At 46.0% G+C, this 121,896-nt stretch overlaps 2 protein-coding genes and 3 non-coding genes across 5 annotated transcripts in view; 1 reads left to right on the plus strand and 4 right to left on the minus strand.

Annotated features, from left to right (window-relative positions):
• Window positions 1-3,025, minus strand: part of mex3b (mex-3 RNA binding family member B) — a 5,651-nt gene extending 2,626 nt beyond the window's left edge. Inside the window, exons 1-2 of the mRNA XM_063480921.1 lie at window positions 1,617-3,025; window positions 1-76 (exon numbers count right to left, since the gene is read on the minus strand). The exon at window positions 1-76 is cut by the window's left edge and continues 2,626 nt beyond it. Coding sequence (XP_063336991.1) covers window positions 1-76; window positions 1,617-1,839 — 299 coding nt within the window. The 5' untranslated portion in view covers window positions 1,840-3,025. The remainder of the gene's footprint in view (window positions 77-1,616) is intronic.
• Window positions 3,026-46,789: 43,764 nt separating this feature from the next.
• On the minus strand, window positions 46,790-121,479 carry efl1 (elongation factor like GTPase 1). Its single transcript, XM_063480975.1, has 22 exons — window positions 121,042-121,479; window positions 120,507-120,574; window positions 120,341-120,425; window positions 119,641-119,774; window positions 118,359-118,496; window positions 118,051-118,259; window positions 117,049-117,172; window positions 113,371-113,450; window positions 112,998-113,134; window positions 112,777-112,899; window positions 111,865-111,964; window positions 104,121-104,224; window positions 103,122-103,285; window positions 102,337-102,472; window positions 67,612-67,743; window positions 65,765-65,912; window positions 54,624-54,753; window positions 54,295-54,421; window positions 53,103-53,307; window positions 52,297-52,817; window positions 51,229-51,413; window positions 46,790-47,270 (listed from the first exon to the last, which is right to left on the minus strand). The coding sequence occupies exons 1-22, from the start codon at window positions 121,130-121,132 to the stop codon at window positions 47,082-47,084; spliced, it is 3,330 nt and encodes a 1,109-aa protein (XP_063337045.1). The 5' UTR covers window positions 121,133-121,479; the 3' UTR covers window positions 46,790-47,081.
• On the minus strand, window positions 69,561-69,667 carry LOC134633270 (U6 spliceosomal RNA). Its single transcript, XR_010094697.1, has one exon. It is a non-coding gene; the product is annotated as a U6 spliceosomal RNA (small nuclear RNA).
• On the plus strand, window positions 70,480-70,586 carry LOC134633278 (U6 spliceosomal RNA). The gene has a single exon (XR_010094698.1). It is a non-coding gene; the product is annotated as a U6 spliceosomal RNA (small nuclear RNA).
• LOC134633285 (U6 spliceosomal RNA) lies at window positions 71,850-71,956 on the minus strand. The gene has a single exon (XR_010094699.1). It is a non-coding gene; the product is annotated as a U6 spliceosomal RNA (small nuclear RNA).
• Window positions 121,480-121,896: the final 417 nt, after the last annotated feature.

The following is a 121,896-nucleotide window of genomic DNA, read 5'->3' on the forward strand; positions in this document are numbered from 1 at the left end:
AAAACGGGCTCCTCGCCTCGCACCGGAGTCTTGATGTAGGTGTTGGTCTTTGCTCGCAGGGCTTTGATCTTGCAACCTGAGGCAAAGGAAGCAAAAGAAGAAAAGTGAGGACGTAGAACCTTGAAATGTGGCGCATGTTCTCAGAACAGATGTTGCGTGTTTGTTGTTGTCTCTCAAAAAGTGCGAGCAGCCTCAAAAAGCAGGTGAGGAACCCTTTTAGAGAAGAACAAATTCAAACCACATGCCACCGCCACGAACATACAGCAGGACAGAAAGAACAGCGAGACAGTCTCCTTCAGCAAAACACGAGGACGGCTGCTGCGAGACACTTTGTAGCGCTGGGGAAAGAGGGGCAAAGCTATGTAAAGACTTCATATCCTGGAAGCTGAGCTTTAACTCACATTCCAACGCCCTGAAGCACAGGCACACATCTTTATCATCAAAAAGACCAGCTGAGGAAACAGCCAGGGAAGAATGACATAATTAGCCAAGCGAAGCCAGCTGAGTGGGACAGGGTGATATAACCAGCAGAGGAAGGCGAGTCCAACTAAAGTCAGCCCATAAACCAGTTTAAATCCCGAGTTAGCGTCAAACTGGTGCAGGTTAAATGAGGATAGTCTCCCTGCATTAAAACAACACCCCCAGGTCACGGCTAATCCACCATTTTTCCTCTCCGTGCTTCTAGCCTGACTTAACCCGACGCAGGGGGCTGGGTGATGGTGTGGGATGTAAACAAGCCTACTGCACAAATGTCCCACTGTGGCTGCTGTAAAGTGTCCTTACAGTTCCTTTTGTTTTTGTGGGAGCAGCAGCAGCACAGGGAGGGGAAAAGATTCCGCATATGTAACCAAGCACCAGTCCCGCCCTGCAGCCCTACAGCTGGAAACACTGAGAGATCTGTGCAGCTATGGGCGTCTGCAGCCTGCGAGGCAAGGTAACATCGTGACCGCTGTCCTAATTCGATCCGATCACCATCACAGCCATTAAGCAAAGAATTTGTGAGGAAAACACACGCACACACACACACAGTGACCTACAAACACGTCCATCACATGATGATTGTAATAACCTCTGTCCTGTCAGCGGTCATCGCCAGGCTTCACCCAAAACAGCTCAGATTTCATTTTTAATTCTTCGAAACCAAACTCCGTTCATTTTGTCAAATACTTTAACAAACGCGTGCCTGCCTGCAGAGCACGCACGACAAACAGCACGACTTTGGTGTCTTTTCTGAGCTGCTTCCTGCTTCTCTTCAGTTCGGCAGCAGCAGCACGGGCTGTTATTAATCTCAATAAGCACTTATTCCAAATGTCAACTTCTTGAATCTGTGCGCGCTGCCGCCCACCGCCGTGTATTTATAGAGAAGGAACAATGTATGACTAACTGGCGAGACAGAAACTGAAGCCCGGAGGGGAACAGGGAAGCCGAATTCACCAGCAGAGCTGCAAATGTAGCCTGAAAGCAAGAAAAGTGACACATGCGCTGTGTGAGTGTGCTGGCATTCAGTCCTCCCACACGGGACACTGTGCTGTTTGGGTGCATGGCCGCGCTCAGCTGTGCTGCAAGACAAACACCAACCGTCTCACACACACACACACACACACACAAACACACACCTTGTCTGCCCACGATCTCAGCCACATGCTCGGAGCTGGGCACCGGGACGCACTCCGTCATGTTGACGCTCTTCTTCCGGGGCTCCTGGCCGTTGTCGTACAGCGGGTTCTCGTCGTTGTCCAAGCCGAGCAGAGAGAGCTGGTCCAGGGCGATCTGCAGCGCTCTCTGGTCGTCCAGCGCGTCTCCCTGGACGCTGCTGTCGGCGAACAGCGAGCTGGGCATGTTTGCGGCTTCGCAGGGTTGCGGGTGGAAGGCAGAAAATAATACAGGAAGGAGGGCGAAGAAAGGAGAAGGGAAGAAGAGGAGGAGGAGAGGGGAGAGGCACCGGAGCCGGTTCTCAAAGACAACTGGTCAGTGCAAAGAAACCAGTGCGGCTGAGGAGGGGAGGGAAAGCAGCGCAAAGGAGCCACAGTAAAACCATCCACCCCCTTTGGTTTCCAGGTCGAAGCTGGACGTCCAGGTTCGAGCCGAGCCGTGCCGTGCTGCTGCAGGAAAACGCGTGTTTATTCCACAGCGGTAATAATCCGTGCTGGCTTCCCCTCAGCTCCTCTGTTGCTTCTGTCTGAGTCTTTGCAGAGCCAGACAGAGAGATGTGCGGGTGACGTCACCGCCTGGGCAGGGGCGATGCGGTGCCGCGGCTCGTTTGCATATCCGGGATCCGATTGGCTGCCCGCAATGACTGGGCGGGCCCGCTCGTACAGGCACGCCCACCTCTTTGTTCCCAGTCTTGCTCTTTGTCTCTTTCCCGGTTCGCGCTGCTCAGGCCGGCTGGCAGGAAGTGGAGCTGTTCACGCGTTCATCACGCATCACATGTGTTCTTTCCCCGAGGATCTCTCCAACCTCGGCCGCTCTACCACTCCAGCCAACATTCTTTTTTTTCTCTTTACTTTGACCACGCAATAATAATAAACTGTAAATGAAAGATGGACAAACACAGCCACCTATGATGTCATCATTTACCTCAGTGTTAACAGAGCCAACATAATTCTCTCACCTCGTATACATATGTGTGTGCAGCGTATGTATACAGTGCCTGAGTACTGTGTGTGTGTGTGACAGTGTGTGTGTGACAGTGTGTTTGAGTGTGACAGCGTGTGTGTGAGTGTGACAGCGTGTGTGTGAGTGTGACAGCGTGTGTGTGTGAGTGTGTGTGAGACAGTGTGTGTGTGAGTGTGTGTGTGTGTGTTATCTGTTTGTTTGTGTGGTTGAAATACAATTTTCAGGTGTGCACAGCCAACATCGTCATGTTTTCTCTGTGATTCTGACCCGTTCCACTCACTGTTTATCCACATTGTACAGAAACTGGCTGCAGTTCTGCCTGGGCACAGCAGGGGGGAGGGGGCACTGCTAATCCTCATTGTTTTGGAGTGAATAGAGCTAAAGAGCTAAAATAATTATTTCCATCTGTTTCTTGACAAAAAAAATCCACATTTATTTTAGTTATTGCAAATCCATCGTCAATACTTAACTGAACTGAAATAAAATCGTCCTTGCAGTGAAGCTGATTTTGCCTCTGATGCCTCAAATAAAAATGGAGGATACTGTAAAAAGAAAGGTTTGTGGTCCATAATACTCACAGAAAGGTATTTTACTACATTAAAAACCTGAAATTAGGAAATGTGAAAATAGAACGATTGTTCTCTATCAAAAACACAATGACGATTTAGTTCTGAGAGCTGCGTGCGCTCGAGAGCGCCCCCTGTGGAAGTTCACTGGTGTGTTTGGTAATCGTAGCGTTTGAGCCACAGGTGACCTGATTATAACAGGAGTCTTTGGAACTCACCAGTTTCTGCCTGATTTTACTAGTGACGGTTAAAAATAACAAAACTGTTTGTTCTGCACATCACTACGACGACACAGTTCACAGCATTAGCATCTATTTGAGTTTCTATTGTTGCAGCTTGGACATAGAGTCGGTGCGTGCAGGTTTAGTATGAGCGCTGAGGGTCTTTGCGTCCTCTTCAGTGCTTCATCTTTGTAACAGAAAACACAAAAATGTGAATAAACTGGAGCGAGGCTCTCTGGCTTTCTCATTAATGTTTAACCCAAGAGAGTAAGAATGGAAACAGTTTGGAGGGAGTAACCTGATTAGATATGCACGTCTTACCTGATCACTAATCAATGACAGTGATAACAGCTCTGATGTGTTCAGCACAGTTCAAACTTTGTCAATCATGCACATATTTTTACTTTGGGATTCTAATAATTTACATGTGGGTGACGAGTCGGAGTGAAGGCGAGGACGGGCATCGTTATTTTAAAACACATAAGAGCTGCGTCACCAAGTAGGAAATAGAGTTATGTAGCCATAACGTACTTTTATACATTTTTCGAGGAGTTTGGTCACAACCATATTTCTACATAGCAGATGTGTCTGTGAGGGTCGGGAGGCTGCATTAGTCGCTCAGTCCTGTCACATCATCTGTGCTGCATCGTGTCAGCATGTGTCCCCAAACAGATACTGTAGCCTGACAGAGCCTATGAGCAGTCTGTCATACATCAGGTTCATCAGAGACTGAACTCGCCTGTGTCTCGGTAGCATTTTACAGCGCGGTGTTATACTGGTGTACGCTCATACTCAACTGTATTCTCTGAATTTTAAATATTTGTGTCCTTTTTCTACTTTTTGAATAAACTCCAGTATAAAAACTGTATTTGGTAACATGAGATCAGTGCAGTGCTGAGACGGACACACGGAGAGCTTTTTGACCCCTGCCTCTTTCTTCAGTTGAGCGCGGCATCATGAAGCTGAAAGGTTAAGAGCACTGCCGGGCGATGAGGTGGGAGAGGCTGGAGGATGGTGGAGGCGGTGGACCGGTGGGTGGGGGCTGTTCGGTCAGGGGGCCTTTGACCAACACAAAGGGGATTTCAAGCCGATTCAAAAACCGTTGAGACCAGAAGCATTTTGCTTTGTCACCTCACTCCAGGAGCACAATGCCAATGCTAATGAGGAGGAGCCGGAGGAGGAGATGCGATGGGATCCTCTTGTTGATATTTGACACCTCAGCTTCCCCCTCACCATTCATCTCGTCCCGATTTTCTTCTTTTCTGCATTCAATAAATGCGTTTCATACTTTCTTAAATCCTCGAGTACATCGGTGCATCTGCACGTTTCCGATTTCGAGTCGAGCGCACGTGCGCCGTGCGGGATTTATCAAATGTCTCTTACATCATCCCTTCCTTTCTGGATCTGCGTCGCTAACTCATCCACCGAGTGCAGAATCAAATATTTATCTGTTTGTGGCTAAGCTGAGCTGTTGTATTTGAGTAAAAGGCCTGCATTGCTGCTGGCTGCACCTAACCCTGATATGTGGAGAGCATTCCAGAAACATGAAACCCTCCCCGCTCTGCTCCGCTCTGAAGCCTCCACTCTGTTCGTTGTAGAGAAATGACCCAGAGCAGCACTTCTTGCAGCTGCGTTTATCTACATTTCCCTCTGTGCTCGTGTTCATTCTTCTGTAAAATTCTCCCTAAGCTTTGGAGGTCCGAGGAAATAAAGTGCCACCGCACGGGCCCTCAGTTTGCCCCGCTGCTCTTTCTTAAACCCAGACGGACAGCGATCGCAGCATCACAGCTGATCTTTGTTGTTGGGTATTAGGCGTTAGCCAGCTGCTGCTTAGGGGCGATTACCCGTATGCCTTTTAATGAGAGGAAGAAAAGCTTAGCCCACTTTAACCCGGAGAGCGACGGAGACAGACAGGGCTTAGCGATCGCTCTGCCAGTCACTGCACCGCGGCTGCAGGGCTGCAGACACAGACGCTGGGTCACAGTAAGCAGTAGGTCACAGGATACAGAGCAGCCTGTCGGCGCGCCGCTCCTCGCTCCGGCACCCTGACCTCATGTGTGCACGTACAGGACGTTAGCGAGGTAATGCAGATCACAGCGCTGTGCTAATAACAGACCCAGTGTGACTTCCAGCTACAGTGTTCAAAGGCCACTCCACGGCCCTGAAAGTAAAGTCTTCTTCACCAGTGGCACCTTCAAATCCACTCTCACACAGTGCTAACCACGCCTAAAACCTCCATGTTTTAACTTTTCAAGGTATTTACCACCATCAGAGGTCTACACACTTGTGACGAGCAGATATTTGAGCCTGGCGATATTTTATGCATGAATTTGTACTTTTATGGCACACAGACTGACATGTTTATGTATCAGAGTAAATTCTTCTGTCTGTCTGGTAGATATCAGCGGGGCCTGTGTTTGGGCAAGTCTTCAGATTAAAGCTGAAGAAGAAGAAGAACCTTCCAGCACCAAACTTCCATCTGTTTACTTTGGATGCCCTTCCCGACGGGGTCAAACCGGGGATCGCTCATTGTCAGGTGAATGTGTAAACCACTACACTGTGGAGCCTCCTGAAAGCTACGCCTTTGTAATCTTAGTCCTAATCTGTTTGGAGTGGATGACAATTGGCTGAGCCTGTCTGTGGGTGGAGGAGGTCACCTGCTGATGATATCAGTGACTCAGGTATTCACCTGAGCGTTCAAACTCCCAAATACCACAACAAGAGTTGAAGGATTACTTGGAGCATGCTGCGCATTCGTCTGATCCACACGTCGGTGTTCTGGTCCGGTCGTGGTGACATGTTGTGTGCTCGCTACTCGTTTTGAAGGCTGATGTGTGACTGTATGCAGCAGCTGTTTGTGAGCTGTGACGGGAGACGCTGTGGCTGAATCTGTGATGCTGCTGCTCTGCGTGTCCATCGCGCTGCCGTTTAAACCCGACACGCTCAAACCTGCTGCATGTCATCAGCATCATTAAAGCTCAGTGTGTCACAGCTAGAAACGGCTGAAGCCACAGCGACGGTCAGAGTCGCAGACGCAGCCCAGCCCGAAGGCAGCCAGTGAAAGAGCTGCTTTTTCTTAAGACGCTCTGTGGGAACCTGCAGACACCGAGCAGCTGTGCAGTACCTTATTTTAATTAATAAACTGTATTTGTCGTTGTGAGGAAGAGACGGGGAAACGTCAGGCTTTCCTAACTTTGTAAATTTAAATGAAACATCAAAAATATAAAGACACGCCCATTTTTACTTTCTCCTCACCTTCACAGTCACACTTTTACATTCTCAGCAGTACCGACAGAGGAGGACGGGTAAACACAGGCTTACAGAGAAAACAGAAGAAGAAGGTCTGACACACCCTGTGTGATTACAGACTTTAGCACAGAAGAGGAGGGATACAAGGAAAGGTGAAGACAAAGGTGGGAAAAAGAACAAGAACGCCCAGCGAGGATCTCATCTGTAAAATAAACACCACCTAAAAAACAATCCAAGAATCAATATTTAAAAAATATAAAAACACCAGAGAAGTGAAATATAATAACAGGAGCCAGAGATAACACAGAGCTGACAGGAGACGAGTGGAATCATCTTAATAAAGGTGACAGAAACACGTTCGGTAAGCAAGAAGAGCAAAGAGCTCATCGACAAGCGTTTCACTGACGTGTGTGAGAATCTACGGTGTGGCTGAAGCGGTGTGTAAGCCGCTGTAATCAAACACAGAGAGGAGGCCTGACGACGGGGAAGAGCGTTAATGTGGTGATGGCTGAATTTTAACCAAGCCAAGCTTTTCACAGACCTACCAGCTAACCTTAACCACAAACACACCCCAAACAGGACATGAACCGAGGTCTTCTCACACAGCTGCCACCCCTCCAGCCTCTTTATGCGCCTTTTATTTAGCACCATTACTTCTTGGCATCCAGTCCTGAGATTCGAGGCATCGGTGCCAAAGCCGACCTTGTACGGCTGCTGAAATCATACAATTAAAAGCATTTCAGCCCTTTTTCTTGGAACGTGGAATTTCTACTGAAGCCAAAGAGTCTGACCAGTAAATTTAAAAAGCCACGCAGGTGGAGCGTTACACAACTCACGGGTTGTGAGGTACAAAGTTAAACCCCGATGAGGGGTTTGCACAGCCGCTGCAGGATGTCAGGCTGGGCTGAAGGAGCCGGATTAACCCTCTCGTGGGTTCACCCGTAGAAGCTTTTGGAGCTTTGTTAAAACATGACATCTCATTTCATTGTTATGCAGACTGCGAGTCCTCTGAAGGGTTTACTTGATTGTTTGGAGGATGCTAAAGCATGGATGGCTTTAAACTTTCTTAATATAAATGAACAGAAAACAGAGGTCACTGGGTTTGGTCCCTGTGACCTTGTTAGAAATTGATATTTTATTTTATTTCGTCTCCGGCTGCTTGCAAAAGTGAAGCCGTTCCTCTGTTTGAGAGGCTTTGAGAGATCCGTTCATGCCTGCATTTCATCTCGCCTCGACTTTGGTCTTTATTCAGGAGCCAGAGTGTCATCGGTTAGCCGACTGCAGCACGGTTACCTCCATACAGGCATCCTTACACTGGCTGCCAGTTAGTTTTTGAATTGATTTTAAGATTTTATTATTCGCTTTTAAGGCGTTGCACGGGTTAGCATCCTCATACCTTTTTGAACAGGGACACTCCTGCAAGATCACTGAGGTCTGCGGATCAGATGCTGCTGACTTAATTGTCTTATTTCTTACTCAACATTTTCTGCTTCTGTTCTTAAATGTTGTCACGTCTTCCTATGTTTTGATTCTTTTTAGCTCTTTGCTCAACAGTTGTTGTTTTAAACGTGTTTGATAAATAAATTTGACTTTGACCACGACGGCTGGAGCTGAACTAAACAGTGATCGAGCTTTAAGGAAGTACGAGCGCGGCGCCACACAGGAGAAAGGTTTGCTGCGTTTTTTTGTTTTCATGATCGTTAGAAGTCAAAATTAAAGACTGACTGAAATCCAATAAATCTCAGTCCTGCCATGACGGGACTAAATCTGTGTTTTGATCTTCACCTCTAACACTAATTGCAATAGATTATAAAGAATAGATTCTGTGGTGTTTCGTGTCATTTATAGTCTCGCCGTCGGACATTAACATACAAGCAGGAAGCTTCCGCCGTGTTACAAACAAACTGCATCACCTGAAGCTATGTGGGGGGAAAAATAGAAAAGCAGAAACCTTCATTAAACCAAAGGTGGGTGGCAAACGGCGTGCTGTGTAACAGACAGAGAGGAGGAACAGCAGAAAGCAGACACAGATGGAGGTGGAAGGGTGCAGCGTGTTCATGTGGTGTAGAGAGGGGCCGGCACGTAGCGCTCGTGCACGCACGCACACAAACGACGTGCTTCTCAATTAGCACTGCAGACATGTTTTTCTCCTTTTGTGATGCTCTGAGAGGTGAGTTGTGCGTCTGTGGCAGGTTGCAGAGACTGTGTGTGTCTGTGTGTGTGCCACAGTCTGTAACCTGATCCACAGTCAAGGTTAGATTAAATGGGACAGACACATTTTTACAGTAGAAAGTCTCCTTCCTGTCTCTTCCTGTGCACACGGCGTCTCTGCTCTCATCATGTGGTATTAATCATCACCTTTAATCTCAACACAAACCAAAACACGCAGGAACCCCGTGAAGGCGCCGAGGCCTGCGAGGCAGGGGCTGGCTCGGACGTCGTCGCCGGGACAAAGTAGTTTTAAGTCGGCGTCATTTGTGAGCGTCACTCGGGGAAATGACAGGTGACAAAGGGAAATGCGAGATTGGTTTTCCCTCTCGCTGCTGACAGGTGGAGAGGTGACTGTGACTCATCAGCATGCAGGTATTCTCTTTGGTTTTTTCCCTGCACTCTGATGCAGCTGCAGGAATGCTTTGCCTCCACGCGCAGCTCTGAGGAAATGGTGCAGGCTGCTGCTGCTCGATCCGGAGGTGCGGATGCAGCGCCGTCTGCCTCTCCCTCCTTTTCTCCTTCTGCCTCCTCCCATTTCCATCTTCTCCTCCTCTCATCCCTCTCTCCCCGATCTGCTTCCCCCCACGCCTCCCTCCTCTCGTCTTCCTTACATCTCTGTATCTCCTCCCTCCCCTGTTCGTTCTGACACACTGAACTGAAGTGGCACTGCTTTCCTGCGCTGTGATTGGCCGCCTGCCAGACGCTGGGTGAGCCAAGCAGCACAGCGGCAGGGCAGCTGGAGCCGCCAGCACACAATGCAGCACAACACAGCGCTCCCCCTCCTCCTTCTCCTCCTCATCCTCAGCCTCCTCCTTCATCATCCCACCTCCCCCTCCTCAGCCAGCCACAGCCCAGCTCTTTGTCTCTTCCTCCCTGCCTCTCGCTCTCCTCTCAGTAGCTGACCAGCCCGTGAAAAAGCCCCACTTCCACATTCTGCCTGTTTATGTTTTTTGGGTAAAGAAGACATGTTTTCACTTTGAATGAACAATCGTGCCTCCAACCTCTCAAAATAAAACCTCTCAACGACCGTCGGTTACACTTTGATAAGCGGCTTCCTGCAGATACTCTTTCAGTCAGTTTGAGTTCCTAAAGTCTCCTAAATGTGAAATCAGAGCCCACAGCAGGAAGTGTTTTGTGTCATTTAATCGTGGTCGCTATCTTCTCTCCTTTCTTTTCCCATGCTAACCTGCCAAAGCACTTTTACGTCCGCTCACTTTTTCCACGCTCGGCCACGTCCCTCCGTTAAAATCTTGATCACGGGTTTTTCCCTTTTTAGCAAACATCAGCTTCTCTAAACGAAGTTTTCAACACTGACCATGAGTTTTCCGTAAACCTAACCGCAGAGTATCTTTAAACCATCTCTGTGATCTTTCCCTGACTCTGTGAGAATACTTTACCCCGACCTTAAAGGGGCCGTGTTCCCTGTTTCAACAACATATTTGGACTTACTGGATTATCCTAAGAAGGATTGTTTCAAACTCTAATAATCCTTCTTTGCATTATACCTGGCCTTCGTGACACCTCTCAGTTCATCTTCTGAAAAAAGGTGTTTTTTAGCCCCTCCCTCGCTGGTCAGGCAGCGCAGCAGGAAACCCCCTCCCTCTTCCTTCTGACCAATGAATATACCGGGCCGGTGTAAAAACGCTGATCTTTCTGAGAGGTGGTGCGTCTTCTCCTGGCTCAGCAGAATTTAGTGGCCAATACTTATGAATGGAAAAGATGGTTTAAAAAGCAGCCGTGCTGAAAAACAATATTTTCCTGGGCAGCTGGCCCTTTGAGATGACTTTTCTTCATGCAATTTTTAGCGTTTCATTTTCCTGCTCAGTGATGGATTAGTGTTTTTACAGCGAGACAGATAAATGGTTCTGCAAATGCATATAGTGCCTGATTGAAGCTCTGATCTGGCCACGGCTGTTTCATCCAATTCTGATATGATGGAGAGGTATAATGTCTTTCTGCTGGTTATAAACAAACCTGCAAGGATATTATTGAGCTGAGATATCAGCCTGTGTGTGCACACAACTGAAGACCTTTATATGGAAATAATGTAAGGTAAAAAGTGAAATTAGAAGTACAGATAGTCCCATGCATCTCAGATCTAACCGTGAGCAAACATCAGCATCCGTGTCAGCGTGAAGGATCGTGGATGCTGATGAGAGCCGTGGGATTTATCGGCCTGTGCTCTTCAGATCTGTCAGCATCACCTTCTGCTGTTCCATGTCAGCGAGGACATTCGGCACAAACCAGCTCTGTTACGGCGGGCTCCATCGTGGCACTGCGCACAGCTTTTTTTGGTCACACCAACACGGTAATACTGAACATTTTTACAACCTGAAACTTTGTCCTCTTCTCCAAAGTGAACTTCAGTTTGAAGGACGACCGTTTAAACACTCTGGAGGAGATCCAGCACACATCATATAGCAACATGTGCACAGAAAATGGGGCTTCGGGGATCGAGCCAAAATCAGCTGCACTGAAAAGAGTCCACAAGAGGAGCTTTGAGCTCCCCGTCTGACATTAAATGGTACCTTGGGAGAGGGGGGGATTATTTTCCCTGTCATTATCGTCACGTAGCATGAAGAATGCTGATGAATGCTGAGTGTCTATAGTCACATTTGACATGTAATTCCTTGTATTGGTTCTATAGCAGAATTCCCATAAATGTGACGGACAGCAGATGCATCTCACTCTGTGACTCCATCATGTGCGATGCGGTACCAATGCCACGTAACGCCGCACGACTAAATGTGGCCTCAGGCTGAAGACGAATGAGGGACGGGCGGCACGATGGAGATGAAACCTCACTAAGATTCAGCGGGTCGCTGAAGTCGTTAAGTTTCAAATTCCACGCTGTGGCTTTAAAGATCCTATCGGTACTAAAATACAGCTGCTGGCAGCCTGAGTGCAAGAATGTCTGTATTACTTCGAAAAAAGCACAACCCAGCTCGAGTGTTATTCTTAGAGAGCCAGAGCACATTATACACCAACTAAAGTAACACTGTTAGAACTGGTGCTGGCCTTAAAAACTCCACACGGGTCAAGGTCTGATCCTGAATCCCCCTTCCTCAGCCAGAGAGCTGCAGGCGTTCCTATATAAACATTAGATCATGGTTTGTGCCTCGCTCTGGGTGGGGCTGCCTGCCTGCCTGCTGCATGCAGAGATGAAGGGATGGTGGGATGGATGGATGATTGCTCCAGGCTAGCTGGCAGTGATGGTACATTACAGACACGGAGATGGAGAATGGCTTCTGAGTGATGTTTCCATGGCGGAAATCAGATCCTAATGGACTGGAGAATGGCACCACTGGGCAAGATCCAGTAGAGCTCAGAGACTGCTGTTAGTCTCAGAGAACAGAGCCTGCCTCCATTAGTCTGTGATGGAGATAACACGCAGTCAGCTGTAATGTCTCTTTGGCGACACCTTAAATCACAGTGGAAAGGTTACTTATGATTGTTTTCACTATTTAGACAGCGTTACTGCCCTGCATCAGACGTCTATGAGAGCGACAGCCGTCAGAGATTTGCACGACAGTAAAAAAGCTCGTAGTTTATCTTCTGCAGGAGTTGTGTAGTCACAGATATCAGTGTTATAAACAAACATGCGAAACAAAACGAGCTTTATTGGTCACATACACAATCATACAGAGTACAACATGCAGTGAAATGCGTCGTGTTCGAGCTGCGGACAGGCTGCAGACGTAGCCGCGCCATTCCAGGGCTCGGTGTTTTTGGCATGGGAGGCCTAACCAGTAGAGCAGGGCGATATGACCAAAAATATTTATCACAATATACATTTGAAAATTTGCGATAACAATATAACTGATGATATAATTGACACTAGAAAAAATACTTTACGACTCCACAACTTAACTTAACAGTGGAAACTGGCCGACATATCCTCAGCATAACCATGTATAATATCTACACAACTTAAAAAGAGGTTATACACACACAATACAGAAATATTATGTTGAAGTACAGTACGTATCACTCCGCGAGGCTCCTGCCTACGATAGCCGTAATGCTCCGACAATCCATCAAGCGGTGCGGCTTCGTAGCTTAGCAAAGTCGTACTGAAACATTTGACAGATTTTTGAGCGCCGTGTAGCACATAACATCGCTTCGAGGTCAGTAAACACAACCAGATTCATACATAAGGCACACGGGATTATAAGGGGCACTGTGGATTTTCAGAAAAATCAAAGGATTGATTTTAAGTGTGCCGTATTTTCCAAAAAACACGGTAATAACGACGGCCCCGCTAGCATGCTCTACCAAAAATAGTGCTTTGTTGTGTATCTGACGGACGAAAGCTAAACCAGTTCCACACCACTGAAGTTGCAGCATTTTTACAAACCAGTTCTGGTTCATCCGTTTCATTCAACGATCCACTTTCACTCTTCTCGTTCTCCGTCGCCGCCATGTGCATATGAAAACAAAGGCACTGCGCATGCGTATTTTACCCATATTCTATTGCGATATTTCATTTTCTTATTGTTGCCCAACATTATACCGGTATTACCGTGAACGGTATGATATGGCCCAGCCCTATACTGGATCCTGTCTGGATACTGGGAGAGAATCGAACTTGCGACTTCCGCTCCAAAGGTGTGTGGTCTTACCACTACACTATCCAGCTGCAGTTTGTTTTTCCTACTATGAAATTAAACTGTTCATAAGTTTTAAATGACAATTAATGAATTATAGAATCATTCATCATAAATTAATTATAGTTTTTACTGCAGCATCTACGTAGGTGTTCAAAGACGCAGTGTTAATGATCACAATGAGACTTTCCAACCATGTGAGCTGAATGCATGCAGCCAGCCAAGTGTCTGATGTGCTTCATCGCAGCCTCAACGTGGATGAAAAATAACTGTCTTCTTGCTTTTATGAAATGAAGAGTAATGTTTTATACAAAGGTGTGTACTGCTCCCTTCAAAGAACAGTAGAAAGTGGCTCAAATCTAATGAAAGAGAGGCGACGGATGCCTCACACGTCCTCCACCGGCATCTTTGTGTTTCTGAAGGCAGCAGTAAACTTGTGCCAAAGCCTGCATTCGTCAGGTTTTAGAAGATTTTTATGGTATTTTGAGACTAAACTAGCCAAACGTACAGCCTTTATCAGCATTAAAGCAGCGTGCCACTGAAATGCAGCAGTGATTGTTTCTTTGTACACCTACATGATAGTCTGTTCAAAATGATTTATGATTAGTGGTCCGTTGATCTTTATTTTCATGATTTTTAGCTCTGCGTCAGATGATCTACATGGATGGATAATCAATAACTGTCAGTGGACGAAAAATGCATATTGTTCTTTCAGTAACAGTCTGGCTCTGCGGTGGTACCCACTGTCAGCATCGTGTAATGTTGTGTGTATTGTCATCATATAGGAAGTACAATGTCACACTTGACCTCTGACCTCTCCTTTGGATGGTCAGAGTGATTCTTACTGCTGTTATTTGTACTGGTAAACGATGCTGGTATACAAGGATGCTAAATATCACATTATAGTTTGCATCCAGTATCGCATTTGACCTCTGACCTCACTTTAATGTCTTTTATCTTTAAAGAAAGTATTTTTATAAAAAAGAGAATGTTAGTTAGAAATACTGTAGCTGTAGTTCTTTACAAATCTATAACTATGACCTGTTACCTTCTCCTACATAATGTACGTGTTGCTCAGAGAGGAGCTGCTTTCTGGGAGTTTTGCCTCTGGAGGTGCGTCTTGTTCGGATTAGTGAACTCTGATGGGAATAACGACCTATCCAGAGCTTTTTGGAATTTTTTCTTTGCTGAAAGCGAGAACATTATTTCACACTTCATATTGAATGTCAGTCAGTTATCTTGTCTTCATAAGCGTGTTGCAGGGGCTTGTATTGCATGTTGATCACGTTCTAACACTCACAAAACACAGCGATATGCAGATGATGCAGTTTTGTGTGTTTGTGGAAGAAGAAAACAGGAAATCTCTCAGTGATGGACTCCAGACTTCCTGCTTTGTGTCATAGTTGGTGGAACTACCAAGAAACACTTTGTGTAGCCCTGTTACAAACAGCTTCATATGTTTGTCCATCTGATCCGATTAGCCCCTTTTCAGGAGGAGAATCTGACACATTCTTGCCCCGGTGTAATTACAGGGATCTCCAAGTGAACTGACTGTAGGCGACCTCGAGTGCCAAGCACGGAGAGGCCTCCACCCCTAACTCAGCAGCAGCCAGGCCTGCACACAAGCAGCTAATTCACAGACGTATTTTCTTCTAATGGGAAAGTGTGTGTGTGTGTGTGTGTGTGTGTGTGTGTGTGTGTGTGTGTGTGTGTGTGTGTGTGTGTGTGTGTGTGTGTGTGTGAGATAGATCATCAGTCGAGATGTAATCTCGTACTCGACACTTTGTTTTCAAATAGAAACAAAACCATACACAGTATATTTCAGTTTATTTATGATGAGAATTTAATTTATTCTAATTAGATACATTTTTAGTGCTCGAGATATTAATCACTCTTCACTCTAATTCATTTCACTTTCAAATATATTTCCTCTTTACCTTCGGAGTTGTCCACACGTCCATTTCATGGCCACGCTGCTACACTGTGAACGCTCCATCAGTCTGTGTATTGTGCTCTGAATTAGTCCTGATTGTCCAGACTCGTCTTATTCAAAGAAAGCTGTGCAGCATCACCATAAAGACTGCCTATCTGCTGTGGCATCTCCCCTCCCTGACAGAATAATTTAGTATTAAAAGGCTATTAAACAGGGAAGAGATGAAGGATAAAGGCAGAAAGGCTGCTTTTGCTGTTTCTGAGTCTCTGACTTGCACATTATAAAACGCTGAAACAAATTATGGAGCTTTGCCTTTATTTCAGTTTCATTCTATTCATAGAGCTCTAAACTGAGTCATCTTGTGGCACTTTCCACTGTAATGTCAAGAGCTTACAGCGCTACACAGAGAGACCTAACGATTTCCTCCAGAGGAACACTCGGGCGATCGATGCGTGTGCAGAGAGCAACAAAAGGTACAGGCAGAGAGGACAAAGCGCAGGCTACCTGAGAGAGTGGGCAAATGATATGTGATAGTGGCATGTAAACACAAGAGGAGTGAAAAGATGTGCTCAGTGCACCATGGGAAGTCCCCGAGCAGGCTGAGCCTATAGCAACACAAATAAGAGTGCTGAGGGTCAGCTGATCCAGCCCTAACTTTAAGATTGATCAAAAAGGAAGATTTGAATCTTAAAAGCAGAGAGGGCGTCTGTTTCCTGAATCTAAGCTGAAACCTGAAGGCTCGACTTTTAGGGACTCCAGCAAGCCTACAGTCTGAGAGTAAAGCGCTCTGTTAGGACATTATTGGTATTATGAAGTCTTTAAGATACGACGGGGATCATCCAGTGAAGGATTTTAAATCCTGTTCTGAATATAAAATCATTCTCTTTGTTGTTTCCTCACAGGAGAAACAACAAAGAGAAGCAATGCTGACCAGATACAACATGCGAGTCAAGAGATTTGAAGAGATGCGAGGAGCTGTAGGGTCAAAAATGAGATAACGCCCCTCACAATAATCTGGTTAGGCGCTCTGTTTCGGTAACTTCAGCTTTTTTTTCTAAATTTAGAAGTAAAAAAACAAACAGGTTGTTTAGTTTGACTAACTGGTTTTCCCTGATGTCACAGACGTGCGTGTGTGTTTGTATAAGGTGGTTGTCATCTGCATAGAAATGGAAATGCATGCAGTGATTCCTGGTTATGTTAACATGACATGTCAGATGGTTTGTTACACAGAACCATCTGGAAGCCATTCTTGGAAACACTTTTGAAAACGCAGACACTCTCAAAACCTCCTTGGCAGGTGGTTGGATGAGCCATCTGTCCGAGCGGCTACCAGAGCCGAACTTGAAGCCTTCCTGAATGAAACGCAGCCAGCTGGTAATCCAAATCCAGTCAAGAGAGCAAAATTATCTTCCAGACTTTCTTTTAATGGAGAAATACAATCATCAAGAAGCTGATGCCTCAGCAGAATCTACACCAGCGTTAGTTTCAGTCAACCAAATATCAGAAGATTGTAGTAAATCTGTAACATTTAATCTAAATTTCATTCAGTTGACTAAATACAAAGTTCAGAGGTTTGTTATTATTTTCAGTGCAACGTGTCCATGTGTCTCCTCTTCTCTTCCTCCAAACATCAACATTTTTATGAGAAACATGGAGCTCGTTGTACCATTTCCAAAAAGATTAAATGTGCATGTCTAACTTTACTGCACCAGGTAAGAACTTCTCACTTCCAAACTCGACCTGCCTTTCTACACTTATTTCAACAACTTTTAGGCAAAGCTTTCAGTACATTTATCATCGTTTTTGTCCTTGTGCATTAGTTTTTATTTATCGTTTTGTTTTTCTTTCTGTTTTTTTGTTTGTTTTTGATTAAAACTATAACAAAATGATTGGTCAGTGAAATTAAAGAGATTGGTGTAGATCAGTGTTAAGTCTTAATAACAGTAGTAGGAACCGCTGCAGTTTAGGTGCATAGCCAGCCGCCTGGCTTGATGGATGTGTTAAAGTGTCAGACTTTGCCAAAGTCCTTCCAGAAGCAGCTCAGCAAACCTGGTTCTGATCAAATTTCATTTATTTTTATTTTTATTAAGTTACTAAATGTTTGCAAACAGAAGCATCAGCAGCATGGTGGTGTTTCTTGATATGTCCCCGTCTGTCTGATCAGTGTTTGTGCTGAGCTGATGCAGGACAGGTGTGGAGGACAGAGACCGTCATGTGACCTGTTGTTAGGTTACCTAAAAGGTTCAGGGGGCGTGGGAAAGTAACAAAAGCTGTCTGGGTTAAAACAACATGAGACACGAAGGCAAAACTGTGAACTTCAAAGTTTTTATTATACAAATGAAACTGAAAGAGACAAACAAGCTGCTGTCACTTTAACAGAGTGGAAACACAACAAAACACACTCGTCTCCACAGAGCAGCAGTAATCAGCCACACGCTGCTCGCCTCTCTGGCAGCAGAGCTCTCCTTTCTCTGGCCTTACGCTGGTTAATTGCTGAGTCAGCTACTGTATAGGCAGGACACACCCTTACAGGGTCGATATCGCTGTTACCTTGATAACCAGTGCTGTTTTTTCCCATGATGCCTCCAAATCCTCACTGAAACTCAAGCAAATCATTCACGAGCAAGCTGAGAGATGCTTTGTATCCCCTGAAATCACTTAGCACGCTGCACGGTGACAAAGACAAAAAAAAGTGCTGCATTTTTTTTGCAGTGCTTCACAAGGCATTTATTTAAAAATATTATTTATTTTTTCAAAATATTATTTATTTTTTCAAAATATTATTTATTTTTTCAAAATATTATTTATTTTTTAAATAAGAGCCTCGGAGGTATTTGGATTTTTAAAAAATATAAAAACTGCTTACACAGTTTGGAAATGTTGGAATATCAGTAAGGAAAGAATACAGGAAATAATGTGTGCGAGAGAGAAAGTTCCTGAATGCACCGCTGCAGACATCCGGCCCGCTCCGGCGTTATTAACCAAGCAAACATTCATTTATGTCCAAGCAAAGCAAGACACGTTTTTCAATCCTGTCAAACGGATCGTGCAGAGGACATTTGGACATGAACACACGCTTTCACTGAACAGACGACACAGGATTCGATCTCGCTTCAGACCATCCAGAGTGTGCATAAAGAGATATCTGCTTATTTTCTTCAGTCCTGAACTAAAATGATCTCACTAGAAAACACATCAACAATCTGATTTGGAAAAATGAAGAGTAAAAAAAATAAGAGGAAGCTGATTTGTATTTGTTCAGAGAGGCGGGGGGAAAACAAGGGGAGGTCTGACAATAGAAGGTGAAATTAGGGAACAATGGTGAATAATTTCCAAGATGGGTGCTGCGTGTTGCTGCTTCGCAAAGAGAAAAAGGAGCTGTGAATTCTGTTTCCATCGACTCCGGCTGCATTGATTGGCTCCTTGGCAGACATCCAGGATGAGACGAGTCTCTGGCCTCTCAGCTCTCCCAGGAAGGAGCTGCGGCAGTGGGCTCACCGGCGCTCAATGCCGGGCTTGTTCTCCCCATGTGGGTCGGGCCACCATCTGATAACCTAACAGGTCTCGGCACACAGTGGACGGTCAGTTCTCTTGTTCCTCTCCTTGTCTCCCCCTTATCAGGAGTCCAGGGAGTATAGTGTGTAAAAGAATGGAAGACAGCAGTTCACACGAGGACATCCATTACTCCACCTGTTTAATAGGAGCAGCAGCCAAAACAACAGACATGTATTTTTTCAGTTTCTGGAGTCAAACAAGCATTTTGAATAGAAAAAACATCCTCAGTGATCAGACAAAGAGACACATGGGGACAAAAGCAAAACCTTTTTTTGATCCTTTGAATAAATAAAGTAAAATAACCGCAGTCAAAAATGTTCAGAAGTAGAATTTAATTATCAAAAAGAAATTAAATTGTATTTAAAGAAAACCAAATATTAAAGTTTTGCGTGCTTTAAAAAAACATTTCCTTTGACCCGTCGTCACTCCTGAGGAAACACTTCAGCAGTGCAACATCGTCACCTCGATCTGAACGTGTTTGATCGTAGCGTCACGACAGCATGAAGTTTATAATGAGTCAGATTCATTTGAATTTGCATGTCTGATGACTCTGGCAGTATCGTATTCTCCGCACTATAAGGGGCACTTAAAATCCTTTAATTTACTCAAAAATCAACAGTGCGCCTTATGTATGAATTCTGGTTGTGCTTACTGACCTCGAACCGATTTTATGTGCTACACGGCGCTCAGCAATCTGTCAAAAAATGGCATTAGCATTATGGCTGCCATAGTCAGGAGCCTCGCGGAGTAATCTGGGTCCTAAACTCCATCTGCTTCAGGTCCCAAAGTCAAACGAACACTGCAGCATCACTGAGAGTTAAAAACTGTCTAAATTCTTTCATCTTTAATAAAATAATCAGCGTTGCTGCTTTACCAGGTGTAACAATTAAGTTTAACATCCAAACATCCATGAAAACAGAATTTATGAAGTTTAACAGCGTTAGAAGTTAGCAGGAAGTTAGCTCGCTAGCTTCCACCTGAACATGATATAGCATGTTCTGACTGAGAGATTTCTGAAAGAATTGAAACGTACAGCTCTGCTATCACTTCCAACATAAACGAAGACAGAAAACTAAACAGCAGTGACATTTGTAGAGTCACTGAAGTTGGGCTAGCTGGTATATAATGATGTGCTACGTGATCGCTAGCAACACAGCTACGTTAGCATAACATAAACAGTGAAGCTGGAAGATAAACGCTAACTTTTTTCCACTCGATAAAAGTTAACATGAAGGTTCCTGATGGTTAGAGACAAATGCAATCGCATGGCAGGATGCTGTAAACGGACCAAACTTCAGTCAGGAGAACAACTGAGATAATCCATCCACAATACCAGGTTAGTCATTAATATACTGCAACAACATGGGAATAGAGCAGCTGTGATAGAATACAGCATTAATGAATCAATGGTACAGAAGTGGAGGAAGCAAGAAGAATGAGTTGAGTAAAGTTTGACTTATCTGACTGCTTTGTTTCACTTAATGAGCCTTATAATCCGGTGCGCCGTATGGTCCGAAAAATACAGTAAGTTTGTACATACACTTATATTTTGCACAGGGTAAGAATATTTCTAAGCACGTGTTGCTGAATAAGATCCAGTGTGTGGACAGTCAGGTTTGGAGATCTGCTCTTTCCTCACGGTATCGCGCTTCTTAAAGGAATGTTTGAAGGTTAAAACTTGTTTTTAAGCTTTGGCTAGGGTTGAGGTTTTTGTGCTTATTTGCCATGAATAACCTTTTCCAAAGTACCTAGTGTCACTATGAATGAGGTGAAAAAAAGCGAACTCTTCCTGCCCGCTCTTGCCGGCTACTGGCTCATAGGGGATCGACTGGTTTGTAGGAGTTGTAGGGTCTTTGACTTAATATGTAAAGTGGCTTGAGATGACCTGTAATATATAAAATGAATTTACAATAAAGGAGGTAGCAGCGTTGATTTTAGGCTCACAGTGTTGAAGTACCTCCTAACTAAACTTTGTTTCTTCAGTAGAAATGTCAAACACAGGCCTGGGGCTTAAACCTCTCAGCATCCAACAGGTCGTCAGATTACTAAATGTGGGTAGATTTGCATTTTAGCCATATGCTAAATGATATAGTTTCAGAAACTGGAAGATGATAGGTCATGTGGTTTGGCACACCAAACTGCAAGAAGAACTGTTAGAACAAAGAGGCGAAAATTCAACCTAAAGCAGTAAATGTAACTCTAACCGATCCTGAATCTGGTGGATGGTAACAGCTCAAGGTTGGAAAAGGGGCGAGGGAGTTATGTGAATGAAAGTGGCCGAGTTGTGTGAGTTGAGGTGTCACATGACCTAAGCAGCACAAGTGGGAGAGCAGAGAATAACGGCCATAGTTTCAAGTTTCTCAACCCAAAGGTTTCACACACTTCTCTTATAAAATCATGCTGACCGTGTTTGTATGTGTTTAAGTTATAAAGGAGAAAAGACCAATGTTCCCTCAGTCTTCTTGTGTGAAGTCTGTGAGAGTTTGTTCCACCGACAGTCTTCACACAGTTTATTTATAACTTGGACTGGCAAAGCTGGCAGTAAAAAGTACAAAAATGCTGGCAAAACCTTTCAAAATGCTACTTTCATGTCAGCAATGTGAAGAAATTTAAACTCAAGCGTTGCATTGATGCACACAGAGCATAAAGCGGAGCACGGCCTCAACATTGGGTGTAATATTTAACTCTTTTAACGTGCACTTGTTTCGTCTTCTGCAAGTGGCTTTGCAACCCACCTCTGCCTCTTTCCCTCCTAAACTAAACCACAGTCACTGATTCCTCCTTTATTCAGCATCAGGGTTTTCCAGCTTGCTGCCAACTGATATTAACTGTACATGGAAACGTAGTGCTATACTGAAGAATGACTGTATAGACTGCTCTGCTGTGTCCCTGTCACTCAGCTGTGTTGAAAATGGACTCCAGTCAGCTCCAACAAATGAAAACGGATTAAACAATACAAGACCTTCCTTAGGCTTTGATAAACTGCCAGAAACATGCTGCATGTCATTACTGTATCTATAGAGCAGCGCGAGCTGTTGGTTTTAAACGACTCTTGCAGAAAAGTTCACTAAAAAGTTCATTTGTAACTGAACTAACAGCTCCGTGTTTCCACTGAGCAGCGTCCTCTTCTTTAACATCAGTCTGTGACGGTCTGTGAGCTGAGGAGAGCAGCTGCAGAGGGACGATGTCCCGTTCTGGTCTGATGGAGGACTCTAGCTGCTCTGCTTCGTCCTGTTGTTGCTTTCATGATGCTCCAGATGTTCTCAGCTGGTGAAAGGTCTGGGCTGCAGGCGGGCCGGTTCAGCACCGCACTCTTCTCCTATGAAGCCGTGCTGCTGCAGTTTAGCATCATCCTGCTGAAACTTGAAGGCCTTCTCCAAAAATCTGGATAGGTCTGACCTCAGATCAGTTTCCACTTTGCTTCAGTCCATTTTAAAGGAGCGTCGGTCCGGAGGAGACGGCGCTGTTTCTGGATGGTGGTCACACGTGGCTTATTCTCTGCATGGTGGAGCTTTAACCTGCACATGTGGACGGCACGCTGAGCTGTAAGTGCTCCCGAGCCCGTGCACTGATTTCATCACAGAATCATGTCTGTCTGCAGCGCTGCCTGAAGATCACGGGCAGCTGATCTTCACAAATATTGACTAAAAAGTTCATTAACATCTGACTCAGTTCAGTTTTATACAACCTCAGTTCCAAAAAAGACTCAGAGAATCCTCCATGAGGTCTGAGCAGCTCAACTCAGACTTCATGAGCAATACTTGGCAACTGTAGAGAGGAAGAACTCCATTTCGACAGGAAGAGCCCTCCAGCAGAAAAAGGCTCAGGAAGGGGCGGCCACTGACTTCATCAATCTAATGGATGAATGGAAAGAACAATACAAAGTGAATATTAATAATCACCCACAGTATTGTGGAAGTGTGGTCCTGTGCTTTGTGACCGTACAGCATGTCAGTGGCCATCAGCTCTGTTTTCACCCATAAACCTAGAAACAAGCTCTGATGGAATAAACACAGCAGGTATGTGAAGCTGCTGTATGTCATCCTCAGGCCATTATTTCATCTCTGAGACACAAATTTAAAGGCTTCGACTCCCAAAGATGACCTATTTTGTTTTTTTCCCACCCATTTCCACAGGAATTGGATTTGGTGGGAGATGGTGACTGTACAGCTAAAATTAACTGCAGATCCTCCGCAGTACTGCTGTTGGTGTATTGATTGTGCATTGTTTCTTTAGAGCAGTGTGTGTGTGTGTGTGTGTGTTTAAGGTCTATCTGATAGTGTTTATTGGGCACAGCCTGAGACTGAAGCATTGCCACTCTGAACCCCGACTGTGTGTCAGCATGATGCTGTCATGGTGAGAGGAAACGCTGAGTGTGTGTCTGTGTGTGTCTGTGTGTGTCACAATCATGTAGATCTGTAGAAGCGGCTCTGAGTCGGTGAGCATGGAGGGAAGTTTGGATGACTCTGGCTGCTTTTTAGAGCCTCTTTTTCAGACTCTCGCCCTCGTTTGATTTGTCACGAGGCAGCGAAGTAACCGAAGAACTCTCGATATCTTTGAACAATTAAACATTTGATCCTCTTTGAAACGGTTTGTGAACAGATGGCACATAAAAATAGGATTTTGTTTCCTTTGCATAAATTTAAAAAAAAAGCGTATCAGATGAAACTCTGATGACAGGTTCAGCGTGAGGTGCCGGTGGTCGGAATATCCTGGGTGATCCTGGAGGATGTAGGAAGGTTTTTCTAGGCTGTTCTAGGCTTCGGCTGACTTCTTTTATCCTGTCTTCCTTCTCTCACTCCAACCAATCACAGCAGATGGCCCCGCCCCTCCCTGAGCCTGGTTCTGCCGGAGGTTTCTTCCTGTTAAAAGGGAGTTTTTCCTTCCCACTGTCGCCAAAGTGCTTGCTCATAGGGGTCATATGATTGTTGGGTTTTTCTCTGTGTGTATTATTGTAGGGTCTACCTTACAATATAAAGCACCTTGAGGTGACTGTTGTTGTGATTTGGCGCTGTGTAAATAAAATTGAATTGAACCTGCCAAGCCCCTGTTACAGACTCTGACTAATACAGGATTGCACCTGTATGGAAACAGTGCAGGTAGTCAAACACAGACCGTGAAAACTGCTGAGCAGCACGTGCACGAGAAGCACAAACAGCATCTGCAGTGAAAAGTTTTTCAGTTTCCCTCCAGTAAAAAGTATGACTTCTTCCTTCTCCACAGCAGCTAAAGTACAAACGATCGCACAAACCTGAAGAGGAGGAGCTGTGCGTGGTCACTAACAGCAGGCCCTGGTGCACAGCTACAGCATGCAGATGTCTGCAAAGCTCTGCGTGGCACCGTCAGCCAAAGTCCAGGTCAAACCCCCCGAAACGCAGCAAAGCCTTTGCTCTCTGTTATCTGTCTTGAAATTTTCAGCAGTAGAAAAAAATATTCCAACTTGTGTTTTTTTACTGAACAGCGGCATCATAACCAGAAGCCATGTTTTTACACATGCAAGCAATGGAGTCAAACCAGTGCTACCCCAACCTCTCTCTTACTCTATGTTCACTTTCATCCTACTCATCCACCCACACTCGCCCAGTAAGAGTTCCCAGCTCCACAGCAGCCTCTCTTACTGGGAGTCAAAGCTCCAAAGCTTTCTCTGAGGCTGGAAGTAATTATTCCCAGCAGTTTCCGGACAGCATTAACAGACTCCTAACAGCTCAGAGCTCTCTGACGATGGGGACTGCTATATAAATGAAAACCTATCAGTGTTTTGGAGTGGGACTAGACTAGATATGAAAAATAGATTGTGTACCTAAATTATATCATCAGCCACTTTACTAAATACTCAAGAACAGCCCAGTGTTTGCAGCAAATGAGGAGGTAATTAGAACAGGGAGGAGATGGATGGGTCAACATTACCCTGTAACATGGTTAAAGAGTATGTTGTTCCCTGCAGTGTCACTGGGTTATTACGAAGGGTCCATTATCTCAAAGAATTATTTATTTATAAAAAGAAGGACGACTTTTTCATCTGCAGATATGATATTCAATAAGTCAGAAACAGCTCGAAAACATGAGCTGGGGTAGAGTGGTGTTGCAAAGCAGCTTGCAGATGCACAGCAGCTACTCTAACACTCCTAATATGAGATCTCCGATCAGCTGACACAAGCTGGCATAGACTGACATCAGCAGGAAGTGCAGCTGAGCTTGGCTTCGTGACTTGCATGAACAGTTAACTCATAAACTCTAATATTTTTCTTTCCAGTGTTTTCCGGTATACTTTCCATGCACACCTTGATGGGTTGCTAACTGCAGCCCAACATGGCTGGATGTGCCCGAGGCACCTGGAAGCAGCTGACATAGTTTTCCCTGAGGTCTCTACATCCGAGCACCTCGCCACAAACTCCAGACGTGGGGTAAGAGTGGAGAGGTGTTCCTACTGTCTGGCAAACAAATATTAGAAGAGAAGGACTGTGAGGCCAAAATGCATAAAGGAGACTAGACTTAAAGGAAATATCTTCTATTTTCTATTCAATTCAGTTTTATTTACACAGCGCCAAATCACAACAACAGGTGCTTTATATTGTAAGGTAGACCCTACAATAATACATACAGAGACAAACCCAACAATCATATGACCCCCTATGAGCAAGCACTTTGGCGACAGTGGGAAGGAAAAACTCCCTTTTAACAGGAAGAAACCTCCGGCAGAACCAGGCTCAGGGAGGGGCGGGGCCATCTGCTGTGATTGGTTGGGGTGAGAGAAGGAAGACAGGATAAAGACATGCTGTGGAAGAGAGACAGAGATTAATAACAGGTATGATTCAATGCAGAGAGGTCTATTAACACATAGTAAAGTGGTTTGGTGATCTAGTGGAGAGACATGACTCTGAGCTCTGCTTCACACTGTCCTGAAGATTGCGACGTCTGGCGAGAGAGAGACTGAATGCTAGAATGTTCTCATCCTATCATTCCAAATGGATAGATGGTTGATGGATGGATTCATTGATAGGAGTTATGATTGGTTATGTTGTGAGGTATAAGTACTATGCAGTCACAAATACGTTTACATGTGATTTTATAAAGTGTTAACAACATAAATACTGAACGGGTGACTCCCAGAGCAGCGTTGCATCATTGATTGCGATCATCAGGTGCATTCCTCAAATGCATGCCCCTTTTAATTTATATGTAAAATGGACTCACCTGTGCTGCACCTGTGCTTTAAATGAATAGTGATAATGTGGGTTTGAACCCCCATCACTTCTTTAAAAAGGGTATTACTAATACCAGATGAAAATGTGGAGGCATAATGAGTTGGATGCAGTCCTCTCGACACTCTGCAGCACATCTTCCTTCTTTTATCAAAGCACAGCCAAAAGCCATCTTGACATATTCCAGTTTCCCATTCTTGCTCAGGCTCACAGCGTGTGGGCGGGAGGGTTGGAGTGGAGGATGGTGGTCATGGTGAGTGGTAGGTGGGGGGTCTTTTGCAACCTCGAAGTGGAGACAGGAGGAAAAGCTGGCTGGGGAGGGGGGGCGGTTGCTCACTAAAGACATAGAGATATGAAGCCAGACTGGGCTCACAGAGCCTGAGGACGCTGATCTGAGGTCAGTTCATCTTTATTTACCTTCTCTGCTTTTAGGTTTGGGATTTGAGCGTGTGCAGGCTGATTTGAGATCAGAGCCCGGGGGCAGGAGTGCAGCTGGAGGTTGAGTCATAGGGCTGAGACAGTTACATTCACCAGCAAACACACCCACGCAAAGCATCCAAATGTATCCACTAAACATCACCATATTATATCATATGACCTGTGAAAAAAACATATTTCAAATCAAATTATTTAGAAATTAAGAAAAGATTTTATTACACAGTGTTTCCCTTAGAAAAGTAGATCTGTGGATTTTTTTTAGTTTTCCAGTCACGATGACACAATTCCAACACTCTTATTTTGAAAGTTCGGCTACTGCTAACCAGGTTGTTGCAGTGTCACACACCTGTCCTGCAGTTGGAGAGACAGGCTCCGCCTTCTTGTGCCGCTGCTGTCAAAGGCAGCTCGAGGGGCTCGCTAACCAGAGCGTGCAGCAGGTGGGGAGCTGGTGGTGCCATCGTGGTGGTTAGTATAACAAGTAGGTACCAGGTTGGCCTTCCTAAATGATACAGTGCTGTATGAGTGAGTGATTAAATGTGTGCAAAAGGGGGAGGGGCCAATTTAGTTTGCATCAAAATAAAATCAAATATCTTCAAAGAAATTTGCTGCTCTGCAGTAATGCGACGCGTCAGTCATACATATGATTTGTGTCTGGTTGCAGTTTTACTTCTTGCTGCGAATCACAAACTCCTCCATCTGCTCTGTGTGTGCATCACTAAGCAGACTTTGCTGTGAAATTTGCCCACAGCGCTGTGTGCCACGGCAGCGTGACAGCATCTGCAGAAAGCCAGATTTGATTTGATTTGGACGAAAGTGTCAGCTCGAGAGTCCGGTGTGTGTGCAGAGTCCCCGCAGCGAGGATTTGTGAAGCGTTTGCACTGAGCTCTGAGTTTCTGTCAAAACAGCGCTCTCTGCAGAGATCTCGACAAACACTTCACAACCACTCTCAGGTTAGAGACAGTTAATGGGTGTTATTATTAGCGGCAGCAGCCAGAGCCAGAGAACGGTCTGATTTTTGGGCTACAGTCTTTCCAGAAATGCCAGCAGGCTTTGTAGCCGCCACAGGGACGAAGGATGGCACACCAAGCATCTGTAACCCATCGGACACATCATCCGCTCTGAAACCAGTGATCTGCTTCCATCCACAGTAACCCTGACTGGGCGTGTTGCATTCACCGAGTCAGCTAGCAGAGTGAACAGCTGCTTACCATGCACATCTCTGTTACTCCAGCTACTCACTTACACGTCTGCCTGGGGTGTTGAAATGAGCGAACGTACCTGTTAAATGTTTTACAGCTGTTTTGACTGAGAACACCTGGACAGATGTTTGAATCACTCAGCTTTTGAAAAATAAAATCTCTAGTTTGTCACCAAATTGTAAAGATATTGCTCACCATGGTTTTCATTATGTTGTCAAAAACCACCAGAAACACACAGGCAGTGTCTGTGTTCTCTGTGTTTTTACTGAACGGGTAACGGCTCAGTTTCCACTGAAAAGCCAGAGTGTTGTACACAAGTACCTTTAAATAAGTGTGCATACATGGACTTAAAATTATGCACTCGTAATGCCAACAACAGATTTGATTTATTTTTTTCTAGTTATCACACCCTTCTACAAATTAAATCGACCACAGACTGTATATAAAAGATGGCCCCTCCTGGAGCTAAGAAATAAAACACTAAAGCACCAAAACTGCAGTTCTGCTAACGTCCAGCAGGGGCTCCCGCAGTGAGTAAGTCCCCATAGACTCCTATGATAGAAAAAACATGTTTACAGCCTGGTAGCTGGTCTCTGTGGATCATTTCCTCCTTCATAACACCTGTACAGGGGAGGATGTTTCTATAACTCACCTGTTTAAATTGTATTAAGGCTTAAAGTTTGTATTAAAGTTTGCATTAGGGGCGTGGCCTCTTTGAATGACAGGCCTGACCTGGACCTCTGCACCGTGTTTGTGCTGCTGGAGCCTTTTTAATGACATCAATTATTGTGACCAATAATATGGCTGCTGTGTGGTCACTGTCCAAGGAGGCGGAGCTCCAGGTCTGGTGAAATGACTGAATGATTAGCGGGTATCTGTGTCTGGATCATTTTTTACTTTATGTATAAAACTTGCTAAAAACACTAGCTGGCATTAGCTTGTAGCGCCCCACCCTTTCATCCAATTAGGGTCAGTTTTGGTTTAAAGATGGCGAGGGCTTCGAATGTGACTTAACAAACCAGTGGGTGACACCGGCATCATTTGTATAGAGTATGTGGTTTATAGCAATATAAACAAGAATTTGGGGAGTAGAGCAGGGCGATATGACCAAAAATATTTATCACGATATACATTTGAAAATTTGCGATAACGATATAACTGACGATATAATTGACACGAGACAAAATACTTTACAACTCCTCAACTTAATTAGTGCAAAAAAAAAAAAAACATCAATGTATTTTCACTTAAACAAGCAGCTGTTTTTAATGTGCATTAAAGTTATATAAAAATGTAACAGTGCAAATGCAAATTCCTTGCTGACAGTTTAACCAAAAGGCATTTCCAGCGGATACTGGCCGACATATCCTCAGCATAACCATGTATAATATCCACAAAACTTAAAAAGAGGTTATACACACACAATACGGTAATATTACGTTGAAGCACAGTACGTATCACTCCGCGAGGCTCCTGCCTACGATAGACGTAATCAGTGGCGGTCCTAGCCTGTTTGGCGCCCTGGGCGAACACTTCCTCTGCTTACCTGTATCTTTTGCTCGTTTCTCCTCTTCTTTTCTCTTTTTTCTAAACTGAGCACCTGATGGCTTTGAACTTTTCTCGTCCATCTTCCATTGGTTTTAATTTTGCACTCCAGCATGAACACCCACCCCCCAACCCGAGGATCACCACAACATAACCTAACAGACCTACACCTTAGTTCACAGATTCGATTTGTCTAAGGTTTATTTCTGGGGTTTCGCACAACCCAGGATTCAAATCATGAATACATAATGGGCTTGGATTTACAACATTATGAATGAAATGTGCTCTATTTGGAAGCAGCCGCCCCCCCCCCCCCCCCCCCCTCCCCTGTCAACGGGTTGTGTGTGAGACTTTAAATCATCAAACTGTAAATTATAAATTGTAAATTGTTATTGATCCCTTTACCCCGAGTCCAAAAGTGTATATTTATTTTCTTACTCTTCTTATATTTATTGTTTGTTTACTTGCACTGCTGTAACTGGAGCCTCGTCGTCTCGTCTCTCTGGACTGTCTGTAGCGGAGATGACAAAGTTTACTTTGACTTCAGCAGCGCGCAGGCGCACCGAGGGCTCTCGCGCTCACTTTATAGAATTTCGAAAAAACATCGGTGCAAATTATAAGTCTGTATCATGATGTCTGGTGTTTTCATGTTTGTTGGTTTGATTTGATTTTGGTTTTTTTGCGAGTTGGTTATTAGATGCTGCTCCAGCCAGCCAGAGAATCCCCCGCCGCCCCGCCCTCTCCTCCCTGTGCCGCAAGCAGCAGGCGCACCTCGCAAACAGAGGACGCCCTTACTCCCAGCAAATGGGCGATAGAAAACCGATCGGTGCCTATGCCATTCCCAATATGTGCTGGCATGACGTCGGGGCAGCATGAGTACAAGCAATTGTTTTTTGTTTTTGTTTTTTCCGATGCCCGTGATGCCGCCCCGGGCAACCGCCCGTGTCGCCTGTATCAAAAACCGCTACTGGACGTAATGTTCTGACAATCCATGCGGCTTCGTAGCTTAGCAAAGTCGTACTGAAACACTTGACAGATTTTCGAGCGCCGTGTAGCACATAAAATCGTTTCGAGGTCAGTAAACACAACCAGATTCATACATAAGGCACACGGGATTATAAGGGGCACTGTGGATTTTCAGAAAAATCAAAGGATTGATTTTAAGTGTGCCGTATTTTCCAAAAAACACGGTAATAACGACGGCCCGCTAGCATGCTCTACCAAAAATAGTGCTTTGTTGTGTATCTGACGGACGAAAGCCAAACCAGTTCCACACCACTGAAGTTGCAGCATTTTTACAAACCAGTTCTGGGTCATTTTCAACGATCCACTTTCGCTCTTCTCGTTCTGCGTCGCCGCCATGTGCGTATGAAAACAAAGGCACTGCGCATGCGTGTTTTACCCATATTCTATCGCGATATTTCATTTTCTTATCGTTGCCCAACATTATACTGGTATTACCGTGGACGGTATGATATAGCCCAGCCCTATTGGGGAGTGCTTTTTCCCCAAAGTGGACAAATACCGTATATATTTTATTAGATTTTTATTTATTTTGTCCATTTTACATCAAAGTTTGTTTGGATCCTCTGAAAATGGGGGACGGGGTATAAAAATGTCTTTAATTCTTAAGTCAATGACATTTTTTGAATTAAAACTTTGATCTCACATTGATTGTGCGACCCGCATTGCTGCTGTACAGAGGCAAAAACACAAAACAGTTATGGAGCTTCCAGACTTTGTAAATGAAGACGAGACTTCAATCAAACAAATGTGTCAGAAATCAGAGACAGCTGGTTTCAAAAAATCAACAGTTGGGTTTATGGTTAAAAAAAACATGCACACATGCTCATTGTTGTGTTTTCAGCGTCTGTGTGAACGTAGTATCGGTCTGCGCCCATCCTCCACCTGCTCTGCTTGTCTCATACAAATTACATTCTGAAGCCATCCGTTACACCAGATTTAGCATTTTAAGAGCTACAGGCAGAGTGGTGCGCACTGCAAACTCATTTTAAAAGACCTCAGAGCTCCTGTAATCAAGTTGTTTGGCATGCACCGAGCGCACAGAGGCGATTGTGCGACCGAGGCTGCCTTTGAGCCAATATGAATGCCTTGTAGAGTCGAATAAATGAGCTCCACTGACCCTGGTTAATTACTTGATTTGAAAAAAATTGGAGAACATTTTTCATCTTACTGGTGCTCTGTGTTTTTTTCCTGTCTCCTTATTGAGCCCGATCCCTTCAGCTTGCTTGTTGGGATTCGGATAGGCCGTATATTTGTCTCCTCGAATGGCTTAATCTCTCCCCGAGCTCTCTCCGCCCACGCAGCTACGTCTATGCGAGCGTTGGCCCTCATTGTCGAGTAAAAAGAATGCGTTATTGAAATGACCAAGTATTATCTTTTTTAGCATGCAAAGCAGAAGCAGTATTTGCATTTTAAAGAGCTTGAAATTATCCAGAGCACCCTTGAGCTTCCGATTCATTTGTTCGTAAACCATATTTCTCTCAAGTGCTTAACTAACTGACATTTGAATAATTGCATTTGATATGTTAACACATTTCATTTGCATATGCAGACTTTCAGTGAGAAATTGTGCCAGTGTGTACACCGAGAGAATAAAATAGCAGCCAATAGAAAACTGTTTCTGGGCAGTTCTCGTCAGGTTTCCTTAACCGCTGGCTGCTGCTGTGGGTCCTTGATGTCGACGAGCGTCTCTCATCCTGCTGAGTTCCGAAATATGCAGTTCCTGTGACGTCCAGCAGAGGCAGCAGTGAGTCAGTCCCCATAGACTCCCATGTTAACACTTTCCACCAGAAATAAACATGTTTACAACCTGATACACAAACTGATTGGTCTGTGGGTCATGTCCCCCTCGTAACACCTGTTCTGTTTTAATAACTCACCTGTTTAAACTGTATTAAGGCTTAAAGTTTGCATTATTATGACTGCGTTTATGATGTTATGAACATAAACTTAATCCTCCAACTTGACCACCTGTTGGATGTTAAGAGGTTAACACCCAGACTGATGCCCACTCTCTGCTCTACTTTCAGCCACATTCACAAAACCAAAGGAGAAAGCAGGCTCTCTGATTTTTTTCCTCAGGTTTTACAGACGTCACGCAGCAGCAGGATCGATGTTGGTCTCCAAAGAGAGGGGAGTGTGTGCCAGCAGCTGTGACATCATTAATTATTTAAATCTCTTTACAGAGTTTAACCTTTTCTCTCTTTGAATGTTAGACACTTCCTCCTGCGAAATTCCTCAAAACACAATAAATGAAATAAAAATCAGAATCCCTTCAATTTAGGCGCCATTTAGAAAGTTCACTCTGATGTCGGCCCATCGCTTTATGGAGTTTATTTTTAATTTAAAATGCATAAATAATTAGAAAATGAAACAGCAAATTCCTTTTCCAGAACAGTGCCATTGTTTATCAGGACTGCAGTTTTCAGTGTAGGTGCTTTCCTACGCCCACAACCTCACCCAGCCAGCCTCATTTGACAAGAGCTCCCTCAACCTCCTCACCAATCTGAATTTAACACCTGAAGTTATCATAATGTTTCCAACCAACAAAATGACTCGGATGCTGAGTGCTTTAACCCGCTGTGACTGCTGGTGATGAGTAGATGCTTTTTAATGTGGAGCTGCAGCAATAAAAACAGCTTTTAAGTGGAGTGCGGAGGTGCAGACAGCTGTACGTTCAGATGAAACAAGGCAAATACAACAGGAAGTCGGCTGATTTTAAAGCAGCGGACGATTTCAGACGCGGCTGATCTGGCGATACCTGTGGTTACAGGTGGTTGCAGAGCCTTCCATTCATGCTGTGAGCAGCTGTGATCCTGCACACGTGTTTTTGACAGATGCTAGGCTGTTTAGCCCCAAAGGGCTTTCTGAGCTTCCTGCTCGAAGTATTTCTCTGCAGTTACAAACTCTGTAAACAAGCTTGGGGTCAAAATAAAGCTAACACTTGTGAGGTGTAAATGTTTCGGCAGATGTTACTGTGGCAACAGCGACTATCAGCTACCGGTGGAGGAAACCGGTCCGCTAAGCCAGCGGTCCCCAACCTTTTTTGCGCCATGGACCCGTTTATGTCTGACAATATTTTCACAGACCGGCCTTCAAGGTGTCGCGGATAAATACAACAAAATAAAACCAGTACTGGTACCAAAAAAAAAGAATTATTCATAACACGCAGGAAAAGACCCAGGGAAACCGAGTAAAGGATAAAAACCCTGAAAACCATCAATTTCACACCCGAGCCTCAACTCTCGCAGCCTGGTACCAAACGACTCACGGACCAGTACCGGTCCATGGCCCGGGGGTTGGGACTGCTGCGCTTAGCAAATTTCTGTCTCAGCGCATTTGCACCACTTTGCATGTTTGTGGTCTTCTTTTGCAGCTGGTTCAGTGAATTTTGGTCGGAGCGTGGTGAAACTTGGTGTTTTGGAATCGGTGAGAGCTAAGCTAGCTAACTAGCCATTGTTTACATTGTTAGACGAAGTCTGGAGACTTTTTGGCTCGGCTGTGTGTGTTTAGCAGACTTTTACACATTTACGTTAATTCTCTTTTAATCATTGGTGGTTGTAGAAATGGTTTATATGAGCATTTAGGTGAGATTCTAAGATTTTTGTGGATAACACACATGTTGATATTTGCATAAAAAGCTTGACGTCATGGAGGGTTACATACCTCCTGAGGCTAGTCATAAGTGCCAATCTCACAGACACTGTAATCCTGTGGATACTGAAAAATAAAACTTGTGCTTTGCCAGCTAAACACTTTTGATTTCAGGCTGCATCAACTTCATTCACCTTTTTTCCCACCACAGTCTTCCAGTTCAAAAATATAGAAATACTGCAAAGCTCAGCCACAGGCTCAGTCAGCACTGTTACCTCATCCAGGGACAGACACTGATGTAGGAGAACGCCAGTTTACTGTGTGGCTGTAATGAGAGTTCACAGTGTGGAGAAAGGGAGGCTTTGCTGAGGCTGAACGTCACACAGCGAGACACAACCCCCCCTCTCCACACACTCACTCACACCCCCACACAGAGTCATGTTTCTATCACTTCAGAGGACTTTGCATCACTCACCTGCCACTGCTCATTCACAGCGCTGTCAAAGCTGTCCTTTGGCATCAGTACTGTGACAAACCGGGTGTATTGTGGTTGTGAGATGAGGCGCCCTCCCATACTGTCAGATATGTATGCTTCTTAGGGATCTCTAGGCATCTTACTTAAAAGCACTGGGTAGCTGTAAGTACATTTTTCATAAATTGCAACCCTTTGATGAATTATCTGCAGGTGAAAACAAGCAACACAAAGCTCCCAAATGGGACTCGCAAACTTTATTCATGCCACTGCCACTCAGAGCCCAGTGTAGCTGTGATTGATGCATCAAAGCCACACTTTCCTGGACACCATCCATCCATCCATCCATCCATCCATCGTCTTACCTACTTATCCAATAAAGGCTAAAAACTGACAGCACAACACGCTGCTGTTGCCCAATCAGCATCCTGATAAACATTAAGCTAACCGATTCCTGCACAGTCTGAGACGGAGCTCTTGGGTTTGTTGCACAGTCCGACCTCAGGGGTGACTTTTCTGGGACATCCACTCCTGAGAAAATCGGGAGCTGTCTTGATTTTTTTACCCCTTGTGAATAATTGTTCCCACTGTAGAATGAGGGACTTCGTGTTATTTTGAAATGGACTTGTGACCCTTCCCAGATTGATGGGCAGGGTCTTTGACACACCTAAAATCTTCATTTTATAGCTTTTATAGAGCTGCTCACACGTGGCTGATTCTCACTTAATCAGTGCTTTAGGTTATCAGCACCTGGCTGCCAGAGGGTGGGCTTCAATCAGTCCACAATCAAATGCCTTGCTGATGTGGACTACAGTTTTCCATCTACCTTCTTCCACTTATCCAGTTCCAGTCACAGTGGGGCTGGGTGAGAGGACAGGCTATCGCAGGGTGAACACAGACAACATTCAGACCTGCTGCAAAGCCAGACCATCACCTGCTTACCCAGCATGCATGTCTTTGGATTGGAGACCGGAGAGAAGCCGTGCAGAGAAGTGGATTCAAACCCAGGACCTCTTGCTGCATGGTGCTAACCACTACACCACCGTGCCAACCTGTAGTTTTTGTCTCATGGCCAAATTCTGTGGTATATAAAAATAAAGGTTTTTCTCCCCAGGAGACTGAAAACAGATCAACATTATGACCCCACAACAAAGTAAAAAAAACGCGCACACACACAAACACACACACTGGGCAGCTTGAGTCTACTTGGCTCAGGATGACATTCCTACTGTATGACAGTCTTGTGGATTCTGTATCAGTTTTCAGCAGTTTGTGTGTTTATAGTATGCAAGCAGGACAGACTCGTACCACTGCATGCATGAAAACACACGCACACGCAGAGGTCACAGCTCTTCAGCCTTCAATAATAGGACATCACATTTACAGTCCATTACCTCTGAGCTGTGCAGCTCATCGTGTGTGCTGCCGCACGGTGGAAACGGTTCCCGCTGCCCGGGCTGGTTGTGCCTTCTCATTTCCGAGTTTTGTGTGTGGGAACAGAGCACTATTTTCAGAAGAACAGAGAACAACACGGTGTTTCATGGAGCAGAAACACAGTGTCAGGAGGGCTGTTTTAGTGGAAACTGATCCATGTGCAGTTCAGGCTGTTTGGAAAGACAGCAATCCACCGGCAGGCTGGGGTCTTCAGAGAGCGTGGGCGAGCTGGATTGCAGAGTTTGGCACAGTCAGTACCGGTTCAGTCCTCACAGAGCTTTTGTGAGAAAAAGTGTGTGTGCAAGCATGTGAGAATGTGCTCCAGAACCCAGAAAGCTTCTATCACTCACCTACACAGGATTTTACCTTTTGAACCCACCAGATTTTTAGTGGGGGTACCTGCAGGTCTTATTTTTTCAGAGATGAGCTCCATTTTTGTGCATTAAATAAGACTGCAGAGTTAGAAATGTTTCACTAACTGAATTTACTGTGGGACTGCTGTCCACTGTCTTAATATAATTTTTAAGTGGTAAAATAAACGCTTACACAATTCAATACACTGTAGGCTGCTTGGTTTGACCACGAGCTCATGGCAGCTAATGCTGGCCTAAGAAAATAGCAGTGACTGATGAGTCTTTGCTTTTCTCCTTTTAGCATGTCACATGGTTGTGAAATGTTCTAATCAAATGAGTAGAAAGAGAAGTAAACAGACCGTGACCCCGTTTCACACAGTCGTCTTTTCACAGCAGACACAGGAACCACCCGAGTAGCTTTTACCAACATGAGCTTTTAAACAGAAATACTAATAAAACTGATACATGTGTATGTGTATGTAACTGTGCAAAAAACATCGTCTGACTTTTGGCAACGCTGTTGATTTGTTTTATTTTGAAAACTCAGCAACTGCTGTTTTAGTCCACCTGTCAGTCAAAGAGGCCACGCCCCTAATAATGCAAACTTTATACAATTTAACCAGGTGACTCATTCGGTGCTGAAGCCTCTGCTGGACATTAGAGGAACTACTCGCTTCATTTGTTTGTGCTAGCAGCCGCAGTGTAGTTAAATGCTGCACTTTATGCTACTAGTGTCCACATGGATGGTCACATGAAATGTGCCTAAAGATGTGTGTGAGATGTGTTAGTTATTGTGTTATTCATTTGGATGGAGATTATTTTTGTTTTGTTTTTTCAGTGTGGTTTTAGCTCACATCCTGACATCTCACACTGTCTTGTGTGTGAAATCCTTATTTTGATGCCTTTAAAACACAGGACTCGATAAAATGTCAAATTTAGGGTTTCCTGATAAATGTAAACACCAGACTAATTGATGCTAAAATCATCTCCAGATGTTTAGCCGTGTGAGCAGCTCTAACCCCATGCATGTGATTTTTGTCGCAGAAATCTAACAGGCACATCAGGAATACATGTTTCCATCATTTATGATGAGTGAGATCTTACAGAGATTTTGGAATTGTGGGAAATTCTGTTGATGTTGTAATCCGTGCATCAAACTAAATAGTGCATTTGCTACCATATATTTGCAGTTATTATTTATGGTATAGAATATGTGATTGTCTGCTCCTGATGAGAGTGCTACACCCACTGCACACATGGTGTCACAGCTGTGCTAACATGAAGGTGAATAAAACATAACTGATATCGTCCATCTTATGATATCTATCTCACCCCAACCAATCACAGCAGATGGCCCCGCCCCTCCCTCAGCCTGGTTCTGCCAGAGGTTTCTTCCTGTTAAAAGGGAGTTTTTCCTTCCCACTGTCGCCAAAGTGCTTGCTCATAGGGGGTCATATGATTGTTGGTTTTTTCTCTGTATGTATTATTGTAGGGTCGACCTTACAATATAAAGCGCCTGTTGTTGTGATTTGGCGCTGTATAAATAAAACTGAATTGAATCGAGTTGAATCTTTCCCACCACTCCTGATGTTGTAACAGTGCAGACCACAGGAACTGTGTAAAACAGACTCTAAATTATACTTGTAAACTGGATCTAGCATGTAATCTAGGGGCGATCGTGGCTCGAGAGTTGGGAGTTTGCCTTGCAATCAGAAAGTTGCCAGTTCGAGCCCCGGCTCCGACAGTCTCGGTCGTTGTGTCATTGGGCAAGACACTTCACCCGTTGCCTACTGGTGGTGGTCAGAGGGCCCGGTGGCGCCAGTGTCCGGCAGCCTTGCCTCTGTCAGCGCGCCAGGGCAGCTGTGGCTACAATGTAGCTGCCATCACCAATGTGTGAATGACTGGATGTGTAAAGCCCTTTGGGGTCCTTAGGAAGCGCTATACAAATACAGGCCAGTTACCATCTACCAATTAGTTCAATATATGAGTAAAAAAAAGGTCAGAGGAACTGAAAATGTTGAAGTAGAATTAAAGGATAATTATTAAACGACTTTATTGCTCTGAGCGTTTGACTTCACTGAGCATGACTGTTCAGAGCTGCAGTAACTGGGCCTTCCAGTTACTTGGAAACATGTCCAGACATGTTAGGGACATGCCGGCAGCCTGGATAAGGGAGTGATGAGGAGAGCAGGAAAAGAAATGATGAGGATAAACTACTTGGTGGTGTTTCATTTCTCTAGGTGACCAAACTCAAACCAAATCTGCTAAAATGTACAGAAAAGCAGCAACAGTGTGGCTGCTGCTGCTTTTCTCATCACTGCCTATTAGAGTGACTTTTATACCTTCTGTCAGTTTCAGTCTCTCTGCTGTGTCTCCACTTTCAGACTAAAGCAGTCAGCGTGCAGCGAGCAGTCTCCCACATCATGCAGCAGTGTGGTCTAATGGGCTTTTAGAGTCAAACACAGTCAAACAATCATCAGTCGGCCTGACTGTTTCAGCGTCCTGAGCTGATCCCAGCGCACCACTACGCACCCCGGCGCTGATTTAAGGCCATAGCTGCACTTTTAGTACGAGTGTATAACTTTTACTGCGCTTTTGCTCAGCAGCTGCACTGTTACGGCACTTTAGGACCCCCGTAACCCCTTTTTTTTGGAATATCTGCCAGCTCTCTTTGAGTTTGAACATCCCAGTCTGGATGGGCAAGAACTTTTTTACAGTGATGCAAACAGCCATGCTCGTTTCCTGACGGCCAAAATATTACATTTTTTGTGAGGTCAACGTGGTTACACGCCGGTCACGCAGGCCTGGAGAACAGGTGGTGATTCCGTGGCAACCACTGGTCACCACGGAGATATGTGTGTTCCCCAGCTGGTTGAAATCAGTTGACTCCAAGGTAAGTTGTTGCTCAGCTGTTGTCGAGTGGTTGATGGAGGCTGCTGGTGGAGGTATACAGTGCAGCGCCGTATGGCTTCCTCTGGTGATGGGTAACAGTCTTGGTACCACTTGGTGAAGCACTCCATCAGTTTTCTGCTGCACCTAACACTCCTGTCAGGAGAACCTGAAGCAAATCCAGCTCTGGCTTAGTTTTTTGTTTTTTCCATTGTTACTTTTGTTTTGTAGTAAATTTTCTGCGAGTGACTCTGCTTCCTGTTTACACCAGTGACCCCCGCCATCGTACCTGAACTACAGGTGTGTTAGCAAAGGCAGAGATTGTTTCACTCCTCAGCTCTCGTGCTCTGGGGGCCTCTGGATGTCTGCGCCCCGGGTCTCCTCCATCATGACCTGGGGGGCGGGGCTATGGCTCCCCACACCCACTATTAGACACTTACATGGAGAAATCTTATAAACATAAGTGCACTGACACCCACAGGTGTGCACACAGGTGTACAAACAGGTAGTCACAGACACATATCTTGGTTGGCTGCTGCCTGGAAACATATCACGCATTATTAGTAGGTCTTTTTATTTTCTCTCTCTGTCCGTCGTCTCCTCTGTTTTTCTTCCCCTCTCCTTCTATTAACTCTCTTGCCAACTGTTCTTTCTTTCTCAGACAATAATTGTGATTCCTACAGTGCCGGGCGGGACATTTGGGAAAAAAAGAAAAAAAACACCAGTTATCAACCTTCAGATATATTTGAATAATGTGAAGTAGAGGTTCAAATGATCAAGTAAAGAATGCAAACCCACATAGTAAAACTGGTATGGCCCGGATCTGGCCCACACAATGTGCTTGCATATGGCCCACATACCGCAAAGAATGACGGCCCTTTGGGGGCCCAGATCTGGTTTGCCAGAGGTGGCCCACACATGGGCCAGCACAAGGCCAGTTGCAGACACACTGCTGGCCCTGTGCTGGCCCAGAACAGTTTCAGCTCTGGCCCCAGATGTCAGCCTAATGTGTACCTTAATCAAGCCATGTAATAACAACATGTGCTGGAACATAATAGTGCAAAACTAACATGACGAAACTCTGTTCAGACAGACTGATTCTTGAATAGCGCTTTCCTACTCTCCCAGATTACTCAAATAATAATGGATTGCATTTATATAGCGCTTTTTTAGACACTCAAAGCACTTTACAATTCCATTATTCATTTTCACACTGGTGGAGGGAAACCACAGTTTCCAACACCAGTAGGGTGAAGTGTCTTGCCCAAGGACACAACAACCAGGACAGACAGAGCTGGGATCAAACCAGCAACCTTCCCAAGCCCCTGAACCACGGTCGCCACATTCACCCACTTCTAAACTGAGTGCTTCCTAACTATACATTCATACTCTTCACATGCAGACTGGAGGAGCCAGGGATCGAACCCCTAACCTTCTGATCAGTAGATGACCTGCTCTACCTCCTGAGCTACAGCCACCCAGTGGTAAACATGAGTAAACCCTCACTAGGTTTTGGATGAAGTGTACACTCACAAACCTGTCAAACTTGCATTTGAAACATTGGCTACCATAGCAGTATAGTATTGCAACATGGCATTTGGGTTTTCTAACTAAAATAAGAAAATAGGAACATAAACAGAGCCATCATTGCCAGACCTGGCCCACATCAGGTTGACATACACCCTGCCATGACACCACTCAGTCAGAAGTGCCAGCTTGATGCCGGATCCGGTCCCGACCTGTTTTCTATGGGCCTGGGCCACAGAAACCAAACCACAATGGAGCCAGATATGGCATGCCATCACATAGACAGTGTGGATGGAGCCAAACTCTCATCTCCAACTTCTAACTTGATTCTCAGGTTTCTGGGATTTTTTTTTCCATTTCTAATCTCTTCAGGTTTGTGATGAGAAAATGTTTGCAGTCATTTCAACAGAGCAGATATCATCACTCATGCTGAGGCACAGTTCAGCCGGAGAAGACGATTGGGGTGAAGCAGGGTTGGGACACAAATATCAGTGTGTGTGACTGTCGGCTGGTTTTTGAGTCATTTTTGTTGTTTTATTTTCCAGATTCAGGGAGAATTCAACCCCGCTGCCGTGCTGTGGCGCCGTCTTTCTGCTGCTGCTCTGAACACCGTCACTAATATTTTGGATTCTGGTGGAAACCAGGCATAGAGATGACCCCCACTTTAAAACTGATGGTAGGTGTTTTTCAATTTTTTCAGGTCAGCCTGCACTTAAGTCAGACTGCCAACAAAACCAGAGCAAACACACACACTCTTTAACACTGGCCCGGCACACGGTCGGGGTAATTGGCCTCTCCAGTGCTGCGCTCCTTTACAGCTCGAGCGAATCGAGACGATGAACGATGGCAGTGATCTGAAAGGAGAAGCAGCTGAGGGTCTGAACCGCAGACAGTTCGGTACATCGCGAGCTTGACGGAGCGTTCACCTCGCCACGTCACCATCCAGGCGTTGGGGTGAGTCTGCAGCTTTACTGTGTCAGAGGATGGATATCAGTGAGAGTGTGATCCAAAGATTTCTCCCATTTTGTTTCGTTTTCCTGTGCTTCTGTCACTCTGACACTGGGAGGTGTAAGGTGGAGGTTATACCTGCTCACACACACTTGTTCTTTCATTCAGGCCCAGCTGTAGTCCGCCTGTAGGATTCATGCAAACTTTTAATCTCTGTTGGTGCAGTCACAAAAGCAGAGGCCATGCAGACCTTATATATTCACAGCTACTGAGACTATGAAACTTAACCCTTCAGAGCCTGAACCGTCAAATAAATATTAGTGTTAATTTGTATCTTATTTGATGCATCTGGATTTTGTTACATTTATTGCCTACAAATGTATGATTTTGTTTTTTTGGGGAGGATAAAGTCTCAAAAACAAAAGCTCATTAACACCTGAACCGCTAACATCACGCGTTCAGAGTATGTGCTTCTTGTGCTTCGTGTTCTCGTAGAGCGGCGTTTCACGTCCGAAGGGTGGAACGTTTGCGTTTCTCACACAGCTCCTGGTTTCAGGGCTGCATGTGTGAAAACGGCTCATGTTGTGTCTATAGGGACTTGCTAGAAAGCTCCTTCAGGGCATTTCTCCAGAAAACAGACTCAGCTTCGCTCTGCAGAACGCATTAGCAGAGAGTATTGTCTCAGCGGGGAAGGGGGGTGGAGAGGAACACAAACCTCTGGCTGACTGATGAATGAGCAGATACATAGACAGAAAGGTCATTCCCTCATGGCAGCAGACAAAACAGGCCATATGGAGAGCGGGGGCGGGGGGCTCGTGAAGGTACCCGGGGGTCTGCGGGAGGAAACTACACAACAATGACTTCTTCAACAAAGGACGGTGCAGACTGCTCTTCCTTCCTTTGGCATTTGCAACACGATGTAGAGGATGTGTTACCCGCGTGTAGCTGCCGGTGCAGGAATCGCGGCTGCTGATCCCAGAAGGCTCGACGCTCCGTCAGGAAGATGTGTTTCCAGGATGTAACTGCACACTCAGGAGTCAGACCTGAAACTTTATTCTTTTAAGTCGCCACAGTACGAGCAGCCAGTGTCCACCGGCTCCTCAGATCCACATTTCAAAAGCCCAGGATGGTGAGAACAAACGGGGATGCCTGGAGAGGGCAGGAAATGAGCACGATGGCTTCAGCCATCTTTTATATACAGTCTGGGACAGGGCTGCTCAAACCACATCGCTCTCACTGGAATCTCTGTCATTTAAAATGTTTGTTTTTAACTTTAAATATGACCCAGTCCAAAAGAAAAAATGATGAATAAATAGGGAAAAAACGGTGGAGGTGGTGGGGAGTCGCCCTGGATTAGTGGTGCTGTTGATTGTAGAGCCCATCAGCTTCCACAGTGGGCCCAGGACACAGTGGGGTCTTTATATATATACCAGTAAGTTTTGATTTAATCATCACTGGAAGCCTAAATCCCTCTGAAATGAAGCCAGTCGCTCCACCATGGTTTGTGTTCAGCTCTTTGCTTTGTGCCACATTCTCCGATGATCCTGTCGCCTCTGTGTCCACAACAAAAACTTTGATTTTCATCTCGCTCTGAAGGAGCAGACGCAGAGGTGAGGAAATCTGCTTAATAATTTGTTTCAAGTGACCCTTTAAGTCTTAGATCTCCACAAACGCTCACTAGCTCTAATAACTCCACGCTCCCTCGGTGCCCGGCCTCCTCGGCTCAATAACAGCTACTGTGGTTTGCGGTGGACAAGGAAGGGGGAGGAAAGGAAGGAGGGGAGATGAATGAGGTAATGGCAGAGGTAGTCCAGCTCAGCTCGTGGAAAACAAAGGCAATTAATTTAAGAGCAGCAGCAGCCTCCAGCCGGGCCTCGCCTCTCTGCAAAGACAGAAGCAGGCGGCGCGATGAGCTGCTGTGCCTGCCGCGCATTTCTATAGTCTTTACAACCTGCTGGGGTAAAGACAGGAAGAGGCTTTTTTACTGTCCGTGCTGATGCAGCGAAAGGAAAAACTCCCAGTTTGAAGCTGCGTCGAGTCAGGCCGTGTGTTTCCTGCAGGAGCTCAGAGGGAACAAATCTCATTTAATACTTTTAACAATCAATACAAACTTTGATTGTTGCAAACAGGATGAACTCTGTTTCCTGCTTTGTGGCAGCAATAAAGGAGTCATTCTAGCGCTCATCTTCAGCCCATTTATCACTGGACAAATGTATCATATACATACTGTTTAATAATAGCAGCGTTGCAGACGGGATGTCTTTAAGTTGTCCTGTGTCACATTTCCTGGAGACGTTTTAATGCCTTTGTTGGCGTCTCACAGCTGCTGTGGGAGCGTTTAGCAGGTTGATAGACGATCAAAGAAAATAAAAAGTTGGGCCATAAATCACGGCGAGTGTTGCTGCTCCATACAAAGTGGATGTCCAAGCGTCAGCTACACATCAGAGCTGGATGACATCATCCCATCCGTTCATATCATGACCATTTACAGCAATCTTACCCACACCCCAAACAGCATCAGCCTCAAGTGGCCGTTTGCAGCTTTTACAGCGTAGTTTATATAACCATTTTATTATTATTAATTTATTTTTTTAAACATAAAATTATAATTATAATCACTCATACATAAATATATATATGTTTACACCCATAAACCAAGAAAAATTCAAACATCCAATTAGAGAATACTAACTCAGGTGCTGCACCGAAAAGCTCGTCGCAGGCAGGGCGCCGCGGCTGACCTCGGCTCCTGATACTCGGGAGGCCTTAAATATGTAGAACAGATTTCTCTACAGGGACTAATTAGAGATGAACTTAAATCTAATAATGTGAGAATTCATCCTGCTGGCATTTTAGCCGCGTGCTTGAAGCTGGACTCCAAAGATCTGGACCAGTCGGGGTCCTCTGGTCACTCAGTGGGGCTCCTTACTCTGTAAGTCACCAACAAACCAAACAGGAAAAACAGCCTGAACTGTGTGTGTGTGTGTGTGTGTGTGTGTGTGTGTTGAGCCGTCTTTCCTCGGGTCCTTCACAGCCTGTAAACAAGCCGGATGCTGCGTTAACAACACAAAGAACCAAACACAAGTCAGCGTTCCACGGTGTGAACAACATACACAACTTGGGGGCGGACCTCAGTGGGCGGACCTCAGCAGCCTGACAGCTCCGCCGTGTGTGTGTTTGATGGAGTGGCCCATTAGGAAGCACTCAGTCACATCGCAGCCTTCCTCTGACACACCCAGGTGCATCATCCTCACTGTGACCCCTGACTACCCACTTAGTTCCACCCGACAGTGTAACACCCACCCAAGACAACCGGACTAAACTCTGTTAGAGAAGGCCTTCGTCAATCAGACGCCCTCCCCTGTGTGTGTGTGTGTTCTCATGTTACCTCTCTGCACACATTCACGTATGCCGATCTTTACTTTGCTTCCTCTGGATGAAGACGGGGGTTGGTGTGAGTCCACGAGGGCAAAGAGGGAACGAAGGATTAAAGGAAGGATACGAGGATATGGAGCTGCAGTGATGCGACCGACCCCGATCTACATCCAGACAGTTTTCTGGTCAGGCTGTGAAAGCATGGGGCTCTGGGCGTGTCCATCAGATTGAACAAGAAACTCAAAAACACAGAAAGGAGAAAGCAGAACCGTAGATTTGTACAGAAGCACTGAGAGTCTGCCTGGCAGGAAGAGTCCAGCGACAGATGGAAGGACGGATTCATTATTTTGGGGCTTTTTATTCATGTGTCCCGTTAACAATAACGGCTGAGACCCCCTCTAAAAATGCTTGTTTAATATCATCATATCTACCTTCAGCTTCATCCTAAAACACTTTGCAAACATCGACCAATGACCGAAATCCACTGAAGCATTTTTTTTCCTGGGAGCGTTGTGTTTGGAGTTTTAAAGAAAGAAACATTTATTGATATTTTGCTGTGTTTACATTGTTATTAATATTTTAAAATTAGTATTTTGATCATAAAAATGTATTTACTCACAAAAATAAAATGAAAACAATCAGCAAATATTTTAGAAATGCTCTGAAAAATTCAGCGAATAGGCAAATTTTCCGGGAATAATTTGGAGTTACGTCCCCCAGAAAAGCTGTCCGAGTGTTCGTTCTGTCGTCTGTCTATGAAGCTCATAATACTGAACAATAATCAATAATCAGTGAATATTCTCTGCCGGCGTGTTTCACACTTACTGTAAAATGACCTGAAAATGAAATCTTTAGAAATAAGAAATCAAAGAGCTCTTCAGTCACACGTGTCATAAACGTGCGATGGACACGAGGACACACCCTCAGACTTTCATCAGCCGAGGTCTCGCTGGACGAGCAGAGCCGGGACCATCGGCCGGCCTATCAGAGAGGCTATCACACAGGCACGTGCTGTCTGATTGGACTAGGAGAGATGCTTTTGTTGCATCATTCAGCACACGCATCTCTGTCTCTCCTCCACAGCATGTCTTTATCCTGTCTTCCTTCTCTCACCCCAACCGGTCGCAGCAGATGGCCCCGCCCCTCCCTGAGCCTGGTTCTGCCGGAGGTTTCTTCCTGTTAAAAGGAAGTTTTTCCTTCCCACTGTCGCCAAAGTGCTTGCTCATAAAGGATGGTCTGATTATCGGGGTTTCTTTCTGATATTGTAGGGTCTTTACAGTAAAAAACACCTTGAGGTGAGTGTTGTTATGAAATTGAAATTGGACAGCTGCATGGTTTCAAGTTCATTAATAATTGTACTAAATGTCACTTCGTGACTTTTACAGTTGTGCACATGATGCGAGGTAGAAGCAGCCGCGGTCTATAGACTGTATATGAAAGACAGACATGAACATTTGTTCGTTGCATTTACAGTCAACCCCATGTTGGCTTTTATGGAACCAGCAGTGACCATATTTGGATGAGAGGGCGGATGGTTACGTTATGTCAGCTGGCGTGCCCGGTAAACACACCAAAACGCTCTAACGACACCTCCACCGAGCTCCTGAGATTGATGATGCTCAGCAGCACTTCTGTTGCGGCACGCATGAGCGCGGCGTGCACGGAAACATCCAAGCTGTCTAAAATAAACCTGACTCAGCTTCAGCTTTCAGGACTCACTCCTGCAGCGCCTGATTGGTTGGTGCCGAGTCCATACAGATGTCGTATCAATGAATTATTACGAGTAAATTAGTGAAGAGAATGACGCGGTGCGATTGAAACACTCATTTATTCATTACTGAATGCTGCCATCTGATTGGTCAGTATCTGTGCACGGATGAACTTTTACCTGAAAACAAAACAATCTGTTTTAAAAATATAACAGACTTTGTCATCTATGTATTTCATCCTCAGTGTGAACACATTATTCACTCCAATTTATCACAAAAACTAAAAAGGTGTATAATGACAGGAAACCCTGCAGTTTCTGAGCTGCTGTGAAAGCAGAGCGATGTCGCCGTGTCGTCGGTGACGGTCCTGCTCTCGATGTCAGCGGCGCCTCCCGAGGAGGCGTCCGGGTTTCCTCTATTTGTTCTTGCCGAGCGTCCTCTGTTTCTCGGCGTGCTCCACTATCTTCTCCTCCACGTACAGCCCTTTGCGGCGGCGGACGGCGTTCATGTATTTCAAGGCCTGGTTTTCAGAGTCGGCCTTCTCGCCGAAGTGCAGGTATTCTTCCTCGGTGGTGGGAACCCAGTAAGGATCGCTGCTGATCACCTGGGACACAGACGACGGACAGAGACGGGATCAGTGTCTTCATCTGAACACAAACCAGTGTCACAGAGCTGCGTTCCAACATTTACAATATCAGATGGTTTCGGATAATTCATAAAAACATAAACCAACCAAATAATAATCACACGAGACGTGAAGCCAGAGGGACGGCTCTTTGCAACCGTTTCAGTCACCATGGTAACTTGTCACCTGGTCTGGGGCAGCTTATGGTTTTTGGATAAACGTCACAAAAATAACTCCTAATCCTAATATCTGCTGGAATTAAATCTACAGGCACGCGGCTAGGACGTGGACCGGGCTGGGGGGGGTTGGACCTGAATGTCAGGAGTTCGGTGCTTCTCAGCGTCTCAGCTGTCGAGTGAAACGGCGGTGCTGACGGCGCACCGGGCGGTAAAACGAACAGCTTCCTGCTCTCGTCTCAACTTTTGCTGTTGTTCTATATTTTTATTGATCACCCTCAACCACAGATAACGCCTGTGACGGAGGTGGGAGGAGCCAACAGGTTTTTATGTGAGCGTGCACAGAGCCTGGGTTAACAGGCCGTGAGAGCTGACTGGACTATGAGGTTTTGTTGAGCTGCCTAATGAACAGAAAGCCCGGCTACGTTGAACCTGCTTCCCAGTACAACCACAGTGAGCTGAAATGTTAAATTACAGACAAAAAGATGCGGCGTGATGATCCTAGTGCGCTCAAAGTCCTCCTGCTTCCATCTTAATGCTGTGAGACTTCTCGGGATGTGACTCTGGGATCCAGCTAACATTCCTGACTCGCCTCAGTCTGCTGATAGTCTCAGTCTGTAAAATATCAAATGACCTCTTAAATGATAAAAACTGTTGATCCACTGAGTGAAATTTGGATTATTAGTTTCATAAAGACGACAGCAGCTCCTTCTGCACTGACTGTTAGCACACACACACACACACACACACACACACACACACACACACACACACACACACACACACACACACACACAGCTACAGTAGCACCAGTACACTGGGGCACCTGGCTCTGGTTACACTGGGGCAGATGGTAGTGAGCGAGCTACAACAACGGGCGGCGTGCAGGAGGCAGAACACACCGCACGTGAGCAGCATATGCCGGAGCACAAAGGGACGCAGCAGGAGGGGGCGGCGAGGGACGAGGCGTCCTGCAACAGTCAATTAAGCCGCTGGACGCACAGAGTCTCAGAGTCCCCGCAGGAAGACGTTAAGATCGTTTCGGCTGATCGTTCGCGCGGAAACGACACAAAAGGCAGAAAAGTTCAAACACAAACTAAAGTGACGTCATAGAGAAGCGAGGAGAGCGCGCGCTAACAGATGGATGACTAATCGTCTCTGTGTAGAAACACAGTTTTCATGCGCAGCTTTTTTTCCTGCTGTGTCACATTTTGTCTCACAAACACATCAGGAACATCACCGAGGCCGCCGCCGCCGTGGTCGATTCTACGAATGCTTCGGCCTTTTCAGAGCCCCCGTTGGTCGAACGAGGTTCAGCGGGAAGTTACCGAAAGCAGGCGGTAACTTCAACGTGCAGGAAAAGATGAAGAAGATAAAAACACGACTGCAGCGTCTCGGAAAACTGAAGGAATCACTCGTGAAAACTGCCTCTCAGAATTCAGGCAGCAGCTCTAAGAGCAGAGGCTTCACACGCTCCTCGCCGCGACCTCGTTGTTTCGGTCACTAACCGAGCCTCGTGACCATAGGTGAGGTCAAAGGTCATATTGTCAGAAACAAACACCTCACAAATGCACCTAGCTTATACTGGATCCACGTGCACACACTTTGTGTGCTCGTTGGAAACAAGCGGTTCAACAGGCTTCATGAACGAAACACGTTCTGTCAGGGAGCAGAGTGGAAATCTGCGGAAACCAAAACTCTGAACATGACCTGCGCCACTCGTGGTTATGTGGTCAGCATCAGTTACCGTGGTGATTTGGCCGGGTTTTGACCTTTAACCCTGAGATTACAAAGTGATAACTGACATCGATTTTTCTGAACCCCCCCCCCCAAGCGTCGTCTGCAGTTTGTCATCAGTTAAAATCTGCATTTGTGCATTTATTAGCTACAGTCAGGCTCTGAGTTTTATCAGGCCTCCAAAAACCAACAATGTATCGTATACACGCAGACGCACACATGTAGTGGCAGACAGATGTCTCGGCCGATCAATACGCGACTCGCTCGCACAATTCTCCGGCGTGCAGCTCGACAAAAACTCCATTCTGATGGAAATCTAATGTAAACGTCCCCACAGGAGCCGCTAAACCTTCCAGTTACACAACAATGCCACGCTGACAATCACCTCTCCGCCTCGCCGCTCATTCATATGTAAATCCGATATCCCGGTCATATCAAACGGCTGTCAGAGGAATGCTGACATCGGCACTGAGCAGCGGGACAGTCCTGAAGCTGGGGGGGGTCTTTGTGAGGAAGCGTCTGCACATAAATGAGATCAGACAGACAACTTTTAATGAGGTGAAGACAAAAGGCAGCGAGACAATGAGGCTGCTGGACGTGCGTGCGCGTGTGTGTGTTAGCATGATGCAAACAGGCTGCACACAGCTACATGTGGTTTCAACACTGATGTTTGGACGGGACACTGATCTGTTATTTTTAACAGACATCAAACCAGGACGCAGGACCAGGCTCCAACCACCAACACCTGCCTCACCTCAGGCCTCACCCGATTCATAAATGCATTAAATCCGCACTGTCGACGGTTCCTTCTTTGACCTTTGTCGCCTCACTGCCAGGACAAAGCGCCAGCAGCCCTCCTTTAAGAAGCCAGTGTCTGCAGCCTGACCTGCAGCCTCGCTTCTGTGAGGCCGCAGGTCAGGCTGTTTGCCCGATAATCAGCCTGAGGTCAAATCACCACACTCAGCTTCCAAACATTCACACATTAAATATCTGGGAAGCACAGTCTCCCTGGATGGCTCAACGAAATCCACACTCGCATCAGCAAGAGGTGAAGGTTTACACGTTTACACGTCATCTGCATGCAGGAGCATGCCCGTGCTCCTGCAGGAGAGGAGGGCTTGTGCATGGCAACAGACACCACTACCCGCTGTCCGCGGCAGAAACCAAAGATGCCACAGTGCAGGACCAGGCTGGAGCTGAAGGACGACACACACACCTCTGCTGTACAGACACAGTAGTAAGTTTTAAATCACATTTTATTTTTTGATTTTGAGGTTTTCAGTTTTCACACCTGGTTCTCTGCACTAACCTCGCTGTAACTCCCGGTAAAGCAGAGAAAATCAAACTAATGTGAAATAGAAAGACTGGAGGAGACTAAACGAGGCAGCGACGAGCAGAACGCCGTCATTAACCGCGGCGGTTTAACGGCCTCGTTATTATAAAACATCTTCTGTGAGTTTTCCTGCACCTGATCGGCGCTCTCTTAATAAATAACGAAGCATTAAAAACAAAGCGAGATCGCTCTGCAGCACCGCCGACTCGTCTCTTCCTCTTCACAGACAACTTGACCCATTACCCCGCCTGACACGGAGCATATGGCCCGCAGGACGCTGATACGCGTGTGTGTCTGCGGCGGCTCGAGCCAGCCAAGCGGCCGGTATGACCGCCTAACGCGCACGCCGTCTATCGCGGCTTTGACTCCACCTCCCCCGAGGCAGCCGTCTCGTTAACCAGATGGCCTCGCTGACCCGCAGCTCCACGTAACGAGCTCAGGCAGACTGATCTGCGTGCGCGCGGCCTCGTTCACACCTGCCATCGACCTGTGGCTTGGACGATCCAATCACACGTGGACACGTCTCTGCATGCGTCCTCATTGAGCCGCTCAGTATCCATGTTATTGGTCAGATAATCACATAAAAAATGCTCCAAGAGGTCTGCAGCTACACCACCTGTGTCACCATCCACCTCAAAGAGGCCCTCGCCCACGGCTCCAGAGTGCAGACAGGCTATCGAAGTCTCCTCACCTCCCAGTGACTGAACACCAGCTGCGGACTGGCCAATCCGCTCGTCCTCTTGCGGATCTCGTCTGCAAACCCAAAGCTCTCAGCCACGGGCAGCACGGCCTTGATGAGGAACATGTCCGTCCCTTCCTTCATCTCTTCGTGGAGGACTCGGCCTTCTCGCTTCCCGAGTACTCCGTAAACACGACCTGGAGGAAGAAACGCAGCAGTCAGGACACTCGTCAGACTCGCCGCAAGGACCTAATCCAAGAACTGGAACAGAGACCGAGTTCAGTTCAACACAAACGTCATAAATCAGTACGAATAAATACAGAAAAACAACCGACATAGAGAATGACCCGTGATTCAGCAGAGGTCTGTGTGCTTCTTAATCAACCGGGCGCCTCGCTCTGCCGCCGCGGCGCTCTGATTCGGCTGACGGAGCGCTTCTCCGCTGCGGCGGATCCTAACAGGCCTGCAGATATTGTTTACCAACACAGTAAACGCCGTTTCAAGCCTCATTTTCATCTTAATGACTTTCAGAGGACAACAATTTAGCAAGTGCGATGGAGCATTAGCCAATCCTGAGCTTTGCAGGCTGAAATTACAAACTGTGACATTTACAGGACATCTCACCCTGAAAACGAGGGCGTGTGTGTGTGTGTGTGTGTGTGTGTGTGTGCGTGTGTGTGTGCGTGTGTGTGTGTGTGTGCGTGCGTGTGTGTGTGAGGGGTACAGTCATGGATAACATGTGACTGTGCTAGGCTTGTTTCTGTTTGTGAGAATGACGGCGGCAGATTGGTCACAGGTCAGGCTCATGTGAGCCTAACGATGTGGAAACGACACTGGTGGGAAACGGCTCAGCGGACCTTCAGGTCCTAATGTCCACCTGCTGCTACAGTCTGTGCGGGAAGTTAAACATGCGTCTGCAGGAATACATGAAGAGCAGATTTATGAGCATGAGACGACGGATTCCTGCAGCAGCGCATTTCCTGTAAGTGTGTCGTTAATGCGAATGGATGTTTACACCAAACAATGCAGCAAAACTACGACGTGTTTGTGCGACGACGGTGTGCAGCAGCGCTCTCTTACCCAGCACGTCCGCGGTGGCCATGATCTCACAGGTGTACATGGCGGCCATGAGTCTCTGTGGCTGAGCCTGGAAGGCGTGCCGGCAGGCCTCCTTCACAGCAGCGATCAGCTGACCGGAGACTGGCCCGTAGCAGTCGGAGGAGGCAGCGACCTCCGGCCTGCGTCCGGCGTGGCTCTGCCCCGCTGCCGCGCCGGACGCCCGTGCAGACGTCTCACTGCTTCCTTCCACGTTACTTTCCGCCGTAGCCTCGTGGCGCGTGGAGTCCTCTTCTACGGAGTCCTGGTGTTGCGGTGGGGCAGCGGACTGGACGTCCCACCTCTCCACGGAGAAGCAAACTCCCATCAGGGGCTCCTCGCACATGGGCCCCGACAGAGCCGCCAGCTGGAAGCCGCTGACGATGCTGTTGTCAAAATCTCGCAGCGCCGTAGCTTCGCTGGCTTTGTCTCCGCGGCTCAGACACTGCCACACCGACGGCCGCTGGTATCCCTCCACGCTGTTCAGCAAGATGTTCGGACCGTACCTGGAGACACGGACATCGACAGTGAGGAAGTCTCCGTGGTGCTGCACCTCTTTGTTTGTGTTCATGAAGCCCTGAGGAATTCAGCTCGGCCTTATTCTCATGACTGCATCTAACAGAGAAAACGAGGAAAAACTCGCACGACTCAAGTCTTCAGAACGTGCATCCAGCAGAAAGAACATTAGAAAGGGAAGTGCTGAGACCACAAGTGTTAATGCAAGAAGCTCGCAGACACCATCAGATGCAAATAAACAAAGAAGCAGAATCAGAAAGACGCTCGAGTCTGACCTGCGAGGCCCGAAGGCCCAGATACGTTCCACGGCGTTCCTCCACTTCCTCCCCTGCAGCAGGCTCTCCAGCTGGGCCTTCAGCTCAGAAATGGCCTCCAGGCTCCTGACGCTGATGTCCAGACTCTTCCCCTCCCTCAGCGACATGTTTACCTGCTCCAGAGTCCGAATCACCTCCGAGCTGCTCTCCAGCAGACGGGTCACCTCTGAAAAAAAACACCGCATTACTGCCGTATCTTCATGTGATGGTTTAGCTTCACTCGCGCTGTTCTGCCTTATTTGGATTAATCTGGCACTGAAACAAAACTTCTAAACTCTGAAGCAACGCGAGTGTCAGTCCACCAAGAATATGAACGTTTACGTTCAGGCCTGTGACTCCACCCATATTTTCCAAGTTTCATGCAGGAATGATCATCTTTCTACTGCCTAGCATGCAGCTGGCTAACCTTAGCATTTAGGTTACAGACACCATTCACCTCTGCAATCTGTCACATGCACGAGCATCAAGCACGCATCCTGTGATCCGGCGGGTGGGTGCGGTTTGGTACAGAAAATAGTTCCTAGACGAAATAAATGTTTAAAATGTGCTGAGACGAGTTTATGTTCTCGGTTCCGGTTTGATGCATAAAATAAAATCAGAAATCTTATGATGGGGCGACTCGGTGACAGACAGTCGTTATAGTATAAACACAAAGTGTCCCGAGTTTCTCGCTCTAATAAACCAAGACTGTGATGTCATCCACAAAACAGCCACTAATGCCACGGAGCCCATGTCCATCTTTTACGTACAGTCTCTGTTTCGACCTACATTCTTTGTTTGTTTGATGAAGAGATGAAAATCTGCCATCGTTGATGTTCACTGGAGTTTTAAAATTCATTTCTCTCTTTAAGATGCTCACTGAATGTTTTCTGACTTGATGCATTTGTTTTCTTGGTTCAAACAAAGAGCTCCATGCACGTTCGGGACGGGCGACTTCCTGACAGTGAACCAGGAGATCGTTACCAGGTGTGTGGAGGTGGAAAGGCGGGCAGGCTTTGACCTTCTCGCGGTTTCCATGTAAACAATAAATGCCTGACTCAGAGCGTGTGTCCTCGTTCTCACAGACCAAGTGCTACAAACACTTTTGCCCTCAGACATGGCACACGCCCCGCCCGCAGCCTCTCAGCGCGCTCGCTGCGTGCCCGGGTCTTACCCTGTGGCAGAGGTATCGCCCTGACGCCAACTGTGGCCAGCCTGTTGGGGGTGGTGAGGGTAACGAGGCCGCTGGAGTCCAGGTGTAGGGTGTCGGATGATCGACCCTGAGAGGCCTCTTCTTTGACCTGGAAACGGCCACATGAGAACACTGATTATCTGGAAATGAGATAAATCCGCCCCTTCCTGATTCTTCTCCTCAGAGCAACACTGAACGTTTTTAAACTCCTTCAGCACCGACAAGAAAACATCTCCTGAGCAGACTCAGCAGACAGTAGAGCTGAATCACAGATTTCAAACACTACCCTGGCCCCCAGCTCAGCGACTCACCTGATGAATGATGGCGACTTTCTGCTGCTTGCCCAGCTCCTCGTTCACCATGTCCACTTTGGGAGGACGAACCACCGTCTCTCTGAACGGGATGATGGGCTCAGACGCGCTGATCTCGATTTTAGCAAACCTTTAAAAAAAAGAAGAGTGGAAGCTGTTCTCTGTTTTCATGATCAGCCAGTCTGACAGTCTGCAGATAAAGAACAGATACAGGCCACGGCTGTCGCCCAAAGGTAACGGGGCAGCAGCCGTGGCAGAGCGTCATTAAACAGGTTCTACTCATGAACATGCCGAGTGTGTCAGTGAGGAGCAACGTTTCTGGTACAGGAAGCTCTCAGGTCTCATCAGGATTCAGCTGCTTACAGGTCAAACACATCAGGAGCAGAACTGAAAACCTCGGGCCGCTGTCTGATGATGATTTCATGTTTTATTCAATTCAATTCAGTTTTATTTACACAGCGCCAAATCACAGCAACAGTCGCCTCGAGGTGCTTTATATTGTAAGGTAGACCCTACAATAATACATACAGAGAAAAACCCAACAATCATATGACCCCCTATGAGCAAGCACGTTTTTCAAACACAACATCTGGACCCATTTAACCAGGAAGTCCCTCAGACTAACGTCTCTTTTTCAAGGCAGAAAAAAATCAAGTATAACACAAGAACACGTAAAAAACAAGCCACAGTGAAAACTTGTCATTTACAGAAGTCTTTATGAGAGCTCTGAACTGTGCAGGGAGACACAAGCATTCAGCTTTAATGTGCTCTGAAGGTTATTCCAAGAATAAGGAGCTAAATAAGAGAACGCTGTCCTACAAAGTTCAGGAAAAAACTCTAAAGAGGAAGATGGCAAATCACAGCAGCTGTGACGTGTTCTGGACAATGCACATTAGTAATACCACCATAATCGAAACATTAAAGAAAGGAGTCTGTAAGTGTTTTCCTAACTGATAAATTAAAATATCTCAACTCAACCTAATGTTCAGTATGCACTCTGTCTGTCATCCAAACAAATACCCAAATATTTCTGGGATGATACTTTCAATAAAATCTCCTCCTAACATCTGAGATGTGGGCTGATTTCCAGAAAACAACATGAATCATCTGCATAGAGTCACTTTAGCCGTAATGGAAAATAAAATACGGCCAAAAATTAATCTTTTTAAAATCTTCACCTTCATCCTCTGGGGTCATGAAGTGGGTGTTCACAAAAATCAGACGTAATTGATCCGACACGTCAATTCTTTTCTATTTACAAAGCACCAAATCACAAGTCAGCTCAAAGCACTTTAAACTGTAAGGTGAAACTCTACAATGATACAAGTCATGCTTTCTGCTACAGGATGGAAGAGGATTTAAAAAAAGGATCTGAGTAAAAAAAGTGGAATGAGTCAGCTAATTTCCAGTTTTATATCCTTAATTATTGCACTCCACTACAGTAGCTTTGCACGATTCACGGCCCCAAACAACCCTTATGTATCCGATCTGAAATAAGCCTCCCTATAAGTCAACTTTCGTCTGATTGGCTGCTCCTCACAGGTAAACGGTTTGTAAACTGTGCTGAACTGTGTAATAACTGTATGAGGACGCCCTCCTGTGACATCATTCAGAGCCAAGAATAGAAAAAAAAAACCTGCGCACACATATTTGAGTCTTTGGCCATGTTTAATATGAGCACCTATCACACAGCAGAGATCGATCATACGACAAAACAAAACATGTAATAGGCTCATTTTAACCTGGAACATCTTTACAGACAAACTTACTAAAATATTTGATGCTGAACAAATTAAAACAAAGATGAAACTCGGAGTGAGAAAAAGTGATTGAGAAACAAAATGTTCCCGTTGGTGTTTTAAGCTCGTACAGACTCTGCAGGTGATGGTGCGAATGAAAGCTCCTCTCCAACGGGACGAGACGGCGTTAAGAGAAATGTCTTTGGAGTCTGTAATTACTGTCACAGCCATGAGTTTAAAGAAACTCTAATTAATATGAAATATTCTTTCAGATCCGGCTGACAGCGAACACAAAAACACGACGCCTCAGAAACAAAAGGAGCTGAAAGCTGCACGCAGGTAGAGAGAATCTGTTCGGCCTATCAGACGCTTTGCTGCGAAAGTTCTCCGGTTAGAGTCGCAGCTTATAAACCGACAACGAGACGCAGAGCTGCTCAGAGAAATGTTACCAGGATCTCAGAGGTGATGAACATCCTCCTTTTCTCTTTGATCATTTTACAGCGTGCTTGTTCGTTCTTGTGACATTCGATGACGTCGCTCTGCACTCTTGGATTCTGCGATGTGCATTTGGGCTGCACACTGAGACGACCGCTCGTTCCCCTCACATCACACGTGTGGAGTGGCGCAGAGCCGTCTTTCCAATAATAAAATGATTTGTGGGGCATTTTAAAGATTTGGGTGTTCAGTAGAAATGAGTCAGAGCCTGAGCGCCGCAGCAAGGACACAAAGGAGCGTTTGACTAATTCCAAAGTGTTTCTCTAACATCATTTATACCCACTGAGGTCCACCAGCAGCAGGCTGCAGACAACAATCGCACTCATTAGTCTGCCCGTCTGCATTAGAGGCTTTACTGAACAACACAGATGCTTCCTGGCTGACCCCGGGGTCACTGGGTCACTCTGAAAAACACGCCTGTGTTTATATTTGTTCTGAATTAGCAGCAGCACTGAGACAGCGGGGATACTTCCTCGTTTAATCCAGTTATCCACGGTAACAGGTAATCCCTGCTGCTCGCCATCTCACTTAATGAACACTTGAAAAGTTTCTGTGAAAACGCCAAATTTAAAACGTACAGCTCAGAGCTGTGTGTGTGTGTGTGTGTGTGTGTGCTGAATTATCGATCACTGGTGCCCATAAGCACTGAAGACTGGGCACCTGACCTAGTTTTGACGGGAGAGGGTGGGGCGTGGGGATAATCCCCTCGCAGCGGTGGAGCTGTGATGTCACAGTCTTGTGCTCGCCCGTGTGGCAGAGAACAGCGCTGACCTTATTCTGAACGTGATGCGCTGCGTGCCAGCGCTTATGTGGAGGGCTCAGGCTGCCGACACATCAACAAGTCACCCAGCCAGCCAATCAGACACTTTATGAAGCAGGTAGCTCGCCATCAAGTCAGATCACCAGCCAAAACGTAAGCCAATGATCGAGCCATCCACCCAGCCAATCAGCCTTCATCTGAGCTAAGCAGGCAGCCAGCTGGCCGGTCAGCGATCCACCGTCCTGCTTTGCCATCTCTGTCCCGAGCTGTCTGGCCTCGGCTCTAAACATAGCAGCAGCAGCGCTGCACGCGGCCTCGTTTCCTCAGCTGGAATCCCACAAAATCAGAGCAACAGGCAGCGCGGAGCGAGCCTCATGAGTGACTCCGCGCTGACAGACCCGCCTCACACAGCAAAGAACCCCCCAACCCCGCCAGCAAAGAAGAGATCAATCAATCAATCAATTTATTTATAAGCACTTTTAAAAACAGGTTGACCAAAGTGCTGTACAGAGTAAAAAAGTAGCTCAAACACACCAAAGAACAGAACAAACCAACCATGGGGATCCAGGTTTTAGTGACAGGGTTACAGTTGGGTTATGGTTAGGGTAAGGCATTCATTTTTATATATTTAATAAAAGGACGAGATGCTACAATCCCTGGTTAGGATAAGGGGCTCGGAAGAGCATGATGTCAATTAGATGTCCCCACAAGATATGAATACCCAACGTGTGTGTGTGTGTGTGTGTGTGTGTGTGTGTGTGTGTGTGTGTGTGTGTGTGTGTGTGTGTGTGTGTGTACTGTATGGGGTATTTTCTTGCACAGTGTTACATCATCCAAAGTGATTTTACTCGTCGGGTCAGTGAGAGTGCATTGTGCTTTCGACTTGAGCTCTTACCAATCAGTGTCTGCAGGAGTGCGTCCTTAAGTAGCACCAAGGCTGAAGCAATCATAAAACATTTATCTGTGAAACTCAAAGCCTGGGTGGAGCAAACTGTGGAAAAGGCAAAAACCAAATAAACAGAGGCAGATTTGAAAACACAGCTCGGTCTGCTCCGTTCTGACGTCAGGAACCGTTGGAGGTGCAAACTCCTCCAGCTCAGAGAAAACGATCAGTGTGGCTCACAGGTGGCAGGAAACTCGACTAAATGTATATCACTACTGCAAATTTGCATTCTCTTGCTAAATAATTATAAAATATAAATGATAATAACATTTTAAAGAATATAAATATTTACTCTGTGACACAAACCGGGCGGCACAGCCACAACAAACTAGGAGACGCACAGTCTTTCAATTACATGAAAGAAACCCAAAGAGGAATTCAGGCCAACCGTGGTGTGTGCAGTCAGTACGATCAGAGGTGCAGCTGAGTGCATGAGTGAAAATGGGGTATGCAGTGTTGTTTGATGCCACGCTTTTAGAGCACTGACACGCTGGGCCGGGTGCTGCCAACGAGCCACAGCAGCTCTCCAGGGCCCGCAAACTACACCTGCCACACCAGCGGGGCAGAGGTGCTCCTCTAACATCCGACAGCTGCACCTATGAACTGCACCGTGTGCTGTTCCAGGCATACGTCAGCCTTCCCCACAGAATTAAACCGTCTTTGTGTACCAGTATGTAAAACACCACAACCATTAGACACCATCTCCTGGACTGGTTCCAGTCAGAGCCGCCCTGCAGCTCACAGACTCAGAGCTAACGCTATCAGCTGCGATCCAACATGGCGGAGCCGGAGCTTAAACCCAACAGCGAGCCGAGCAGCCGGCCTGAAGCGAAACGTTTGACGGGAAGGACCGGAGCGAGCTGTCTGCTATGACAGGAAGCTCAGAATATGAGTGAGTGTGTCGGCCAATAGGAACACGAGAACCCCCCCCAAAAAAGGACAAAGCAGCAACGTGACAACCGTGGCGCACAAAGTGGGCGGTTACTGACGCACTGAAAGACGATGAGCTGGTACACCGATATAATGCATGTCAGACCCACCTGAAAACACGTCGCCGATAGCTGCACGCTGCTGCAGCCGTGCAGCAACAACAACACGCACACTGTTGTGTGATTGGACACAACGCGCAACAACGTTGTTGTTTTTCCTGTTATTATAAATCTAAAATCGATCCACTGCCAAAAACAGGAGGTTCTTAAAACCTGAGCCTGAACTTGGATCTGTGCTCAGATCCTCGTCTGCAGACGCAAAACATCAAAACTCTGAAAAACACATTTGTGTGAGTTCAGCTCCACAGACGCGGCACAGAGTCGGGCCTGCGATATTACAAGGAGGAGGTGCCTTTTAAAAAGCATGAAAGGGGCACGTGTGATTGACCACGAAGGCCACCAGCTGAAACTGCCCCCCCCCATTGTGGTAACGGGTCCTACCATTCTTTACCCAGGTGCTGAAACAGCGCCTGCCAGAAAAACACCAACAAATGTGGCAGCGTGCCCCGATCACACGGTGAGCGACACGCTCCGCTGCCCGCCAAACCCTCGCTGATCCAGCTTTACTTTGCCAGTTTCGGGTAACAATGTCGGAAGAAAACGGATTCTCTGACCAGACTCGATGATTTGCCACCAGACAAGATTTTTCATATCCAGCATGTGTCTGCGATGAAGGCGGCGAGCTCTCCGCAGCCCGAGCGCTCCTCTGCAGGGACGGGATACCCCGAGAGGGGCCCGCTCCTCTCTTTGGCTCTCAGCAATCAGGCCTACACGGCGGAGCGGCTGGATGGGAGTCACTCCCGAGTCACATTACAGGCCACCTGGAGTTTGCCAAATAGCTCTGAAAGCAGTCTGAGAGCAGCAGGAAAAAGAATCTCTGAGGTGATGAGAAAATTCAGGCTCTCCAGCCTGAATGCCCGCCTGAGGTCTGGTGAAAACAATGCAGCACTCATCGCTGGAGTAATGATGTCCCTGTGATGGAGCATGTTCAGGCAGGATCTGGGAGACAGGCCAGTGACTGGAGCCAAGCGGAGAGAGGTCCTTGAGAAAAACTTGCTCTGCTGAATCATTTGCTTGCAGTTTATGTCTTACTGTGTCTGCGGGGGTTTATTCAGACCTGTTTTTGTTCAATCGATCTCCACGGCCTCTTCATTGCTTTTACAAATCGATTCTTGTGCTTCTGGTAAGTAAGCACATTCAGTAAAACCCCGAATTCGGAGGCTGAGGATGATGTCATCACTAAACACATGGCAGAAGACATTCAGGGACACGGGTGTGTTTGCATCAGCTTTCTCACTGTCCCGTAACATTTCTGTGCTCGAATTTACTTTTATACAATAAATAACATCTCAAGACACGTTGAGGAGGTCATTTAGCCATTTAAATCAGCTGTGTTGGATCAAGGACACATCTAAAAGCTGAGGCCTGGAGTTCCCCACCCCTGATCTGGTGCTAAAGCGAAGGCGAGCGACACCACGGGACACCTTCAGCGGGCCGGGGAGTCCCCGCCTGGATGGATCCGAGGTGTTGTGACGGCACGAGGGGAACCTGGGCAGGCTATTTTAACGTTGGGGTGTACATTTGTATTTTAGCAAAGCCACATCATAACAGAACAGACTGAATTAACAGTTTGGTTTTACCACGGATGTGCAGACATCTGTCACTGGATTAAATCCGACACGGAAGGAAAACTGATAATGAGAACTGATGATACTGAGGCACAAAGTTATAAAGAGCTATTTTTATGGATCCTAAATGGATTTATGGATGTTGAGCCTTAATGGAAAAAGCTGAACATCGGAGATAATGGCATCACAGGAAAGAGCACGTCGTGCTGCCTGTGAATTCTGGTTTAACAAGGTTAAAACTCTCAGAAGAAAAGATGTGATGTGTCTTGATAAATGCACTGAGTGTAAATGTGATGCTTTAGATTGCTGCAGATACTGGCTTTAACGGCATCTGCATCGTTACAGCTGTGCAGGAAATCAATCTGATCTAATGACAAATAAACCTACTTGTACACTGGCTACTTTATAATTCACTTTTTCTGAAACATAAATGTTTAAATGGTCAGGAAGCACAAATACTGTGTATTTTTACTAATTACTGTAAAATAAAGGGACACTGTTCATCTAGTTTCTCCTGTTTAGAACTTAAAGACCCTCAAAGCTTCCACTTGGCCTGACCTGCTCAGTCTGTCGTGGACAGCATCCATGCAACAGCTTTCAGTAACTTGCAATTCATGTCTGGAATAAACAGACGACTTCAAACGCAAAATTACACACTGCTAAATATCGAAGATGCTGTGTTATCATTTGAGCAGCCGTGCCCGGAGAGCGGCTGCTCCGAGTTCTCTCTAACTGATTGATTTCTGTTCCCCGCTGAGATGACAAGAACCGAGATTAATGAACACAGAGCAACTGTTCTTACGGATAAAAACTGAGTAAAAATAAACCGATGAAAACACGCTTTACACACTGCAAACAGCATCCCGTCGTACAATCTCAGCGATGTAGAAAAAGCTGATTAGACATGAACAGGAAATCTACGGGGTGAGGATACTGGGTACCATTCCTAAAATGATCCTGCTTCACGGCACAGTCATCAAAGTTACACAAAAACAGGACACACTTCTTTGTTGATCACACAGACGTGGCAAATCCAGGCTGTTTTAATGTCGTGATGCACGCTCAGTCATCCAGGTAGGTAGATGCAAAAGGTTGATTCTTTTCATCTGGATGTTTTCAGTGGGAGAAACGCTTCATCATCATCCAGGTGACTTCTTCAGTCTCAGCTTGTGTGGTTTTATAACACTGACATGCAGAATATGTTTGAAAGGATAAAGGAGGTCACGAGTCTCTGAGGGGAATAAATGCGGTGTGTTGCAGTCACACCTGCACGCTGCAGGTTTTCACTGTGACATCTCTGCTGTCCTCTCTCATCCCGGACCAGACCCCAACTGATAGGGCTGTGCGATATGACCAAAATCTCATATCCCGATATAAGACATTTATAACGATACATACCACAAAAATGTACATTTTCGGTGAATTCTGTGAATCTCAGGCAGCTCGAAGTGTTTTCAGCTGGGCGTCGTGTACCTGGAGTCGAGTGTTTTGACCGATGCATGGAACTACATATTTTTAGACATAAGTTGGAATGGTTGCCATTTTCTTTGTGGGTATTTATTACACGGCGTGCTGCGGGGAAAAGCCCGTTCTAATCTTTGAGTGGGAGGTTTATTTGGAGCACCTGACGGCTCTTCTTTGCTTCTCATCCGTGAACTCTCTCCTTACTCTGTCACGTGATTCTTCCGTTGGTGGTAGCAGAGGTTTGTCGTGTTTGAGTCTGTGGTGGGGGCCGGTTTCCTGCGTAATTTGCACAGTACAGTTTTCTGGTCCGTGTCAGATGTTTCATAACCAACCCATGTCCATGCTACAGAGGCAGCCCCTCGTTTAGGAATAAGGTCCTCCATTTGTTTGGACTGGTCCTTCTGTTTGTCATCATTTCAGTTTATTTTGAAAAACCTCAACAGGATCTTCAGCTTTATTGAACTTTAAGAAATTAATGTAGCCTCTACACTGACCATCAAAACCATGAAAAATATTGTTGTAAACTGTTTATTTTGCGACACCATGAAACAAACGATAGCGTATAACATGAAACGATAGACGTTTTCATATCGTTATATGGAACAGCCCTACCAACTGACAAACTGCAAAGTAAAACTCTGTCCTGCAGACATTAGAACTTGGAGCTCTGTGAATTAATTAATGCTCAACCACCTCTGCAGGCTTAGCAGCATCATATGACGGCAAACCACAATCTACTCATATTCCAAGAGCCCGACTTCGCAGTAGAAGAGTTTGACACTGGCCTGCCGAGTTCAGGAATCGGTGGATGGATTATTTCTGTTTCTGTTTGCACTCTTGGGGGAAAATGAGGTCGTGTTGCTGCCCACAGCAAAAAGCACCTTTTTAAACTTGTAACTGGCTCCAGTGTGTTTACTACCTGCCACACAGCCTTGGTTTAATGTTACAGGCGGGTCTTGTATTTAGGTTTTCTGGAAACGCCGTCTCTAAACTCGGCTGAATTTGTGAGGCCGCAGCAGCGACACCAAATTTCCCCTGTGAAAATAATCTATGTGCCGGTCAATGAGCTCGCACTGTTCTTCTGAGGAGGCCGGCAGCGTCCAGACGGACAGGAGCAGCAGTCAATACGTAATGATAGCCAGATAATGATGGGCTGGAATTGGAAACAGATCATCTCTGTGCCTCAGATGTGAGTCACTCAGTATACGAACACACACTGTACTCAACCTGCACTACACAACAGCAGACGCGAGCAGGAGAGGACACAAACACAGACGGACGATCGATATGACCGAGACAGAAAAAGTCAGATATGGAGAAATATAAAAATTGAATACTGGGACAGCAGACGCCACGTGAGGAGCACGGTTATTAATACCAATGCAATCCAAGTCAGACTTTCTGAAAAGTGGGACTTTACTTCATGGTGATCATTTCTTGGTTCACAGTCTATGTGGAGATTATTGTCGGCCATGGAGACAGGAGACGCCGCAATAATCAACTAAAATAAGACGGACACAGCCACCACGCCCCCTGCTGGCTTTAGACTTCACATCCTGAAGCCTTTCTCAGAGGTTGCTGCACACACGCTGACCTATCATCAGAAACTCCGCCCACGTCTCGCCTTTTTTTCCTGATGAAAACAAGACAAAAACAAAAACAAAAAACCCGAATGCACAAAAGCTGTGATGAAATGTTTCGGCACTTTTGTCGATGAATAAAAACGAGACGACAATGTTCCGGGGCGACGAGATCCAATCAGAATTAATTAAGTTGTATAGAGAGGCGGGATCAGTTTGGGAGGGATCCAATCAGACGTAAGCTCCTTGTTCTTGATCTTCCACTGACGATCAGGGTGTGAGGGAGGAAGCTCCCATGTTTGTCGTGGAGACGAGAAGAGCACACGTCACGCTTTGTAAACCGTGCGGAGCAACTCTCACCAACAACTCTGACACTGAATCAACTTCACACCTACTCTGTGCTAATCTTACAAGATTTGTTTGAACAAAACTAAAGGAATTTAGATTAAATTATGATAAAAATTATGATCGTGGTGACGACTCGCCCATCACTCACTGCTCCTTCAGCCACCTCGCTCTCTGGATATTATCAGGACGTAATCTGATTGGTTAGCAGCCATATTGGAGAAGAACAGTAAACGTTGTTTCTCCAATCACACAGATGCTGAGCAGATTTTTTACTGTCCATATAAATCAGTGACCACATGCATGCAGAATAATCTGCGTGAACAGTTTGGATGGTCTGATTATTCCAAGGCTTCAAAGAAACTGGATTAGTGCACCCAGCCTTGTTAATCTGAGCAGAGCTAGTTTCCCTTTTTGTCTTTATGCTCAGATAAATAAATTATAGTCAGAGTGACCTCTTGGATAAAGCTTCAAGTTGACCTATTCTGCTCACTACCTGCACCATCCTTTGATTCTTAGACATAATAATTAAGTTAACTGGGTATTAATCTAAGCACGATGACACAGATGCATGAAAATTTTTTCTCTGATGAGACTATTCCTAAATGTTCCTTAAATGGAACGTAAAACAGACGAACTGTAATTATTATGCCAGCATTAGAAACACTAGAAATCACTGATGTAGACATTTGATGTTGTTAAAGGATGAGCTACAATCGTGGCCTCAGTTACTCTGAGTTTAAAACAAAATGACTGAATGGAAGCCCAAAGACACACAAGTGAATGTCATCAGCACAGAAATGATTAGAAGCATCCTCAATGACTTAATCATGTCAGTCAAAGGAAGCATGCAGAAAGAAAATAATAATGAACCCACGTTATCACTGATTGGCTGATTGGGTGACTGTTGTATGAGATGGCCATATAAGGATATCCCCCTCTGTGACATCGTAGCCAAATGTAGGAAAACACGGAATAAACTGAGTGTTTAGAGCATTCTGAAGCTCACAGAGGTTGCTGCACACACACTGACCTGTTACTATGTTTCATATATGAACATTCACCACAGGAACAGGAAGTGAGCCAAAGCAGAGCAGGTTTCATGAGTGAACATGAACACTTTACACCCCTAACATCAGCATATAGGCAGACACACACACACGTGCACACACACACACACGCACGCACACGCACTGACCGGTCTCTCAGGTCGTCCAGGCAGCGCTGCAGATGAACCTCGCCAGCAGTGACCAGAACATGTTCTCCGGTTTCCTGGATCAGAACCTCGGCACAGGGGTCGGCCTGGTTCAACAAACGCATCCCGCGCACCAGCTTTGGCATCTCGCCTGTCACAAACAAACGAGGTGGAAACACAATCATCGATTCGGCTGTGTGAGCGGTCGGAACGTCTACACAACGAGGAACACACTCTCAAACCTGACTGAACCTAACTGGTGTTAATCTCTGTCTCTCTTCCACAGCATGTCTTTATCCTGTCTTCCTTCTCTCACCCCAACCAATCACAGCAGATGGCCCCGCCCCTCCCTGAGCCTGGTTCTGCCGGAGGTTTCTTCCTGTTAAAAGGGAGTTTTTCCTTCCCACTGTCGCCAAAGTGCTTGCTCATAGGGGGTCATATGATTGTTGGGTTTTTCTCTGTATGTATTATTGTAGGGTCGACCTTACAGTATAAAGCGCTTTGAGGTAACTGTTGTTGTGATTTGGTGCTGTATAAATAAAGTTGCATTGAATTGAATGGATCAGAGCAGCGGTGAAGCTCGGCTTTTCGTATGAATCTTTTTACTTCCTGAGTCCGGCAGCACCCACATAAAGAGAAGTTTTTCTGTGTGGATTAATGTGGGTCCTTCAGAGGGCAGACGTGCTCTGAGCTACGACCCGTCCCGACCGTCACCGGCCTCTCATTCACACCTCTGCTCGTGCTGCCAGAGAACCAAACATTATCAAAGTGAAGTTGTAGTTTCCTGTTCTCTGTGAGTGCTGCTGGCTGTCCCTGCCAAAGTGTTATTTACAGCTGATATCATCTGGAGAAAAGTCATTTAAACTGGCAAGATTCTGCTGACTTCAGTGTTTTAATATCTGAATATTAGAAAATGCTCCTCCCTTCGGCCTGTGCAGCGTGATTGGCTGCTGTCAGCTTGATTTATTGTATGAACAGTCCATTGATTCCCAGTCTCTAGTCAAGAAACTAAAGTACAAGTGACATCTCGAGTCGTCCGTATTAAAGTTCAATTCAAAGCCGTAAAACTTTCATCTTAAATCTGATTCCAGTCCAAGTCATGTGACTCTCATTCATCACACCATAGATGTCAGCTGACATTTAGGAAGCTGTGCATGCTGTGACTTGGAGCAGTGTGGAGCCTGTCAATAAAGTTTTGTTCAGTTTGGTGCGATTACATTTACAGTTGACACAAATAGGTGCAAATTTGGGCTCAGAAATGTGAACCGGGGCAAATGTGGGAGTTTGAAACGTTTCAGCCGATCGACTCGGTTTCTCTCACACGGCGGTTTCTCTCTGACGCCACGATCATCAGAAACACAGCACAAGCTCATCATCACCATTTGAGGGCAGACGGAGGCGCAGAGCCGGACGCTTTGACTTCATACAGAGAACAAATAAGGAGAGAGCTCGGGAAACGCTCAGCAGAACTGTAGGACCAGTTAGTGTTACTGAACTCCAGCTTTGGAAGGAAGTACTCTCCCATTGGCTGTTGGGGAATTTTATATTTCTGGTTTGTAAAACACGCCGTTGGCTGTATTTGAGTGATTAACATGATGTGAAACTACATCAGCACAGCTGGACTGACTTCAACTGTGCTGAGTTTTTGGCTGATACCAAAATTCAGTGCATGGGAGTCTCACACACACACACAGACACACACACACACACACACACACACGTGTCCAACTAAATGAAAGAGACAGTGTCGGGTCTCTGTGCACGTTCCGGTTTCACTGAATTTAACAAAGCAGCAGATTCGTTTAAAATTCATGAACTAACTACATGTGAGAGCGCCTTCGAAGACCTACTTGGATGTTTGGGCTCTATGGCAACCCGGACAATGGGCGTGGCCTCAAAGTTGAGCGGGGTAAAGGGTGGACAGGCGGGTGCGGTTGACAGCGTGGCCGACTTCAAGACGAACTCCTCGAGCCCTCCGATACCTGAGAGAGGACAGAGGAACACGTTCAGGGTCAGAGTGTGAAAAACATCAGACGTGAGGACATCGTACGGCACCAGATAAAACATTCAGCTGCTTTAAACAGATTCCCCCTCGAGCTGGGCTCACCAGAATCACATGATCACCAAATAACTGAGGGGCAGAGGAAAAGCTAAAAAAGTCACAGAAGAGAAGAAATATTGCTTAGAACAGGAGAAACAACCATGAAGAAAGTGGATTAATAATAATAAATACACACACGTCCTGCTTTTTGTATTTTAAGTAACAAAAGTTTGACTGTGTGTAACAGACAAACGTGACCATCGCAGAACAGCCGTGCTTATAAAGTGACTCCACACCTGTTCAGCAGGATCAACTCAAACACCTGCTAACAGCATATATAATATTTAATGTTCGTGACAGAAGCGAGCTCTGTACCGGGACCTCGAGCTGTTCCCATAATTCACTGGAGCAACATTTTAAAAAGTGTGTTTTGGGTTAACTTTCAACTGTCATGTGACCAAAAACGTGCACAACTTTATTTAAAAAACAAAGAAACAGCTGATTCTGAGAGGTCAGGAGGGTAACACTCGCTGATTTTCAGTGCAGGGTGTTTTCACACCGTAATGCAGAGCGCTGGAGTATCAGCACTTCAATCTAACTTTACCCGAATCAGCAGAAATTGGAGGAAAAAGTTGTTTTGTTTATTAAAAATGCAGAACACTGGATCCAAGCCTGGTAACAAAAACTGAGCTTTAATTAAGCTGGAGGGAAAAAAATGTACAAAAAAGGAGGAAACCACAAACTCCAACAAACAAAACGAGATTCCAGGAAAGCACAAACAGGACGAAGGAAAGCACGAGAGGACTTTAAACACACAGAGCTGAAGCTAATTAAACACAGGTGACATAATGATCAGAACACAAACGAAGCAAAACCAGAGACGCACAAAGAGAGTGATCGCCAAAGTAAAACAGGAAGTGAGAATCAGAGTCATCTACCAATCAGAGGGTGGGTGGGCCGATCCATGTCCAAGTTTCTTTAAGCCTGCGGTACCCTCCATGCATGTGAATGTGTGTGTGAAACAGGCTTTGAGTAGTCGGTATAAAAGTGTTACACACTTTAACTGGACACATTCTGGATTATCAGTTGAGCCCAACACAAAATATAAGCTGCAAACTGACAAAAGAAAAAAAAACACACCGTGCTGAGTTGTGGCTTCCCTTCAGGCTGATGTTCGGTAAAACACGAGCACATCTGCTTTGGAACAGAAAGGTGAACTTCCTGGACGTGTTTGGAGACACGAGTGCCGTCAGCTTATGTTGCTCTGTCACTAGATCAGCTGCTGAGTCGGGTTTAGGTCTGGATTAAAATTCTATTACAGACAAAAGCTTAAACAAACCCAAGTTTACTTTGTTACTTTGTAACATTCACATGTTTACTGAGCTGTTCCATATTTGAGTTATGGAAACTGTTTATCGCACACAGCTACGAGAATTTAAACTGTCGGACAAACCAAACGTGACATCATCATGAATACATAACGTAGCTGTGACACTGAGTGACAGAGACCGACAGACACAAACAGACACTCATACAACAACATGTGTCAGAGATCCACACAGCTGCTCTGGGATCAGCTACAGAAGTCGATGCCTAAGTTTAGCCTCCAGTTTGAAAGCTGGCTCCGCCCCTTTTTAATTGTTGCCATTACAGGAATATTTCTTTTTTACCTGTCCTCTTTCTGTTATAGGAGTGTAATACTTTTTACGCGCAATGTTGCATTTTACAACCCTAACCTGAGGAGAATGAGGATTCATCAAAATGTGGAACCGCTTCACGATTTTGCGTGTCATCCTTGCGCAGGGGCCATGCTAATCTTCTCTGTATCGATTCCAATTTATCGTATGTGCTGCCTGAGCGAGCACATCCAGCCCACAGCACAGCCTGCCATTTACTGCCCTGCTGCAGGACGGCCTCAGTAACACGGTGCAGACTCGACGGCTGCAAACGGACCAAAGAGTCGACCGAGAGTCAGGAAAGGACCAGTTTTTGTCTCGTTGACGTCAACATTTGAACTGTGAGCATCAATTAGCTCTTGAACTCTTTGAAATTAGTTTTAATGGCAACATTTCCTTTTAACTAAAAAGGGGCGGAGCCTAAGTGAACCACTGATTTGTGCGTGAGATGTTTGTACACACGGTTTACACACAGATTTGTGTATGTACACTGTGAATGAGGCCTGACGTGAAGTTGTTGATGCTAAATCAAGAAACTGTGAGTCCTCCTTGCTGCTGGGATCCATCCTTATTGACTCCAATAAGAGGCTACACCTGAGGTGGAGGCAGGTGATCTGCTGTTCTGTTAGCATTTCCAGAAAAACTACCAAACTCATCTTCATGAAACTTGATGAAGAGCAGTCAGACGAAGAACCTGTTAGATTTACAGCTTTAACTCTGAAGGACATCAGCTTTAGTAGCTGAAATAACTGAGGAGGTGATAAGCCTCCAGTCCTGAAGAGGCCTTAAGCTCCGCCCCCTTTAATTGTTACTAATTTGATAAGAATTCAAGAGCTAATTGATGCTCACAGTTCAAATGTTGACGTCAACGAGACAAAAACTGGTCCTTTCCTGACTCTCGGTCGACTCTTTGGTCCGTTTGCAGCCGTCGAGTCTGCACCGTGTTACTGAGGCCGTCCTGCAGCAGGGCAGTAAATGGCAGGCTGTGCTGTGGGCTGGATGTGCTCGCTCAGGCAGCACATACGATAAATTGGAATCGATACAGAGAAGATTAGCATGGCCCCTGCGCAAGGATGACACGCAAAATCGTGAAGCGGTTCCACATTTTGATGAATCCTCAGGTTAGGGTTACAGTATCTGTTGTTTCTCTGTTTTTTATTGATTCTGTACGGAGATGAAATGTTTTTGTTTAAATATTTTGAGGCCACATTAATTTAGTTCAAACTAAAGTTGTGCAGTTCTTCAAAGCTCTGCACAAAGTTGTGAATCGGCTGCAGCTGATTCAGCCATCGGATGGTTAGAGTTAAGATCCTCAAAGCAGTCGGGTTAGGATGGGACTGAGTCCGAGCCACAAGTCTGGCTCCGCCCACTTTTGTTGAAGCTAAAATCTGACCTCAAACGTTTGAGTCATTTCATTATAATTTACCAGAATTTTCTGGTCAGTGACAGAAACATAACCCAAAAAGCACAGCCTTCTTTCTTCTGATTACCAGAGACGACAGCTCTGCACCGTGACCAGGTGGCTGCTCTGCCATGTTAGCATGTCAGTGACGGAGGCTAGCCTGGGTTAGCATTAGCAGAGTTGACAGAGGCCTTTACTGCAGACGAAGCTCAGTGCAGTGAGGACTCCTCTGTGTTAGCTTTGCCAGTAAAACCTGAACTCCATGTCAGCAGTAACGAGTATCACAACAGCGCTTACGAACTCTGCCAAGCTGGACTCTACTTCAGGTGGATTAATACGAATATCAATAGTACTGATATCTGATCGATATTAGTGTGACAGGTGAACTTCAAAAACAGGTTTTTATGTTATATAACAAATTATTCTGCAAAGTAACAATCACAGCTGTTTAGTGGTTATTAAAGTTCAGAATCCGCAAATCGGTGATGATTTATTAAATGAATAACAGCACATTGTACATAAACCACCTTTATAGGTTAAACCATCAGTGTCAGCAATGCTGGGCCTGAATTTACTTTGTTACCATAGTTTGCAGGACTGCACACACCTGCCAAGCCCGCTCACAGGGGAAAAAACAGCGTTTTGTGGGTCATGTGACTCTTCCACACAAAATGATCCCTATGAGCGCTGCCTGGAGAGAGATGTTCAGAGACGATGACGAGAACTTAAAAACGCATGAAGAAAATAAAAATAAAGCAGCAAACATTTTTACAAATCAGATAAAAATAAGATAACAGATGAAAAAACGTCATCGACTGTTTCAGCAAACCCAGACGTTTTAAGAATGAAGTATTTTATACAGGAATATTTCTTTTTTTACCTCTTCTGTTTCTGTTATAAGAGTTCAATATATTTTTAAGCAGAATGTCGCATTTTGCAACTCTAATCTGCGGAAAGTGAGGATTCATCAAAATGTGGAACCGCTTCACGATTTTGCGTGTCATCCTTGCGCAGGGGCCATGCTAATCTTCTCTGTATCGATTCCAATTTATCGTATGTGCTGCCTGAGCGAGCACATCCAGCCTACAGCACAGCCTGCCATTTACTGCCCTGCTGCAGGACGGCCTCAGTAACACGGTGCAGACTCGACGGCTGCAAACGGACCAAAGAGTCGACCGAGAGTCAGGAAAGGACCAGTTTTTGTCTCGTTGACGTCAACATTTGAACTGTGAGCATAAACTAGCTCTTGAACTCTTTGAAATTAGTTTTAATGGCAACATTTCCTTTTAGTTTAAAAGGGGCGGAGCTTGTGCCCCAAACTGACAGAGCAGTTCTGATGATCTCGCTATGAAGTTCGTGCCAGAATAATCCAGAATAAAGCGAGTCCTGTTTGCAGCTGGCACCAGTCCTGGAATGACTTAATTCTCCTGCACAGTCTAAGCCTGAGGGTGATCGGCCTGTTTGTCTATGATTCACACTAAAACTACCGATCTTGGTAAAGTGTGGTATCCTAACAAGATTTAGACGTAGATACAAACAACCGTCTTTAAAGTTCGCTTCCCAAACTCTTTTAATAAGTAAAACGACAGCCCGGGGTCATTTTCTCACACTCGTCTCAGTTTTGAAGAAAAATATGTGGCTTTGTGTACAGAGGGTGTACACCCAGACACAAGGCTAAGAGCTGGCTGACTGCAGGACACCGCTGGCTGCCTCTCGTGTAACTCGACACTATAATTACTTTAAGGTGACTTGATCCCCGGAGGCCTTCAAATCCAACAAAGAACAATAAAAGATGAAAAAAAGAAAGAACTAAAAGGACCCGATAAGCCAGCAACCGCTGCTGCAGACACTCAGACATGATCTGAAGGGAAGCACGCAGCAGCAGAGCAGCAAACACACAGAGACTTTCATCAGAGTTAAAATGCACGGGCAGCGGCGGACCTCTGCACAGCGTCCGAGGTTTTCATTCCTCACGCAGCTTCTGATGTTTCGTCACTGCTGGAAAACAGGCCTGCTCGATTACAGTCAACGCAATTACTCCGGTCCATAACTGCAATCTCAATCATTAAACACAACTACTCACAAACTTCATGCAGTTACTGAATGTTAAAGATGAAAGAGAGGGAAAGGAGGTGAGCGCTGCATGCACTGAGGCTCTCCTTCCATTATCTTCACTTCAATTCAGTTTTATTTCTATAGCATCAAATCTCAACAACAGTCAGGTGCTTTGTAGTATAAAGTAATACAGATAAAACCCCAACGATCAGACAGCCCTCTGTGAGCAGACACTTGGCGACAGTGGGAACAAAAAACTCCCTTTTAACAGGAAGAAACAGGAAGAACCGAACTCAGGAGGGACAGCCAGTCAAATAAAGCCTGGGGTCAGTAGCAGTTTCATTTATATAGCACCAAATCACAGCAGCGGGCAGATGAAGATAAAACGACACGAGCTATTCTCACATGGGGACCAACACAGTAAGTAAGTAAGTAAGTAAAATTTATTTATATAGCACATTTCACAGATAAAAATCACAAAGTGCTTCACAATAAGATCAGACACACAAGTTAAAATTAATTAAAAGCCCGTTTGTATAAAAATGTCTTCAGCTGCTTTTTAAAGGAGTCAGTAAAGTCTAGACAGCGTAAAGACACAGGCCTTGTAGCAGGAAGCTAACAGGTCAAAGGCATTTAAATGTCAGATCCTCCTCCATCACAGGAGTTCAAGGCTGCAGGTATAAAAAGGTCCAATTCAATCAAACGAACTGAGGGATTATTTGGACTTTGCTGATTTCTTTGCTGCTCTTTAGGATGGGGAAGTGTTTACTGGAAAACGATGCAGGCAGCATAGTTTTCAGATTTTTGCAATCACATCTTCCTCCATGCATAAACAATACAGGAAGTCCTGAAAACGTTCACACCTGTACCTGTGCTGGGAAAAAGTCCCACCCAGTCCCGTAGCTTTGCACCACGGCACGCTGCAGTTTGTTTTTTATTCCGTGTGCAACAGCGAGGTTAGAAATGATGAAGACTGTGGTTTCTGTGGGTTTCACCAGAGCAGATGACATTTTTGAATGACCATGCAGAGCCCCTGCAGCTCGTACATATTGAATGATAACAGGAGGGCGAGATAAAGGGAAAACCAGGAGATGACGTCCTGCTCTAGGCTGAGCGTAGAGATCTGCTGACCTCTTCATTCAACATACTGAAGCCCTTTAGAATATTTTTGACAGGCTTTGGATCAAGTTGAAGAATTTGTAGTGATTAGCAGCCGTTCATGACCAAACCTGAGGAGAGACTGCGCTGCCAGAATGCAACCCCCGCCCCCCAGGGACTAGGCCCGGTTACGTCCGGCTGCAGAGCTCAGGATGATTCAAGCCTAAAGACATTTCCTCCAACCACAAGTACAGTTGGCTGCGACTCTGGTTATATAAAGATGGCATTTTTTCCTCATCCTCTCCCACCACACTGCAGTGAATGAGGTAGAGGTGATGTAATGAAAATCAAGAGCATGTATGAAGAAAGACAGATACAGCAAAAACCTTTGGTGATCCCGAATCAGAAATAAGATATCTTCCTTTCATAACGCGGGTTCAGCACATGCACAGGATGCTTTGAGCAGCTATAAGGCGGTGACGTGCGTCTTTCATTTCATCAGATAGACTTGGCAGATGTGTTGCTGGGCACCAGTTTAAAGAGTGCTTCTCATATTGGTGCTAAACGTTGTTCAAAGTTGGAAAATAAACTAAATCAAACCTAAAACTAAGACTTTATGACTTCCTGCATCTTCCATAACTGAGCACAGTTAGAGATAGGTGACGAGTTCAGCTGAGGTTGTTCAGGCATCGGATCAGGACACCTCCCCTTGGAGGTCTTCCAGGAACACCCAACTGTGAGGGGACCCTGGGAAAGAGGGAGATTATATATCTCATCTGGGTTGGAGCACCATCGGGATCCCCCAGGAAGACCTGGAAAACGCTGCTGTTTTAAAGGAGGTCTGGAATAACCTGCTGAGCCTGCTGGAACTGCGGCCTGGCTTTGGATAAGTGGAAGAAAATAATGGATTAATTAATTCGATGCATTTAAGGAAAACATAAATTATGGCGTCAAAGGGTGACACAGCAGTAGTCTAGCAAATCAGCTGTTAACTTCTCATTAAAAATACTTCATGGATTTTTTTCTGGACAAATGATGAATGTAGGAAGTCTTCCTTTCTATTACTGCCGACTTCTCCGGTGTTTAACCTCTGAACATCCACCAGGTCATTGGGGACTCCTAGTGTTAAGACTGGGTTTTGTTTTAGCCACAGGCTGATAGACAAACCTCCAGAAACTAGAATTACCCTTTAAATGTAATCCCAAAACTTTGGCACCACAGCTTTTCTGTTAGGAGCTTTTCCAATTCGGTGGTCCAAACGTGGAAATATCATAAAAAGACCTAGAAACCCAAACCCTGCCCCTACCCTGAGCCTTACATGGGTTGACGTGATCGAGGTTTCGCTTTCAGTTAAAGAGGTTAAACATTTGTCACAATACTCAGGATGAGTTCAGTCTTAAGGTCACTGCTGAGAGTCCGAAAGGGTTTGCAGGAAGTGATGTTGGAAGAGCTTTTCTGATGCGTTTATTTCTGGTCACTGAAGAAAGAAAAAACGTCAAACAGCAGTACAACAGTCGAGACGACTAAAGGTATGTTTGAAAGACACATCAGATTGTTTTATACTGAGTGTATTTAATGTTCTTATTAATAATGAAAAGTTTCGGGATCAGATTAGGAAGCAGGACATAGTGTATGGCTCGTGCACGGCTGTAGGAGAGGAAGTTCACTGTAAGGAAGCCCCACAGAGCCAAACTTATGGCACGAGTTACGTCCTAGTTTTTGTCACCTCAGAAAAAACAGAGAGAAGTGCTGGAGCGGTGGAAAAATGGCAGATTGAAAAGCAATAAATATGATGTGGAGCTGGAAATTGTTAAATGTTCAGCGTGGATTGTGTTTTATTAAGTACAAGGCCAGAGCTTGGAAATCTGCTCCCTTTTAACATCCTATGGAATTTCCCTCACACTGGAAAGTCCCACTCAAGCTTCAGAGAGCTGTCTGTGTGTGTGTGTGTGTGTGTGTGTGTGTGTGTGTGTGTGTGTGTGTGTGTGTGTGTGTGTGTGTGTGTGTGTGTGTGTGCTGTCGAGGGGGAGCAGCACCACAGGCCAAATAACACACTTTATTGTATTACACTGCTGGCGATAAAGCTGAAAAGCACATCTCGATGAGTCTGGATTCCCGACATGACAGGTGTATTTATCCAATGATTCACCTTTTCACTTTACCACATATCATTTACAACTAAATAAGAGTTTTATGGAGAAGAATTATAACTTATCAGATGCAAAATGTAAATTTTGGTAAATGTTAGTTTTCAGCAGAGAGAATAAGACCTCCCCGTCCTCAGCCACCACCTCCAGCTCCTCCCGGGGGGCACCGAGGCGCTCCAAAGTCACTTTTTACTGTCATTTCGTGAAATCTCAGGAGCTCAGAGATTCTCCGAGATGCTGGAGCAGCTTGAGAAGATGCGACGTTCTCATACTCCAACATACTTCTATGCTGATGTGATGTTGTTTTCTGAGCGGCGAGGCTGGCGTTCAGGGGAACACCGCGGTGACTCCAGCGTGCCTTCGAGCGCCAGTATGAACGGTGACGGGGCTGCGGTGATGTCAACGAATGAGATGACCATAAACTATGCGGTGAGCTCAGGCGCCCTTCGGAGGAAGCTCACTGCTGCCAGCTGTTGTCTTTGTTCCTTCAGTCACAACCCACAGATCACAGCCACAGGGGAGGAACCAAGCTCGACCAGCAAATCCACAGACTCGCCTCCAGAACCTCGCCACAGCTGACCGACCGCCAGGGCTGCGTCACATCATAGCGGTGCACAATTTTATGGAATATAAAAATGTCACTGTGGCAGAAACACCGTGCTTTTACACTCCTCAGTGAGCCACAATTAGCCCAGCCATGTCTGAGATCAAGACCACGTGTCGGCCTCGGACGATGACCTGGAGCTACTTCGACAACAGTACTTCATTAAAAATGGAAGGAAGCAAGTGGTTAAACATGTTTAACCACATGGGGCAAAAACACAGCACGGAGTACAGCCGGGCTCCAAACGAGGAGAGGCGAGCAGCAAACGTAGACCGACGACGCGCTCGCTGGCTGCTCACCGTGTGACAGGAAGATCAAGCGGGGGATGGAAATTACCGATGCACGGCGGTAGCTTTTAGAAGCTCGATACTACTCCTGGTAGTCGCCGTAGCTCAGGAGGTAGAGCAGGTCAGCTGTTAGTCAGAAGGTTGGTGGTTCGATTCCTGGCTGCTGCACGCCAAATGTCCTTGGGCGAGATACTGACCCGAGCTGCTCTCTGATGGATCTGCTGCAGTGTGTCTGTTAGAACAAAGTGTGTGAAGGAGGCAGGTTGCATAAAGTGCTACATAAGAAATTTAAAACTGCAGACTTACAGTTACTTTAGTAACTAAAATGTTCAGCAGTTATTTTATACTTTTACTTTAAATTACTCCAAGAAAGAAACACTACTGCGGCTACGTTTGTGCTTACATCTGATTTATGCTGTGTCAATAATATTGCAGCGTAATGCTGCTGCTGGCTTTAATAGATTGACTCTTTGAATCAGGCAGTCTGTCATCAGTGACAGCAGCTCAGTGGGAAAGGATGCAAAACGCCCTTCATCTACTTACACTTACAAAGGCTGATGCCAACAAGCTGCAAGCATCAATAAAACATCATTCATAGTATTTTTTCAATATTATCTCAAATATCATTACTGCAAACTGTCTGGAAACTTCACACTATAAATGTGAGGCTACATCGATCGGTCTGTCGATCGCTCCTCAAGAACAAAACCCTGACATACGTGAACTCTTCCGCTTGAGGCTGAAATGTCTGAGATTTAAAGTAAAATTTTGTCGCTGTGGAAACAAATTCTGCAGAGGAATGGTTCCACGGCAAATTTCTTCTAGAAACACTGTGGCAGGCTTCGTTGTGTTGAGTGGGGAGGCTTTAGTCTGTGGTCTCCCTGGCAACAGGTTAAAAACCAAACCAAAAATCCAAAATAAAAACAGAATTTTACTGTAAAACATTTGTAGGCCTGTATTTACTTTTTATGGCACACTTACCTGAAATAAAGCATCTGCAGTGAAAGAGCACACAGTGTTTAAAGTGTGAAAACACAAACGCTTATTTTATTCACATCGTCCACTAAAAAAATCGATTTTAGTTTGAATAACGTGATATCGATTCATTAAATCCTAAATAGAGTTTAAATATAAATGTATTTTGCCAGAAACGACAAAATGTCAGGTTAAAGCTCACAAAACTACTTCAACAACCACCCAACAGCTAAAACAGCAAATGAGAGCAGAAAGACGCGAACACAGAGCGTGGATCGTTCACCCGACGGCACGAACACGCCGTCAGGCTGAAAGCCGACAGCTCGCAGATTCAGAAGCTGCAGTTTCATCACTCTGACCAAAACTGACTGAACGAGCAGCAAAAGAAGATCCAAACCAGGCTTCACGCTTGATCGTCAGTGTTTCTCTCTTACTTTGGCAGTTTTCTCTCTCAGTGTTCTTCAAGAACAGTTTCCCATCAAAAATCTGTTTCCTGCATTATTTGCTTGCTTATCGGCCGCTGTTTGTTTTTTTTTCCAGAAATCACCTCCAACAAGAAAGCCTCATTTCTTTAAACTTTTTAAAATGATGCCAAACTGCAAAACTCTGCTGTGTCTCTAATCAAACCTCTGTAACGTCAGCAGCATCAGGTAATGTTCAGAAGCTGATTCATGGTTTTCTTCCATTTTTCATCGACTGCAGAATATTTTTAAGGTTATCTGTTAGAAAAAGCCAGACCAGGAAAACCTCCTTCATGTGTTTCTGTTTTATCCTCAGTTACTTTGACACAAACGCATCTGCTGTGATGCTCACAGCTCTGATTAAGTCTCACAAGTGTCAGTCTTGTTTTTATACAGAGATTAAAAAAGATATAGAATTAAAATATTTCTGACTGTCAGAGTCAAAATCGAATGATTACAGAAATCCGTGACGATGCCCGGCCCTACTACAGATAAAGACGTGTCTAACGTATGAATACGCGTCCTGGTATCATGATGCACTTTAATGATGATTTTTGTTGTATTACTGCAATATCTTTTTTTAAATCTTAGCACTGAACGACCGACTTCAGTTTAACCACAGTTGGATCGTCAGGTTTTTACGCAGTCAGCTGAAAATATCCGGTCTTCGTTCATTGGTCAAAAATCCATGTTTGGTGAAAATAAGCAGATTCTGGGTGAGTCATGAGGAAACATGTCCAGACAGCCAGAGTCGCCGGGGAGCCCTCATGTAGCCCACACACTTTCTCCAAGCATATGCACACACACTCACGAAAGCCGAGACACGAGTGAAAGCCGAGGATGTTTCCCACAGACGAGAAGATCTCATTACGGCACCTGCGGCTAGTTTCAGGCGAATAAACCCCCCGAACATCTACGTTTAGCCCTGTGGACGAGTGTGCTGTGGATCTGACACGTAACTGTGGGACATTTATTTCTTCCGGTGAAAAAACTTTGAGTGAAGATGTTGAGAAGTCCTCAGAAACGCGCGCGCTGAGCTGTATTTGTGCTGGCAGACAGTGGCAGCTATTAAACAATCACTGCGCTGCGGAAGACACTAAAGCTCTGTTCATACAGGATCATTTCCAGCTGGGGAGGTGCTGCAATGTAATTATTAGCAGAGAGGAAGAAACCCTGCTGCAGTGCATATTTATAAATTATAACCATTTTCTGAGAGCAAAACAAGGTTTTTGTTATAATAGAGCTAAAAAATGTATTTTTAAAATGGAAAAAAGATGAAAAAGCATCTAAGAAAGGAAAATGTTCTTTGATAGGGGGTCGTAAAAAAGATTATTTTACTTTTTTATCAGATTACTTAAAGACAGCATGGTGGCATGAATATTCCTTTGAGTGTGGATAGATTTGCTTAAAAACTTTACGAGTAGCTGATGCTTTTCCCAACTTAGGAACGTTTCCCTGTTGGAGTTGATCCTGATGTAGACCGATTAACTAAACTGGTCACACGCTCACAGAAACACGAGAGAGAAACCAAACTGATGTTCTCGTGAAAATATCACAGTCACTAATCTGCATCCAAGTATCCATGTGGATCCGTGGACTCACGCATGCATTCATTCGCTAGTTTACTCAAAGTAACCGTCGCCGGCAGCAGACTGTAGAAGCAGAGCTGAATCATGTGGTGTTAAAACTCACGGGGACCTAACGGCGGCCTTTTGGAAGGCAACCGGGTTGCAGAAACATGCAAATTGATTCGTTTATATGTTATCAGGAATTCCCGGGAAAGACTGGAAGCATCCCAGAGGTGCACATGTGGCAACCTTGAAGGAGCTTTGTTCTTCGCCTGATCCGGAGGTGCAGGACGGGAGTTGGAAGCGGTCTCCACTTGAAAGCACTCGTAATGTTTCCGTCCACTCTCACTCCTCTCATGAGGTTGTTCCCTGCTGCAGGCAGCACAGCCCAGCAGAGTGAGGAACAAAAAGGTCTGGTATACCCGCTTTGCACCGCCTGCTCCACACCAAACATCAGACGCACACATTTAGAGATGAGCTGCTGAGTACGTTTAGCAGCTACTTTCCCCTCCGGAGTTGGTTCGACCCAAATCAGACATGAACTCACAGAAACTGGCTCTGATATAAAGTGGACTACTACTCTTTCTTTTATTAAATCATTCATTTTAGAAAGTGTGAAGCTGCTGCAGCACAAAAACAAAGTCCATACTTGACTCTCCAACCTCCCAGCGACACAGCTCACCTGGTGTCTGTGTGTGGGCCTCACGATGCCACTCTGACAGGCTCCCCGGTGACCGTCTAAACACCTTTGTCATGACTCAGCTGGGATCTACTGAACATTTGTGCGTCTGAGTGTGTGTGTGTGTGTTTGTGTGTGTGTGTGTGTGTGTGTGTGTGTGTGTGTGTGTGTGTGTGTGTGTGATGGTAAGGGGGCTGGAAGCCTGACATACGTCAACAGAGTGTGATACATGCCTGGGCAAAGAACAAAACAGCTCACACATTCACACCACAGTCAGCGTTGGCTTTTAAAAGCTGGGGGTCTGACGCATGAACACACAGACAAACATAAAGCCCCCCCCCCCCCCCCACCCCCACCCCCGCCCACTCCTCACGTTGCATTCGAGGGTGTTTTGGTTACAAATCTATTAAAGAAAAAGTCTGCTGTCAGCTTCACTGCAGATCTGTAAATATGAAAATAACTTTTAACTGAGTAGCAGTCGAGCTTTGTCCAGCTGTCACCAAACATGTTTCCTGCTGCATAGAAAGTTCAACATAATACTTTTACTTTGAAGTTCAGCTTCACTTTGAACACTGAGGAAATTCAATACCTTACTTTGCTCCCTCAATTCTTCATGCCATTTGATCGCGGGCCTACACGTAAACATGGAAGGATTAATCCTTAAATTCAACACGGCTCATATAAGATCTCTTTTCATACGTTAATCCTGGGATTGCATCGATTTACACGAGCACCAGGAGTGGACTGTGGACACGTGAGCTGTGATTACGGCTGATGCTGCCATCCAAACCTGGGTTAGCTGTCAAATGATATTGACGGCTCACATAAGGGTTTGTCTGCCACTTGGAAGGTCAGCGGGTCAATCCCTCAGGGTCCCAAATTGCCCCCAATGCATGCATCAAGTGTAAATCATCAGCTGTGTCCAAATCCTCAAGGATTGGTCAGTTCACACTGGTGAGGGTGGGGAGGAAGAACCCCCTTTTAACAGGATGAGGGATGCGCAGGATGAGGGAGGGGCATCCATCAAAGAGAGATCAAACAAAGCATGGGAGGGACTCCTTTTGACATGACCTTTCACCTCTCATCTGAGATGTTTCCTCAGTTCTAATCAGCTGATCAGGACGTTTTTAATACCGTTACTGTCATTACATCATTGTTTCTACTCTGGAACCTACACGACGTCACGGAAACAGAAGCTCCATAAACCCGCCTTTCAACCGTCTGTTTGTGAGGGGCAGCCAATTAGAAGACAGTTGGCTTAATGGGGCAGGAACTAAAATGTTTTCCTTGAGACAGAGGAGGAACGCAGGGATTGTCCCGAGTCCCAGTTTAAGATAAAGAAGGATTATTTTCAACCATCAGTCATCCAAAGCTACTCTGGTAGATTCCAGGAAGAAAAAAATGCACCAAGATTTTGTGTTTGGAGAAAATGCTTCCAAGCTGTGTCCGAGAGGTGAGAGGTGGAATATCTCGGAAGAACCGAAACAAAGTCAAGCTGCCCTCGAATGAAGTATTTGGGATTACGGTGAGCAGGATGATGGAGAATAAAGACAGAAATCAGCAGCTAAACAGAATCAGTAGAAACTGCAGCACACTGCTGCTTGTCTCGGTACCTTGAGCCCTCACTCCCAAACTTGACCAAACTCACTGACTAACAAATTACGGCCTAATTTGGATGATCGTTCTTCTTCCCCACTGCTGCTGCCACCATTCAGCAGCTGAAACGCCGCTCACGCTCCTTAATTACTCGGGAAAATTAAACACAAGCGCATCTATTTTGGAGAGTGGGACGTTTCCCCCACTACATTTTTTTTCTTTAATGTAATTTGTAGAAATTGCGGCAGCAACAAATCACCGGAGGTAGCGTGTAAAGCTTTCATTCCAGCAGTCCTGTCTTTCTGCCAAGAATATGTGGCGAGCTGGCAGCAGGAGAACGACACAAACAACAGAACGGAACATTTGTTCCTCACATTCAGGTTTAAACACTCAATACATCAGAAATGACCAGAAACATTACATCTCAGAGCAAACACGCTGTTAAACGCTTTAACATGTGCGCATCTGTGAAAGGTAAACGACGGAGCTGAAGAAACTTCCTGTTATTCCTTACGAACGACACGCGGAGCCAGCATCAGTCATCTCAATGAGCCTAAAAGCCTTTATTTTCCACTTCGGCGGAGCTTTCAGACGCTTGTTGTTCCTCGCTATTACACCAAAGGGAGTTGGGGTCCTGGCTATTTTAAGAAGAAAAGGGAAAAAAGCCACTGCACAGAGATCTTAGCTGTATCTCATTTTACAGCCAGACTACATATTTCCTCTTCAGCTCCAACAAGACAGACGCATGACTCACAAATGTGTCTTTTAAAAGAGGAGGCTGAAATGTCAGGAGAGCTGCTGGCTTCATAAAGAAAACACATCTACTTTCAATAGTTGTGGAATTAAATCTAAAAAGGTCAGAAAGCAGATTTTTCTCCCGGCCTACGCTTCCTGTTTGATGTGCCGAGGTCTGCGAGCATCCGAATCTGAGGCGCGATCATCCAGAATCCACCGACGGCAAAACAACCAAAAAGCCGACCCGACTTCAGGTCGGACCTGTTCCTTCAGGTGTCCTTCTGACGTTTCACCACCTCAAACTCGACATCGCACAACAGCTTCTGTCAAACTGACCCGAACTCCACGTGGAGGCTCGTCGCTGCTGCCGACAGCCGAGCACATGGCTACAAGCCGAGGCCAAGGGGGGGCGCTGTCCGAGCCCAAAGGCAGGTACTAAACGGTAATGCAGCCGCCGAACTTGATGATCACATCTGGCAAAGTATTCATTTCACCGCGTACCAAAGGAAGGCTTGTTCAGTTCACACTGATGACGATGGGGAGGAAGAACCCCCTTTTAACAGGACGAGGAATCCACATGATCAGGGAGGGGCATCCATCAAAGAGAGATCACAAACAAAGCATGGCAGGGACTCTTTTTGACATGACCTTTCACCTCTCATTTGAGAGGTTTCAGTTCTAATGAGCTGATCAGGATCTTTTTAATACCGCTGCTGTCATTACTCGTCCGGGGACGGACCCTGAATGCGGCGATTCACATCGCTGGAGAAAATGCTTCCAAGCTGTGTCCGAGAGGTGGAACATCTCAGAAGAACCAAAATGAAGTCAAGCTGCCCTCGAATGAAGCATTCGGGATTACGGTGACCTGGATGACCAAGAATAAGGCGCCGAACTTCATGATCACATCTGGCAACATATTACAAACGAGTATTCGTTTCACCGCGTACCACGGGGAAGTGGTCTGGTTGGTAGAAGTAGGAAATAAGGAAGGAAGGAAAGAAGGTAGTCGAGTTCAGGAGAGGAGGCTACATGAGGAGCCGTCTCTGTCACAGAACACTGTAAACATCATCTTTGACTTCCTGAAGGCTGCAGCAGCCAAATCCTGCATTGATCTGATGGTAAATGTGCTGGTACTTAAATACTTTTACTCAATCTGAGGACTAAGTGTTTTCTTATTACAAGCCTCGGTCAGCTTTTTTCCATGCACACTCAGATGGAAACATCGGGGGCACCATGAGGTTCAGCGTCCTGCCCAAGGACCCTTTGATAGAGCCAGGGTCACACCAGCAACCTGCCAGTTAGTAGCTGAGCGGCTCCGCCTCCTGAGCCACAGTCACCTGTTTGCACAGCTCTGTGTGTCACACGTTTCTTTAATAGATAAAATCACTGATTCCTCATCTGTCACTTTCAGTCCATCAACATGAAGCTCACTGTGTTTTAGAAGCAACTGAATATTTTATAGCTATAAACGTCAAAATAACAATCACATTCATTTTTACAACAGAGATCTGCTCTGTTCTTTCAAACCACTGCTCAGTCCCAGCAGCTCTGCCTTTGTCTCTGCTCTCTTTGTCTGGAGTGTCAGAGGCAGAAGTGAAGCAGCTTTTCCTCCTCGCTAACGCCATCTACTGGCCACGGAGCGGCTGCCTGCACGCCTGCACCGCGTGGCTCAGACAAAGAATGAGGGCAGGCGGCCAGCAGCTCTCGTAACGAACAATAGAGAAGACAGCGTGAGGGGGAGGAATGGCTGTGATGCGGAGGCTCGAGGTCAGCCAGGTCCTGGATCGGCGTCCACGGCCGGGTCACGGGCCAGAGCTGGAGCAACCGAGGTGAGCAGGAAATGCAGGTTAGCGGGCAAAACTCTGGGGGGCTGTGCCGCCCTGCTCTACAGCCACCTGCCTGCAGTCAGCTGCCAGAGACAAACTCACTCCCCTCACACACACACGCACACACGCACACACACGCACACACACTCCTGGATGTCTATTTAGGCCAGTGACTTTCTAACTTTACAGTTCTCCACCCTGACCCACCTACATGCTGCTTCTGCTGTTTCTGACTGATGAGCAGGAGGAGAACGCAGACAGGACTGCTACACCCAGAACTACAACAACACAGCAGAGCGCCAACAAAGACGGGAGACAAACCAGCGCATTGGTGCGGTGTTCAGCCCTCACACAGATGTAGCTCTGTCACTGTTTCTCAGATTTTACTGCTTTTTTTGTGTTTTAAGATCTGCCAGCAGCTCAGAGGAAGCCTTCAAAGCGAACCTGTGTAACCTCTGCACCCTCACGGTTCTGATCACATGACTCATAAACATTCATAACAATAATTATAAATCACAACCGTGGGGAAACATCACAGCACATGCACATTTCCTGAATTACGCCGCTGAACGGCATGCTGGGTAATGCTAGCCAGCTGAGCAGCTAACAGTGTGGCGACAGGTGGGAGGGGCTCTGTGTTGCATTCAGGAGCAGCAAAAACAGACGGAGGATGAAGCAATGACAGCAAAGTTGTTCGAGGATGTTCGCAGTGGGTGGGGCTCCAGAAGCTCCACCCCCACGCACAGTGACAAAGAACCAGGTGAGGCATAATTAGCATGCTGCCCGAGGCTGACAGGTGTTTTTAGCTGCAGGCGGACTCGTCCTGGCACAAAGTTTCAGCAGTCGCCTTAAAAGAAGCCCCCTGCTTGAGGCGACCTGATTGGTCTAATCTCGACAGTGTCATCGCCTCAGTGTTTAAAGTGAGAGCGAGGAAGACAGGAAACCCTCATCAGGTGATCGTTTTTAAGTGAACTCTGAATTTCCCTGGAAGCCACTGAAGGGAAGCAAGAATGGGTGATGTCCAACCAAAAAGTCATCCAACACCAAAATAAACGTTATTACTGTGAGCATCATTGTTTTAAATGGGGACGGCAGGCAGCCAATTAGACTTCAGCAACAAGAACGAAGCCTTTACGAGAAGTAACGATCCAACTCTGTTTTTAAGACTGCACTACTAACTTTCATTTTAGTTTCTTGCGATGGGCGGGGCTTAAAAAGAGTGGCAACTTTCCCCTGTAGTATGAAAAAGCTGTTACAGTCCACTGATATTATTCCAGCTACTGTACTGAATTTAAAAAAATAAGCCCCTCCCTAAAAAGACCCCTGCCCAGTTTTACTGTAGGGAACACGGCAGTGGGACAACAGATGTCCTAAAACCTCAGAAGGAGATGCCTGCTGGGTCTGAAAGAACGAGTCACATCAGCCACATCTGCAACGACTTAATATGTCACACTGAGATGAAGCATCCACCCATGGCTGGGAAATATCTGTGACTCACTGACGATAACAACCAGCAAACATTTCGTAACCGTCGTCTTTTCTCAACGTCTAATCTCGTTTGATGAATCGTCCTAAAATGAAAGTTGTGCCAGTGTCGCAGGCATAACGTGTCCGTCTGCTGGCTCCACTTCGTCAACAACATCTGGAAGTTCGCGCTGGACATTCGTCCGAAGGAAGTTTGTGTACAAGAACTGGTTTATATTATTTTTTGGAAAAACAGCACAGAATAAAAGAAAGTGAAGAGATTAAAAGTGTATTAACAGAGCCTGTTAGTATGGGTCTCATGTGCGTTTGATTCCTTCATTGTGAGACATTTAACAAGATTTCTTGTTCCGTAATAAGAAGAATTCACGTGGAAAGAGGAAACGTCTCCTGATCAAGTGAAGTGACAACGTTCATGTTTCAGTCACGTTTGCTGGGAAGAAATCGTCACGAAAGGTTGACGCCGCGAGCTCGAACGCTCCTTTAGAGCAGATCCATGTTTGTAAACTCGTCCGTTTCTAATTTCAAATGCAAACATTTTACTTGCACAGCAGCAATTATTAAGCTCAGGGAGTGGAGGGCGACATGGAGAGTAGGTTAGCATACTCGGGCATTCTAAAGTGTGAACTATCCGAGTTTAACCTTTCTGAAGCCTCTGTCCATGAAGTCGTCATGACCTCTAACCTATTGATGCCCACCTTTATTTTTGTGTCTGTGAAAACGATTTTTTAATATTTCGTATTCTGGGACAGGAAATGAACATTTTCCACTTTGAAAACTTTGAATGTTTAATTCATTTCAACCATCCACAGATCACAGCTCGGGTCATACACGTCTCCGATTTTTACACTTCATTTGTAGTTTTTTCATTAATAACTAAAAGGAGACATTTTATTTAACCCTTTAAACCCTAACCTAATTTACCCTTTAAACCAGGCCTCGAGGGCCGGTGTCCTTGATCCAACACAGCTGATTTAAATGGCTAAATGACCTCCTCAACATGTCTTGAAGTTCTCCAGAGGTCTGGTAATGACCTAATCATGTGACCCAGGGTGAGATCTAAAACCTGCAGGACACCGGCTCTCGAGGTCTGGAGTTGCCCACCCTTGCTATAAATGCTAACCGTCACCGGTGACGGGTTTAAAGGGTTCAAACGGGCTCGGTCAGGTTTATCTGTTAGAAACATTAAGAGGTTCTTACACGCTGCTTCCTGAGTGCCGACTCCTGCTGTCGGGGAAAACCTGACATTTGGTGTCGTTGTTACTAATTTATTTTTACACACACACACACACACCGTGTCGATGTGTGCCCTCTCCATCCTTTGGGTCAGCTACATCTCTCCCTCTGATCATTGTTTTTACATGTCCCACCTTCATCTCGGCTCCATGACATTTGATCCTGTCTGATTTGCTCGTTGTGTCTCTTGTGCGTTTGTCCGTATATGTTGACTTATTTCTTGTTTCTACTCTTTTATTTCTTCTGATCCGTTCGGTCGTCTCTCAGCAGCACTTTGGTCAAACTGGGTTGTTTTTAAATCTGCTTTGTAAATAAATCAGAGTTTGAGTTTAAGCCTCATTTGCGATCGCTGCCACAGAGGACCCCACCCAGAAAACCCCTCTACACCATCATCACTACTGTGGGAGCAAAGCTGCTGATCATCCTCCTGTGTGCACAGTCTGAGATACACTCGCGCCTCCGGCTCGGTCACGCCAGGTTACAAACATCAGGCGAAACACCAAAACGTGTCACAGCTGCTGCTCACGTGGATCATAGTGAAACGATGTGTTACACTTTCAGCTGTTGAATGTGTTACCTGTTCCTACCTGTTTATGTTCTCTAAGTCTGTACAGGAATAAGATTGTTACTCTTCTCCTCTACGCGTTTCTTTCTTTCCTCTTAGCTGCATCTTTCCCAAACAGACAAGCGGCCTTTTAATGTGAGCTTCAAAGATCTTGGCTACAGTTCAGCAAAGAAAAGCTGAGAAGAAAAATCTAGATCAGCCAGCCAGAGAGAGGCAGTGCAGGAGGAAAAGGGAGAGGAGGAGAGGAGGGGGCACGAAGGAGGAGGTGGTCAATAAATTTCCACGGGGAGAGCGAAGGACTGATGAGGTGGAGAACGCTTCGTGGCTGTGGGATCCCAGCAGGGCTCGGCTGGGACTGGAAACTGTGTCAAGGACGACTGAGGAAGAGACGGATGAGTCAGGAGCTGCTGCACGCGCGCACGCAGGCCTGGCGTGGAGTCCGATCCCACGTCGGATCGCACCGAAGTCGATTCCTCACTGACTCACGAGGTCATCAACGGCAGCCTTCTACTGTAGAGACGCGGGTCGATACGAGAAACAACGTGCTCTCCGAAAAACAAATCAAACCTCAGAAAAGTAAATCTGCGCTCGCTCTGCCAAAGTTCTTCTCAAATCCAAGCTCGGCACTGATAGCGAACTTCTTTGGGTCATAGCGGGGAATCACGGCCGGAGCTTCAACCGCGCCCACGGTTTATTTAGAAATATAATTTTCTCCTTTTTAACGTTGTTGGTTCCATCTTTGATTACCTGATGAGGATTTTCACTCCATGATTATTATGTTCAAAACAAGATCACAGGAAGAATAACAAGAAGAATATATTCATTCACTGTTGTCCATTTCAAGTCAAACAGTAAAAGAAAGAAACTAAAGTATGAACGCGACACACAGATATATGCTCAGCTCAGCTCCATCAGCGACACACCTGAGAACACCTGCGAGTCCAGGTGCAGGCACACCTCTGTGACAGGGCCAGACTACTTCCTGGTGTCAGATGTGTGATAACCTGACTGTAGGACACTCCACTGCCTCTGATATGATTATATGAGCACTTTTTCAATGATGAGAATATGTTTACTTTCAGGAGTGTCGGGCGTGTCACATCGCTGTAATCACATCACATTTTTCCGTCACGCAGTAACGCTGATGTGTTTGAGCCGATGGCGTGAGAAGCTCGCACTTCTTGTACTTTTGTTTCCAGTTCAGTGTTGGTTGGTTTTCACAGATTTTTAATGATTAAAACTTTCCAGTTTCATCGCTTTCAGTTTTAATCAGAGTGAGATGTGCTAACGTCACGAGAAGGCTTCACACTGTGAACATGAAGCAAAGCAGAGTGAACTTTGTCTCATGTTTATTTTGACTTCACCACCTTCAGTGAAGTTTTCAGGCTGTGGCAGAAACCAGCAGATACGTGTCTGACTTTACATCGCTCACACGGGTTTGTTCCGTCCTCCGTGGCTTCCAATCGCACTGGGAGCGTTACAGGAGTGGGAAGTTTAGATTACATGGAGTTTTGGGAATATTTGCCAGATTCTTTATTTCCTTCCTTCTGTCAAAAATAGACTCGGTGCATATTTTTAGCAGCATGCAGCAAAGAGACGGAGATACTGCTGTTAGATTTCAGAATGTAGCTGCGGCACGTCTGACGGACTCAGCAGTGGTCGAATCAGCCTGACGGTCAGACACTCTGTCTGTCCAGCATCTGGCTGATGCTGTGAGGCCACAGTGCTAACCGCCGTGCTGCCCCCCGGGGGGAAAGCTCACTGTGAAAATGTGAGTTAGCTGGTTAATAAATTAAACATCAACATCTTCTAAGCTGTGAAACTGAACCAGCTGAGTTTATGGAGCCTGAAGTCACATGGACAGCGTTTCCTGACAGACTTCCAAGTTTGGCCGTTTTGCTCCCAGAGCCCACGAGTCTGTTAATACACTATTTTATAAAAATGAAAAAATGAGAAGACTTGCCTAGAAGTAGAGGAGATAAGCTGATCCCACAAAGTGTTAAGTCTTAACATTGAGACTTTTGTAATCCTATTTCCCCCCAAACACCAGCGATAGACGTTTCAGCTGAACTGGCACTGCCACACTTTCACAGAAACGACGAGTGTCTGCAGAGCTCCAGCTAACGCAAACTGCTCTCAGATGATGACAGATAAGTCGTGACATGTGAGCTGTTCATTTGAAAGCCTCCTGCTCTTCTTCTTCTGCAGTGGTTTCTCCAGTTTGCCGACTAAATACATCATTTTGCGATTCTGCTGCCCGGTCTCTTCTGTTTTTGTTGTTTGTTACAGACACACAAACTATTCAGTTTCTTTTTAAACTTAATGATTATTTGAATCTTCAACAATCCCGCCCACCCAACCAAATACTTATTCCTACTATAGAGGAACAAAAATGAAATTCATGCTCTTCTTCTACTCTGGGTGAATCCACTGCTTTCAGCTATAAGCTGAAAAGCAAACAAATGTCTGAGAGCACGGAGATGAAATCGATATCAATCATCTGACCGTAAGCGGGACGGCATAACAAGTCTGAAGTGCTGAAATGTTTTCTTAAGAGGAAAAAGGCGAGCTTTATGCAACCAGGCTAAAAATTCCCCACATACAAGTTTCCTCTTAAAAAAGCAACACTTCCCAGACAGAAGATTAAAAAGCCAAAACTCCCCTCTGCAGCGACGGGGTGGGGGTGTCCTACAAAGACGCCTGAACGTCCGAACGCCGCAGGAGACAGCGGCATTATTGACGATGCGAGCTGCACCGAGATGAACCCGGCCGGCCTCTGCCATCACCCCGGTGCGGTTCGCATCAGTAAAATCATTCAGTCGGCGCTTCCTGTTAAAGATCTGGGTCGCTCGTCACCGCTGGCTCGCAGAGGGAGAGCCTAATGCAAAACAAATGTTTTCATAAAGTCGCTCAGTGTTGAATCAGCATCATTCGCTTCACTGCGACTGCTTTTTTCTGTTTTTCCCCGTTTTTCCTCCCCCAGGACCGACTCCAGCCACTCGGGCCGCGGCTCTTCTCGCAGCTGCTTCACATTAGGCCTCGATGATTAGCGCTCGACGCTGCCCACGTCTTTAACCCCTGTGACAAACGGTCGGCCTTACTAAGCTTGCCATCAAACGCCATCGAGCCTGCCGTGTACTCTCCCTCAGCTGCGACGGCAGATAAATCCCACCGCCGCTCGGGTGTACCCTGCTAATCGAAAACAGCAAAGAGAATCAAACAAAGGACTTTTGTTAAGGTGCTCACAGAGTTTCCACGGCTCGGTCACAACACGCCATCATTTCTGCCCTTAACGTTAACCAAAGATACACTTCAACCCAGCAAAAACAGACACCGTCGATACAGGTCAACGAAAAACATGTTCACTGCAGCTGCGCAGGTACAGAGTACAAATAAAGGCAAAATCCTGAGAAACAACTCAAAATGTTCAAGACTCAAGTCCTGAGTGCAGAAGTTATGGATCAATATCACTTCAGCTTTAACCTCCTAAGACCCGAACTCTTCCACGGCACACATTTTTAATTTCTCTTTGATATTTGAGCTGATTGGGACCTGATGAATGTAAAAACTAAGAATTACCATATTTTTTTCTCTACTTTTTGTTTCTAAGAAAAATAAGAGCCACATATGAGGATATTCATTTAAAATTTCGATAGAACAGTAGCAGTATAATGTCCTCGTAAGTGGATATCAGGCCCTTGTAGAGCAAAATTGAGTATTTTGGTCTAAATAACCCAAAATGTGACGTCCTAGGAGGTTAACTCCTGTGATCAAAAACACCAACATCTCTTCTTGGCCTCAAAAAGTTGATTCTGTCGATCTGGACGAAGCGTGTCGTCACTCATCCAGGTGACCAAACACAGTTCAACATCAAGTGCAGCTTTTACTTTGAAGGCGACCACAGTCTCCGTTTCCAGGTCGCGTCGCACTTTCACAGTCACTGCTTAGCGGGTAGTTTGTGTTTGCAGGCGAGTCAGCGTCTATTATTGGCAGCTGGGGCAAAGTAATGCTGGCGAGGCTTTCAGGAAGCGCCATAACCCCCAGCAACCACTCACTGACTGAATGCACGCTTCAGGGGGAGGGGTTTCAGCCTGAGTGGAGTTAAAGTGGCCAAGGGTGGGCGAGGGTGTAGCTCTCATCTCCAACAGGTGTTGGATGACGCTGCGGTCAGGCCAGGTAAGTTCTGCCCTGTCGATCAGGTGTAACCGTCTCCTTACTGAAGCTGCTGAATCGCAGCGATGCTCAGCCAGGACCCAGAGCAGAGCAGCGTCGAGATGATCAGCGTTTATCTGTCAGCGGTTTGAACGTCGCAGCTGTTGGTTCACGGTCAACCTCACCTGCCGACAAGAATAATGATCACGATGATGTGCAGCGCCACATGACACGCTGCTGAGATGTGGCTGGTGTGTCCGTACGAGCTTCTGCTTATCAGCTAAAACGGCACTTTAGCTTTCTGCTCCTGATGCTGAGACAGGAAATGAAAACAGTTTCCACAGGTGGAAGGACACCAGCTGACTTTTGTAAATAAACTATGATTAAAAAAAACGCCTGAGGTGAGATCAGACTAAAACTAAACAGAAAGTCATGTCTGACGATGGGAAACATGAACACGAAGATGGACAGCGATGCAGTCTCATTGGTGATGAGGAAAATCAATCGTCGTAGCTCCTGGCTGGTGACTTTTCTCCGAGGTTATTACCAAATGCACGGGAAACCTGAGGCACTCCTAAGTGTTAGGTCGGTGGTTTGATCCCTGGCTGCTCCAGTTTGCATACCGAAGTGCTCCTGGTGCATCGCTAACCCTTTCATAACTAGTTCTGCATGTGACCAGCAGCCGGTCTGCGACACTGCACTGTGCAAACTGACTGTTTTCACGATGTCCTGGTCCTTTCCCTGTTGTCCAGCTCAGGACGGCTTCATTTGATGAAAATGTTTTCATGTCATTTCATTTGTGAATTGAGAAGCACAACGTGTAACTGTCTGCCTCACACGAGTCAGCTGAAGTCTCACTCTGTGTGGAAACAGCGTGCAGCGTGTGGGCTGCATTTCATAAATGATCTGGCAACCCGAGTAGCATCAGATAAACACATAAAACGGATGGCTGTGCAAATAAGCACCAGGAGAGAAAACAGAAATGACACTAACACGAGCAGGTGTGATTGCAAACTGCAGGTGGGCCCAGTGGGCGTGGCCATCGCCGTGTTATTAGTTTCCTTCTTTCTTTATGAAACGCAGCCTCTCCAACAGGAGGTCACACATAAATAACCAGTGATCTTATGGGACTGCAACAGTGTTTGTGACATGAATAACTAAACAGAAGACATTTATATAATAAGAACAAAGCCATAATCATCAGAAGTGTTTTACCCAGAAGACTGATGAACGCCAAGAAATCCTCCTAAATCACTTTGCTCTGTTTAAGACGAGATGAATCAGACGACTCCACGCTGTGATCGTTTATGTGAGCGCGGCATGAAAATGTGAGCTGCAGGCTGATTTGATGTGGTTAATCTCTGCGAGACAACGTTTTATAGTTAGCCTCCTGCAGGAGCTGTTAGCATGTGACAGAAGGAGAGAGATCCTCGAGTAACTGACATCAGCCACCGAAGACAAGACAGCAACAAAGAAAAGCGGTCGATACTCATCGCTGATAAGTGGACCTCATCTCCTGCTTCATAAATGTCTGTATCCAATATTTCTATGAACTTTACAGGGTTGGAGGGAGTGACAGGTGACACTGGGTGAATACATCAATACTGCCTACTTCAAATCACCTGCTAACCTATCAAGGATGTCACGCAAACGCCACAAACAGGAAGTTCAATCTTCAGTGAGGTGATGATGCTCGCCGCCATGTTTGTGCCTGCAGTGTTTCCACCTCCGTGCTGCACCACATGTTCACCAGCTTTGCACAAAGACACGGTGGCAGGTAATAATTCTCTCCGGCTCGCGCGACACAGAGAGCTTCAGCACGTGCAGAACTTCTGTGGCAACTGCTCGTCCTATTAAACTAACACAGAAGTGCATGTGTGCTAATCCACTGCAAACATTTTGAGCCAGCTGAGTTTATTAATACGACACAGAAAGGATCAACTGACCAAACCCCTCTAGAAACAACAAACCTGCAGACTTCCAGTGAAACCTGACGCTCACCTGGAGAGGAAAGCCTCCTGAGGCTGACTGAGGATGCGAGGGGAGGGGACGGGGGTTAAAACTGAACTGAGCTGAAGCATGATGGGAGGCCTTCATTTCCTGAGGCTGCTGTTTCCAACAGCTGGCAGGAAATAAGGAGGGAAGGCAGCACAATGCTGCGCACACAGCACAGCAGCTGCCTTTCCTTTATCTTTCTGCTTTCTGTTACTCATTTAAAACAGTCGTGATTTTTTTTTGGGGGGGGGGGACACACAGACACACACACAAAGACAAACACAGCGTTTTGTCCTGCAGCCTGTGCAGCGTGCCATCATGTGGTTAACTGGAAAATGATGTTTTCCACATCAAATGCTGCTTTTGTGTACGTTTGTGTGAGAAAGTTGTGTGTATGTCTGTGTGCACGTACGTGCGCATGAGTGTGTGTGTGTGTGTGTGCACGTACGCGTGCGTGTGTGTGTGTGTGTGCACGTACGCGTGCGTGTGTGTGTGTGCACGTACGTGTGTGTACGTGTGTGGGCGTGCATGTGTGAATGTGCATGTGTGTGTGCGCGTGTACCAATTACTTGCTCCAGCCGTCAGATAATAATGGGGGTTTAATCAAGGCCAAGCCTGGTGGGGTTTACACACATTGGTGCGCCGCTGGCAACTTCCTCCCTGCCCGCAGTCCACTAACAGGACAGGAATGATGGCTCCCACATGGCCCGAACACTCACAGAGAGACAGAGTATGTTTTCATAGATCTGAGAAGAACAGAAATTGTTTCCACCCTGCCTGCCACCGCTTCAACTTTCTGCTTAGTCATCAGGCTTCTCAGAAGAACGCACCGAGATCCCTGAAGAAACAAGCTGACTGTGTCTTATTTCAGCGTTACTAACCATCACGGTTACAAAGAAAACAGAGACAATCTCGTCCCTCAGGAGGTTTTACACTGAATCAATCTGCGGTGAACACCCAGCAGCTCTTTGCCGCTTTCTCTGAGTGCTGCCCAGGACAGACGAGAAGGCTGGAGGTGTTTCAGAGGGGTGGGGTCAAAGGGCAAAGAAACAAACTTATCTTAATCCTGACAGCTCGACAGCCAGCAAACAACTTTTACACAACTCAAGTTTACAGGACAGGAAGCGAGTGTGACACGTTCAGCTGTTTCACTGTAGCAACCTCAGAGGGGCTGAATAAGAAAGTGTGAAAAAATCATTTTCACCAGTGTGATCACTGGTGAATGAAAAATAATCCCCTTTACTGGGATATAACAGGACACTGTGGGTGTTTTTATTCAGTCTCAGAACTGTGCTCAATGTTTCCTTCAAGACTGAAAAACTCGACGCCGTCAGCAGGAAAGAGCTTCCTCCATCTCCATTAAATGTTTCCTTTCTTTCAACACAAGGAAAAAAAGAAGTGGAAGAAGCTGAAACTGGAGAGAATCCACACATCGAACAAACGACAGACACAACAGGTTTGTGCAGAGAAAACACCGTCATGCAAGAAAAGTATAGAAGTGTGAAGACTATGATCCATGATGACAACCATGGACTGCAGGGCCAGTGTGACCCAACGCGGTCGGCAATCTGTCACTGGACAGGGCCGATCCATCGCAGCAAAGATCAAAGTTATTCTAGTCAGAAGTTGTAACATCCATCACTGATGTTTGCTTCCTACTGCAGCGCTCGAGGCTCTTCAAGCAGCACGACTCATTCACACCAGCGCTTCTTTCTACACTCAGGTTCTTCCTACCCAACGCTCGCAGTCCAATCGACACATCGGAGCGCAACCAGGGCTTCGAGCAACCGCCAACCTTCCAACTAGTGGATGACCTGCTCCGCCTCCCGGGCTATGGCCACCCCGAGCAAAACAAAAGCAATGACCTCAACGATGTGTGTCGTGAGCCGCTCATCCAGCCTGTGCCACCAGAGCTGCAGTCACATCTGCTCCAAGTTTAAAACATCACATCGAGTGATCGATGAGAACCAGAAATCATTACCAAACGTAAAACCAGCAGCTGGAGGGAACACGCAGACCTGCAACATGACAAACCGTGGAAGTTAGGAAAGACTTGTTCTTATTTTATATTCTACTGTGATTTACCTTCAGTCACAGCGGTGTGAGGAAGTGATAGACCGATCCTAATAACTATTTGGGCCACCGGTGTTTACCATAACTGGCAGTGAGTCTTTTACAGCTGTGCAGGAATCTGTGCCACTCATCTTTGCAGATTTGTTGTAATTCAGCCACTTTGGAGGGTTTTTGAGTACAAACTGCTTTTTAAGGTCGTGCCACAGCATCTCAATCGGCTTCAGGTCAGGACTGTGACCGGGCCTCTCCAAACTTCATTTTGTTTTCCTTCAGCCGCTCAGACGTGGACCTGCTGGTCTGTGTTGGATCATTAACTCGCTGCAGCACATTTAGGTTGGCAGGAGGGACAAATACAGACAACAGCCTGAGACGAGCGGATATCTGTTTTTTAAAAAGAACGAAATATTCACAATAACAAGTAAACATGAACCTTTGTCAACCTGTGAAGTCTGCCTGGGAGCTCATTTCAGTCTGACTGATTTGCTCTGCAGGCATCCAAATATGATATTAGCAAACATCAAATTATTAGACCACAAATATTTTAGAAAGCAGTCAAGAACTTGCTGTAAACTAAAATATTGTTTTTTTATCCAGGAAATAAACTGAGCCGACTTCTCTGAGACGTCTGAAATTATTCCAGCAGAACATTCAACCAGTAAAACTCATAATGCTCATCACTGCTAATCAAATCTAATAATAATAATAATAATAATAATAATAATAATGTGATTTACTATTTTTCAGCAGAACAACAAAAATATTATTTCAGCATTATGAGCGTTCACATAGCGGTGGATTAACTATCAAAGAAAGATAAAGAATGACTGTCTGATTTAGTGCAGCTGTGGGTTCACCCTCACACTGGGTGGTCTAATAAAGCACACGGCTCACTACATTAAGGTAAATCGTTTCATCATTTTGTTCACACAGTGTGTGTCAGTAAAGTTTTTTAAACCGTTGGACAGACAAAGCACAATCTGCTGTCACAGCAACAACAAACATCTGTCAGTCCAACTCAGGTTTAACTAATCCAGAGTCTGAAACAGTCCCAGCTCTGCAGGCCGCTCCCGGATCATTACAGCCCATCTGTGAGACGTCAAAGCTGCATAAGGAGACGAGCTGCGATGTCCATTAAAGGGCAGATGGGCTTATTGATAACTTCCTTCGCTGATGCCAACTGATGGCAACGCGTCGATATCCTGATGCACGCCTGCTTCATTATTCATGACAGCCTCACATGAGGATTTCACACAGGTCCCACCTCCACCCAGAGCAGCGTCCAGCAGCAATAATGTGAGTCAGATCAATGCTGCACCGGGGACTGTACTGAACGCAGCGCACACGCTTAAAGTGCAGCAGACGTCTGCACAGCGGACACAGATTTCAGGCCTGACAATGCTGCGTTTGGAGATTCAGAGTCACGTGAAAAAGTCACGATCCAGCAGCTGGAGATCCTGGTTCAGCAGCAGTGACCTGCACTGATGTTTCTGTGAGTCTGTCTCATCTCTGTGGAGGAACTTTGGTCCTCTCTTCTTCACAGCGATGCTTCAGCTCATTCAGGTTTGCAGCACTGGTTCATGCACAGCTCTCTGAAGGCTCAGCCTCTCACCCATAACCCAACTGTAACTCTGACACTAAAACCACATTTGGTTCTCAAAAATGCCTTCAAACTTATGGGGACCAGGATTTTGGTCCCCACAAAGATATGAATGCACTCACACTCACGCTCTCACACACACACACACACACACACACACACACACACACACACACACACACACACACACACACACACTCCAATAAGGTGACAAGATCAGAAAAAGAAATTCAACAGTTTGCACATGTCAGGTTTTCCCTGCACCACAAACCAAAGCTGGATTCACGAATCGCTCTGAGACTGTCATAAAGCGATCAGATACAGTCAGGTCCATAAATATTGGGACATCGACACAATTCTAACATTTTTGGCTCTATACACAACCACAATGGATTCCAAATGAAACGAACAAGACATGCTTTAACTGCAGACTGTCAGCTTTTATTTGAGGGTATTTACATCCAAATCAGGTGAACAGTATAGGAATTATGACAGTTTGTATATGTGCCTCACACTTCTTAAGGGACCAAAAGTAATGGGACAATTGGCTTCTCAGCTGTTCCATGGCCAGGTGTGTGTTATTCCCTCATTACCCCAATTACAATGAACAAATAAAAGGTCCAGAGTTCATTTCAAGTGTGCTGTTTGCTTTTTGAACCTGTTGCTGTCAACTGCCAGGATGAGATCCAAAGAGCTGTCACTACCAGTGAAGCAAGCCATCATTAGGCTGAAAAAACAAAACAAACCCATCAGAGAGATTGCAAAAACATCAGGCGTGGCCAAAACAACTGTTTAGAACATTCCCAAAAAGAAGGAACGCACTGGTGAGCTCAGCCACACCAAAAAACTAGGAAGACCACGGGACACAACTGTGGTGGATGACCAAAGAATCCTTTCCCTGGTGAAGAAAACACCCTTCACAACAGTTGGCCAGATCAAGAACACTCTCTAGGAGGCAGGTGTATGTGCGTCAGAGTCAACAATCAAGAGAAGACTCCACCAGTGTGAATACAGAGGGTTCACCACAAGATGTAAACCTTTGGTGAGCCCCAAAAACAGGAAGGCCAGATTAGAGTTTGCCAAACGACATCTGAAAAAGCCGTCACAGTTCTGGGACAACATCCTATGGACAGATGAGACCAACATCAACTTGTACCAGAGTGATGGGAAGAGAAGAGTATGGAGAAGGAAAGGAACTGCTCATGATCCTAAGCATACCACCTCATCAGTGAAGCATTGTGGTGGAAGTGTCATGGCGTGGGCATGTATGGCTGCCAGTGGAACTTGTTCTCTTGTATTTATTGATGATGTGACTGCTGACAAAAGCAGCACAATGAATTCTGAAGTGTTTCGGGCAATATTTTCTGCTCATATTCAGACAAATGCTTCAAAACTCATTGGACGGCGCTTCACAGTGCAGATGGACAACAACCCAAAGCATACTGCAAAAGCAACCAAAGAGTTTTTGAAGGGAAAGAAGTGGACTGTTTTGCAATGGCCAAGTCAATCACCTGACCTGAATCCGATTGAGCATGTATTTCACTTGCTGAAGACAAAACTGAAGGGAAAATGCCCCAAGAACAAGCAGGAACTGAAGACTGTTGCAGTAGAGGCCTGGCAGAGCATCACCAGGGATGAAACCCGGCGTCTGGTGATGTCTATGTGTTCCAGACTTCAGGCTGTGATTGACTGTAAAGGATTTGCAACCAAGTATTAAAAAATGAATGTTTGATTTATGGTTCTTATTCTGTCCCATTACTTTTGGTCCCTCAAGAAGTGGGAGGCACATTTGCAAACTGTTGTAATTCCTACACCGTTCACCTGATTTGGATGTAAATACCCTCAAATAAAAGCTGGCAGTCTGCAGTTAAAGCATGTCTTGTTCGTTTCATTTGGAATCCATTGTGGTGGTGTATAGAGCCAAAAATGTTAGAATTGTGTCGATGTCCCAATATTTATGGACCTGACTGTAAATATGCTAAATGCACCTCAAAGACATCGTGCATGCAGGAATGCCCCTGGGGTAAAATGCAAATATGTCTTTTTGTCGAGTTTTGTGTATAATCTTGGTACACAGACACTTTTAATACTCGCCCAACATTCAGTCGCGTGTCAGGACGCAGCGATGCTTTCATATCAGCCAAGGTAGAAAAATCTGTGCCAGCAAAAACATTAGTTTCTAATAAATATGGTTTGTACCTGAAGAATCTGACCCGAGCCCATCGTCAAGAGAGTCCGAGCTGCTTTTTGGCAACTTGACCAGAAATGACTCATAAAGAGCCCACGCAGACCCCCCCCCCCCCCCCCCCAGCATTCACAGTCCTTAATTGGCTGTAATGTGTGTCTGAATGTTTAAATGAAAAAGGTCGCTGATGAACATGTTTGCGGTAAAGACACAAAGCCAGCAGACAGCGGCGTCCACGGAGATCACAGAGGCAGATCGATAACGCGCATACGAGCGCGTGCGTGAGTGTCAGACGAGCATGCGTACGGTCATCAGCTGGATCAAAGGAAGGAGGTGCATGGAAAAAGCAGGAGTTCTCACAGAAACTTGGAAGGGAGCGAGCTTTAAAGCCGTGATGTGGGAATCTGGGTTTGAGTCAGAATTTAGGTCACAAGTTTGAGGAGTGAGGTATGCAGAAGAGAAACACATGTCGGGCTGCGAAGTACTGCAGCGTCCCCGAGTCTCTGCCTCTAAGTGACAAACAGACTTCTGCAGCTCCCATTACTGACAATTTTATAATAAGTGAAACTATGAGCCCTGCTGACCAACACTGACAGCTTCACCCACAGACCCTGTGTTACAGATAAGTCTGTGCCTTGAACCTGCAGTCCTTCTAGTGTCCAGCAGGGGGCGATTCCTCTGCTTGATTGAACAAGAGACTATAAGAAAATGAGCCTCCCGCTCACCTGATCCCTGATTTCAGTCTCGCGATGACGTCAATGGTTTCATTTACTAGTCTGATGAAGATGCCATCAGAGTCACAGGACGGTCACAGAGCTCCATTCAAACCTTAAACCAAAACTAGAGAACGATCTCGGCGATTTATATCCACAGAAATTCACATTTACTGTTTACAGCAAGCGTGCGACTTCACTGCGTTCACACGAGCACTCCAAGCTCGCTCTGACTCCGAGTCGGATGGTGTTTGTTTGGAGACAGGTTGCTTCCCACCACCTCGGCCTCTGGCCAATCAGTTGCTGTCCCATCCTGGCAACAAACTGTTCCAACTTCTACAATCTGGTAGAAGGTTCCGCATCATCCGGGCAAGGACAGAGAGACTCAAGAGGAGCTTCTATCCTCAAGCCATCCGGGCCCTAAACCAACCCCCCCCCACACACACACACACACAAACACACCCGCCCTCTCACATCATCTATAATTGACTGAGACTCTCCTCCAGACACTCAATTCCTTTAACTTTAAATATGTTTATATTGTCCATTCTGTAAAATAGTCAGATGTCTATTCATATTAATGTACAGAATTCACCTGCTTGCTGCTACTACTGCACATTCACCCAATGTATATACTATATATATATATATATATATATATAATGTTATTCCTCTACCCCCCCCCCCCCGCCCCCTTTTTTGCACATGTTGAGGAGCGTGTCAGGATACATTTCACTGTGTGTTATACTTGTATAACTATGCATGTGACAAATAAAGAACCTTGAACCTTGAACCTGTGTGAGAGCCATTGAAGCGTCTCATGTTGGGGCGCCCACACAGAACAAATGAAAGTTTGATCGGTCAAACCTGAAAGAATGAACCTTCTGTCATGTACTTACCTGCTCTCGCGTCACCTCTACCACAGCTTCTGTGCTTCAGAACAATTTTCCTACTATGATCCATAATTGATACAGTGAATAAAATCATTTCTACACTTTCAGCTCAGTGTTAGTGGCACACAAAGGATTCGAAGCTCGGCGATTGGCTGTTTCTGAATAGCTCTTTGTGAGTCACTGACTTTGGCACTAATTCATTTCTATACACACTCTGGTACCTCTGCCCTTTTTTTAAAATCAAACAACTTTGTGTTGTAACACTTCTGTTCATCCTTGTAGTCGTGACTCAGGAGTGATTCATCCCCTTTCAGTACCACAAACCCAACGACATCAAAGGGAAAACTCGACGACGTCTACCTCAGAGAAAGCCCCAAACGCTCCTGTAGGTCGGCCATTAATCCCACTTTATTGAATTAACAAGAACCTCGTGTGTGTTAGACGGCTTAGAGCCCAGGTGATATCACGAGTGCTCCGACGTCACCGAACAACAGCTGCAGCAAGGCGACGACAAAAACAAAGAGACAGATTTACCGAGGACATTTCCGGCGGGGACTTCCTGCAGCTCTTCTAGCTCTCTGCCCATCAGCAGGTAGAGGTTTTCCATGGAGCAACAGGACAGGTGAGGAATCTCAGACACGTTGTCCGAAGCGCTGCATCCCTCCGGCAGCTGACAGAGGTGAGGGGAGACGAGAGCATCGTTACTGAGACTCACAGGGGAGAGAAACTTAGGTTACTCACATGATTCCTGCAAAAGCACACAGGAAGCAGTGCATTGACCAGCTTTGAGGATTTATAATGTCTGTTTTACACAAGCTGCAGTTCCACTATGATCCACTAGAGGCTCCAGCAGGGAGCTGTCCCCATAGACTCCCATGTTAAAACTTCCCAGCAGAAATAAACATGTTTACAGCCTGATGTAACTGAAAGGCAGTTTTATGTCAGCTCGATCTGCAGACGTAACATCGAGCCATCCTCACGGTGACACAGAATCCTTCATATTTTGCTGTTAAGACATTAAAAGCTTGAGTCGCTGTTCACTCAATGCTAACCAGATATTTCTCTGTGAGGCTGAAGATAAATGATGAACACATGAGGCCGAGCAGAGGAACCTGCTGTCAGTCACAGGGATGTGAATTCTCCTGAGGATCTGCGTCGCTCACACTACCTGTCAGGCTGCATCACATCAGCTGTGCTGGGAGGAAGTCAGTGTGAACGCAAAACTGAAGTGAAGGCAGAATCGAAGCAGCTACAGCAGCGGGACGAGACGGTCTAACGTCCCACGAACACAAGCTACAGCAGGTGAGTGAGGGGTTTACCGTGCTCAGGCCCTGGGCAGGGTCGTACTTCGGTCCCAGCACGAATACTCTCTGTCCTTTCCTGACCACCCCGCTGTAGACGCGAGCGAACGCCACGAAGGTCTCCTTCGCCTCCTCTTCCTCCTCTGGCTTCGAGTCTTTCAGCGTCAGGTTCTCCATGTTCGCTGAGAGAGAAACGAGATCAGTTCTTGTACGCTGCATATTTATCGTGACAGTGTGGCGGACATGTTTTCAGCTTGTGAGTCTGTGCCTGTGAGTCTGTGCCTGTGTGTCTGCACCGAAACCACTGAAGCACCTCTGAGTTTCTGCATCTGTCTGACAGATTCTGGCGACTTGATGGTGTCACAACTGTGCAAAACGCCACTTCACAGGTGAGCAGCTGGGTCTATTTAGTTTGTTAAGCCTGTAAATCTCCATTTTTATCTGGAACTTTACTGATGACAGCTTCGGCTAAGAAGTCACTAAACATGGAGCTTGTGTGAGAACATTTTCATTCCCAGGCAGATTGCTCCTACTTCCCTTCATTGGTTAAATCCAGAATTCAAAATCCTGACAGTTTCCAGTTTCCTTGTACTAAGTGTGACTCTGCAATGACGATAAAGAGTTATCTTATCTTACCTGTGGGCGGAGCTGCAGAAACTTTTTGAATGGATCCAGATTTGGATTCTTCACGACTGTGACCAACACTGCACACGTCACAGATACACCTGAAAACGGCTCACGCTGCTCTCGCTCTCCACGTAAGGCCAAACAGCACTGGTTCTAAAATGCCTCCACCCACCCGTGCTGTAGTTCCCGCTGCAGTACGTGTGTCTCTGACTACATTTTGCTATGGTGACACACACGGACTCACAAACTGAAAGCCACACCGTCACAGTAACACAAAGGGAACGAGTCTTGCTGCTCTCGCTCACGTTTGTCCCCTCGGAGCATCGGCTGTGTTCAGACACATTAAAAAAAGATGAAAGCGAGTGAAACGAGTCACTGAGACGAGCTCACCTGTGCAGAGTCCTGCAGGTGACACGCTCTCAGCTGCCATCCTGTCAGCGTGTCGCCGTCTCGCCTGCTCTCTGCGCTCGGCGATCTCTTCCTGAGTCAGAGGCCTAAACACAAGAGTCCCATCAGACGCTCCACTACGTTACTATATGTTTAAATGTTTCATTTCATTTTACTACACCTGTTTGGTGCGCTTGGTTTGTGCAGGAGAGCTGCAGTAAAATCACTTTTTTGAGTCTCATCCACACAAGCACCTTTTTCTAAGCTTTGTATCCAACACTCACACTCTGCATCAACTCTGGGTTTATGCTCAAAGACACTTCAGCACGCAGGCTGGACTCGAACCACCAACCTTGCAAACGGTAAACGATATGCTCTACCTCGCCCGAAAAATAAGGAGAAAGCCTACTGCGTTCTGTAAATGATTTATAAATGATGATTATTATTTACTTTAATACATGTGGAATAATCCTGAACCAAGAAAACTGGCTGTGCCCAAATATATGTTTTAAAAAATTCCACTGGAAGTTTGGACTGATCCGGGACCATGCAGGGTGAGATCTGGGAACAGGAATCTAAAAGTGTCTTCCTTCTCTCACCCTGACCAATCACAGCAGATGGCCCCGCCCCTCCCTGAGCCTGGTTCTGCCGGAGGTTTCTTCCTGTTAAAAGGGAGTTTTTCCTTCCCACTGTCACCAAAGTGCTGCTCATAGGGGGTCATATGATTGTTGGTAAATGGCCTGTATTTGTATAGCGCTTTTCTAGTCCCTAAGGACCCCAAAGCGCTTTACACATTCAGTCATCCACCCATTCACACACACATTCACACACTGGTGATGGCAGCTACATTGTAGCCACAGCTGCCCTGGGGCGCACTGACAGAGGCGAGGCTGCCGGACACTGGCGCCACCGGGCCCTCTGACCACCACCAGTAGGCAGCGGGTGAAGTGTCTTGCCCAAGGACACAACGACCGAGACTGTCCGAGCCGGGGCTCGAACCGGCAACCTTCCGATTACAAGGCGAACTCCCAACTCTTGAGCCACGATCGCCTGGGTTTTTCTCTGTATGTATTATTGTAGGGTCTACCTTACAGTATAAATCACCTTGAGGCGACTGTTGTTGTGATTTGGCGCTGTGTAAATAAAACTGAATTGAATTAAACTGGCATCATCGGAGAAGCTGATGATTCTAACCCATCCTCTCAGATCACACCCTGGAAGTCCAGTCCCACCACCTAAACTTATGCAAACAACTTCTCTCTTAAGCCGAGGTGGCCTTCGTGTGCTGGATCGTTGCTGAGAGGATCCACAGTTTCCAACCCTGAAGCTAACGAGTCGCTCCTGACATTCCCGCCTGCATACAACCCACTTCCCAGAACTGAAAATCAAGGTGAAGGATTAGGATCAGGCGTGCTCTGCAGCCGAGCTAGAAGCCGGTCAGAGGTGCAGCAGAAGATTATCCTGAACAGGTTTTTGATGTTTATGGATCGGTTCTGGGAGCAGGTCTGAGAGGCAGCATCGGGGTCTGAGGGGCTTCTGTCAGCACCTGAAACCTTCTGTTCAGAAACCATTTCAGAAACAGTGGTAGACTTCAAATTCCTCCGATAGGAGAGTTTAAGCTGTAAAAACAGAAGATAATGATCCCTGCATTAGTTTTCCTGCATGACCCGTGTGTTTGTGTGTGCGTGTGTGTGCACGCTGTGCGGTTGGCGTGTTAGCCCGTGTATGCATGTGCATGCCCTCTTCAAAAAGACCACAGTGACTATAGCAACACAGCTGCTCACAATAGGCCCGAGTGACGGCATGCAGCACAGAGTTCAGCTCCATGATGACAAACCACTTTAAACAGCCCATAATTTGCCCCTGACAACAGCGGCAGCCCTGCAGACTCACTGAGACTGATTGCACCTCTCTTTAGCATAAATTGGATATAAACGGGGCCGCGGCCCGAATTCAGGATTGTAACAGGAAACCACAAAAGAGCCAGCCCCACTGGAAGATGGCCTGGCCTTAAGAACAAATAGGCTCAGAGTGACTTTCAGTTTAAAGCCGCACGAGTCAGCTTCGCATTATATTCCCCGAAAAGGACAACAGATGTTTAAGCAGAGGTTATCCCTTTAATGTCGCGTTTACATCAAACGCTGAAATAAACACGGCTGTGCACCGCGTTACGGACTTCATCACTTTTCCACAGGAGGTCAAATCAGTCACTCATTGGTAATAATGGGAACGCCAGGACCTGGGCTCTGGCCTCGCCTGCTGCGGTTATGAAGTAATGGCTTCCAAACACTGAGGCTGGATGATCGCGACCACGAGCAGACCTTTTCCCATTGTGAAGACGGAGGAAAAAAGTGTGCTGGAAAATTAAACAATGTATTGATATTAAATCTGTCTGCAAAGCACACTTCACCGCTTTTTACTGCTGAAGGATTTTTATTGGAGATGTCTTCTATTCTGGCTCCAGCGAACGAAAATGAAACTTGGTGGTGACTCTGATGATATCTGCTCTGACATTTGCATGAAAGCTGCATAGTGAGATACAGTAAGTTAAAGGCTAAATAAAGCTCAGAGCCTGCTGTTTAGCTGGATGGAGAATTTAGACGAGGATCAGAGAAATGGTGAATGGCCTGTATTTGTATAGCGCTTTACTTGGTCCCTAAGGACCCCAAAGCGCTTTACTCTACATTCAGTCATCCACCCATTCACACACACATTCACACACTGGTGATGGCAGCTACATTGTAGCCACAGCCACCCTGGGGCGCACTGACAGAGGCGAGGCTGCCGGACACTGGCGCCACCGGGCCCTCTGACCACCACCAGTAGGCAACGGGTGAAGCGTCTTGCTCAAAGACACAACGACCGAGACTGTCCAAGCCGGCGCTCGAACCGGCAACCTTCTGATTACAAGACGAACTGCTAACTCTTGAGCCACGATCGCCCCAATCGTTAAGATATGTTAAGACCGAGGGCCTCGGCAGACCCCTCTCACTGAGGTTTAAAGAAGCGCCTGGACTGGGACGTGGGTTCATTTTATAATCCTCGATGTCAAAGCAAAGCAGTTCACTGAAATACAAGCAACAAAGTCCATATGCCGTCAAATTAATAGTTTTGCACTTCTGAGACTTCATAGTCTTCTTTCTGCTGCTCCACAACAGGAGAGCATCCCCACCCACCACATGTCCTTAACTACATCCGTGACCCGGCACAGTCCCTGCACATCAGGGGTGTCCAACTCCAGGCCTCGAGGCCCGGTGTCCTGCAGGTTTTAGATGTGTCCTTGATCCAACACAGCTGATTTAAACGGCTAAATTACCTCCTCAACATGTCTAGAAATTCTCCAGAGGCCTGGCAATGAACTAATCATGTGATTCATGTGTGCTGACCCTGCGTGAGATCTACAGCGTTTCCAGTTATAACGTTTCCACTGTTGGCCAACGGCACAGTGGCGGTCACTGTTACCCCGGGCTTCGACCAATCCTAGGCAGAAATCTGATCCGGCACAGATTTTATGCCGACTTCCCCTGCCATGGACTCCCATATATCCGGGCACCGGAGTACACTGCAAGGTTTTCGAGTTCCAGTTCGAGTTCTGGTCCAAAAATTCACATTTTCAGCATTTATTAACAATTTTTACCAAATTCTCAGCGGCTCGTTGCACCTCACACCTGATACTAAACAAGGTGAACCCACAGAGCCGTCTCTGCCTCTGCTCTGTGTTGTAAATCCTTCTGTCCAATCACAGTCCTGAGTTTCACAGAAGCGAGCGGGTTGGCCGTCGGGACCTCGAGTTGAACAAAAAGACGCGCGGGTGCGACAGGGGATCGTTGTCCTCCCTCTGAGTGCATCAGTACCTGTTGAGACGCAAGTCTCCACTTTGAGAGAAGCGCTGTGTGCGAATTACACAAGTGGCAGCGCAGCAGCAACTCCGTTAATTATTTAAAGCTGCCTCCTCAGTCAGGGTCCAACAATAATTAATGTTAAGGGTTTTTACAGGTAAGCCTTTAATGAGTGTGCTATCAGACGCTTTTCATTTCACTCGCAGGAGTCGACCACTCCAGGTCGTTTCCCTCTACTTTACAGATGAAGTATTTTCCTGCAGTCCTGGATGAACATGAATCCTTAGCTGCCATCAGTCACCAGGGCTGCGATGTGCCGATAATTCACAGTAAAACGTAACTTCTTCTATTTTTATTTGGCATAAAGTAACGTGTCGTAGTCTGAGAATAAGACGGAGACGCCTCAGTCGTTTATTTTCCGTGTTTCAGAACTTTTCATGTCAAAGACTTCACTGATTTTGGGTCGGAGGTGACGCACAGCGCCAGGACCTGAGTGTTGGTGACAAACAACATGTTTATGAGGCGCCGTCAGCCGTGAGCCGCCACACAGATGTCAGCAGAGAGGATGCACGCCTGCTGCAGGCGGTGGGCAAAGAGGTAAGAAGCTCCCGCAGCTCATTAGCCGGGACTTTAGACAGGTTTTTTCCTTCCAGCCTCACAATATCAGATGGCCTTTCCTTCCTTCCTTCTCTCTCTCTTTCACATACCTCCTATTCCTCATCCTCCATGCCTCCTCTGACAGCTTGTCTATATCTCCTTTCCTCTGCTTGCCACTGGAAGTGCACTGCTACAGTTTGCAATTAGGATCAGAACTGTGACAGGAAGCTGAGAGCTGAGGCTGAATCTCTCTACTCTGCATCAGAAACGCTGCAGATCAAGAAGATGAAAACAGAGGCGCAGGCATGGAGCATATACTGTATGCTATATGCTCACATATACATCGCCACAAGACCCAGAAAACCCCAAAATAAACTCAGCTGATGGAGCTCAGACTGATGGAGACCCCAGGGTTTGTTTTGTTTCATTAAACCCTCTGAGGATGAGGTGGAAGAACAAAGCTGCGAGTGGCTGCTGGTGATCTTCTGGGTCGACACACTGATCAGAATCAACTATTTTAAACATTAACATCAGCCCACAATTTCCACATTAATGCAACGCAGCTAACAACAAACAAACAGCGTCTGAGATCTAATCAGCCAATCACGTGGCAGGATCGATCAAAGCTGAAATCACAAACCATGATGAAGAAAAGTGATTTAAATTGAATATAGCAGTTGAAAACTAGAACGTGTTAAACATAATACTAGAAGGTGGTGCAGTGGTCAGCACTGTTGCCTCACAGCAAGACGGTCCGGGGTTCTAATCCAACATCTGGCCACAGCCTTTGAATCGATACTCCCCAAAGCTGGGAGTGTGTGTCTGTGTGCAGCTGGGGAAGGCTCCCGTGACCCTGGACTGGGTAAGTGGAAGAAATAAAAATCAAAATTAAAAACCAACATCAAACCTGTTTGATGAGCCGCCTCAGCGGTGCGCTCGAAGCTAACGTTCAGGCCCAAAATGCAAAATCATCCTAAACTCAACTGGAAACCTCCTGCAGACAAAACTACTCTATGGCAAAACGACTCCGGAGCAACCAAACGTCATCGTATCATCACGTCCTGCGGGGCAGTTTAACAACCGAGCGAGCCCGCTCATTTCTGACCTTCCAAATGACCCGACTCGTGAAAATAAGACCCAAGCTAATAAACAGGAATGAATGTGCAGAGCCTCTTCGTGTCACACTGGTTAGCTGCTACGATTATTAGTCGAGGAACACTGTAATGGAGTTCACAACATCGCATTAGAGCTTTTTACGGCTTTGCCACAACTGAGCGAATGCAGATCAGTCAGCAGTGCACAATGAGGCAGAGCGAAGACAACGAGTTCACTCTGACCCATTAATAGCTTACACACATGCTCCACAGGCCAGGCCATTAAACCAACACTGGGACCAACACTGTAATGACTCCTCGACATCAATCCAAGCCTCCTGTAAGCATCTGCTTCCAATGAGCCGTGGCAGCGATCCACTCCGCGCTGTAACTTGTCATCCTAGCCTTTCAAGCTCGAACACAGCTTCGCTATTCATCTCCCTGCAGGAAGTCGAAGACCTTGTCTCCCATCTTCATAAAGGGCTTGAAGACAGATTCGGTGACACCGGGCTTAGATTAATGGGCCAGACATCGAGGAAGGGAGCTGTGTGATGTTAAAGCGTGCTCGCGTCCTAAGAAGAGACAGGCGGGCCAGGATAGGCCAGGCCGGCCCCATCCATCACTGACTGTTGGGGGGTTTGTGGTTTACCGTCAGTTCACCTCCGAGAAGGACGCACGGATCAGAGAGGGCTAACAGCTGTGTCCTACCACCAAACCTCCTGGAGTAAGAGAGAAACTGGAGGTAAAGGTGCTCCAGCGCCACAGAGGGCACCGCAGGAAGCAGGCACAGGACAAAGCGCTCTGACGTTAGCTTCTGCCTCCAGCACAGAAACCTTTCACTCCTCTCTTTCTGATAATATACGTGGAGCTAAAATAGAGCAGTTTCCAGATGATGGATTTTTTACAAGGAAACACATTTCCTCGTGTCATCACGAGCATCTGTTTTCACAGGAAGTGTTTTCATCTCTGACTGTGTGCTACAGGAAGAGCACGGATTTCACAATAAACAGCAAAAAGACTTCAGCAAAAATCATCAGCTGTGTTTCTAGAGACGCATTTATGATCCTCAAAATACAGACAGCGGGCCTTCGTCCAGACACGAAACATCCACGAGGCGTGACGGCAGCACCACCTACTGGCTACACACACACACACTCGTTTTCATATCATAGTGAGGACATGTCATGGACATAATGCTTTCCCTGGCCCCTAACCCCAACCATAACCCAGAAACTGTAACCCTGACACTAAAACCACATTTTGAGTCACAAAGATGCCTCCAAACTCCAAAGTGCCCGTCCCCACGAGTTTGGTAAACTTCCAATTTTTGGTCCCCACAAAGATATGAAAACACACACACACACACACACATATACTCATGTGAAGTAAAAGTAATGATTAAGATAACAAATAGAAAACATTAATAAATAATAATTACTGACATAGGAGCTTGGAACCTCTTTAAGTTCCTTGAATTCAAGGAATTCCTTGAGTTTTTCTTTCCAAGCTCTTTGGATTATTGGCAATAATATTTAAGTTATAAATCACAGACATGTCAGAGGGTGAGATGGCTTTGTGACAATCCTCATATATCAGCATCGTTTCCTTAATGTTGCCGTCAGAAACAAAAGACATTTTATGAATATCTGACCTTTCACGCCTTTAATTTGAGGTCAGAGGTCGGAGGTCGGAGTACTGTGATACTCAGAATACGTGGTGCCAACACAAACGACTGCCCGGTGACTGCATCAAATTTTTTTCCACAGACTGCACGGAAATGGCAGCTTGACCCGACTCACCTGCAAACTCATAGACTGAGCCCGTGTTACTGAGAGTTTATCACTGTGCAGCGGAGACACACATCCCTCAGGCTTACATCAGGACGCATTTCTGCTGTGGCGACGCCTTGGAAATAAAACAGGAGCCGCTTGATGCACCAAATATGTCTTAAAGACAGCGACTAACCGAGCGAGCAGGCAGCGACTGAGCGAGCGGGCTCACACCTGCTCTGCAACGTTGAAGCAACCGTTTCAAAGGCAATGAGACTGCAAACGGTCACAATAATGAGACTGCAGCATTCGAGGTCAGCACCAAGTAAAGTGGATAAAGCTAAAGGCGACAGGCTGAAATTCTTCTGATGATGAGGATACATAAAGCTTTTTGGTGAGAGCTTTCAGTAACACACCCCTGCATGAACACACACAGACACACAGCTACCTCTGTCTGTGCTGAGGAAGGGCCTTGGCGTCCACGGCAAACATCTTGGACACGAAGACGATGACCGGAGCGTTTTCCTCACTCGAACACTGCAGGAATGCTGGAAAACACCAGGAATGAAGGAAAAGAGTCAAACACACACCGACACCTGAAAAGGTCTTTAAAGTGTCGCAAAACAGTGAGCTGCTTCAACAGCAACACGACGCTGAAATCCAAACAGACGACACGCCCCACGTTACAGGGCCTTCGTCGCCCTGATGATTACTGCGAGACGTTAAAGCCACTGATCCACCACACAGTCACTGCAAACAGCTGTTATCAGTGGGTTCAACAGTAACTCTTTATAATCACTGATTTTAAGGCATTTAATGGTGATTATTAAGCAGTTGTACAGAGTTATTGATCACAGACTGCATGACGAGGCTCTGCTGAATGTCAGATTAGTCTGAAGTGTCTAAAGCCGACCGTAACGCAGCCTTAAATAAAGTCAGGTAAATTAAATCAGCTGATGCAGGATCTGCGCTGTTTCCCATATCTGTGCATGTCTGAAGGCTGAGCTTCCTGTTTGATACCAACATGAGGCTGAATAAAACAGGACAAGGTGACAGCAAAAAGAGGCAAAAATATAAAAGAAAGTAAAAAAGACGTCAGAAAAACAAATCTATAAAAATGTGTTTGAGCACGAGGTTAGTAAGAAGACAGCGACTCCTCAGGGCGGGGCGAGTAAAACAGCTGATATGGTGTCAGCAGTCCTGATTCGCTCAGAGCTACACGAGCCAGAGGAGGAGACACGCTGCATCCATGCATCTGCACAGATGATTGGGACATGCAGAAGCATGCTCATGAAAGAGCTCCTGTCATTGGTTAGAAATCCCAAACAAATACTGTGTGTGTGTGTGTGTGTGTGTGTACCTGCTTTCAGGTGTTGCGTCTGTTCAGGCAGCGAGTCAAAGCGGCGTGCTCCCACGCTCATCAGCTTCTCCACCCTCTCGGCCGCCATCTCTAACGGACTGGGGAGCTTCTCACACACCATGGCTGCAGCGTGCGTTAAAGATCACCGAGGACAGACGGGACAAAGATGTCGTGCTGACGTCCTGCCGAGGGACGCGCTCACCTCACAGGACAAAGGATACAAAGGACGGCCTGGGAAACGGGTAACCACTGGCTGCAGATGGCAGACAGGAGGACTTTGGGGTCGGAGTGACGCGAATCTCTGGCCATCACCTTTACCCCGAGTGATGTCACCACCTTCTCCACCTTCTCCTTGTCTCTGGGGATTTAAATAAAGAAAAAGTTCTTCCATTACGGCCGCAGGGTCGGGAACGCGTTCCCACCTGTTCTGTGAACATCACAGCTTCTGTGTGGAAACGTCCTGACAGGTGGAATAAGAGCTGAGAACAGTCTGTGGAACATCGCTGCCTCCTCATGTTTCTTAGAAGGTTATTCATAAAAACTCATTTTACATATGCAAACAACATTTTACTGAAATGATAAAAGTTAACCAACCTCCTGATGACGACTGCATCATATAAGCTCCAAATGTTATCCAGCACGAACTGCACGAACAGCGGCTTCTTTCCTTTGGCCTGCAGGGACGTCGCACATGGAGGAGAAAATCTGATCAATGCAAGAAATCGGTTTTCCTACGAGAAACAAACCAAAACGTGCCAGAGGAGCAAAGACCTCCTGGAACCAGAACCATTCAGAACGTTTGCTCGTTTGCTGGATTTGCCAAATCAGACTTTTTCATTGTGAGAGTTTATTCTTGGGCTCTGTGTGTCTTTACTTCCTGATTTATTTTGAAGGCTTTCTGTTTTTGCTCTTTCACCTCCCTGACGTGCGTTTGTGAGGTCATCGCGTCACCTCCTCGTGTTCTTCTTGTCCTTTCCTCCTCCCCCTGTTTCAGCTTCCCTCTTGTTTTATTATTGGATGCTGGCCATCATGCTTCCTACCCACTACGTGATTTCTGCACTGATGTCTGGGGCAGCTCTGAAACCTTCCCTATGAAATGGATCATTAATACAGGAGCACCTCAGCCCGTGAGTCTGAGTGTGGACCGTCTGAGGTGCGGGAATCTAAAAGGCCAACATGGCGTGCTGCACACATCAGCAAACGGGTTCCTGAAGCCTGGAGGCTGGCTCAGGACCACGACCTGATTTATTGTCCGTTTTACTCTCTGTGAGCATCATTTCAAAAATGAGCATCTTGTTTTATTCAACAAGACTTAAAACTAGCAAATGAGACCATAAACTGTAAAGTGTTTACTGCAATCAGAGAGCAGGAGGCTCATAGACTTCTATACGATCAGAGGAGTTGCCCCCTGCTGGACACTAGAAAGAATGCAGGTTTGAGAGACCTGTAAAGCAGTACCACGTCCACTTTGACTGCATTCACCAAAAACGCTGCATGACTCCACCTTTGAACTAAATACATTCACTGACTTCATGTCGTTATTCAGGTAACATGTTTGTGCTCTTTTCATTCTATAATTGTCAAATTAACAAAGTAACGGTAGCTAACATCAGAGAAGCTCACTGATGCAACACTTCTCATCTACTTCTGCTGAAATCCAGCTTTTTACCAGGAACATCAAATCAGCAGGTGAGCACGCTAAAGCCTGTATGAGCAACAAACACAACATTAAAACATGATGTGATATATCCATGAAAAGAAGGGAAAAAACACCCAAGAGACGACTCGTGTTCTCCCACCTGAGAACAAACAGCAAATAACCAAATGCTGAAAGTGTAAAGGAGAGGACAGAGGACGTTTTTCTGCAGACACACAACGACTGCATCCAGCTACGACTCAGAAGGTCAGCCCACACAGCTCATTCCCATCCTGTGAGTGTGCTGCTAAAAAGCCTCTCCGTGTCATTCACGGGCCGGCGTGCCTGTGAATGATGAGCGAGCATGAATAAGAGGTCAGCCCCTCCATCGCTGCTCTGCTTTGCAGGCACTGACGCCTCCTCCGCTCGCCCCTGACGGCTGCAGCGCTGGCCAGACAGAAACACACCAAAACATTCATCATTCAGGGCCCGAGGGGTGGGGGTGGGGGGGGTGGCAGCAGCTGAGCGTCTGCTGGGAAACGTGGCCGGTACCAGTCCAATCCAATAAACACGCCGGGTCAGTCGGGACTTCAGCCTCTCGCCGTGCAGGAGCAGAAGAGCTACAGCTGGTTATTAACACACACTGTATATTAAAGATGGACAAATCCAAAACGCTATCACCGACTGCTTTGTGATTTGTGTGCAGCAGCATTGTCTACATTTTTCCAGCCTCGGAGGTGTTCACACGGTTCTTACACGTCACAAGCATTAAGCTTCCATTAACAGGGCTCAACAAAACTCTGGGTTTAGATTTGTCTCCACGTCAGGTTTGTGAGGCTGGTGCGAAGGCGTCAGTTTGATGGCTAAATGAAGATCCAGAGACACGGAGCAGCAGGCACACAGGCCGTCCTCTGAACAAGCACGTCAGAGCTGCGCTCGTCTATCTGAGCTGTAAAAGGGTTTATGATACTCGCTGCAGTTTCTGATCTCGTCTCTGACGACACTGATTTCACCGGCGCAGCAGACAGAACATGAACGCAGCACTGGTCCAGCCTCACTCTGACACATCTGCACTGAGCTGTCCAGCTGTTTGTCCTTTTTAAACACATTTTACATCTGCTCTGATCTTTTAATGTTTCACTGAAAACTTTCTTTTTTCCAATTTCACCTCGATTCATAAATTTCTGCCTTTAACGTCGCTGCATCTGTCATGTTTGTCTGATTGGGATTTCCCCTCATGAATATTTTCTTCTGTAAACTCTGTTTTATAAGGTGCAATATAATAAAATAATATAAATACAGTTCTAAGTTATTATTTCTTTGCATGTGCATGTGACTGAAATGTGACCTGATGGTGGCGCTAAGAATAAAAACACCAAAGGTAATTATACCATCTGTGAGTCGTTTTCACTGCAGGCTAGCTGTGGGAATAGGTGGGCGGAGCCTATCACCCTGATGCTGTTCACCTGGGCAGGTTGAGTCTTGGTTATTTAAGCTGCCTCCTCAGTCTGCGCCACCGTCATCATCCTGCTGCATTTTGAACTCAAATCTTTTTAAAGTGCGACTTCGTGACCGTTGGTCTCGACTGCGGCGTGCTCGGCTCGGTGAGTACTCGGACCGCCTCTGTGAGAAAGGCTGCTGGGCGTCGCTCACCCACAGGGTTATCTGGTTGGGTGGAGTTGGGATTAAACTCCTTTTAATGCTGCTGTGTGCTCACTTGGCCTGAATGTGGATTATTTGTCTGAGTTGCTGCACTTTAAACTTCACCGTGGCTCAAAAGTGAGACGCACCAAATAAAACATTGACGCGTTGAAGTGGAAAGGCCGGGTCTAAGCTTGAAGGCCATAAATGTAGTTCTTCCAGCATTCACACTGATCCTGGTGTGTTTGAGTAGAAACTCGTCTGTGTTAAGCTGAGCTTAAACTTGCCTGAAGCTTTTTGTCTCAGGAATAAAAGTCAACTTTGAACAACTGGCTTAATGTTGATGCCTCAATTTAAAATGACAGATGTAAACTACCTCATCGACACAGTGATGCTGCAGCTTTTTTTTTTTTTTTTATTATTATTTTTATATTGGAAACCTTTAAATGACATGACAACTTTAACTGCATGCATCTGTCTGTGCTCCCTTTCAGGTGTGCACGTCTGACAGGTGAACCTGCTGCAGGAGGTGCACAAAAACATGACGACTTTGACAGTTTAAGGAAAAACTGCTTTGAATTTCAGGTTTTTATATGCATTAAACCCCTGGTGCAGTGATGTGGAGAACATCATCAGCTGATGTTAAACTGCTTTATTATGCTCGTCTCATCAATTGTGACTCAAAGACCAGCTGATACTGGCAACTTAAGGACTTTAATAAAATCTGACAGCTTTGACGGTTCTCGCCTTTTATTGGCTCGCCAATGATTTCATGACCTGAATGCCGTTTCCTCAGTTGGAGGCAAAGCGTTGCTGCCTGTACTCCTGCAGTGTGCTCGCTTGTCTCTGAGATTTTTCTGTCCATGTGCAGAAACGTGTCCCCTTTAGGGAGGTCTCAAACACTGAGGGGCTCTGTAGAAACTATCATCCAAGGAAGCTCTGACTGCAGACATGATTCTTTAATTTACGCCACACAAACCTCCCAGCTGTGTCACCTGAGCTCCTTTCATGATCCTCTTGGCTTTCATGTTGAGGTAGAAATCTCCCCACAGGGTTTTCAGTAGCACCTCCTTCTTGATGCCCATCCTCTCACTGTAGATGTGAGCAAACTGCCGGATGCTGGAAAACACAGAATCAGCCTTCATGAACATCCAGAAGCTTTTTTTTTTTTTTAAAAAAGAGGTTAACAGTGACACAGATGTGAACTTTAACCCTGGGCTGATCAGCTGAGCTTTTGTGACCGTTTACAGGAACAAGTAAAAAAAATGTATTTTATATTGAAATTCATGCGAAGTCATGAATCGAATTCAATCTGGTCAATGTATTTTACTTTGAAAGGCAAACACTCAGCTGGGTCTGTACTCATGTTACATTTAAGAACGGCGCCATCTGCTGGATGATCTTCCTGAACTGCAAACGTGTACACACAACTCGACTTATTAAACTAAAGTGGTGCTTCTGTTTAGACTGAAACAAAGCTGACGTCAGCCCGCACACACCTGCACTCACCTTTCCTTCTGGTTTTCTTCTAAAGCGTGCACCTTTATTCTGTTTGAGGATTTTAATGAGTCTTCCTGCACACTATATTATATTTTATATGTGTGTGTGTGTGTGTATATACACACACATATGTGCACGCGCACATCTGCATTAAAGGCTCATTTCTTTGTAAAAATGTTTTATGATGGAATGTCTTTCTGCACAGAATAATCTATAACATGGTTTTCATGAACCGCAAACATGCTTGTACACTCTGATGCGTCTCCAGTTGCAGCACCGAGGCCTGTACTCAAACCAAACTGTGGGCCCTAAAAGTGACTCCGGTCAGTTAATTTACACAAGCATGAATATCATGGCCTCACGAGCAGGCTGAGCCACGGCACGAGAGCCTTTCAGTTCATGTTCTGAGGCTCTGAGTCCTGCAGCCTGTGTGCTCTGCCTCATCCTGCAGCATGCAAACAAAGCTTTGCTCCCTCCGTGAGCAAACGCCGCCTCACCTGAAGCCCCAGCCGTCGATGGCGCTGGCAAACACCACGTTTCCCTGGTCGGGAGAAAAGTAGAGGTGAGAGTCGTCGACCTCTTCGAGCCCGGCGCTCCAGTCGTAAACCTGGTCTACGTTCGACTTCTCGCCCTCTTTCTCCTCCTCCTTCCCCGCTCGCTCCTCCAGAACTTTAGATGTGAACAAAGTTCCCGTCACGGCGTTCACCTGCAAGGACAAATCACAGCGGTGCACGAAGCCTACGATTCAGCAGGTGTTGGTTAGAGACGGTAAAACGTGGTTGTGACAGGAGAGCCGGGTCCTCACCTGTTCCAGGATCTTCTTCAGGTGAGTGTAAGCTTCCTGAGACGTTAGCTTCAGCTCCACAACGAGCCGATCAATCTTATTAATGACCAGAACCGGCCGGATGTTCTCCAGCCACGCCTGACGCAGCACAACCTGGGTCTAACACACACACACACACACACACACACACACACACACACACACACACACCGTGTTTGAATCCATTGGTCATGATTTCATGGGTGCTCCGTTTATTATAAATCAAATGTGACGTGTTATTAGATTAGAGCAGAACGTAGAGCTCGTGGTAAAACACCTTAGTTAGAAATCAAGACTGCGTCATAAACACAGACCCTGATACAGAAACTGTGTATTGAAGTACCAGCAGAGGGCGGGCAGCCTGCTGCATTAGATAACGACAGTTTGGTTTTATTCACATTTCTTGCTGATCTCCTCAGAGAAGCTCACTTCTGTCTGATGACAGCGATACTGAGATGAACTGCTGAGGAGTCCCTGTCAGTATGTGCTGCTGTTAGCATCTGTTAGCATCTGTCAGCCAGCGGAAAAGTGGATCTAACACAGCTGGTCTCTTATGCGATGTCTGAAGGCAGGATGATCAGGAGATGATTGAGGTGGAGGAGAAGGACAAAATGGAAATACACGTGCAAAAATAGTCGGATATAGTTCGAAAGCTGTCTGTGATGTTTAAATTTAAAGTAACTTATAAGCCGTATGATGACTGTCTCCAGCCACATGCGTAAAACATGATTGGGCAGAACGTTGAAGTCCATCTGTCTCCTGTACTCAACATGGCGGCTTCACCAAAACTATCTCCCGCTCCGATCATGGTTCTGCTGATGAAAATGCATCAGCTTGTTGGAAGATGTAATTACACACTAACGTGTATTTATGGGTACTATACTCTATTACATTATGATGATGACCTGAGTGGCTCTGTGAGCATCTCAGGAGGCAGAGGTTCCCCTCAGCCAATCACAAATCTCCAGTCAAGAATCTAAAACTCGCTCTGGTGGCGGAGACTCCCAGACTCCCTAAAGGGAGTGTCCCAAGAGGGTCACGGATAAGAAATCCCTAAGAGGACGTCTTAGGGAAAATCTGGGCCTCTCCACCAATTGCTCTTAGAACTAAAGAAGCTTCTCAGATGAGAGGTGAAACATCTTCAAGAAACTTGAAGTCCAGACGCTTTTCTTTCCGAGCTCAAACTTCCGAAAACTGAATCCACAGTAAATGACATTTCTCGTCCTTAAAGCGCATCTCTGGAACAGCAAGGTAGCAGATTTACCTGCGGACACACTCCCTCCACAGCATCGACGACTACAACAGCTCCGTCGCACAGCCGGACAGCGGTGGAAACTTCTGAGGAGAAGTCGACGTGGCCCGGAGAGTCGATCAGATTCAGCAAGTACTCCTGATCTCCTGAGACGAGGCACACAAACACAGAACGGCAGTTAGCATCAAACAACACATCAGCGTCCAGCACAGGTGAAGGACGATCACACGGGGGGGCGGGGATTCGGACGAGGTTTTTGATGAATTGCTTGATTTTAAAGCTTTTACTGTGATGGCGGTTCACGCCAGGATGCGTCCAACATTTAAGTGAAAAAACTGACATTTTGTGCGTGTTAATAATGCAGGTACTGAATATCAGTTTTTACAGTTAAATTCTGGAGCCTATCACAGCTGTTATAGGGCGAGAGGCGAGGCACAGCCCGAGCAGGTCGCCACCCTATCACAGAGGACAACACGGAGACGCAGACAACCACTCACATTCACACCTGTGGGCAGTTTAGAATCACCAGTTAACCCAACGCCACTAACTGCATGTGTTTGGTCTGTGGGAGAGAACCCACGCACACACGGGGAGAACATGCACTGAATGCAGAATGTGAGCGCCCCCTGCATACAGATACATGAGCCAGTCGGACGAACAGCACAGGATAGTCCCGAGGTGAAGTGAACACCGCCGACCAAAGGAGCGTTACCGTGTGAGTAGTGCAGGGAGATGGCGCTGGACTTCATGGTGATTCCTCGGATCTGTTCATCCTCCCGGCTGTCCAGATACCTCAGCTGTGAAGATACAGCAAAGAAGAAAGAGTGAGAAACCTGCGCCGACCTGCCAAAGAAAGTCTGCAGCCAACAGTCACTAACCTTCCCCGCCAGTCGACTCGATATGATGCCATTACTCGCCACTAAGCAGTCCGCCAGAGTAGTTTTACCTGAAAACAGGCAGAAACTTAAAGACATCCTCGCAGAAACCCTCAGGAACAGAATCAGTGTTTAACACTTTTAAATAAACGACTACAGAACATCTGTAAAATGTGAGTGTTAATAAAGCTTCAAAGTCTTGAGTAGTATAGCTGTAATTAGATATATGAGAACACAGTGATGCTGCCGATGTCAGTCACTTTATACATCACGCCAAATTCTGCATCCCACAGTGTGTGTGTGTGTGTGTGTGTGTGTGTGTAGCTGTCACTCAGCAGCTGGCTGTAAGTAAATAAAGTGTGCCGAATATTAACTTGGGCACTAACGATTAAAGAGCTCCCCTTCTTCATACTCTACCTGCTCGGCAGTCCCGCCGAACAGCAATTCAGTTAAATCTTCGATCGAGTTTGGCTCGTTGTGCTTGTTTATCCCCCCACAGTGACTCACGTGAGAACTGAGATAAATAACTTTGACCCACCGTGATCAACGTGAGCCAGGATGCACAGGTTCCTGATGTTGGCTGGGTTTCTCTGCAGGGAGATGATCTTCTCCAGGCTGGTGTGTCCCATCGTGAACACCGACAACAAGCCCACCTTCACCTGCTAATAATGTTAGCCACAGCGCCAAAGCACGGACGGACCAACGGTCACCGGTTGGACCTGTCAGATAAGTCCCTGAAACACGGAGTGACGAGAATGAGAGCCGGCAGCGGAGGAGCCGCTAACTCTGCGGCTAACCACCACAAACTCCTCAGAAGAGGAGGAGGAAGGAGAAGAGGAAGAGCACACTTCCGCTCTAAAGGAGCGACGCGACGTCCCGGGAGTCTAAATCAAGCCAAACACACAAACCGAGCCGGGAAAAGATCGCATCTTACAAACATGTGGGGGACACCCGACTCACGTTGTTTTCCCGGAAGTTGATGCTGCACTTTAACCACGCCCATTGGCATACGTCCTAGCTGCGTTCAGGAGCATTTGGGAAAAACGAGCTTCGTCCTGGAGCAGCTGAGTTCACGCGCCGCCTCTCAAACCAAGTCAGCATTTAAACGGATGTAAACGTCACGGAGGAGGATTATGGAGGGCCAGGAGTGACAAAATGAATTGATTGAATACGCCATTAGATAATTAATAAATGTTTCTGTCAGTGCGCCCCAGGGCAGCTGTGGCTACAATGTAGCTTGCCATCACCAGTGTGTGAATGTGTGTGTGAATGTGTGAATGACTGAATGTAGTGTAAAGCGCTTTGGGGTCCTTAGGGACTAAGTAAAGCGCTATACAAATGCAGGCCATTTACCATTTACCATCAGTTAGAATTGGAATTAATTAATTAATTA

The sequence above is a fragment of the Pelmatolapia mariae genome, linkage group LG1, assembly GCF_036321145.2.
Source record: "Pelmatolapia mariae isolate MD_Pm_ZW linkage group LG1, Pm_UMD_F_2, whole genome shotgun sequence".
In the NCBI taxonomy this organism is placed as follows: domain Eukaryota; kingdom Metazoa; phylum Chordata; class Actinopteri; order Cichliformes; family Cichlidae; genus Pelmatolapia; species Pelmatolapia mariae.

Excerpts from the sequence above, each read along its gene's own strand:
- efl1 (XM_063480975.1), bottom strand. The coding sequence starts at position 121,132 with ATGGGACACACCAGCCTGGAGAAGATCATCTCCCTGCAGAGAAACCCA. Across the intron at positions 118,260-118,358 it reads TGAAGAAGATCCTGGAACAG|GTGAACGCCGTGACGGGAAC; the intron begins GTGAGGACCCGG and ends TTGTCCTTGCAG. Across the intron at positions 52,818-53,102 it reads TGGGCCTTCGGGCCTCGCAG|GTACGGTCCGAACATCTTGC; the intron begins GTCAGACTCGAG and ends CCGTGTCTCCAG.